The sequence below is a fragment of the Tachyglossus aculeatus genome, chromosome 4, assembly GCF_015852505.1.
Source record: "Tachyglossus aculeatus isolate mTacAcu1 chromosome 4, mTacAcu1.pri, whole genome shotgun sequence".
NCBI classification, from domain to species: Eukaryota; Metazoa; Chordata; class Mammalia; order Monotremata; family Tachyglossidae; genus Tachyglossus; species Tachyglossus aculeatus.
In genome coordinates, this window is record NC_052069.1 from 5,549,579 (window position 1) to 5,671,474 (window position 121,896).

At 46.0% G+C, this 121,896-nt stretch overlaps 1 protein-coding gene across 2 annotated transcripts; it reads right to left on the reverse strand.

Moving 5' to 3' along the window:
* Positions 1-10,613: 10,613 nt before the first annotated feature.
* SH3TC1 (SH3 domain and tetratricopeptide repeats 1) lies at positions 10,614-121,652 on the reverse strand. 2 transcript variants are annotated; one of them, XM_038745937.1, is made up of 18 exons: positions 121,430-121,652; positions 99,994-100,264; positions 88,124-88,195; positions 86,281-86,408; positions 75,913-76,018; positions 74,522-74,680; positions 69,660-69,858; positions 67,338-67,408; positions 62,871-63,066; positions 59,142-59,275; positions 54,677-54,718; positions 48,269-49,936; positions 41,306-41,486; positions 31,513-31,663; positions 27,028-27,150; positions 23,173-23,323; positions 18,100-18,296; positions 10,614-11,390 (listed from the first exon to the last, which is right to left on the reverse strand). In XM_038745937.1, the coding sequence occupies exons 2-18, from the start codon at positions 100,217-100,219 to the stop codon at positions 11,133-11,135; spliced, it is 4,062 nt and encodes a 1,353-aa protein (XP_038601865.1). In that variant the 5' UTR covers positions 100,220-100,264; positions 121,430-121,652; the 3' UTR covers positions 10,614-11,132. The 2 variants fall into 2 exon arrangements, with proteins under 2 accessions (XP_038601865.1, XP_038601866.1); XM_038745938.1 differs by lacking the exons at positions 75,913-76,018; positions 86,281-86,408; positions 88,124-88,195; positions 99,994-100,264; positions 121,430-121,652 and having other exon boundaries at positions 10,615-11,390; positions 69,660-69,821; positions 74,522-74,606.
* Positions 121,653-121,896: the final 244 nt, after the last annotated feature.

A 121,896-nucleotide genomic window follows, 5' to 3' on the forward strand; every position in this document is an offset into this window, starting at 1 on the left:
TCACAGTCTTAATCTCCATTTTCCAAATGAGGGGGCACTGAGGCCCAGAAAGGTGAAGTGACTTGATCAAGGTCACACAGCAGACAGGTGGTGGAGCTGGAACAATAATAATAATAATAACGAGGGTATTTGTTAAGCACCTACTATGTGCCAAGCACTGTTCTAAGCACTGGAATAGATGCAAAGTAATCAGATTGTCCCACGTGGGGCTCTCAAGTCTTCATCCCCCTTTTCCAGATGAGGTAACTGAGGCACAGAAAAGTGAAGTGAGTTGCCCAAAGTCACCTAGCTGACAAGTGGCAGAGTCAGGATTAGAACTCACGACCTCTGATTACCAAGCCTGCACTCTTTCCACTAAGCCATGCTGCTTCTCTATTATTAACAACAATAATAATAATAATAATAATATTTATGGCACTAGTTAAGCGGCTACTATGTGCTAAGCACTGTTCTAAGCATGGGGTAGATACAAGTTAATCAGGATAGACGCAGTCCCTGTCCCCTATGGGGCTCACACTCTGAATCCCCATTTTACAGATGAGGGAACTGAGGAAGAGAGAAGTGAAGTGACTTACCTAAGGTCACACAGCAGACATGTGGCAGAGGCAAGATTAGAACCCAGGTCCACATGACCCCCAGGTCCAGGCTCTATCCCCTAGGCTACACTGCTTTTCTTATTCTCCTGTTAAAGTACTTCTTCTTTCACCGGTCCATATCTCCACTCCCTTTATCTTCTGAATTGAAAATAGTTTCCTGTTTGTCCCCTGTTTGCAAGCTCCTTGAGGGCAGCCACTGTGTCTTGTACGCTCCCAAATGCTGAGTAATAATAATAATAATGGCATTTATTAAGTGCTTACTATATGCAAAGCAGTGTTCTAAGCGCTGGGGAGGTTACAAGGTGATCAGGTTGTCCCACAGGGGCTCACAGTATTAATCCCCATTTTACAGATGAGGTAACTGAGGCACAGAGAAATGAAGTGATTTGCCCAAAGTCACACAGCTGACAATTGGCAGAGCTGGGATTTGAACCCATGACCTCTGGCTCCCAAGCCCGGGCTCTTTCCACTGAGCCACGCTGCTTCTCTGGGGTCACGTCAGGTACTCGGTAAATACCACTGGTTGATGAGGATACATCAGGCCTGTAATTGGCAGCACTGTGAAGAGAGTCAATGAGAGTTTATTCATTCAGTTCATTCAATCGTATTTATTGAGCGCTTACTGTGTGCAGAGCACTGGACTAAGTGCTTGGGAAGTACAAGTTGGCAACATATAGAGATGGTCCCTACCCAACAACGGGCTCACAGTCTAGAAGGGGGAGACAGACAACAAAACAAAGCAAGTAGACTGGTGTCAATACCATCAGAATAAATAGAATTACAGCTATATACACATCATTAATAAAATAAATAGAAAAGTGAAATAAATAGAGCAATAAATCTGTACAAATGTATATACAGGTGCTGTGGGGAGGGGAAGGAGGTAGGGCTTAGGGTATGGGGAGGAGGAGAGGACAAAGAGGGCTCAGTCTGGGAAGGCCTCCTGGAGGAGGTGAGCTCTCAGTAGGGCTTTGAAGGGAGTACAGTGCTTAGTACAGTGCTCTGCACACAGTAGGCGCTCAATAAATACGATTGAAGGGAGGAAGAGAGCTAGCTTGGCGGACGTGTAGAGGGAGGACATTCCAGGCCAGGGGGAGGACGGGGGCCGGGGTTCGACGGCGGGACCGTTGTCGAATTGCCGAATTGTACTTTCCAAGCACTTAGTCCAGTGCTCTGCACACAGTAAGCGCTCAATAAATACGACTGAATGAATGAGAGTACAGTATAACTGTGCTGGTAGGCATCCTCCGTGGCCACAAAGAGCTTGCAGTCTAGAGGGGGAGACAGACGAGAATACAAATAAATGAATTACGGATACGGACGTAAGTGCTGTGGGGCTGAGGGACGGGAGAATAAAGGGAGCAAATCCAAGTGCGAGGGTGACGGAGATGGGGGTGGGAGAAGAGGAAATGAGGGCTCAATAATGAATAATAATAATAATAATAATAACGATGGTATGTGCTAAGCGCTTACTATAGGCCAGACACTGTACTAAATGCTGTGGTGGATACAATCAATCAATCAATCGTATTTATTGAGTGCTTACTGTGTGCAGAGCACTGTACAAAGCGCTTGGGAAGTACAAGTTGTCAACATATAGAGACGGTCCCTACCCAACAGTGGGCTCACAGTCTAGAAGGGGGAGACAGAGAACAAAACAAAGCATATTAACAAAATAAAATAAATAGAATAGATATGTACAAGTAAAATAAATGAATAAATAGAGTAATAAATACATGCAAACATATATACAAATCGAGTTGGACACAGTCCCTGTCCCACATGGGGCTCACAGTCACAATCCCCATTTTCCAGATGAGGTCACTGAGGCACAGAGTTTCTGTGTACAGAGCGCTGTCCTAAGCGCTTGGGAAAGTACAGTAGACTGGTTTAATGGAAAGAGCCCAGGTTTGAGAGTCAGAGGACATGAGTTCTAATCCTGCCTCCGCCACTTGTCTGCTGTGTGACCTCGGGCAAATCACTTCACTTTTCTGTGCCTCAGTTACTTCACCTGGAGGTACTCCTCTTGGAGGGGCTGGAATTTGTAATAAGGCTTTGAAAGGGGGGAGAACCATGGTCTGTCAGACGCGAAGAAGGTCTGTCAGCGAAGCAGCATGGCTCAGTGGAAAAGAGCACAGGCTTGGGAGTCAGAGGTCGTGGGTTCAAATCCCTGCTTCGCCAATTGTCAGCTGTGTGACTTTGGGCAAGTCACTTCACTTCTCTGTGCCTCAGTTCCCTCATCTGTAAAGTGGGGATTAAGACTGTGAGCCCCCCGAGGGACAACCTGATCACCTTGTAATCTCCCCAGTGCTTAGAACAGTGCTTTGCACATAGTAAGTGCTTAATAAATGCCATCATTACTATCATTATTATTATGAAAAGGGAGGGTGTTCTGAGATGGGTGCGGTGTGAGAATCCTCTGTCCCTGCCATGAGTAAGGCATCCCTGAAGAGGCTGCTTATCTGGACCACACCTAAGCAATGAAAACAACATGGCTCAGTGGAAAAATCACGGGTTTTGGAGTCAGAGGTCATGGGTTCAAATCCCGGCTCTGCCAATTGTCAGCTGTGTGACTTTGGGCAAGTCACTTCACTTCTCTGTGCCTCAGTGACCTCATATGTAAAATGGGGATGAAGACTGTGAGCCCCCCGTGGCACAACCTGATCACTTCGTAACCTCCCCAGCACTTAGAACAGTGCTTTGCACATAGTAAGTGCTTAATAAATGCCATAAAAAAGAAAATCTTAACTAACCCAGGCAGACCTGCTGGAGCGTTTGAGCTAAGAGTCTGGCAGTCAGTCATATGTGCTTAGTACAGTGCTCTGCACATGGTAAGTGCTCAATAGAGAAGTAGCATGGCTTAGTGGAAAGAGCCTGGGCTTGGGAGTCAGAGGTCATGGGCTCTAATCCCGGCTTCCAGTTTTCATCCCCATTTTACAGATGAGGTAACTGGGGCACAGAGAAGTTAAGTGATTTGCCCAAAGTCACACAGCTGACAAGTGGCAGACCCGGTATTTGAACCCATGAACTCTGACTCCAAAGGCCGTGCTCTTTCCACTAAGCCACGCTGCTTCTCCATGCTTCTACTATGTGCAAAGCACTGTTCTAAGCACTGGGGAGGTTACAGGGTGATCCGGCTGTCCCATGGGAGGCCCGCAGTCTTCATCCCCATTTTACAGATGAGGTAACTGAGGCCCAGAGAAGTAAAGTGACTTGCCCAAAGTCACACAGCTGACAATTGGCAGAGCTGGGATTTGAACCCATGACCTCTGACTGCAAAGTCCGGGCCCTTTCCACTGAGCCACGCTGCTAGGAGATGGGCCTTCAGTTAGGCTTTGAAGATGGGGAGAGGGATGATCCTCAAAAATCTCCAGTGGCTACCAATCAACCTACGCATCAGGCAGAAACTCCTCACCCTGAGCTTCAAGGCTGTCCATCCATCCCCTCGCCCCCTCCTCCCTCCCCTCCCTTCTCTCCTTCTCCAGCCCAGCCTGCACCCTCCGTTCCTCTGCCACCACTAACCTCCTCACTGGGCCTCATTCTCGCCTGTCCCGCTGTCGACCCCCGGTCGACCCCCGGCCCACATCCTCCCCCGGCCCGGAATGGCCTCCCTCTGCCCAATCCACCAAGCTAGCTCTCTTCCTCCCTTCAAGGCCCTACTGAGAGCTCCCCTCCTCCAGGAGGCCTTCCCACACTGAGCCCCCTCCTTCCTCTCCCCCTCCTCCCCGCTCCATCCCACCAGCCTTACCTCCTTCCCTACAGCACCTGTATATATGTATATATGTTTGTATGTATTTATTACTCAATTTATTTATTTATTTTACTTGTACATATTCTGTTTTATTTTGTTAATATGTTTTGTTTTGTTGTCTGTCTCCCCCTTCTAGACTGTGAGCCCACTGTTGGGTAGGGACCGTCTCTATATGTTGCCAACTTATACTTCCCAAGCGCTTAGTACAGGGCTCTGCACACAGTAAGCGCTCAATAAATACGATTGAATGAATGAATGAATGAATGTGAACCCATAACCTCTGACTCAAAAGCCCAGGCTCTTTACACTGAGCCACACTGCTTCTCTATCTGTACTTTTCCCTCACAGGGACATCCATCTTTTTGACCCCGTCCGATTTTCTCAACTCATCATGCCCCATTTAGCCTCCATCCCCCAAATGCCTTCCCTTGTTGTCTAAATAGATGCTCTTCATGCCACCCTCTCTACTGAACTCAGCTCACTCACTCCCCATCCCTTCAATGTTATCGTACTACACTCCGTATTGAGTCTCTATGACTGGTCCAGGCTTTTTTTTTTTTTTTTATTCGTATTTGTTAAGCACTTACTATGTGCCAAGCACTGTTCTAAGTGCTGGGGTAGATATAGGGTAATCAGATTGTCCCACATGGGGCTCACAGTCTTAATCCTCATTTGACGGATAAGGCTCTGCTACTTTGCCGTGTGACTTTGGGTAAGTCACTTGACTTCTCTAGTCCTCAGTTTCCTCATCTGTAAAACGGCGATGGAGACTGGGAGCCCCATGGGGGACAGGAACTGTGTCCAACCTGATCTGTCTGTATCCACCCAAGATCTTAGTGCAGGGCCTGGCACAAAGTAAGTGCTTAACAAATACCACAATTTTTATCGTCATCGTCATCATCGTCTTTAGGTCTTCTCTGGTCATTCTTTAAAAAGGCATTCACAATTCTTCATGTGTCTGTTACACAAATCCTTCAGAATCTATCCCTTAATGATAATTTATTTATCTATTTATTTATTTATATAAATATCTGTCTCCCCCTCCAGACTGTGACCTTGTTGTGGGCAGGAATGTGTCGATTATTACAGTGTACTCTCCCAAGTGCTTAGTACAGTGCTTTGCACACAGTAAATGCTCAGTAAATACAATTGAATGAATGAATGAATAATATAATACTTTTTTTAATGGTATTTGTTAAGCGCTTCCTATGTGCAAAGAACTGTTTTAATACTTGTGGTATTTGGTAGTTCAGTCATGTTTTAAATCATATTTATCGAGTGCTTATTGCATGCAAAGCACTGTACTAAGCATTTGTTAAGCTGTAATTATGTGCTAAGCACTGTTCTCAGTACTGGGGGAGATACAAAATAATCAGGTCAAACACTGTCCCTGTTCCACATGGTACTCAGAGTCTTAATCCCCATTTATGAGGTAAATGAAACCCAGAGAAGTGAAGTGATTTGCTCAAGGTCGAACAGCACACAAGTGGTTTAGGCAGGATTAGAACCCGTGACCTTAAGAATTGTGGTATTTGTGAGAAGCAGCATGGCTCAGTGGAAAGAGCCCACGCTTTGGAGTCAGGGGTCACGGGTTCAAATCCCGGCTCTGCCAATTGTCAGCCGTGTGACTTTGGGCAAGTCACTTAACTTCTCTGAGCCTCAGTTCCCTCATCTGTAAAATGGAGATTAAGACAGTAAGCCCACGTGGGACAACCTGATCACCCTGTATCCCCCCAGCACTTAGAACAGTGTTTTGCACATAAGTGCTTAACAAATACTATTATTATTATGTGCCAAGCACTGTACTAAGCTCTGGGGTAGATACAAGGTAAACTGGGTTGGGCACAGTCCCTGTCCCACATGGGACTCAAATTCTTAATCCCTGTTTTACAGATGGGGGAACTGAGGCTCAGAGAAGTGACTTGCCCCGAGGCCACCCAGCAGACAAGCGGCAGAGCTGGAATTAGAACCCAGGTCCTTCTGATTCCCAGGCCCGGGCTCCAGCCACTAGGCCATGCTGCTTTCATGCTGCTTAAGAACCTGCAAAATTTGATTTCTTCCACAGGGGCTGGTAATTTGGGCAGAAATTTTTCAATTTTCACCAGACTGAACCCCCTCCTTCCTCTCCCCCTCTCCCCTCTCCCCATTCCCCCCCCCTTACCTCCTTCCCCTCCCCACAGCACCTGTATATATGTTTGTACAGATTTATTGCTCTATTTTACTTGTATATATTTACTATTCTATTTGTTTTATTTTGTTAATATGTTTTGTTTTGTTGTCTGTCTCCCCCTTCTAGACTGTGAGCCCGCTGTTGGGTAGGGACCGTCTCTATAAGTTGCCAACTTGTACTTCCCAAGTGCTTAGTACAGTGCTCTGCACACAGTAAGCGCTCAATAAATACGATTGAATGAATGAGTGAATGAACTTGCCATCCCCCAGGGGAGGAAATCAGAGCAGGGAGGTTTCAGCCTCCAAAAGGGGTAGGGGTGGGAAGCCACCTGCTAGATGGAAGCAACGAAGGCTGGGCCTGAAGATTGCCTCCCAGAAGATTCCCATTTTCTGACTCTATGAAATGACACCCCCATCATCCCCTCGCCCCTCCACTCTCACACCCACACAAACACACTCACACTCTGACCTCTGGGAGTCAGAGGTCGTGGGTTCTAATTCCGCCTTCGCCACTTGTCAGCTGGGTGACTTTGGGCAAGCCACTTCACTGTGCCTCAGTGACCTCAACTGTCAAATGGGGATGGAGACTGTGAGCCCCGCGCAGAGTCCCTTCTTTCCTTCTCCAGCCCAGCCTGCACCCTCCGTTCCTCTGCCGCCACTAACCTCCTCACTGGGCCTCCTTCTCGCCTGTCCCGCCATCAACCCCCGGCCCCCGTCCTCCTCCTGGCCTGGAATGCCCTCTCTCCGCACATCCACCAAGCTCGCTCTCTTCCTCCCTTCAAGGCCCTACTGAAAGTTCACCTCCTCCAGGATGCCTTCCCACCCTGAGCCCCTTCCTTCCTCTCCCCCTCTCCCTCCCCCCACCCTACATCCTTCCCCTCCCCACAGCACCTGTATAGATGTTTGTACATATTTATTATTCTATTTATTTTACTTGTACATATTTGCTATTCTATTCAGTTTATTTTGTTAATATGTTTTGTTTTGTTGTCTGTCTCCCCGCTCTAGACTGTGAGCCCACTGTTGGGTAGGGACCGTCTCTAGATGTTGCCAACTTGTACTTCCCAAGCGCTTAGTACAGTGCTCTGCACACAGTAAGCGCTCAATAAATACGATTGAATTAATGAATGACAACCGGATGACCTTGTATCTACCCCAGAGGCCCCACGTGGGACAGCTTGATCACTTTGTAACCCCCCCCAGCGCTTAGAACAGTGCTTAGCACATAGTAAGCACTTAACAAATGCCATCATTATTATTATTATTAGTGGATAGAGCCCAGGCCTGGGAGCAGAAGGATCTGAGTTCTATACGTTGCCAACTTGTACTTCCCAAGCGCTTAGTACAGTGCTCTGCACACAGTAAGTGCTCAATAAATACAATTGAATGAATGAATGAATGAATAAAGTGGTCAGGGAATGTGTCTGTTATAGTATACTCTCCCAACTGCTTAGTACGGTGGTGTTCTTAACACAGTAGGCACTCAGCACATACAATTGACTGACTCATGTGAGACATGGACTGGTTTTATCCTAATTAGGTTGTAACTAATACAGAATCTAGCACAGTACCTGGCACATAGTAAACAGTTAACAAAAACCTTTAAAGAAATAATAATAATAATGCTGGTATTTGTTAAGCACTTAACTATGTGCAAAGCACTGTTCTAAGCGCTGGGGGGGAGTAAAGGTGATCAGGTTGTCCCATTTGGGGCTCACAGTCTTAATCCCCATTTTACAGATGAGGTAACTGAGGCATAGAGAAGTTAAGTGCCTTGCCCAAGGTCACACAGCTGACAAGTGGGATTCGAACCCACATCTCTGACTCCCAAGCCCGCGCTTTTTCCACTGAGCCACGCTAAAAAAACTCCTAACTTCCCCTTGCCCTGGGAAATCTCACTCGGGAGTCAGAAGGTCATGGGTTCTAATTCCCGCTCTGCCACTTGTCTGCTGTGTGACTTTGGGCAAGTCACTACTTCTCTGTACCTCAGTTCCTTCATCTGTAAAAATGGGGATTGAGACTGCGAGCCCCACGTGGGACGGGGACTGTGTCCAACCCGATTTCCTTGTATTCCCCCCAGCGCTTAGTAATAAGGATGGTATTTGTTAAGCGCTTACTATGTGCCAAGCACTATTCTAAGCGCTGAAGTACTGTTCAGTGCCTGGCACATAGTAAGCCCTTAGCAAGTACCACAATTATTATTATTTAAGAACATTATCTGGCCTAGGTCATTGTCTCATCAATGTCACCATGACATCCTTGGGACATTAACGCCTTTTCAAATTTAATATTTATTTCTATTCATGTCTCTCTCCCCCTCTAGATTCACTGTGGGCAGGGAATGTGTCTGTTTATATTTATATTGTCCTCTCCCAAGTGCTTAGGACAGTGCTCTGCACACAATGAACACAATAAATACAATCGACTGATTGATTTATATGTAGACTGGAAGCTCGTTTTGGGCAGGGAATGTGTTTATCAGCTCTGTTGTACTGTTCTCTCCCAAGTGCTTAGTACAGTGCTCTGCACACAAGAAACACTCAATAAATACAATCGACTGACTGATTTATGAATTGTAGACTGGAAGCTCGTTTTGGGCAGGGAATATATTTATCAACTCTGTTGTACTGTTCTCTTCCAAGTGCTTAGTACAGTGCTCTGCACACAAGAAACACTCAATAAATACAATCGACTGACTGATTTGTAAATTGTAGACTGGAAGCTCCTTTCGGGCAGGGAATGTGTTTATCAACTCTATTGTACTGTTCTCTCCCAAGTGCTTAGTACAGTGCTCTGCACACAATAAACACTCAATAAATACGACATACAGACTGATTTATAAATTGTAGACTGGAAGCTCGTTTTGGGCAGGGAATGTGTTTATCAACTCTGTTGTACTGTTCTCTCCCAAGTGCTTAGTACAGTGCTCTGCACACAATAAATACTCAATAAATATGATCGACTGACTGATTTATGAATTGTAGACTGGAAGCTCGTTTTGGGAAGGGAATGTGTTTACTCTGTTGTACTGTTCTCTCCCAAGTGCTTAGTACAGTGCTCTGCACACAAGAAACACTCAATAAATACGATCGACTGACTGATTTATGAATTGTAGACTGGAAGCTCGTTTTGGGCAGGGAATGTGTTTATCAACTCTGTTGTACTGTTCTCTCCCAAGTGTTTAGTACAGTGCTCTGCACACAATAAACACTCAATAAATATGATCGACTGACTGATTTATGAATTGTAGAATGGAAGCTCGTTTTGGGCAGGGAATGTATTTATCAACTCTGTTGTACTGTTCTCTTCCAAGTGCTTAGTACAGTGCTCTGCACACAAGAAACACTCAATAAATACGATCGACTCTCTGATTTGTGAATTGTGGACTGGAAGCTCCTTTTGGGCAGGGAATGTGTTTATCAACTGTTGTAGCGTGGCTCAGTGGAAAGAGCCCGGGCTTTGGAGTCAGAGGTCATGGGTTCATATCCCGGATCCGCCAACTATCAGCTGTGTGACTTTGGGCAAGTCACTTCACTTCTCTGTGCCTTAGTTACCTCATCTGTAAAATGGGGATTAAAACTGTGAGCCCCCCATGGGACAACCTGATCACCTTTAACCTCCCCAGCACTTAGAACAGTGCTTCGCACATAGTAAGCGCTTAACAAATACCATCATTATTATTATTATTGTACTGTCCTCTCCCAAGTGCTTAGTATAGTGCTCTGCACACAATAAGCAGCGTGGCCCGGGCTTTGGAGTCAGAGGTCATGGGTTCAAATCCCGACTCCGCCAACTGTCAGCTGGGTGACTTTGGGCAAGTCACCTAACTTCTCTGTGCCTCAGTTACCTCATCTGTAAAATGAGGATTAAAACTGTGAGCCCTCCATGGGACAACCTGATCACCTTGTAACCTCCCCAGCGCTTAGAACAGTGCTTTGCACATAGTAAGCGCTTAACAAATACCATCATCAATAAGCACTCAATAAATACGATCGACTGACCGATTTATAAATTGTAGACAGGAAGCTCCTTTTGGGCAGGGAATGTGTTTATCAACTCTGTTGTACTGTTCACTCCCAAGTGCTTAGTACAGTGCTCAGTCCAATGTAAACGTTTAGTAAATACCTTTGATTGATTGATTGATCTACAATAGCCTGGCTACGACATTGCTCGTTTATTCCCCCTCCCCGTCCAAAATACCGCCCAACAAACCACGATACAAAGAGTGGAAACAAAGCCAATTCCATCCCAGTGATGACAGAAAGTCAGAGTTTTGTGCAACAGAGAGGGTGATTTCACCAAGCTTTACCATTCCGCAAAAACCACCCTGTCGGCGCGTGAAGAATCCGATTCCTCTTCAGCATGTCGAAGCGTGAACTTGAAAAGATTTTAATGACCCACAACACTGCTGTGACCTTCCCGTCCCCGTCCAAGAGATGGCCGGTTAAGGCCCAGATGCCCAATCCCAAAGCAAAACCGTCTTTCGAGTGAACGTCGTCAGCGGGGGATCCGAATGGATCTGCCTCCACAGCCTTCCTGGTGTGAAACACAAAAATATCCTGGGGAGTTTTTGTCGGGGGGATGTTGGGGGGGAGAAGAGGCGACGGGCCAGCGTTTCACCGGGGGGATTTGGAAGTGGTCCTGGCCGAACCCCGCTGGCCCCCATCCGGGGCCAGGTTGATGCGTTTGACGTTCAGCTCGGTGGCGAAGGCCCTGGCTTTCTGATAGAAGAAGAGGGACATTTCCCGATCGACGAGGAAGTTGTGGTAGATGATCGCCAGGCGGGTGTACAGCTTCAGCTGGGCCTTCTTGTCGCCCAAGTCCATGGCAGCGGCCAGGGCCAAGTGGTAATATCCAGCCGCGTCGAAAGGGTCCTGAAACAGGAAATACAGCTCATTTCTCTTGGTGTTTTTTATTTTTTTAAATGGCATTTGTTAATCAATCAATCAATCAATCGTATTTATTGAGCGCTTACTATGTGCAGAGCACTGTACTAAGCGCTTGGGAAGTACAAATTGGCATCACATAGAGACAGTCCCTACCCAACAGTGGGCTCACAGTCTAAAGGGGGGAGAAGCGCTTACTAAGTGTGAAGCACTGGGGTAGATACTGTGAGCCCCTTGTCGGGTAGGGACCATCTATATGCTGTTCTCAAGGCCCTACTGAGAGCTCAAGGCTTTACTGAGAGCTTCAAGGCCCTACTGAGAGCTCACCTCCTCCAGGATGCCTTCCCAGACTGAGCCCCTTCCTTCCTCTCCCCCTCGCCCCCCTCTCCATCCCCCCATCTTACCTCCTTCCCTTCCCCACAGCACCTGTATATATGTATATATGCCTGTACATATTACTCTATTTATTTATTTTACTTGTACATATCTATTCTATTTATTTTATTTTGTTAGTATGTTTGGTTTTGTTCTCTGTCTCCCCCTTTTCGACTGTGAGCCCACTGTTGGGTAGGGACTGTCTCTATATGTTGCCATCTTGTACTTCCCAAGCGCTTAGTACAGTGCTCTGCACACAGTAAGCACTCAATAAATACGATTGATTGATTGATTGCCAACTTGTACTTCCGAAGCGTTTAGTACAGTGCTCTGCACACAGTAAGCGCTCAACAAATACGATTGAATGAAAGAATGAATACCAGTTGATAAGGTGGGACACAGTCCCTATCCTACTTGGGCTCCCAGTCTAAGTGAGCAGCATGGCCTAGTGGCAAGCGCTCGGGACTGGGAGTGAGACGGACCTGGGTTCTAATCCCAACACCGCCACTTTTCTGCTGGGGTCAAGTCACTTCTCTGGGCCTCAGTTCCCTCATCTGTAAAATGGGGATGAAGACTAGAGAAGCCAAAGATTAGAGGAGCAGTGTGGCTCAGTGGAAAGAGCCCAGGCTTTGGAGTCAGAGGTCATGGGGTCAAATCCCAGCTCCACCAATTGTCAACTGTGTGACTTTGGGCAAGTCACTTCACTTCTCTGGGCCTCAGTCATCTCATCTGCAAAATGGGGATGAAGACTGTGAGCCCCCCGTGGGACAACCTGATCACCTTGTAACCTCCCCAGCGCTTGGAACAGTGCTTTGCACATAGTAAGTGCTTAATAAATGCCATTATTATTATTATTATTATTATTATTATTATTATTATGGGTTCAAATCCCAGCTCTGCCAATAGTCAGCTGTGTGACTTTGGGCAAGTCACTTCACTTCTTTGGGCTTCAGTTATCTCATCTGCAAAATGGGGATGAAGACTGCGAGCCCCCCCCCGTGGGACAACCTGATCACCTTGTAACCTCCCCAGTGCTTAGAACAGTGCTTTGCACATAGTAAGTGCTTAATAAATGCCATCATTATGATTATCATTATTATTATGGGTTCAAATCCTGGCTCCGCCAACTGTCAGCTGTGTGACTTTGGGGAAGTCATTTCACTTCTCTGTGTCTCAGTTATCTCATCTGCAAAATGGGGATGAAGACTGTGAGCCCCACATGGGACAGCCTGATCACCTTGTAACATCCCCAGCACTTTTAACAGTGCTTTGTGCATAGTAAGCACTTAATAAATGCTATTATTATTATCATTATTATTATTATTACTATTATTATTATTCTACCTGGGGCTCCCAGTCTAAGTGAGCAGCATGTCCTAGTGGCAAGCTCCTGGAACTGGGAGTTAGACGGACCTGGGTTCTAATCCCAACGCTGCCACTTTTCTGCTGGGGGCAAGTCACTTCTCTGGGCCTCAGTTCCCTCATCTGTAAAATGGGGTTGAAGACTGTGAGCCCCAGGCAGGACAGGGACTCTGTCCAACCTGACGATCTTGAATCTACCCCAGTGCTTATTTCAGTGCCTGGCACATAGTATGCACTTAACAAATACTACAGAGAAGCAGCGTGGCTCCGTGGAAAGAGCCTGGGCATGGGAGTCAGAGGTCACGGGTTCAAATCCCGGCTCCGCCACTTGCCAGCTCTGTGACTTTGGGCAAGTCACTTGACTTCTCTGGGCCTCAGTTACCTCATCTGTAAAATGGGGATGAAGACTGTGAGCCCCACGTGGGACAACCTGATTACCTTGTATCTACCCCAGCGCTTAGAACAGTGCTTTGCACATAGTAAGCGCTTAACAAATACCAACATTATTATTATTATTACAGTGGTTATTATTATTAAGCACTTACTGTATGTCAAACACTGTCCTAAGCGCTGGGGTAGATAAAAGATGATCAGGTTGGACATAGTCACTGACCCACCTAAGGCTTACAGCTAAAGTGAAATGAAGTTGGCCCAGTAATGGGAGAATTAGTATTTGTTAAACGCTTACTATGTGTCAAGCACTGTTCTAAGCACTGGGGTAGATACAAGTTGACCTTGTACATATTTACTATTCTATTTATTTTATTTTGTTAATATATTTTGTTTTGTTGTCTGTCTCCCCCTTCTAGACTGTGAACCCGTTGTTGGGTAGGGACCGTCTCTACATGTTGCCAACTTGTACTTCCCAAGCGCTTAGTACAGTGCTCTGCACACAGTAAGCGCTCAATAAATACGATTGAATGAATGAAGTTGATCATTTGGATACCTTTCCTGTCCCGCATGGGGCTCACAGTCTAAGGGAAATAATAATGATAATAATGATGATTGTGGTATTTGTTAAGCACTTACTACGTGCCAAGCATTGTACTAAATGGTGGGGTAGATATAAAATAATCAGATAATCAGGTTGAAAACAGTCCCTGTCCCACATGGGGCTCACAGTCCTAATCCCCATTTTACAGATGAGGGAACTGAGGTGTAAAAAAGTGAAGTGGCTTGCCCAAGGTCACTCAGTAGAGATGTAGTGGAGCTGGGATTAGAACCCAGGTCCTCTGACTGCCAGTCCTGGACTCTTTCCACTAGGCCGCAATGCTTGTCTCTGGAATAAGTAGCCAGAAATTCCCACGCCTGGGAGTCAGAGGACCTGGGTTCTAATTCCGGCTCTACCATGTACCTGAAGTGTGACTGTGGGCAAGTCACTTCACTTGTCTGTGCCTCAGTTCCCTCATCTGCAAAATGGGGATTCAATACCAGTTCTCCCTCAGATTGCGAGCCCCATGTGGCATAACCTTCTGACTCCCAGGCTGCTCTATTAGAGAAGCAGCATGGCTCAGTGGAAAGAGCCCGGTCTTGGGAGCCAGAGGTCATGGGTTCTAATCCAGGCTCTGCCACTTGTCAGCTGTGTGACCTTGGACAAGTCATTTAACTTCTCTGTGCCTCAGTGACCTCATCTGGAAAATGGGGATTAAGACTGTGAGGCCCACGTGGGGCAACCTTGATTACCTTGTACCCCCCTCCAGTGCTTAGAACAGTTCTTGGCACATAGTAAGCGCTTAACAAATACCAACATTATTATTATTATAATTTCCCTTGACCAGGGCTGGTCTCTGGAGACTCCCGCTAGACTTCCAACCTCACCTCCCACCCCCATCCCGCAATTCCTTGGTCCGACTCAGCTGAATAATAGTAATAATGATGGCATTTGCTAAGTGTTTACTATGTGCCAAGCACTGTTCTAAGCGCTGGGGTAGATACAAGGTGATCAGGTTGTCCCACGTGGGGCTCACAGTCCTATTCCCCATTTTCCAGATGAGGGAACTGAGGCCCAGAGAAGAAGTGACTTGCCCTAAGTCTCACAGCTGACAAATGGCGGAGCCAGGATTAGAACCCGTGACCTCTGACTCCCAAGCCCGGGCCCTTTCCACTGAGCCACGCTGCTTCTCAGGCTGAACCCTGATCTAATAATAATAATGATAATAGTTGTGGTACTTGATGATGATGATAGTTGTTAAGCGCTTACTATGTGCCAAGCACTGTTCTGAGCGCTGCAGGAGATACAAGGTACTTGTTAAGCGCTTACTATGTGCCAGGCACTGTACAAAGCGCTGGGGTGGATACGAGCCAATAGGGTTGGACCCAGTCCCTGTCCCCCGTGGGGCTCCCAGTCTCCATCCCCATTTTCCAGATGAGGGAACTGAGGCCTAGAGAAGTCAAATGGCTTGCCCAAGGCCACGCAGCAGATTGATCTCTGCTTTTTCAGCAGAGGCTGTCAACTGCTCGAGGGCAGAGACGGGGTCCACCATTCCGTCCTAGTGTGCGCTCCTGTCGACGCTTAGCCCAGTGCTGCGCACCCAGTGAGCGCTCACTCGGCACACCCTGAACACCAACCGGGGCTTGGCGCTGTAAGGCTTCGGCCGCCAGGGGGCGCTGCGCTCCCGGCCCCAACGGGCTCCTCCTGCCCACGGGAGGAAAGGGGAGGAAAGGGGGGAGGAGGAAAGGAGAAAAAGGAGAAAAAGAGAGGAGGAGGGGGAGGGAGGGGGAGGAAAGGGGAGGAAGGAGGGGGAGGAGGAAAAGGGAAAAGGGAAGGAGAGCAGGGGGAGGAGGACGACGATGAGGGGGAGAAGGAGGAGAAAGGGGGAACAAGGAGGGGGAGGAGGAGGGAGAGAAGAGGGAGAGAAGGAGGAGGAGGGAGAGAAGGGGAGGAGGGGGAGAAGGAGGAGGGGGAGGAGGAAGGGAGGAGAAGGAGGGGAGGAGGGGGAGGAGGAGGAGGAAAAGGGAAGAAGGAGGGGGAGGAGGAAGGGAGGAGAAGGAGGGGAGGAGGAGGAGGGGGAAGAAGGAGGGGGAGGAGGAGGATGGGGAGAAGGAGGAGGAAAGGAGAAAAAGGAGGAGGAGGAAGAAAAGGGAAGGAGGGGGAGGAGGAGGAAAGGAGAAAAAGGAGGAGGAGGAAGAAAAGGGAAGGGGGAGGGGGAGGAAGGGGAAAGGAGAAAAAGGAGGAGGAGGAGGAGGAGGAGAGGAGGAGGGGGATAAGGGGGGAGGAGGGAAAGGAGGAGGAGGAAAATAGAAGGAGGGGGAGGGGGAGAGGAAGGGAGGAGAAGGAGGGGAGAAGGGAAAGGAGGAGGAAAAAGGAAGAAAGAGGGGGAGGAGGAGGAAAGGAGAAAAAGGAGGAGGAGGGGAGGAGGAGGAGGAGGGAGAGGAGGAGGGGGAGAAGGGGGAGGGGGAGGAGGGGAAGGAGGTAGAAGAGGAGGAAGAAAGGAGGAGGAGGAAAAGAAGAAGGAGGGGGAAGGAGGAGGAGGAAGAGGGGGAAAAGAGAAGGAGGAGGAGGATGAAAGAGGTGGAAGAGGAGGAAAGAAGGAGGAGGAGGAGGAAAGAAGGAGGTGGAGGAGGGCAAGGAGGTAGAAGAGGAGTGAGAAAGGAGGAGGAGGAAAAGAGGAGAAGGAGGGGGAAGGAGGAGGAGGAAGGGGGGGAAAAGAGAAGGAGGAGGAGGATGAAAGAGGTGGAAGAGGAGGAAAGAAGGCGGGGGAGGAGGGGGAGAAAAGAAGGAGGCGGAGGAGGGCAAGGAGGTAGAAGAGGAGTGAGAAAGGAGGAGGAGGAGAAGGAGGGGGAAGGAGGAGGAGGAGAGGGGAAGAAGGAGGAGGAGGAGAAAGGAGGAAGGGGAGGAAGGGGAAGGAGGAGGAGGAGGAGGAAGAGAAGAATGGAGGACAGAAGGAGGAGAAAAGGGAAGAAGCAGGGGGAAGAGGAGGGAGGAAGGAGGAGGAAGGAGGAGGAGGAGAAAAAGAGAAGAAGGAGAGGAAAGGAGGAGGAGGAGAAGAGGGGGAGAAGGAAGAGGAAAGGGACCCTCGTCTAGACTGTAAGCTCACTGTCGGTAGGGAATACATTCATTCAATCATATTGAGTGCTTACTGTGTGCCGAGTACTGTACTAAGCACTTGGAAAGTACAAGTCGGCAACATGTAGAGATGGCCCCTACTCAACAATGGGCTCACAGTCTATATTTCTGTTATATTGTTAGAACAGACTGTCCCAAGCGCTTAGTACAGTTCTCTGCACACAGTCAGCGCTCAATAAATAAAATGACCGTCTGACTGAGGAGGGTGAGGAGGAGAAAGTTTTGCAGCTCAAGACATTCCCTCCCTCCCCCTAATCTACTTTGATCATCATCATCAATCGTATTTATTGAGCGCTTACTGTGTGCAGAGCACTGTACTAAGCGCTTGGGAAGTACAAGTTGGCAACATATAGAGACAGTCCCTACCCAACAGTGGGCTCACAGTCTAAAAGATGACTATAGCCTCCCCCTGTAGACTGCAAACTCCTTGCGGGCAGGGATGGCATCCTACCCACTCTGTCCTGTTGTCCTCTCCCGTAGACTGCAAACTCCTTGCGGGCAGGGATGGCATCCTACCCACTCTGTCCTGTTGTCCTCTCCCAAGCGCTCAGTACAGTATATCCCAGCTCCGCCACTTGTCAGCTGTGTGACTTTGGGCAAGTCACTTAACTTCTCTGCGCCTCAGTTACCTCCTCTGTAAAATGGGGATGAAGACTGTGAGACCCCAGTGGGACAACCTGATCACCTCGTAACCTCCCGGGTGCTTAGAACAGTGCTTTGCACATAGTAAGCGCTTAATAAATGCTATCAATTTTTTTTTTTACAGTGTTCTGTAAGCAGTGAGTGCCCCAGAAATAGTCCTATGGATGGACTGCTCCGGCATTCCCGTTGTGGGAAGCAGATGGCTCGGAAGAGGAGGGCCCTGGGGTCGGCCGGGGGGAGAGATGTCCTGACCTTCAGGTCGTAGAATATGATGTCTCCCAGGATGAGGTAGACCCTGACATAATAGAGGGTTTCCTCGTCGAACTGCAGCGGGGAGGAGCAGAGAGAGAGCGCCTTGAGGTAGAAGTGCTCGGCCAGCTCGCTGTGACCCAGGCGGCGGTTGGCAGCTGCCAGTCTGTGATAGGCCACCCTCTCGTTCAGCTGGTCACCTGGCAAAGGGACGGAACCACACGTAGAGACTGGTCACATCCAGGTCTGCTAATAATAATAATAATAATGATGATATTTGTTAAGCACTTCCTATGCTGTCAGGCACTGTACCAAGCACCGGGGTGGACACAAGCAATTCAAGTTGGACACAGTCCCTGTCCCACGTGGGGCTCACAGTCAATCTCCATTTTACAGTTGAGGGAATTGAGGCCCAGAGAAGTGAAGTGACTTGCCTAAGGCCACTTGGACTTGGGAGAAGCAGCGTGGCTCAACGGAAAAGAGCACGGGCATTGGAGTCAGAGGTCATGGGTTCAAATCCCGGCTCCGCCAATTGCCAGCTGTGTGACTTTGGGCAAGTCACTTAACTTCTCTGGGCCTCATCTGTAAAATGGGGATGAAGACTGTGAGCCCCCCGTGGGACAACCTGATCACCTCGTAACCTCCCCAGCGCTTAGAACAGTGCTTTGCATATGGTAAGCGCTTAATAAATGCCATCATCATCATCATAGCAGACAAGTGGCGGAGCCGGGATTAGAACTCATGACCTTCTGACTCATTCGGGATTAGAACTCATGACCTTCTGACTCATTCATTCATTCAATTGTATTTATTGAGCGCTTACTGCGCGCAGAGCACTGGATTAAGCGCCTGGGGAGTACAAGTCGGCAACATATAGAGACGGTCCTTACCCAACAACGGGCTCACAGTCTAGAAGGGGGAGACGGACAACGAAACAAGACATGTGGACAGGTGTCAAGTCATCACAATAAATAGAAATAAAGCAAGATGCACATCATTAACAAAATAGAATAGTAAATATGTACAAGGAAAATAAATAGAGTAATAAATCTGTACAGACATATAGACAGGTGTTGTGGGGAGGGGAAGGAAGTAGGGTCGGGGGGATGGGGAGGAAGAGAGGAAAAAGGGGGCTCAGTCTGGGACTCCGAGGCCTGGGTTCAGGCCCGCTGCTTCCCAAGGCGGCGTCTGGAGGCCCAGTGGAAAGAACCCAGCCCTGACGGGGTTGGGGGAGGGACCGTCTCTATATGTTGCCAACTTGCACTTCCCAAGCGCTTAGTACAGTGCTCTGCACACAGTAAGCGCTCAATAAATACGATTGAATGAATGAGGGAGTCAGAGGACCTGGGTTCTAATCCTGACTCTGCCACTTGCTAGCTGAGTGACCTCGGGCAAGTCACTTGGTTTCTTCTCGACTGAGAGCCTGTTGTTGGGTAGGGGTTGTCTCTATCTGTTCCCGAATTTTACTTTCCAAGCGCTTAGTACAGTGCTCTGCACACAGTAAGTGCTCAATAAATATGATTTAATGGATGAATGAATCTATAAAATGGGGATTCAGTGCCTGTTGTCTCTCCTACTTAAACTGTGAGCCCCATGTGGGACAGAGACTGTGCCCAATCTGATAAACTTGTCTCTTTTCCAATGGCTACTATAGTGGCAGAATAATAATAATAATAATAATAATAATAATAATAATAATAATAATAATAATAATAATGGGTGTTGAGCACTTACTAGGTGCCAGGCACTGTACCAAGCACTAGGGTAGATACAAGGTAATCGGTTTGGACACAGTCCCTGTCCCACATGGGGCTCAATCTTAACTGATTAATTACATTTTACAGATCTGTATTAGGGGAAGACAGCCCCCCTCATCTTCCCATTTTACAGATGAGGGAACTGAGGCACAGGGAAGTGAAGTGACTTCCCCAAGACCACACAGCAGATAAGTGGAGGAGCTGGGATTAGAAACCAGGTCCTTCGGACTCACACTCCCTCTCACTAAAGCCACATTATTATTAATTAATATTATTATTATTATAAGGGGCCTCTGACACAGGAAAGTGGGATACTGAACCATCCAAACCAACATTCCGCACCTGCTCATGAATTTCCTCCTCCACCAAATGCCCCCAGGCCAATCTTGGGCAAGTCACTTCACTTCTCTGGGCCTCAGTTCCCTCATCTGTAAATGGGCATAAGACTGAGCCCCTCGTGGGACAGGGACTGTGTCCAACTTCATCATCAATTGTGTTTATTGAGCACTTACTGTGTGCAGAGCACTGTACTAAGCTCTTGGGAAGTACAAGTTGGCAACATATAGAAACAGTCCCCACCCCAGCGCTTAGTACAGTGTCTGGCACAAAGTAAGTGCTTAACAAATGCCGAAGCAGTGTGGCTCAATGGAAAAAGCCCGGGCTTTGGAGTCAGAGGTCATGGGTTCAAATCCCAGCTTCACCACTTGTCAGCTGTGTGACTTTGGGTAAGTCACTTCACTTCTCTGTGCCTCAGTTACCTCCTCTGTAAAATGGGGATGAAGACTGTAAGCCCCACATGGGACGACCTCATCACCTTGTAGCCTCCCCAGTGCTTAGAACAGTGCTTTGCACATAGTAAGCAGTGTGGCTTAGTGGAAAGAGCATGGGCTTTGGAGTCAGAGGTCATGGGTTCGAATCCCGGCTCCATCACTTGTCAGCTGTGTGACTTTGGGCAAGTCACGTAACTTCTCTGTGCCTCAGTTACCTCATCTGTAAAAATGGGGACTAAGACTGTGAGCCCCACGTGGGACATCCTGATCACCTTGTATCTACCCCAGTGCTTAGAAAAGGGCTTTGCACATCGTAAGCTCTTAACAAATACCATCATTATTATTATTATTAAACGCTTAACAAATGCCATTATTATTATTATTATTATTGCACTTCTTGCAGTCTATCAGACCAGATCTGTATTAGGGGAAGACAGCCCCCCTCATCTTCCCATTGCTTTCTAATCCAAGTGATGTCATGGGGCACTTCTTCCTCAACTCCTCGGTGATTTAAATAGCTATAATTCTATTTATTCTGATGGCATTGACACCCGTCCACATGTTTTGTTTTGTTGTCTGTCTCCCCCTTTTAGACTGTGAGCCCGTTGTTGGGTAGGGACTGTCTTTATATGTCGCTGATTTGTACTTCCCAAGTGCTTAGTCCAGTGCTCTGCACACAGTAAGCGCTCAATAAATATGATTGAATGAATGAATGTCAATCTCCTCTAAACTGGAAGCTCCTTGTGGGCAGGGATTATGCCTCCTAATCCTACTACACTCTCCCAACTGCTAAATAGAAGAGCATTTAGGTGCTCAGGAAGTTCTGTTTTAAATCTCTCAACCCCAAAATATCCTTCTGCATTTTCCTGATAAGGCTGTAAACTCCTTGAGGCAGGGATTGTGTCTACTGCCCGTTTTTGTCTGCCAAGCGCTTAGTTCAGAGGAAGTCCTGGAATCCTATTGATTATACAATAAGAATAGTAATAATGGTCCTTGTTAAGCGCTTACTATGGGCCAAGAACTGTTCTAAGCTCCGTAGTGGATACAAGTCATTATGGTTTGGACACAGTCCCTGTCCCACATGGGGCTCCAAGCCTTAATCCCCATTTGAGAGGACAGAGGCTTAGAGCCTGGAGTCCAGGCCTGAGAGTCAGAAGGACCTGGGTTCGAATTCCAGCTCCACCACTTATCTGCTGTATGACCTTGGGCAAGTCACTTCGCTTCTGTGGGCCTCAGTTCCCTCATCTGCAAAGTGGGGATTAAGCCTGTGAGCCCTGTTCATTCAATCATATTTATTGCATTTGTATTGTAGCTGTACTTCCCAAGCGCTTAGTACAGTACAGTAAGCACTCAATAAATCATCAATCGTATTTATTGAGAGCTTACTATGTGCAGAGCACTGTACTAAGCACTTAATAATAATGGCATTTGTTAAGTGCTTACTATGTGCCAAGCACTGTTCTAAGTGCTGGGGTAGATACAAGGTAATCAGGTTGTCCCACGTGGGGCTCACAGTCTTCATCCCCATTTTACAATAAATATGATTGAATGAATGAATGAATTTATGGAGTGCTTACTGAGTGCAGAGCACTGTACTAAGTGCTTGGGAAGCACAAATTGGCAACCTATAGAGACGGTCCCTACCCAGCCCTATGTGGGACGGGGACTGTGTCCAACCCACTTATCTACCCTAGCACTTAGTACAGTGTGTGGCACATTGTAGCCGTTTAACAGATACCACAATTATTATTATCATGATTATTTGACAGATGAGGGAACCGAGGCCCAGAGAAGCGCCTCACCCAAGGTCACCCAGCAGAGAGGAGTCGGAGGCGGGATGAGAACACCAAGGCCTGGGTTTTTTCTGTGCCTGAGGACACGCTGCTCTTCTAACGGATCATCATCATCATCATCAATCGTATTTATTGAGCGCTTACTGTGTGCAGAGCACTGTACTAAGCGCTTGGGAAGTACAAATTGGCAACATATAGAGACGGTCCCTACCCAACAGTGGACTCACAGTCTAAAAGGGGGAGACAGAGAACAAAACCAAACATACTAACAAAATAAAATAAATAGAATAGATATGTACAAGTAAAATAGAGTAATAAATATGTACAAACATATATACATATATACAGGTGCTGTGGGGAAGGGAAGGAGGTAAGATGGGGGGGATGGAGAGGGGGATGAGGGGGAGAGGAAGGAAGGGGCTCAATCTGGGAAGGCCTCCTGGAGGAGGTAAGCTCTCAATAGGGCCTTGAAGGGAGGAAGAGAGCTAGCTTGGTGGATGGGCAGAGGGATTGGGGGCATTCCAGGCCCGGGGGAGGACGTGGGCCGGGGGTCGATGGCGGGACAGGCGAGAGCGAGGTACGGTGAGGAGGTGAGCGGTGGAAGAACGGAGGGTGCGGACTGGGCTGTAGAAGGAGAGAAAGGAGGTGAGGTAGGAGGGGGCGAGGGGATGGACAGCCTTGAAGCCCAGGGTGAGGAGTTTCTGCCTGATGCGCAGATTGATTGGTAGCAGGGCCACGTCTGGTCTTGGTACTTACCCAGGCTCACGCTGAGGGCCAGAGATGTTTGGGCGAATTCCAGGCATTCCCCATGAGCCTTCAGGGAAAGCAACAGTTCCACCAGTTTGTTGCAGAGCCGCAGCTCGGCCTCTCTGTCTCCGATCCCCACGACCAGCGGCAGAGCCTTGTCCTGAAACAATTTGCAGACACAGCCTGTTGGCAGAGAGGCTCAAAAGCCCCGTCCCTTACAGATAAATGGATCAGCACGTTGGTAGTTGAGTCTTCCCAACTACCCCTCTTTCTGGGAACAGAGGGCTGACTCGTAACACTACTTTCATTCATTCAATCGTATTTATTGAGCGCTTACTGTGTGCAGAGCACTGTACTAAGTGCTTGGGAAGTACAAGTTGGCAACATATAGAGACAGTCCCTACCCAACAGTGGGCTCACGGTCTAGAAGGGGGAGACAGAGAACAAAACAAAACATGGGGATAGGTATCAAGTCGTCAGAACAAATAGAATTAAAGCTAAATGCGCGCAATGCTGTGCACACAGTAAGCGCTCAAAATAAAATAAATAGAATATGTACAAATAAAATAGAGTGATAAATATGTACAAACATATATACATATATACAGGTGCTGTGGGGAGGGGAAGGAGGTAAGGCATTCCCCTTCCTCTCCCCCTCGTCTCCCTCTCCATCTCCCCATCTTACCTCCTTCCCTTCCCCACAGCACCTGTATATATGTATATGTGTTTGTACATATTTATTACTCTATTTATTTTACTTGTATATATCTATTCTATTTATTTTATTCTGTTAGTATGTTTGGTTTCATTCTCTGTCTCCCCGTTTTAGACTGTGAGCCCATTGTTGGGTAGGGACTGTCTCTAGATGTTGCCAACTTGTACTTCCCAAGCACTTAGTACAGTGCTCTGCATACAGTAAGCACTCAATAAATACAATTGATTGATTGATTGATTGGAATGCCCTCCCTCTGCACATTCGCCAAGCTAGCTCTCGTCCTCCCTTCATAGCCCTACTGAGAGCTCACCTCCTCCAGGAGGCCTTCCCACACTGAGCCCCCTCCTCGCCCTCCCCATCCTCCCTGCCTTACCTCCTTCCTCCTCCACAACACCTCTATATATGTATATATGTTTGTACGTATTTATTACTCTATTTTATTTGTACATATTTATTCTATTTATTTTATTTTGTTAATACGTTTCGTTTTGTTGTCTGTCTCCCCCTTCTAGACTGTGAGCCCGCTGTTAGGTAGTGGCCGTCTCTATATGTTGCCAACTTGTACTTCCCAAGTGCTTAGTCCAGTGCTCTGCACACAGTAAGCGCTCAATAAATACGATTGAATGAATGAATGAGTGAATGAACAACCGAATAAATGACTGAAAAGCTAATTAGGTTGGACACAGGTCAAGTCCCACGTGGGGCTCACAGTCTTAATCCCCATTTTACAGCTGAGGTAACTGAGGAACTGAGAAGTGAAGTGAATTGCCCAAGGTCACCCAGCAGACTGATTCATCCCCTGTGGGGACTCAGGGAAGCAGTATGGGCCTAGTGGAAGAAGTGTGTATATATGTATGTACATATTTATTACTCTTTATTTATTTTACTTGTACTTATTTATTCTATTCATTTTATTTTATTAATATGTTTTGTTTTGTTGTCTGTCTCCCCCTTCCAGACTGTGAGCCCGCTGTTGGGTAGGGACCATATCTATATGTTGCCAACTTGTACTTCTCAAGTGCTTAGTCCAGTGCTCTGCACACAGTAAGCGCTCAATAAATACGATTGAATGAATGAATGAAAGTGTGGACCTTGGAGTCAGCGGATGTGGGTTCTAATCCTGGCTCTGCCACATGTCTTTTGTGTGACCTTGGGCAAATCACTTAACTTCTCTGTGCCTCCGTTACCTCAGCTGTAAAATGGGGATTAATATTCTGAGACCCATGTGGGACAGGTACTGTCTCCAACTGGAATAGTTTATATAATAATAACAACAATGGCATTTGTTAAGCGCTTACTATGTGTGAAGCACTGTTCTAAGCACTGGGTGACCAGGTTGTCCCATGTGGGGCTCACAGTTTTAATCCCCATTTGACAGATGAGGGAATTGAGGCCCAGAGAAGAAGTGACTTTCCCAAAGTCACACAGCTGACAAGTGGCAGAGTCAGGATTAGAACCCGTGACCTTTGGCTCCCAAGCCCATGCTCTTTCCATTGAGCCACACTGCTTCTCTTATATTTTATATAAGAGATATATCTTATCTTATATCTACCCCAGTGCTTAGTTCAGGGCCTCATTTTAATGAATGCCATTAAAAAAAAATAAAAACCCCAAAACCTGTTCTTAAACAGGGTAATAGGGGAGGCAGAGTAGCCTAGTGGAAAGAGCACGGAATTGGGAATGGAAGGTCCCAGATTTTAATCCAAGATCTGCCACAAGCCTGCTGTGTGACCTTGGGCCGATCACAAGTTCTCTGGGTCTCAGTCTTCTTGTCTGTAAAATGGGGGTTCGATCCCCGTTCTCTCTCCCACTGAGACCGTGAGTCCCCCGTGGGATGGGGGTCTGTGTCCAACCTGATTCTCTCATATCATAGAGAAGCAGTGTGGCTCAGTAGAAAGAGCACGGGCTTTGGAGTCGGGATCATGGGTTCAAATCCCGACTCTGCCAATTGTCAGCTGTGTGACTTTAGGCAAGTCACTTCACTTCTCTGTGCCTCAGTTCCCTCATCTGTAAAATGGGGATTAAGACTGTGAGCCCCCCGTGGGACAACCTGATCACCTTGTAACCTCCCCAGCACTTAGAACAGTGCTTTGCACATAGTAAGCGCTTAATAAATGCCATTATTATTATTATTATTATTATTATATCTCATAGAGAAGCAGCGTGGTTTAGTGGCTAGAGCCCAGGCCTGGGAGTCAGAAGGTCATGAGTTCTAATCCTGACTCCACCATCTGTCTGCTGTGTGACATCACTTCACTTTTCTGTGCCTCAGTTCCCTCATCTGTAAAATGGGGATGGAGACTGTGAGCCCCACGTGGGACGGGGACTGTGTCCAACCCGATTTGATCTCATCCACCCCCGCGCTTAGTACAGTGCCTGGCACATAGTAAGTGCTTAACAAATACCGTAAATTCATTCAATCATTTTTATTGAGTGCTTACTGTGTGCAGAGCACTGTACTAAGTGCTTGGGAAGTACAAGTTGGCAACATATAGAGACGGTCCTTACCCAACAGCGGGCTCACAATCTAGAAGGGGGAGACAGACAACAAAACAAAACATATTAAAAAAATAAAATAAATAGAATAGCAAATATGTACAAGTAAAATAGAATAATAAATATGTACAAATGTATATACAGGTGCTGTGGGGAGGGGAAGGAGGTAAGGCGGGGTGGATGGGGAGGGGGAGGAGGGGGAGAAGAAGGAGGGGGCTCAGTCTGGGAAGGCCTCCTGGAGGAGGTGAGCTCTCAGTAGGGCTTTGAAGGGAGGAAGAGAGCTAGCTTGGCGGATGGGCAGAGGGAGGCCATTCCAGGACAGGGGGAGGATGTGGGCCGGGGGTCGATGGTGGGACAGGCGAGAACGAGGTTCTTGGTAATGAATGATTATTATTCTCTGGGCCTCAGTTCCCTCAACTGTAAAATGGAGATTCAGAGGGTGAGCCCCATGTCACACAGGGTCTGTGTCCCACCTGATTAACTTGTATCTAACCTAGCGCTTAGAACAGCGCTTGGCACATATCAAGTGCTTAACAAGTACAATAATAATAATAGTAAGAATGATAATCTGGCCCAGTGCTTAGCAGAATGCTGGGCACAGAGTGAGCGCTGAACAAATCCCCCCACACCATTAACACGAGGCAACGACTGACCCTGTAGAATGACACGGCCTTTTCTCTCTCCCAAGGGCCGTTGAAGAAGATGTCTCCGGCCGCCTCGAACAGCCGTGCCCCCGTCTCGGGATCGCCCGTGTACAGAGCCGCTTCTTGTGCCACCTGAAAGGAGAGATCTTCTCTCAGTGCGGAAAACCCAGGAGCTCAGAGACTCCCAGCCCGTGAACCTTCCCCTTTAGCTTCCCCAAAGTCTCTCCCAAAATCCCGGCCTTTCAACCGGCACTTCAGCCCTCACAACCCTTGGAGATGTTCTGTCCCCGCCGCCGCCGCCGCCTACTTTGATTTAAACTCCTGTTAATTTGTTTATTCACTCATTCAGTCATATTTATTGTACTTTCCAAGCACTTATGACGGTGCTCTGAACACAGTAAGAGCTCAGTTAATATGATTGAATGAATTTATTGAGCGTTTACTGTGTATGGAGCACTATAAGAAGTGCTTGGATCGTACAAGTCAGCAACAAAGAGACAATCCCTGTCCACAGTGGGCTCGTAATCTAGAAGCGGGGAGACAGACATCAAAACAAGTAAAGTGGCATCAATAGCATCAATATAAATAAATAGAATTATAGATATATACACATCAGAACAAGTAAACAGGCATTAATATAATAATAATAATACTTGATAAGTGCTTATTATGTGCCAAACAGTGTTATTAATAACAATAACATTAATAACAACAACAACAACAACAATAATAATAATAATAATAATAATAGTAGTCTTTGTTAAGTGCTTTGTGCCAGGCACTGTACTAAGCATTAGGGTAGATACAAGAAAATTGGGTTGGACATGGTCCCTGTCTCACATGGGGCTCACACTCTTAATCCCCATTTTACAGATGAGGGAACTGAGGCACAGGAAAGTGAAGTGACTTCTCCAGGATCCCACGGCAGATATTCAATCGTATTTATTGAGCACTTACTGTGTGCAGAGCACTGTATGCAGAGAGCTATGTGGTGGAGGCAGGATTAGAACACAGGTCCTTCTGACTGTCATGCCCGGTCTCTAGCCACTAAGCCACGCTGCTTCCCCGTCCATCTTTCCACTGTCTTATTTCCTCCTGCCTAAAAGAGCGCTGTGTTTTTCTTCCCCATTAGAGTATAATCTCCTTGAGGATAGGGGTTGGGTTTTCTTTCTGTTGTCCTCTCCCATCCTACCTTCTAGTTGGATACGACCTGGGCCCTGAGGCCTCCGGGAACAGAACAGATCTCCTCCCTTCTAGACTGTGAGCCTGTTGTGGGCAGGGATTGTCTCTATCTGTTGCTGAATTGTACTTTCCAAGCACTTAGTACACTGCTCTGCACACAGTAAGTGCTCAATAAGTACGATTGAATGAGTGAATGGCCGAAAGAGAAATCCTTGGCTTGGCTTTTTTGACTTGACTCATTCCCATCCTACATTCTAGTTGGTAGGAACCTGGCCCCAGAGCCCTACGGGAACACAACAAGGGAAGCAACGAGGCGAAGTGGATAGATCCCGGGCCTGGGATCCAGAAGGTCATGGATTCTAATCCCAGCTCTGCCACTTTTCTGCCATGTGACCTAGGGCAAGTCACGTCACTTCTCTGGGCCTCACTTCCCTCATCTGTAAAATGGGGATAATAATAATAATAATTTTGGTATTTGTTAAGTGCTTACTAATGTGCAGAGCACTGTTCCAAGCGCTGGGGAAAATACAAGGTGATCAAGTTGGCCCATGTGGGGCTCACAATCTTAATCCCCATTTTACAGATGAGGTAACTGAGGCACAGAGAAGTTAAGTGACTTGCCCAAAGTCACACAGCTGACAAGCGGTGGAGCCGGGATTTGAACCCATGACCTCTGAATCCCAAGCCCTTGCTCTTTCCATTGAGCCACACTGCTTCTCATAAGACTCTCATAAGACTGTGAGCCCCACGTGGGACAGGGACTGTGTTCCAACCCAATTTATTTGTACCCACCCCAGCGTTTAGTACAGTGCCTGGCACATCAATCAATCAATCATATTTATTGAGCGCTTACTGTGTGCAGAGCACATATAGTAAGTGCTTAACAAATACCATAATTATTGTGAAAAGCAGCAAGGCCTAATGGAAAGAGTATGGGCCCGGCTGTGGAACTTGTCTGCTGTGGGACCTTGGGCAAGTCACTTCACTTCTCTGGGCCTCAGTTACCTCATCTGTAAAATGGGGATCAAGACTGTGAGCCCTATGAGGTACAGGGACTGTGTCCAACCTGATTTGCTTGTACCCACCCCAGTGCTTAGTACAGTTCCTGAAACACAGTAAGTGCTTAACAAATGCCATCACTACCATTAAGAGAAATCCTTGGTTTGCCTCTTTTTAATTTTTATAAATAGAATTTTTCCCATCCTACATTCTTCTAGACTGTGAGCCTGTTGTTGGGTAGAGACCATCTCTATATGTTGGCAACTTGTACTTCCCAAGCGCTTAACACAGTGCTCTGCACACAGTAAGTGCTCAATAAATACGATTGAATGAATGAAATCCCAGCTTTTCTAGGAAAGAACTGAAATAGGCACAGAATCTGCAAGGTGAGATCTATATCGCCATGAATAGAGCCAGCTCCAGACATAAAATAGCTACTGATTCATGGAGTGTATCTATATTGTTTTCCTCTTCTGGGTAATACACATTCTATGAGCAACGAGATCAGAGGCCAGCATCATCCAAGAATCTCAGTTTTCAGTGGCAGCTAGACACAAAGTTTGACCAACCTTACATCTGAAATCTTAAAATAGACAATGGCACCATGATAAGCCTAGAAGAGAAGACCCTCTTGTCTGTTAAATTGTTGGCCAAAGTGTCCTTCAAGAGGAAGTCAGAGGGTGAGGGGAGGGAGCATGGAAGTGTAGTTGGATAATGGTGAGGGGAATGAGACTCAAAATGCCAAGCAGCATGGCCTAGTGGCAAGAGCCCTTAACTTCTCTGTGCCTCAGTTATCTCATCTGTAAAATGGGGATTAATCACAATAATGATGGGATTTGTTAAGCGCTTTCTTTGTGTGAAGCACTCTTCTAAATTCTGGGCGGGTGGGGGGGATACAAGGTCAGCAGGCTGTCCCACGTGGGGCTCACAGTCTTAATCCCCATTTAACAGATGAGGTCACTGAGGCCCAGAGAAGTTAAGTGACTTGCTCAAAGCTGACAAGTGGCGGAGCCGGCATTAGAACCCATGACCTCTGGCTCCCAAGCCCGGGCTCTTTCCACTGAGCCACACAGATTAAGACTGTGAGCCCCGTGTGGAACAACCTGATCACCTTGAATCTACCCCAGCGCTTAGAACAGTGCTTGGCATATAGTAAGCGTTTAACAAATACCATCATTATTATTATTAAGAACCTGGGGCATGGGAGTCAGAGGATGTGGGTTCTAATCCTGCTCTGCCACTAGTCTGCTGTGTGACCTTGGGCAAGTCACAACCTCTCTGCGCCACAGTTACTCCATCTTTAAAATGGTCTGTGAGCCCCACATGGGACAACTTGATTATCACATATCTACTCCAGTGCTTAGAACAGTGCTTGGCATATAGTAAGTGCTTAACAAATACCATAGTTATTATTACTATTATCATTTTTAAGTCAGGGCAGGATTGGAAGAGAAAAGTTGAGCTTCAGATAATAATGGAAAAAGAGCTTGGCTTTTTTTTTTTTTCCCATCTTGGCTCCTTCCCATCCCACATTGTAGTTGAGTGGAACCTGGCTCCAGAGGCCCGTGGGAAGAGAACAAGAGAAATCCCAGCTTCTCTAGGAAAAACCTGCAAGAGGTACAGTCCCCTTGTCTGGATTCCGCCTGGGGAGAGCTCACTGTGGTGAGGGAATGTGTGATTATTGTTGTATTGTACTCTCCCAAGCGCTTAGTACAATGCTCTGCACACAGCAATCGCTCAACAAATAAGATCGACTGACAGAGCTCTGTTGGTTTGAATGGTCAAAGCTGCAGATCAATCAATCAATCGTATTTGAGCGCTTACTGTGTGCAGAGCACTGTACTAAGCGCTTGGGAAGTACAAGTTGGCAACATATAGAGACAGTCCCTACCCAACAGTGGGCTCACAGTCTAAAAGGGGGAGACAGAGAACAAAACCAAGCATACTAACAAAATAAAATAAATAGAATAGATATGTACAAGTAAAATAAATAGAGTAATAAATATGATGAACAACCCCTTCTACGAACAAAATATTTATTCTCTCTCACCCTATCCACAGTCATTCTCCACACAGCTCCCATGGCTGTGACCTCAGCCATCCGTAGCTAACATGCTTATGTACAGATCTTTCAATGAGATGCTATATATTATTGATCTTTAATAATGCCTCCCCCTCTAGAATGTAAGCCCGTTATGGTAGGGAACCATGTTCGCTAATTCTGTTGTACTGTGCGCTCCCAAATGCAGTGCTCTGCACACAGTAAGTGCTCAGTAAATCCCATCGATTGATTGATAGGTAAAGTCAACATACCTGAATGTACAAATCTACTAATTCGTTCTGTCTCAGAATATAATAGATCTTCCCAGCCTGAAGCCATGCGTATGCTTCCTTTTCCTTCTTCTGAAGGTCTATAAATATTCCCAGACTTCGTTTGGTATACTCAAGAGCAGATCTGTAAGCCCTGAAAAGAGAGCGGTTACATGTGTCTAAAATATCTATACTTGCAATAGTTGTAATAATAACAGTAATAATAATAATAGTATTTGTTAAGTGTTCATTATTTGTCAAGCACTGTACTAAGCGCTGGGGTGGACACAAGAAAATCAGATGGGACATGGTCCCTTTGTCCCATGTGGGGCTCACAGTCTCAACCCCCATTTTACAGATGAGGTAACTGGGGCACGGAGAAGTGATTTGCCCAAGGTCACACAGCAGACAAGTGGCAGATCCGAGATTAGAACCCATGACCTTCAGACGCTCAGGCCCGGGCTCTAGCCACTATGCCACAATTAGGACATTTATCCAGTATTTGCTCTCTGCTAAGCACCGGGGTAGATCCAAGGTTTATCAGATCGAACGCCTATGAGGCTCGCTTTCTTATCCCCATTCTGCAGATGAGGAAAAGAAGGGCTAGAGAGGTTAAGTAACTGGGCCATGGCCACACAGCAGGCTGGTGGCAGAGGTAGGAGTAGAACTCCGGTCTTCAAAATGCTCTTAACACTAGGCAGTGCTGCTTCCCAAATTATTAAAACTCTGCTTTTCGGGGGCTAATATCAAGTACTTATAGGGTACAGATCCAACACAATAAGACTGTAAGCTTGTTGTGGGCAGGGACCATGTCTACCACCTGTATTATAGTAATAATAATAATAATGGCATTTATTAAGCGCTTACTATGTGCAAAGCACTGTTCTAATTGCTGGGAAGGTTACAAGGTGATCAGGTTGTCCCACGGGGGGCTAACAGTCTTCATCCCCATTTTACAGATGAGATAACTGAGGCCCAGAGAAGTGAAGTGACTTGCCCAAAGTCACACAGCTGACAATTGGTGGAGCTGAGATTTGAACCCATGATCTCTGAATCCAAAATCCGGGAGACAGACAACAGAACAACACATATTAACAAAATAAAAGGAATAGAATGAATAAAATGAATACAAGTAAAATAAATAGAGTAATAAATCTGTACGGACATATATACAGGTGCTGTGGGAAGGGGAAGGAGGGAGGACGGGGGGGATGCGGAGGAGAGAGGACAAAGGGGGCTCAGTGTGGGAAGGCCTCCTGGAGGAGGTGAGCTCTCAGTAGGGCTTTGAAGGGAGGAAGAGAGCAAGTTTGGTGGATGTTTGGCCCTACTGAGAGCTCACCTACTCCAGGAGGCCTTCCCAGACTGAGCCCCTTCCTTCCTCTCCCCCTCGCCCCCCTCTCCATCCCCCCATCTTACCTCCTTCCCTTCCCCACTGCACCTGTATATATGCATATATGTTTGTACATATTTGTTACTCTATTTATTTATTTATTTATTTATTTATTTATTTTACTTGTACCTATCTATTCTATTTATTTTATTTTGTTAGTATGTTTGGTTTTGTTCTGTCTCCCCCTTTTAGACTGTGAGCCCACTGTTGGGTAGGGACTGTCTCTATATGTTGCCAACTTGTACTTCCCAAGCGCTTAGTACAGTGCTCTGCACACAGTAAGCGCTCAATAAATGCGATTGATGATGATGATGATGATGTGCGGAGGGAGGGAGGGCATTCCAGGCCAGGGGGAGGACGGGGGGCCGGGGGTCGATGGCGGGACAGGCGAGAACGAGGCCCAGTGAGGGGGTTAGACTAAGACTGTGAGCCCCACGTGGGACAGGGACTGTGTCCACCTTCATCATCATCAATCGTATTTATTGAGCGCTTACTGTGTGCAGAGCACTGTACTAAGCGCTTGGGAAGTACAAATTGGCAACATATAGAGACAGTCCCTACCCAACAGTGGGCTCACAGTCTAAAAGATTAACCTTGATTAACTTGTATCTACCCCAGCGCTTAGAACAGTGTTTGGCGCTTGGCAAGTGCTCAAATACCACAATTATCTGTTCAGGTTATTGAGGATTGCCACATCCCTTGTGAAGATGGCAGGGTACACAGACTAATTTTGTCTCATCATATCGATGGTGTTCATTGTACACAACACTGAACTAAGCGCTTCGGAAAGTACAGTGCAAGAGCGTGGGTCGACATGTTCCCTGCCCTAAATGAGCTTACACTCTAGAAAACCTAGGAAAGCTCTCAAATGAGAAGCAGCGTGGCTCAGTGGTAAGAGCCTGAGCTTTGGAGTCAGAGGTCAAGGGTTCAAATCCCTGCTCTGCTAATCGTCAGCTGTGTGACTTTGGGCAAGTCACTTCACTTCTCTGGCCTCAGTTCCCTCATCTGGAAAATGGGGATGAAGACTATGAGCCCCCTGTGGGGCAACCTGATCACCTTGTAACCTCCCCAGTGTTTAGAACAGTGCTTGGCACACGTTAAACACTCATCAAATATTATTATTATTACTAGTGTGGTATTTGTTAAATGCTTACTACGTGCCCAACACTGTTCTAAGTGCTGGGGCAATAATAATGATAATAATAATAATAACAATAATAATAATAATATTGGTATTTGTTAACTGCTTTCTATGTGCCAAGCACTGTTCTAAACCCTGGGGGGGGATACAGGGTAATCAAGGTTGTCCCACATGGGGCTCACAGTCTTGGTCCCCATTTTCCAGATGAGGAAACTGAGGTCCAGAGAAGTGAAGTGACTTGCCCAAGGTCACACAGCTGACAAGTGGCGGAGCCGGGATTAGAACCCATGACCTCTGACGACTCAGCCTGTGCTCTTTCCACTGAGCCACACTGCTTCTCTAGATACAGGCTAATCAGGTTGGACACAGTCCCTGTCCCACGAGGGGCTCACTTCTCCATCCCCATTTTGCAGATGGGGAGCTGAGTCCCGGAGAGGTGGAGTGACTTACCCAAGGTCAGACAGCAGACAACTGGCAGAGGCGGGATTAGAACCCAGGTCCTTGTGACTCCCAAGCACATGCACTACCCACTAGACCACACTGCTCCTCTGTACAAATTATTTTTAGAATAGATAATGGCAGTTCTACTTAGCATCAATAATAGCTGATGGTTAAATTAGCCCAAAATGCCTTATTGCTGAAGAGGATGAAACGTTTTCAAATGCACTCACCAAAAAACCTAATCCGAAATCTTAGTGACCTACATTTTCATTACCCTTTGGTCCGGTAACTATATTGTGTTGGGTTTTTAAAATTATCATTACTGTTTTTTAATATATGGATGTTGGGAATTTATTAACGCAGTCCACATAATTTCCTTTGGGAAAATCTACTTCCTTTAGTACTCTTTGGTTGGCCCCCTGATTTCATGGCCCGAGCGAAGGGGAGAAATAGCACAGCATAGCAGATAGAACATGGGCCGAATCCTGGCTCTGCCACTGGTTTGCAGTGAGCTCTTTGGGAGGTTACTTCACTTCTCTGTGCCTCAGTTACCCCAACTGCAAGGTGGGGATTAATACTGTGAGCTCTATGTGGGTCAGAAACTGAATCCAACCCAATTGTCTCGTATCCCCCTCCTCCCCCTCTCCATCCCCCCCGCCTTACCTCCTTCCCTTCCCCACAGTACCTGTATATATGTATATATGTTTGTACGTACTTATTACTCTATTTTACTTGTACATTTTTATTCTATCTATTTTATTCTGTTACTATGTTTTGTTTTGTTCTCTGTCTCCCCCTTCTAGACTGTGAGCCCACTGTTGGGTAGGGACTGTCTCTATATGTTGCCAATTTGTACTTCCCAAGCGCTTAGTACAGTGCTCTGCACATAGTAAGCGCTCAATAAATACGATTGATGATGATTATGAGGTTCACCATTTATTCATTCATTCAGTCATATTTATGGAACGCTTACTGTGTGCAGAGCACTGTACTAAGTGCTTGGAAAGTACAATACAGCAACAAATAGAAACAATCCCTGCCCACAACCAGCTTACAGTCTAGAGGTGGGGGAACCCTCTCTAGACTGTAAACTCATTCTGAGCAGGGAATGTATCTGCTAACTCTGTTGTTCTGTGCTCTCCCAAACGCTTAGTACAGTGCCTTGCACATAGTAAGCGGGTGACATAGTAATCGGCCGAAATAGTAAGCGGCCGACTTGTACCTCCCAAGCGCTTAGTACAGTGCTCTGCACACAGTAAGCGCTCAATAAATACAATTGGATGAATGAACGAATGAATGAATGAATAAGTGCAATTGATTAATGAGGTATTTGCATTTCTGGGCAGAAGAAAGGCCTCTTGTCTGCAGGAGATAAAATCCCCTCCTCTAAGTGCAGGTTGATAACTTCCCTTTATTGCAAGGAGCTATTCGATTTCTGGTGATTAAATTAATTTTTTTAATGATATTTTAGACTGTGAGCCCACTTTTGAGACTGTGAGCCCACTGTTGGGTAGGGACTGTCTCTATATGTTGCCAACCTGTACTTCCCAAGCGCTTAGTACAGTGCTCTGCACACAGTAAGTGCTCAATAAATGCAATTGATTGATTGATTGATTTGTTATGCGCCTACTGTGTGCCAGGCCCTGTACTAAATGCTGGAGTAGATACAAGCAGCGTGGCTTAGTGGAAAGAGCCCGGGCTCTTGGGAGTCAGAGATCATGGATTCTAATCCCGGCTCTGCCACTTGTCAGCTGTGTGACCTTGGACAAGTCACTTAACTTCTCTGGGCCTCAGTTACCTCATATGTCAAATGGGGATGAAGGCTGTGAGCCCCACGTGGAACAACCTGATCACCATGTATCTACCCCAGCACTTAGAACAGTGCTTGGCACATAGTAAGCACTTAATAAATGCTATCATTATTATTATTATCATTATAGTAAGCGCTTAGCAAATACCTACATTATTATTATTATTATTACTACAGGCTCATCATGTCCCACATGGGGCTCACAGTCTTCATCCTTATTTTACAGATGAGGTGATTGAGGCACAGAGAAGTGAAGTGACTGGCCCAAGGTCAGACAGCTGACACGTGACTGAGCTGGGATTTGAACCCCAGTCCTTCTGAGTACCAGGCCCAGGCTCTAGCCACTAGGCAGCACTGCTTCCTCATTCAAGGATGATATGAAAATTACACTTGGATTTTCACCTTTTATTCACCCCCCCTCCCTTAGCCGCACAGCACTTAGAGGCCCAGATCTGTAATTTAATTCTTTCCTTCTTTCCTTCTTTCTTTCTTTCTTTCTTTCTTTCTTTCTTTCTTTCTTTCTTTCTTTCCTTCTTTCTTTCTTTTTCTTTCTTTCTTTCTCTTTCCTTCTCTTTCTTACTTTCTTTCTCTTTCTCTTTCTTTCTTTCTTTCTTTCTCTCTTTCTCTCTTTCTCTCTCTCTCTTTCTCTCTCTCTTTCTCTCCTTCCCTTCTCTCTTTCTCTCCTTCTCTTCTCTCTTTCCTTCTCTCTTTCTCTGTCTTTTTTCTTTCTCTCTTTCCCTTTCTCTCTCTTCCTTCCTTTCTCTTTTCCTTCCTTTCTCCCTTTCTTTCTTCCTTCCTTTCTTTTTCTGTCTCTCTCCCCGTCTAGACCATATGCTCCTTGTGTACAGGGAATGTGTCTACTACCTCTGTTGTATTGTTCTCTCCCAAGTGCCTAGTTCAGTGTCTACAGCCGGGGCCTCGGAGTCAGATCATGGGTTCTAATTTCAGCTCTGCCGCTTGTCTGCTGGGTGACCTTGGGCAAGTCACTTCACTTCTCCGTGCCTCAGTTATTTCATCTGTAAAATGGGGATTGAGACTGGGAGCCCCATGTGGAACAGGGACTGTGCCCAACGTGATTTGCTTGTATCTACCCCAGTGCCTGCCACTTAATAAACACTTAAATACCATAATTACAGAGAAGCAGCGTGGCCTAGTGGATAAAGACCAGGCCTGGGATTCAGAAGATCGTGGGTTCTAATTCTGGCTCCTCCACTTTTCTCCTGTGGGACAGTGAGGAAGTCACTTCACTTCTCTGAGCCTCAGTTCTCCCAATCGTCAACCTATGCATGAAGCAGAAACTCCTCACCCTGGGCTTCAAGGCTGTCCAACCCCTCGCCCCCTCCTCCCTTCCCTCCCTTCTCTCCTTCTCCATCCCAGCCCGCACCCTCCGCTCCTCTGCCGCTGCTAACCTCCTCACTGGGCCTCCTTCTTCCTTTCCTGCCATCGACCCCTGGCCCACGTCCTCCCCCTGGCCTGGAATAATAATGATGATGGCATTTGTTAAGTGTGTACAAGGTGCAAAGCACTGTTCTAAGCACTGGGAGGGGATACAAGGTGGGGCTCACAGTCTTAATCCCCATTTTACAGATGAGGGAACTGAGGCTCAGAGAAGCTAAGTGACTTGCCCAAGGTCACACAGCAGACATGTGGCAGAGTCAGGATTGGAACCCATGACCTCTGACTCCAAAGCCCATGCACTTTCCACTGAGCCAAGCTGCTTCTCCCTCCCTCCCTCCACACATCTGCCAAGCTAGCTCTCTTCCTCCCTTCAAAGCCCTACTGAGAGCTCACCTCCTCCAAGAGGCCTTCCCACACTGAACCCCCTTTTCCTTTCCGCCTCCCCACCCCACCGCCCTGCCTCCTTCCCCTCCCCACAGCACCTGTATGTTTGTACAGATTAACTACTCTATTTATTTTACTTGTACATATTTACTATTCTATTTTTTTAATGATGTGCATTTAGTACAGTGCAAGCACTTAGTACAGTGCTCTGCACACAGTAAGCACTCAGTAAATATGATTGAATGAATTTAGCTTTAATTCTCTTTGTTCCTGTCCACATGTTTGTTTTGTTGCCTGTCTCCCCCTTCTAGGCTGTGAGCTGGTTGTTGGGGAGGGACCGTCTCTAGATGTTGCCAACTTGTACTTCCCAAGTGCTTAGTACAGTGCTCTGCACACAGTAAACGCTAAATAAATATGATTGAATGAATGAATCTGTGTGTGGGTCTCTGTGGGACAAGGACTGTGCCCAACCCAATTACCTTCTAGTTACCCCAGTGTTTAAAACAGTGACAGGCACTGCCTGAAACCTAGTAGGGGCATAACAAATACCACATTTATTACTGTTAATTCACATAGTAAACGCTCAATAAATATGATTGATGGATCATAGTCCAGGTGCCTTTAGTGATCTGAAACTCATTCATTCCATCGTATTCATTGAGCGTTTACTGTGTGCAGAGCACTGTACTAAGCGCTTGGGAAGTACAAGTTGGCAACATATAGAGACGGTCCCTACCCGACAACGGGCTCGCATTCATTCATTCATTCATTCAATCGTATTTATTGAGCACTTACTGTGTGCAGAGCACTGTACTAAGCGCTTGGGAAGTACAAGTTGGCAACATATAGAGATGGTCCCTACCCAACAGCGGGATCACAGTCTAGAAGGGGGAGACAGACAACAAAACAAAACATATTAACAAAATTAAATAAATAAATAGAGTAATAAATATGTACAAACATGTATACATATATGCAGGTGCTGAGGGGAGGGGAAGGAGGTAAGGCAGGGGGGATGGGACTTGTCGGCTGTGTGACTTTGGGCGAGTCACTTCACTGCTCTGGGCCTCAGTTACCTCTAGAAAGGGGAGACAGACAACAAAACAAAACATAGATAGGTGTCAGAATCATCAGAACAAGTAGAATTACAGCTAAATGCACATCATTAACAAAATAAATAGAATAGTAAATACGTACAAGTAAAATAGAGTAATAAATCTGTACAAATATATACAAGTGCTGTGGGGAGGGGAAGGAGGTAGGGCAGGGGGGATGGGGAGGAGGAGACGAAAAGGGGGGCTCAGTCTGGGAAGGCCTAATAATAATGATGATGATAGCATCTATTAAGCACTTACTTGAGGACATTCACAGAGAGAACCCTACTGGATCTACTTATTTGATCATATTCTCCCAAGCGTTTAGTATAGCGCAGAGCTCTGTAGGTACTCAAGAATCAGGGAGGTTTATTAACCACTTGCTGTGTGCAGAGCACTGTTCAAAGCCCTTAAGGGAGTAAAATAATCAATCCCTGCCTTCCAGGAGCTTCCATTGTAGCAGTAGAGACAGACATTAAAATAAATTACAGGTAGATCAAGTGACTGATTATAAAGACGTGTACGTAAATGCTGTGGGGAATCAATCATATTCATTGAGCACTTACCATGTGCAGAGCACCGTACTAAGTGCTTAGGGGAGTACAATAGAACAATATAACAGATATTCCCTGCCCACAATGAACTGACAGTCTAGAGAGGAGGAGGCAGACATTAATAGAAATAAATAAGTTGCAGATAGGGAGATAAGTGGTGTAGGGCTGGGAGGGGAATGGATAAAGGGAGCAAGTCAGGGTGACGCAGAAGAGAGTGGGAGAAGGGGAAAGGGAGGTTTAGTCAGGGAAGGCTTCTTGGAGGAGATGGGCCTTCAATAAGGCTTGGAAGGTGGGAAGAGTCATCATCTATGTGGATCAGTGAAAAGAGCCCGGGCTTGGGAGTCAGAGGTCATGGATTCTAATTCCGGCACCTCCACTTTTCCGCTGTGACACCTAGGGCGAGCCACTTCACTTCTCTGTACCTCAGTTACCTCATCTGTAAAATGGATTAAGATTGTGAGCCCCAGCTGATTACCTTGTATCAACCCCAGTGCTTAGAACAGTGCTTGGCACATAGTAAGCACTTAACAAACACCAAACACCAATTAGAGAAGCAGCGTGGCTCCGTGGAAAGGGCACAGGCTTTGGAGTCAGAGGTCATGGGTTCAAATCCCGACTCCACCACTTGTCAGCTGTGTGACTGTGGGCAAGTCACTTAACTTCTCTGGGCCTCAGTTACCTCATCTGTAAAATGGGGATTAAGACTGTGAGCCCCACGTGGGACAACCTGATCACCTTGTATCTCCCCAGCACTTAGAACAGTGCTTTGCACATAGTAAGCGCTTAACAAATACCATCATTATTATTATTATTATTAATTATCAGAGAGAGGATGGGCATCTATGTGTTTAGAGGATGAGTTCGATGAATACTATTGATTGAGATCAAAAAGACTCTCCCAAATAGGATTCACAATTTAAGAGGTAGGGAGAGCTGGCATCTTACGTCCATTTTACAGACAAGGCAACTGAGGTCCACAGAGATGAAGTGACTTGCCTGGCAGTGGCAGAGACAGGAATAGAACCCAGGTATCCTGACTCCCAGCTCTCTGCTTTTATCATTAGGCCTCACAACCTCCTTCAGAGAGTTTGGGCTCACCGCTTCAGGCCCTGCTAGCTGACAAACTCAACCCATTCTTTTCTTTTTCAATAGTTTTTAAGTGCTTACCACACACCAGGGACTATATTAAGCACTGGGGTAGACTGGACGCATTGATTATGGTATGTGTTTAGTGCATACGCGGTGCCAAACACTGTCCTAAGCACTGGGATAGACAGAAGTTAATCATGTTGAACACATTTCCTGTTGATGATAATGATGACTGTATTTCTTAAGCACTTACTATGCGTCAAGCACTGTCCTAAACTCTGGGGTAGAGTCAAGGTAATCAGGTTGTCCCATGTGGGGCTCACAGTCTTCATCCCCATTTGATAGATGAGGGAACTGAGGCTCAGAGAAGTGATGTGACTTGCCTAAGGTCACACAGCAGACAAATGGCAGAGCCAGAATTAGAACCCAGGCCTTTTGGACTCCCAAGGCCGGCCTCCATCCACCAGGCCTTGCGATGGATTCCGCGCTTCTCACCTTTCAGTGCCTAAGGAGAGGTAAAGCTGACTGATGGTTTCCAATAGCTGCCCCTCCAGCTCCTTATTGGACGTCTTCCTGGCCAGGGCCAGCTGACACTCGTTGTAGATGAGACACTGGGCTTCGTTGGGAGACAGGACACTGTAGAAGTGGCAGAGGCGACGGAGAGCTTGGAGTTGGCCTGGGGGGAGAAAAACAGAGTCAGTCAGTCAATACTATTTACTGAGCACTTACTATGTGCAGAGCACTGGACTAAACGCTTGGGAGAGGTCAAGAGAACAATAAGCAAACATTCCCTCCCACAATTAGCTTACAGTCTCCTGCTATTATTATGCTACTGATGCCTGTCTACTTCTTTTGTTGTCAGTCTCCCCCCTTCTAGACTGTGAGCCCGTCGTTTGGTAGGGACTGTCTCTATATGTTGCAGACTTGTACTTTCCAAGTGCTTAGTACAGTGCTCTGCACACAGTAAGCACTCAATAAATATGATTGAATGAATGAATGAATGAATCTGCACACAGTAAGCACTCAAATTCGATTGAATGAATGAATGAATGAATGAATCCTAAGGGATATGGTCATTCATTCATTCAATCGTATTTATTGAGCGTTTACTGTGTACAGTGCACTGTACTAAGCACTTGGGAAGTACAAGTTGGCAACATACACAGACAGTCCCTACCCAACAATGGACTCACAGTCCAGAAGGGGGAGACAGACAACTAAACAAAACATATTAACAAAATAAAATAAATAGAATAAGTATGTACTAGCAAAATAAATAGAGTAATAAATATGTACAAACATATATACGTATATACAGGTTCTGTGGGAAGGGGAAGGAGGTAACGGGGGGGGGGGAGAAGAGGGAGAGGAAGGAGGGGGCTCAGTCTGGGAAGGCCTCCTGGAAGAGGTGAGCTCTCAGTAGGGATTTGAAGGGAGGAAGAGAGCTAGCTTGGCAGATGTGCGGAGGGAGGGCATTCCAGGCCAGGGGGAGGATGTGGGCTGGGGGTCGACAGCGGGACAGGCAAGAAGGAGGCCCAGTGAGGAGGTTAGCGGCGGCAGAGGAGCAGAAGGTGTGGGCTGGGCTGGAGAAGGAAAGAAGGGAGGTGACGTAGGAGGGGGCGAGATGATGGACAGCCTTGAAGCCGAGAGTGAGGAGTTTTTGCCTGATGCATAGGTTGGTTGGTAGCCACTGGAATTTTTGAGGATGGGAGTAACATGCCCAGAGCGTTTCTGCACAAAGATGATCCGGGCAGCAGCGTGAAGTATAGATTGAAGTGGGGAGAGACAGGAGGATGGGAGATCAGACAAGACGCTGATGCAGTAATCCAGTCGGGAGAGGATGAGAGATCGGTCCCTTAGGAGAAGCAGCGTGGCTCAGTGGAAAGAGCCCGGGCTTTGGAGTCAGAGGTCATGGGCTCAAATCCCGGCTCCGCCAATAGTCAGCTGTGTGACTTCGGGCAAATCACTTCATTTCTCCGGGCCTCGGTTCTCTCATCTGTAAAATGGGGATGAAGCCTGTGAGCCCCCCGTGGGACAACCTGATTACCTTGTACCCCTATGCAAAGCACATAGTAAGAGCTTAATAAATGCCATCATTATTATTATGTTGTCAGTCAGTCAGTCATGCTTGAGTGCTTACTGTGTGCAGAGCACTGTACTAAGCCCTTGGGAGAGTAGAATAGAACAGACATTTCCTGCCAAAATGAGACTACAGCCTAGAGGGGGGAGAGAGACATTAATACAAATAAGAGAAATAAATCAACACCCCATGTGGGGCTCACAGCTTAATTCCTGCTTTAGAGATGAGGGAATCGAGGCCCAGAGAAGTGAGGCGACTTGCCCAAGGTCCCACAGCAGAACAGTGGCAGAGCTGGGATTAGAACCCAGGTCCTCTGACTCCCAGGCTCTTTCCATTGGGTCACTGCTTCTTCAATTGTATTGTAATTCCCGAAGGGCTTCGTAGAGTTCTCAGTACAAAAAGCAGCCCGGAGCAGTGGCTAAATCCCAGATTTGGGAGTCAGAAGATCATGGGTTCTAATCCCGGCTCCGCCACTTGTCTGCTGTGTGGCCTTGGACAAATCACTTCACTTACCTGTGCCTCAGTGGCCTCATGATGATGATGATGATGGCATTTGTTAAGCGCTTACTATTTGCGAAGCACTGTTCTATGTGCTGGGGGGATACAAGGTGATCAGGTTAGAGAAGCAGCGTGGCTCAGTGGAAATAACATGGTTTTGGAGTCGGCTCAAGGTTCGAATCCTGGCTCTGCTAATTGTCAGCTGTGTGCCTTTGGGCAAGTCACTTAACTTCTCTGGGCCTCAGTGACCTCATCTGGAAACTGGGGATTAAGACTGATATAACTGTAACCTCCCCAGCACTTAGAACAGTGCTTTGCACATAGTAAGTGCTTAATAAATGCCATTATTATTATTATTATTATTATTATTATTATTATTATTATCAGGTTTTCCCACGTGGGGCTCACAGGCTTCCTCCCCATTTTACAGATGAGGTAACTGAGGCTCAGAGAAGTTAAGTGACTTGCCCAAGGTCACACAGCAGACATGTGGCAGAGCCGGGATTAGAACCCATTACCTCTGACTCACAAGCACGGGCTCTTTCCACTGAGCCACGCTCATCTGTCAAATGGGGTTAATATTGTGAGCCCCATGATGGACAGGGGCTGCGCCCAACCCAATTTGCTTGTATCCACCCCAGCGCTTAGTACAGTGACCGGCACATAGTAAGTGCTTAACACATATAAGGGAAGCGGCAGGCATAGTGGATAGACCCTAGACTTCTAGACTGTGAGCCCACTGTTGGGTAGGGACTGTCTCTATATGTTGCCAACTTGTACTTCCCAAGCGCTTAGTACAGTGCTCTGCACACAGTAAGTGCTCAATAAATATGATTGAATGAATGACCCTGGGAGTCAGAAGATCATGGGTTCTAATCCTCTAGACTATGAGCCCATTGTTGGGCAGGGATGGTCTCTATTTGTTGCTGAATTGTACTTTCCAAGCGCTTAGTACAGTGCTCTGCGCACAGTAAGCGCTCAGTAAATAAGATTGAAGGAATAATCCCAGCTCCACCACATGTCTGCTACGTGATTTTACACAAGTCACTTCATTTCTCTGGGCCTCAGTTCCTCCATCTGTAAATGGGGATTAAGATGGTGATCCCCAGGTGGACTAGGGACCGTGTCCAAAATGATTTACTCGTATCTACCCCAGTGCTTAGAACAGTGCTTGGCACCTAGTAAGTACTAAATGAGTACCATAATTATTATTTCGGTCTCATTGCTGAACAGTACAGTGCTCTGCACATAGTAAGCGCTCAATAAATATGATTGATTGATTGATTGCTGAAGCCCTTGTAATAACCAGAGCCACCTCAGCTGCTGTTAACAACAGAAAGCTCCATTTCCAATTCCCAATGCTTAGAACAGTGCTTGGCACATAGAAAGCGCTTAACGAATACCATCATCATCGTCATTCTCAGGTCACAATCCCCCAACTGCTAAGGATTAGAAGAAAAGGGACATGGTCTGATTCTTCTGAGCAAAGGGGGCCAAAGTGTCGAAGGGAAAGGACACGCTTAGTACAGTGCTCTGCACACAGTAAGCGCTCAATAAATACGATTGAAAGAATGAATGAATGACACGGGACAAGAAGACAGGAAAGCTCGGTTCTGATCCCGACTCGACCACTGGGCTGTTGTGCGACCTCGGAAGAGTCACTGGGCCTCAGTTTCCCCATATAATGGTAATAATCATAGTCATAATAAAGATTGTGGTTTTCTTCTTCCTGCTTGGACTGTGAGTCCTACATGGTTGGGGCTGCTCAGTGGAAAGAGCCCGGGCTTTGGGGTCAGAGGTCATGGGTTCTAATCCCGGCTTCACCAGTGGTCAGCTGTGTGACTGGGTGAGTCGCTTCACTTCTCTGGTCCTCAGTGACCTCATCTGTAGAATGGGGATTGGGACTGGGAGCCCCCCGTGGGATGACCTGATCACCTTGTAACCTCGCCAGCACTTAGAACAGTGCTTTGCACATAGCAAGCGCTTAATAAATGCCATTATTATTATTATTATTATTATTCTCTGGGCCTCAGTTCCCTCATCTGTAAAATGGGGATTAAGACTGGGAGCCCCCCTGATCTCCTTGTAACCTCCTCAGTGCTTAGAACAGTGATTTGCACATAGTAAGCACTTTATAAATGCCATTATTATTATTATTATTATTATTATTATTATTATTATTATTATTAACACTAGTGGTATTTGTTAAGCGCTTACTATGTGCCAGGCACTGTACTAAATGCTGGGGTGGATACAAGCAAATCAGGTTGGACACAGTCCCTGTCCCACACAGGGCTCACATTCTTAGTCCCCATTTTATGGATGAGGCCCAGAGAAGTGAAGTGACTTTCCCAAGGCCACACAGCAAACAAGCAGCAGAACTGGGATTAGAACCCATGAGCTTCTAACTCCCAGGCCCAGGCTCTAACCACTAAACCACACTGTTCCCCAACATAGTGGTATTTGTAATAATAATAATAATAATAATAATAATAATAACAGTCCTTGTTAAGAGTTTAGTAGGTGCCAAGCACTGCTCTATGAACTGGGGTAGATACAAGTTAATCAGGTTGGACACAGTCCCTGTCCCACGTGGGGCTCACACTCTTAATTCCATTTTACAGATGAGGTAACTGAGGCCCAGTGAAGTTAAGTGACTTGCGTAAGGTCACAGAGCAGACATGTGGCAGAGTTAGAATTAGAACCCAGGTCCTTCTGACTCCACGGCTTGTGCTCTACCCACTACTACTAATAATAATAATTACATTTATTAAGCACTTACTATGTGCAAAGCACTGTTCTAAGCACTGGGGAGGTTACAAGGTGATCAGGTTGTCCCCCAGGGGGCTCACAGTCTTCATCCCCATTTTACAGATGAGGTAACTGAGGCCCAGAGAAGTTAAGTGACTGGCCCAAAGTCACACAGCTGACAATTGGTGGAGCTGGGATTCGAACCCACGACCTCTGACTCCAAAGCCCGGGCCCCTTCCACTGAGCCACGCTGTTAGGCAAGAACTGTTTTAAATGCTGGAGAAGACAAGATAATTTGGTCAGACAGTCCCTGTCCAACACAGAACTCACAGTCTAAGTAGGAATAAATAAATTCCATATGTTAAGCGCTTACGATGTGCCAGGCGCTATTCTAAGCACTGGGGTAGATACAAGTCAATTGGATTGGACACAGTCCCTGTCCCACATAGGACTCCCAAGCACTTAGTACAGTGCTCTGCACACAGTAAGCGCTCAATAAATACAATTGATTGATTGATTGACACATTCTTAAGCCCCATTTTACAGATGATGGAACTGAGCCACAGAGAAGTGAAGTGACTAGCCCAAGGTCACATAGCTGTCGAGTGGTGGAGTCGGGATTAGAACCCAGGTTCTTCTGATTGCCAGGCCCAGCTCTTTCCACTAGGCCAGGTTGCTCCTCATCTTTTTAACGTGAATAAGATATCCTCTATTCTTTACTATTTGGCTGTGGCCAATCTTGTTATCTTGCCTCTCCCCAGAGCTTGTCACCTAGTACGCTCATTATGGGCAGGGAAAGTGTCTGCCGGCTCTGTTGCACTTACTATCATCATCATCAATCATATTTATTGAGCGCTTACTGAGTGCAGAGCACTGTACTAAGCGCTTGGGAAGTACAAGTTGGCAACATATAGAGACAGTCCCTACCCAACAGTGGGCTCACAGTCTAAAAGGGGGAGACAGAGAACAAAACCAAACATACTAACAAAATAAAATAAATAGAATAGATATGCACAAGTAAAATAAATAAATAAATAGAGTAACACCATTAATTGACTGACTGATAGTCTCCCCCCTAGTCTGTAAGCTCATTTTGGGCAGGAAATGTGCCCGTTTATTGTTCTACTGTAAGAATTATAATAATAATGGCATTTGTTAAGCACTTACTATGTGCAAAGCACTGTTCTAAGTGCTAGGGAGGTTACAAGGTGATGAGGTTTTCCCCACGGGGGGCTCACGGCCTTAATCCCCATTTTACAAATGAGGTAACAGGCACAGAGAAGTTAAGTGACTTGCCCAAAGTCACACAGCTGACAATTGGCGGAGCCAGGGTTTGAACCCATGACCTCTGACTCCAAAGCCCAGGCTCTTTCCATGGAGACAATCTGCTTCTCTACTCTCCCAAGCGCTTAATATTGTGCTCTGCACACAGTAAATGCTCATTGAATATAAATGAATGAATACCATTAATAATAATCATAATAATTATGGTATTTGTTAAGTGCTTCCATGTTGTCAGGCACTGTATTAAGCACTGGGGTGGATATAAGCAAATCGGGTTGGACACAGTCCCTGTCCCATGTGGGGCTCACGGTCCCAATCCCCATTTTACAGGTGAGGGAACTGAGGCCCAAAGAAGTGAAGTGACTTTTTTTTTAATGGCATTTATTAAGCGCTTACTACGTGCAAAGCAATCAATCAATCAATCGTATTTATTGAGCGCTTATTGTGTGCAGAGCACTGTACTAAGCGCTTGGGAAGTACAAGTTGGCAACATATAGAGACAGTCCCTACCCAACAGTGGGCTCACAGTCTAAAAGCACTGTCCTAAGCGCTGGGGAGGTTACAGACTGATCAGGTTGTCCCATGGCGGGGCTCACAGTCTTAATCCCCATTTTACAGTTGAGGCCCAGAGAAGTGAAGTGACTTGCCCAAAGTCACACAGCTGACAATTGGCGGGGGCTGGGATTTGAACCCATGACCTCTGCCTCCAAAGCCCGCGCTCTTTCCATTGAGCCACGCTGCTTCAGTTATTATTACGGTGCTTCGCACACGGTAAGGGCTCAATAAATATGACTGACCGAATGAGTATCTTTTAGTCCACGCAGCAGGGGGGAAGGGGGGCTTACCTTCAAAGTCCTCCGACTCCAGCGCCGCCAGAAATGCCCACTCGTAGTAACACTTTCCTTTGTCCCGGTGAGCCCCGCTGGTGTAATAGTGACCCAGGCGGAGGAGGACCTGAGAGAAATCCCGGCCACGGCCCGGCAGGCCGGAGAACACCTTGACCGCCGCCACGTAGTAGCTCTCGGCCAGCCGGTGGGCATCCACGCGGAGGCAGAGACTCCCCAGGTTGGCCAGGGCCACGGCCTGGTTCCTCTCCGGGCCCAGCTCCCGGGCCACCCGCAGGGCTCGGCAGTAGCCACGGGCCGCCCTCCGGGTCCGGTTCATCCTCTTGAGCGCCAAGGCCCGCATGTTGCTGGCGACGCCGACCTGCCTCCGGCTGCTGCCCGGGAAGTCCAAGACGGAGGCCAGCACGACCGAGGCGGCGGCGGGCTCCCCGCGCAGGAGGTACAGCCAGGCCAGGGAGACCAGGCGGTCCACGACGGCCCCGGCGGGCGCGGCCGGGTCCGGCTCCGCCGCCTTCGCCGTGTAGGCCACGGCCGGCCCGTATTTCCCGTGGGCGGCGTAGAGCCCCGCCAGGCTGAGGTAAATGGAGGCACGGAGCCGGTGGTCTTGGTTTGAGGCGACGCGGAGAGCTCTCCGGAGGTAGCGCGCGGCCTGCGAGGGAGCGGCCCGTCCGTCGTCCCTCGCCCCGCGCCCCTGCGGGGTGTGCTCGAGGACCAGGCTTAGGCTTCTCAGCGTGTCGGAGAGCGTGCAGGCGTCGCCCGAGGAAGCCACCTCGACGCAGCTGAGCGTGAGTCGGGGCAGGCATCTCAGAGCATACACCTCAGCCAGGCGGAAGTAGCAGCGGATGGCCAACGGGCCTCCGCCCAAGCCCAAGTCCTCGTTCAGGACCTGCAGCCTCTCCAGGAAGGGCAGGGCGCCTTCCGGCTGCTTCAGGGCCACGAAGTGCTTGGCCAGCAAGAAGCAGGCCCTGGCCTCCGCCGGCCGGCTCCGGCCGCAGACGGCTCCCTTCAGGGCCCGCCTCAGGACGTCCGACGCCGTTTCGGCGCCGGAGGCGGCCCCCGGGATGCCCATCAGCAGGGCCGCCGCCTTCCCCCAGGCGGGCTCCCATTTCTCCCGGTTCTTCTGCTTGAGGTAAATGGCGGCCAGGTTGGCGTAGACCGCCACGACGAGGAAGCGGTCGCCGAAGCTCCCCCCCAGGGCTCCCAGGGCCTCCTCCAGATAGACGCGGGCTTGGGAAAGCTTGAGTTTTTTAAGGCACGTTCTCCCCAGGAGGAAGCAGAGGCGGCTCAGGGCCATGGGCAGGTTGGCTCTCTTGGCCGCCCCCCGGGCCTCCGTGAGGAAAGCGACTGCCTCCTCCTCGTCGGCGTAGCCATGGAGCAACGACGCCGGGAATGGGGAGGAGAAGTCATACAGGGTCCGGAAGCCGGGCTGGAAGTCCTCGCGATTCAGGAACAGCAGCAGCGGGTGAAGCCCCTCCGGGCCATCTCCACTTTCCCCGGGCCTCACGCAGAAATGGGGGTCTTGGTTGGCCGTCGGGGCCTCATCTCTGTCCAACGGGGGGTCCGGGTCTGCCTCCTCTGTGGGGCTGGCCCTTCCACAATTGTCCAGGGCTTCTGCCACCAAACGCTTCACATCGCTCAACTCGGGACTTCCAGTTACAGCTGCGCCTTCTGAAATTCACAACAGGCCCGGAGGTGAAAAAGGCCCAAGGAGATGGAATTCAAAGTCTTTTTCTTTCTTTCTTTATTTATGGCATTTGTTAAGTGCTTACTACGTGCCAGGTACTGTACTGAGTGCTGAGGTAGATACAAGCTAATCGAGTGGGACGAGTTCGTGTCCCACATGGGGCTCACATTCCCCATGTGAAGCAGCGTGGCTCAGTGGAAAAAGCCCGGGCTTTGGAGTCAGAGATCAAGGGCTCGAATCTCCACTCCACCAATTGTCAGCCGTGTGACTTTGGGCAAGTCTCCCCCTTTTAGACTGTGAGCCCACTGTTGGGTAGGGACTGTCTCTATATGTTGCCAATTTGTACTTCCCAAGCGCTTAGTACAGTGCTCTGCACATATTAAGCGCTCAATAAATACGATTGATGATGATGATGAAGTCACTTCATTTTTCTGGGCCTCGGTTACCTCATCTGTAAAATGGGGATGAAGACTATGAGCCCCCCGTTTCTGCACAAAGATGATCCGGGCAGCAGCGTGAAGTATAGACTGAACTGGGGAGAGACAGGAGGATGGGAGATCAGAGAGGAAGCTGACGCAGTAATCCAGGAGGGAGAGGATGAGAGATTGAACCAGCAAGGTAGCTGTTTGGATGGAGAGGAAAGGGCGGATCTTGGTGATGTTGCGGAGGTGAGACCAGCAGGTTTTGGTGACGGATTGGATGTGAGGGGTGAACGAGAGAGCGGAGTCGAGAATGACACCAAGTTTGCGGGCTCGTGAGATGAGAAGGATGGTAGTGCCGTCTACAGTGACGGGAAAGTCAGGGAGAGGGCAGGGTTTGGGAGGGAGGATGAGGAGTTCAGTCTCAGACATACTGAGTTTTAGATGGCGGGCAGACATCCAGACTGAGATGTCCTGAAGGCAGGAGGAGACCCGAGCCTGAAGGGAGGGAGAGAGAGCAGGGGCGGAGACGTAGACTTGGGTGTCATCAGCGTAGAGATGATAGTTTAAGCCACGGGAGCGAATGAGTTCACTGAGGGAGTGAGTGTAGATAGAGAACAGAAGCAGACCAAGAACTGACCCTTGAGGAACCCCTACAGTAAGGGGATGGGAGGGGGAGGAGGAGCCCACGAAGGAGACTGAGAATGAGGTAACAGGCACAGAGAAGTTAAGCAGCTTGCCCAAGATCACCCAGCAGACAAGTGGAAGAGCAGGATTAGAGCCCACATCCTCTGACTCCCAAACCCGGGATCTTGTCACTAAGCCCACAGAACTAATGAAATGAGCTCACTGGGGTATTTAAGCCCATATGAGTTACCCCCGTCCTAAAGTAGATTAATGAATCTGGTTTCTTTTTTATGCTATTTAATAATAATAATGTTGGTATTTGTTAAGCACTTACTATGTGCCAAGCACTGTTCTAAACATTGAAGTAGAAACAACGTCATCAGGTTGTCCCACGTGGGGTTTACAATCTTAATCTTAATCCCCAGTCTTAATTCCCAGTCTTAATCACAGAGGAGCAGCATGGCTCAGTGGAAAGAGCACGGGCTCGGGAGTCAGAGGTCATGGATTCTAATCCCGGCTCTGCCACTTTCACAAAAAGTCAACTATATTTTTTTGTCCTCAAATTATAATAATTATGGCAATTTTAAGCACTTAGTATGTGCCAAGCACTGGATTAAGTGCTGGGGGATATACAAGCAAATCGGGTTGGACACAGTCCCTGTCCCACGTGGGGCTCACAGTCTCCATCCCCATTTGATAGATGAGGTAACTGAGGCACAGAGCAGTGAAGTGACTCAGTCAAGATCACATGGCAGAAAAGTGGCAGAGCCAGGATTAGAACTCATGACCTTCAGATTCCCAGGCCCACACTCTATCCACTATGCCATGCTGCTTCTCAACTCATTGTGGGCCGAGAATATGTCTGTTTATTGTTGTGTTGTACTCTCCCAGGTGCTTAGTACAGTGCTCTGCCCAAAGTATGTGCTCAAATTCGATTGACCGACTACTTCTCCCTCCCTCTCTTCTGGTGTCTACAGAGAAAAGGATAGGGAAAACGTTCCTTAGGAGGGGAGGCAAATCCAGGATCTTAAAAGAAAATTGAAATTTTGCATTGCAGCCTGAATTTTCTAGGGTAGTTTGGGATTTTTCTTCTTGTCAGTTGAGTCCAAAGTGACTTTACCCCCACAGGTTCCCGAGAAAAAAATCACAGCTCACCAGTCCGTGGGGAATAAAGAGTAGAAACCTGCGGAGAGTGAAGATCAGCTAACTCACGACGCGGCCAGGATGAGATATTTAAGCCATTAAATGAAGAACTGGAAAATCAGAAACGCTTCTCATCTGAGGCACATTTGGGCCCAAGGGGCAGGTGAGAGAATGAGGGAAATGATTCTAAAGTAAGCTATCCCTACTACTGAAAAAATATTCAAGAGCATGTCCTGTTGATGAAAATAATAATAGTAATGGTATCTACCAAGCATTGTTCTAAGCGCTGGGGCATATTAGATATCTTATCAGGTCAGACACAGTCCATGTCCCAGATGGGGCTCACAGTCTAAGTAAGAGGGTGAACAGAGATTGAATCCCCATTTTAGAAGTCTAGACTTCTAGACTGTGAGCCCGCTGTTGGGTAGGGACTGTCTCTATATGTTGCCAACTTGTACTTCCCAAGCTCTTAGTACAGTGCTCTCCACACAGTAAGCGCTCAATAAATACGATTGAATGAATGAATGAATGAATTTTACCACTAAAGAAATTGAGGTCCTGAGAAGTGAAGTGACTTTGCCCGAAGTCACACAGCAAGCAAGAGAAGCATAGGAGAAGCAGCATGGCCTAGTGGGAAGAGCCCGGGCTTGGAAGTCCGAGGATGTGGGTTCTAATCCCTGCTCTGCCACTTGCCTGCTGTGTGACCTTGGGCAAGCCACTCAACTTCTCTGTTCCTAAAGTATCTCACCTGTGAAATGGGGATTAAGACTGTGAATCCCACGTGGGACAACCTGATTACCTTGTATCTACGCCAGCACCTAGAACAGTGCTTGGAACACAGTAAGCACTTAACACATACCAACATTAATAGTATTATTATTAAAATAATACTCTGTCTCTGTCTCCGTCTCTGTTGACGGCACTACCATCCTTCCCGTCTCACAAGCCCGCAACCTTGGTGTCATCCTCGACTCCGCTCTCTCATTCACCCCTCACATCCAAGCCGCTGCCAAAACCTGCCGGTCTCAGCTCCGCAACATTGCCAAGATCCGCCCTTTCCTCTCCATCCCAACCGCTACCCTGCTCATTCAAGCTCTCATCCTATCCCGTCTGGACTACTGCATCAGCCTTCTCTCTGATCTCCCATCCTCGTGTCTCTCTCCACTTCAATCCATACTTCATGCTGCTGCCCAGATTATCTTTGTCCAGAAACGCTTTGGGCATATTACTCCCCTCCTCAAAAATCTCCAGTGGCTACCAATCAATCTGCACATCAGGCAGAAACTCCTCACCCTGGGCTTCAAGGCTGTCCATCACCTCGCCCCCTCCTACCTCACCTCCCTTCTGTCCTTCTCCAGCCCAGCCCGCACCCTCCGCTCCTCCACCGCTGATCTCCTCACCGTACCTCGCTCTCGCCTGTCCCGCCATCGACCCCCGGCTCACGTCCTCCCCCGGGCCTGGAATGGCCTCCCTCTGCCCATCCGCCAAACTAGCTCTCTTCCTCCCTTCAAGGCCCTGCTGAGAGCTCACCTCCTCCAGGAGGCCTTCCCAGACTGAGCCCCTTCCTTCCTCTCCCCCTCGTTCCCCTTTCCATCCCCCCCATCTTACCTCCTTCCCTTCCCCACAGCACCTGTATATATGTATATATGTTTGTACATATTTATTACTCTATTTATTTATTTATTTATTTTACCTGTACATATCTATTCTATTTATTTTAATTTGTTAGTATGTTTGGTTTTGTTCTCTGTCTCCCCCTTTTAGACTGTGAGCCTACTGTTGGGTAGGGACTGTCTCTATATGTTGCCAATTTGTACTTCCCAAGCGCTTAGTACAGTGCTCTGCACATAGTAAGCGCTCAATAAATACGATTGATGATGATGATAAAATAGAGATTGAGATTTTGAGCCCTAGGTGGGACAAGGACTGTGTCCAGTTTGATATTCTTGTATCTACCCCAGAGGCTAGTACAGTGCCTGGCACACAGTAAGCACTGAACAAATACCATAATTATTATTATTCACCAAGCCATGCTATTCTCGTTGTAATAGAGAAGGAGTGTAGCTCAGTGGAAAGAGCATGGGCTTGGGAGTCAGAGGTCATGGGTTTTCCCGGCTCCGCCACTTTTCAGCTGTGCGACTTTGGGCAAGTCACTTAACTTCTCTGTGCCTCAGTTACCTCATCTGTAAAATGAGGATTAAGACTGTGAGCCCCACGTGGGACAACCTGATCACCTTGTATCCTCCCCGGCACTAGAACAGTGCTTTACATATAGTAAGTACTTAACAAATGCCATTATTATTATTATATTGTAATTCTATTACAATGCATCTCCCGTAGCTTTTGGCATCGTAGTTACAAGGTGTATTTTCACAGATGAGGAGCAAGCATTTCTCTTCCTCATGGCTTCTCCCTGAAGGAGCCCTTTGGCTCCCACATGGAATTCAAAGCTTCGTCTCACAGCCCCAGTCTTCTCCCAAAACACCGCAGAAGGTTCTCTACAGGATCCTCAGGAAAAATCAAGCATCGCCTTACCTGACTCTTCCGGCCTCTGGAATTCCGTTTCTTCCAACCTATCTGAATGGCAAAGACAAGAAGAACATGACACCATGTTAGGTGGCTAACGAGTTTTCTTCATCAAGAGTTCACGATGATAATCGGTACAGGACAGGGAGAGGAGACCAGGGTTGTGGAAATGGAGTCTAAAAATAATAGTGATATTTGTAAAGTGCTTACTATGTACCAGGCACTGTACTAAGCGCTGGGGTGGATCTAAGTCAATCGGGTTGGATGCAGTCCCTGTCCCACATGGAGCTCACGGTCTCAATCCCCATTTTAGACTGTGAGCCCACTGTTGGGTAGGGACTGTCTCTATATGTTGCCAATTTGTACTTCCCAAGCGCTTAGTACAGTGCTCTGCACATAGTAAGCACTCAATAAATACGATTGATGATTTTACAAAGGAGGGAACCGAGGCCTAGAGAAGTGAAGTGACTTGCCAAAGGTCACACAGCATTCAAATCCCCACCTTCGTCCCCTCCTCACAGCACTTGTACATATTAGTACATATTTATTACTCTATTTATTTTACTAATGATCGAACACGGGCTTTGGAGTCAATGGTCATGGGTTCAAATCCTGCCTCCGCCACTTGTCAGCTGTGTGACTTTGGGCAAGTCACTTAACTTCTCTGGGCCTCAGTTACCTCATCTGTAAAATGGGGATTAAGACTGTGAGTCCCACGTGGGACAACCTGATCACCTTGTATCTCCCCCAGTGCTTAGAACAGTGCTTTGCACATAGTAAGCGCTTAATAAATGCCATCATTATTATATAGCTATAATTCTATTTATTTTGATGATATTGACACCTGTCTACTTGTTTTGTTTTGCTGTTTGTCTCCCCCCTTCTAGACTGTGAGCCCGTTGTTGGGTAGGGACCGTCTCTATATGTTGCTGAATTGTACTTTCCAAGCGCTTAGTCCAGTGTTCTGCACACAGTAAGCGCTCAATAAATACGACTGAATGAATGAAGGAATGAATGAAAGTGGCAGAGCTGGGATCGTGAAGATAGGCAGACATCCTCAAAACCAGTGCTTAAAGCTTTGCCCCTTGATGCAGAAAGTAACGGATGCCCACTGATGGTTTGTGTGAGAGCACTTCTGTATGTATTTTAAATTTATTTCCGGAATTTTTAATTCATTTCTGTTTATTCACATCAATATCTGTCTCCCTTCCATTCATTCAATCATTTATTGAGCACTTACCCTGTGCAGAGCATTGTACTAAGCACATGGGAAAGTACAATACAACAATAAACAGTGACATCCCCTGCCCATAACAAGTTTACAGTCTAGAGTGGGGGAGACGGACATCAACACAAATAAACAAAATGACAGATCTGTATTTAAGTGCTGTGGGGCTGGGAGGGGAGGGAAGAGCAAAGGGAGTGAGTCAGAGCAAGGCAGAAGAGAGTGGGCGATGAGGAAAAGTGGGGCTTAGTCAGGGAAGGCCTCAGGCTCTTGAAGTGGCAGAAAATCATTGTCTGTCTGATTAGAGGCCAGAGGCAGCATGGGGCCAGGGGTCATTGGTGAGATGGGCACAGTGTATGCTTGTTGTGGGCAAGGAATGTGTCCATTTATTGTTATGTTGTAATAATAATAATTGCATTTGTTAAGTGCTTACTATGTCCCAGTCACTTTATTAAGTGCTGGGATGGATGCAAATAAATCAGGTCGGACACAGTCTCTGTCCCACATGGGGCTCACAGTCTCAATCTCCATTTGACAGATGAGGGAACTGAGGCACAGAGAAGTGAAATGACTCATCCAGCGTCCCACAGCACACAAGTGGCGGAGCCAGGATTAGAACCTTCCAACTCCCAGGCCCGTGCCCTACCCACTATTTTGTACTGCTTCTTGTACTATTCCAAGGGCTTAGTATAGGGCTTTGCACACAGTAGGGGCTCAATCAATACGAGAAACGCTCTGGGCATGTCATCCCCAGTGGTCATCTCTGTCATCCGTCATCTCCAATGGTTGCCTATCAGTCTCCATGTCAAACAAAAACTCCTCACTATTGGCTTCAAAGCTGTCCATCCCCTCGCCCCCTCCTACCTCACCTCCCTTTTCTCCTTCTCCATCCCAGCCCGCACCCTCCACTCCTCTGCTGTCGCTAATATCCTCACTGGGCCTCCTTCGCACCTGTCCTGCCATCGACCCCCAGCCCACGTCATCATCATCATCATCATCAATCGTATTTATTGAGAGCTTACTATGTGCAGAGCACTGTACTAAGCGCTTGGGAAGTACAAATTGGCAACATATAGAGACAGTCCCACGTCCTTTCCCTGGCCCGGAATGCCCTCCCTCCTCACATCCACCAAGCTAGCTCTCTTCCCCCCTTCAAAGCCCTACTGAGAGCTCACCTCTTCCAGGAAGCCTTCCCAGACTGAGCCCCCTCCTTCCTCTCTCCCTCCCCTTCCCCCCACCCTACCTCCTTCCCCTCCCCACAACACCTGTATATAGGTTTGTACATATTTATTACTACATTTATTTTATTAATGATCAATCAATCAGTCGTATTTATTGAGCGCTTACGGTGTGCAGAGCACTGTACTAAGTGCTTGGGAAGTACAAGTTGGCAACATATAGAGACAGTCCCTACCTAACATATAGCTATAATTCTATTTATTTTGATGCTATTGACACCTGTTTACTCATTTTGTTTTGTTGTCTGTCTTCTCCTTCTAGGCTGTGAGCCTACTGTTGGGCAGGGATTGTCTCTACATGTTGCTGAATTGTACCTTCCAAGCGCTTAGTACAGTGTTCTGCACACAGTAAGCGCTCAATAAATACAACTGAATGGATGAACGAGAGACATATCCCGAACGTTGTTGTAGAGAGAGGATCAGGGCAGCAGAGTGTGTTCCAGGTTGAGGAGGAGACAAGTCGGAGGCAGGGAGGCCAGTGAGGACCTCAAGACAGCAGCGTTGTCAGATGACAAAACCCTCCAACAGAGTTGGAGAGGAAAGGACAGTTCATTCATTCAATCATTCATTCATCATCATCATCAATCGCATTTATTGAGTGCTTACTGTGTGTAGAGCACTGTACTAAGCGCTTGGGAAGTACAAATTGGCAACATATAGAGACAGTTCCTGCCCAACAGTGGGCTCACAGTCTAAAAGGGGGAGACAGAGAACAAAACCAAACATACTAACAAAATAAAATAAATAGAATAGATATGTACAAGTAAAATAAATAAATAAATAAATAGAGTAATAAATATGTACAAACATATATACATATATACAGGTGCTGTGGGGAAGGGAAGGAGATAAGATGGGGGGATGGAGAGGGGGACGAGGAGGAGAGGAGGGAAGGGGCTCAGTCTGGGAAGGCCTCCTGGAGGAGGTGAGCTCTCAGTAGGGCCTTGAAGGGAGGAAGAGAGCTAGCTTGGCGGATGGGCAGAGGGATTGGGGGCATTCCAGGCCCAGGGGGATGACGTGGGCCGGGGGTCGATGGCGGAACAGGCGAGAACGAGGTACGGTGAGGAGATCAGCGGCGGAGGAGCGGAGGGTGCAGGCTGGGCTGGAGAAGGAGAGAAGGGAGGTGAGGTAGGAGGGGGCGAGGTGATGGACAGCCTTGAAGCCCAGGGTGAGGAGTTTCTGCCTGATGCGCAGATTGATTGGTAGCCACTGGAGATTTTTGAGGAGGGGAGTGACATGCCTAGCGCGTTTCTGGACAGACAATCCGGGCAGCAGCACGAAGTATGGATTGAAGTGGGAAGAGACATGAGGATGGGAGATCAGAGAGAAGGCTGATGCAGTAGTCCAGACGGGATAGGATGAGAGCTTGAATGAGCAGGGTAGCGGTTGGGATGGAGAGGAAAGGGCGGAGCTTGGCAATGTTGTGGAGCTGAGACCGGTAGGTTTTGGTGATGGCTTGGATTTGAGGGGTGAATTAGAGAGCTTGGATGTGAGGCGTGAATGAGGGGTGATTGAATGATTCATTCAATCATATTTATTGAGCGCTTACTGTGTGCAGAGCACTCTACTAAGAGCTTGGGAAGTACAAGTTGGCAACATATAGAGACAGTCCCTACCCAACAGTGGGCTTACAGTCTAGAAGGGGGAGACAGACAACAAAGCAAAACATGTGGACAGGTCGTGGGTTCTAATCCCTCCTCTGCCACTTGTCAGCTGTGTGACCTGGGGCAAGTCCCTTCACTTCTCTGTGCCTCCATTTCCTCATTTATTTATTACTCTATTTTACTTGTACGTATTTACTATTCTATTTATTTTGTTAATGTGGCGCACCTAGCTTTATTTCTATTTGTTCTGACGACACCACATGTTTTGCTTTATTGTCTGTCTCCCCCTTCCAGTTCCACGTAGGAGCAGGGAGAAAATGGTAGCTATTAGCCAGACAGCGAGGAGTTGGTAGTATCAACAGAGAACTCGGTCTCTGGAACACAAAACCCACAACACTTCTACCTACCCACACAATACACCGTACAGACATCCATCGTCGACGTCCTCTTCAATAACCGCATCGCCTCATCTTCAGAAAAACACTGTGTGGGAGTGAAAAAGGACTCCTCTTTCTCATCCAGAAAATAAATAGTTTCCAATCTGCAAGGAAAACAGTCATCTTCAGTAGTGACTAGCAATCTTATCACAAAAGGGGGAGGAAGCTAGACGTAGACTTTATTTCAGAATCTTACACAAACCACTGATTCTTTGGGGGGCTTTTTGCTTCTAACTCTTCTGAGTACCTGGAAAATTGGAACTGAACTTCCAAAGCAATATTTTGTTTTTATGCCTCCGAAGAAGAAAATACAGAAGGCTTTTGTAGATCTTCACTTCTTTCTGAGGGTAGCTAAGTGGATTTTTTAGTTGAAACTCGGACTGACCATTTCCCTCTTTCTTTCTGTCACTGAATCTTCAAACTCTATTTCCAATTCATCTGCTTCCTACAGAATTAAAACATGGCCTAGTGGAAAGAGCTCAGGCCTGGAAGGTGGGGACCTGGTTTCTACTCCTGGCTTCAACACTTGCTCGCTCTGTGACCTTGGACAAGTCACTTTGATCCAGCAATTCATCATCATCATCAATCATATTTATTGAGCGCTTACTATGTGCAGAGCACTGTACTAAGCGCTTGGGAAGTACAAATTGGCAACATATAGAGACAGTCCCTACCCAACAGTATCAATTGTATTTATTGAGTTCTTACTGTGTGCCCTGCATACTAAGAGTTAGGGAGAGTACAACACAATATAACAGACACCTACCCTGCCCACAGTGAGCTTACAGTCTAGAGGAAGAGAGGCAATTTTCTGTGCCTCAGTTTCTTCAACTATAGGATGAAGATAAAATAGCTATTTTCCTTACCTTTCCTGCCTGAGCCTTGATGGCCTCATCCGTAAAATGGGGATTAAGTCTGTGAGCCCCATGTAAAACAGGGTCTGTGTCCAACCTGAGTACCTTATGCTTAGAACAGTGCTTGGCACATAGTAAGAGCTTAACAAGTACCATAATTATTGTTATTATTTCCTCTTGGACAGAGAACTGTGTGTCTGAGCTGATTTCCAGTGTCTTGCATTTATCCCAGTCCTTGGCAAACAGTAAGTCCTCAATATAGTCCATCGTGACCATCATTATATACTTTGATCCCAAGTTGATTCATCTTGTGTCTCCTGGGAGAGTGCAAACTCCTGGAAGGCAGGTTTTGGGTGTAACTTACCCAGATCCTCAATGCCTGGTAGAAACTCAGGAACACTCAACAAGTAGGATAATGAAGGATTGTCCATACTCTGTGAACTTTAAAGCATTGCTAAACCTTTTATTTGGCAATTATTATTAATTATCATATTTATTTATCACTGAGATAAGCAGGAGCTAACCTGACCATCTCTGAGATATGATAACAATAATAATGATATTTGTTAAGAATTTAAACACAGTGACCTTCTTAGAATAAAGAATTCCTTATTCTTTATTCTAAAGAATTGGGGATTATGACTGTGAGCCCCACGTGAGACAACCTGATCACCTTGTATCCTTTCCAGCGCTTAGAATAGTGCTTTGCACATAGTAAGCGCTTAGCAAATGCCATTATTATTATTATTATTATTACTATTATTATAAAAAGGCTCTTCTAGATCTTAAGCTCCTAGAGAGGCAGTATGGCTAAGTGGAAAGAGCCCAGGCTTGGGTGTCAGAGGTCGTGGGTTCTAATTCCAGCTCCACCACTGATAAGCTGTGTGACTTTGGGCAAGTCACTTGACTTCTCCGTGCCTCAGTTACCTCATCTGTAAAATGGGGATTAAGACTGTGAGCCCTACATGGGACAACCTGATTACCTTGTATTTACCCCAGCACTTAGAACAGGGCTCGGCACATATTAACTGCTTAACAAATGCCATCATCATCATTATTATTATTATCGTTATTGATAGCAGAAATCATGCCTACTCATTCAGTAGTATTTATTGAGCACTTACTGTGTGCAGAACATTATATAGTGTAGTGAACATTATACCAAGCGCATGGGAGAGTTCATCAATAAACAGACACATTCCCTGCTCACAAAGAGATGATTCTATAATACTCTCCCAAGAGCTTACTATAATACTCCGAGCAGAATAAACGCTGAATACCTCGGATTGATTTGTTTGTTTTTTTTAAGTCTCATGAAGGTCAAAAATAGCACTAAACCTGCAAATAACTGAGCAAAGGGTTGTTCTTAGGTGCTCAACTTGCAGTTGAGACCAAATTGTAGGTCAGACTTCCCTGTTACACCCACAACAAAACAGTTGTTACACCCACAACTAAACACAACAGTCTTCTAGACTGTGAGCCTGCAGTTGGGTAGGGACCCTCTCTATATGTTGCCAACTTGTACTTCCCAAGTGCTTAGTACAGTACTCTACACACAGTAAGCACTCAATAAATATGATTGAATGAATGAATGAACTAAAACTTAGCTATAAAATCTTATCTTCCCTGGCCTCTTCTTAAAACAGAAACTATACCCTCTTTGTTCTACATCTCCATTCTCTTGTTTACAGATGAATTGATTTTCTTCTAGCTTGGGGCAAGAGAGAGATGGCCTTTAGAAAAAAATCTAGCAGATAGCCAGGAAAGGGAAAATATGGGTAAACCCCTTGGTGAGAAGAGAACATGTCTTCCTACTAGGTTAAGTTGGTGACCTTGTCCAAGTCACTTCACTTCTCTGGGTCTCAGTTACCTCATCTGTAAAATGGGGATTAAGACTGTGAGTCCCCCATGGGATGGGGGCTGTGTCCAACCTAATTTGCCTGTATCCACCCCAGTGCTTAGAATTGCATCTGGCACATAACAAGATTTAACAAATGCCATTATCATCCTCAGGTGCGAATTGTGTCTGGCACATGAGATTTAACAAATGCCATCATCATCATCATCAATCATATTTATTGAGCGCTTACTGTGTGCAGAGCACTGTACTAAGCACTTGGGAAGTACAAGTTGGCAACATATAGAGACAGTCCCTACCCAACAGTGGGCTCACAGTCTAAAAGGATGCCATCATCATCCTCAGGTGCTTAGTACAGTGCTTTGCACACACTAAGTATTCAAACACCATTCATTGATTGATTGGAGAAGCAGCATGGCATGGTAGAAAATAATAATGATGACATTTGTTAAGCGCTTACTATGTGTGAAGCACTGTTCTGAGCTCTGGGGGGGCTATACAAGGTGATCAGGTTGTCCCATGTGGGGCTCACAGTCTTAATCCCCATTTTCCAGATGAGGTAACTGAGGCAAAGAGAAGTGAAGTGACTTGCCCAAAGTCACACAGCTGACAAGTGGTGGAGCTGGGATTAGAACCCATGACCTCTGGCTCCCAAGCCCGTGCTCTTTCCACTGAGCTACACTGCTTCTCTTATAGAGCACAGGCCTGGGAGTAAGAAGGTTATGAGTTCTAATCCCAGCTCCTCCACTTGTCTGTTGTGTGCCCTTGGATGAGTCACTTCATTTCTCAGGACCTCAGTTCCCTCCTCTGTAAAATGGGGATGGAGATTGTGAGCGCCACATGGGACAGGGACTGTGTCCAACCTGATTTGCTTGTGTCTACCCCAGGGCTTAGTACAGTGCCTGGCACATTGTAAGTGCTTAACAAATGCCACAATTATCATCATTATTATTGTTAGTGGAGGGTTATACTCGTTAATCCACTCACCCCAAAGTACGGGCATCGCCTTTCACGAGGCCGGTCTTCACAAAACCAACGCGGCCCGTGGCTTCGTGTCTTCCCACAAACCACGGCAGGCAGGCCAGCAGAGAACCGACGATCTCGATCCTGTCACCATCTTGGAAACTGAGCTCTTCCGGTCCTCTGCTCTCATAGCTGGTCGTGGCCAGCGTGGAGCCTACCGCTGAAATGGTACATATTTATTCTATTTTATTTTGTAAATATGTTTGGTTTTGTTCCCTGTCTCCCCCTTCTAGACTGCTGGGTAGGGACTGTCTCTATATGTTGCCAACTTGTGCTTCCCAAGAGCTTAGTACAGTGCTCTGCACACAGTAAGTGCTCAATAAATACGATTGAATGAATGAATGAACGGAGGAAATGGAATGGAAATTCAATTCTCGACAACACCGGGAATTCTCGGAAGACTGGGGAGTGACTGGCCATCTTGCCCTTGGAAGTGCCTGGAATTTGGTCAACGGCGTGGTTGGGGCTGCTCAAAAGCTCGGGCTGACTTCAAAGAAGGATGGTTTCTTTTTGTGATATTTGTTAAGCGCTTGTCATAATGATAATCATTTTGGTAATTGTTAAGCACTTACTATGTGCCAGGCACTGCACTAAGTGCTTGGGAGCATGGCTCAGTGGAAAGAGCACGGGCTCGGGAGGCAGAGGACATGAGTTCGAATCCCGGCTCCGCCACTTGTCAGCTGTGTGACTCTGGGCAAGTCACTTAACTTCTCTGGCCCTCAGTTACCTCGTCTGTAAAATGGGGATTAAGACTGTGAGCCCCACGTGGGACAACCTGATCACCTTGTATCCCCCCCAGTGCTTAGAACAGTGCTTCGCGCATAGTAAGCGCTTAACAAATCCCATCATTATTATTACAAGCAAATCAGGTTGGACACAGTTCCTGTCCTATATGAGGCTCACAGTCTCAATCCCCATTTTACAGGTGAGGTAACAGGCAGAGAGAAGTTAAGTAATAATGATGGCATTTGTTAAGCACATACTATGTGCGAAGCACTGTTCTAAGCACTGGAGGGGATGCAAGTTAATCAGGTTGTCCCACGTGGGGCTCAAAATCTTCCTCCTCATTTTGCAGATGAGGTAACTGAGGCTCAGAGAAGTTAAGTGACTTGTCCCAGGTCACACAGCAGACAGGTTGGGGAGATGGGATTAGAAACCATGATTTTATAATAATAGTAATAATAATAATGACATTTATTAAGCACTTACTCTGTGCAAAGCACTGTTCTAAGCACTTGGGAAGTTACAAGGTGATCAGGTTGTCCCACGGGGGGCTCAGAGCTTTTTTATTTTTTTAAAATGGCATTTATTAAGCGCTTACTACATGCAAAGCATTGTTCTAAGCACTGGGGAGGTTACAAGGTGATCAGGTTGTCCCTCGGGGGGCTCACAGTCTTAATCCCCATTTTACAGATGAGGTAACCGAGGCACCGAGAAGTTAAGTGACTTGCCCAAAGTCACATAGCTGACAATTGGCGGAGTCGGAATTTGAACCCATGACCTCTGACTCCAGAGCCCGGGCTCTTTCACTGAGCCACGCTGCTTCTCTTGTTATGGGTCAAACACTGTTCTAAGGGCTGAGGCATATCCAAGTTAATTAGGTTGGATACATTCTCTGTCCCACATGGGGCTCACAGTGGAAGTAGGAGGGAAAACAAGAGAACTGAAGCTCAGAGAAGTGAAGGGACTTGTCCAAGGTCACACAGCAAGTAAATGGGAGAGTCGGGATTAGTAGCCAGGTTCTATGACTGCCAAGCCTGTGCGTCTTCTATTAGGTCATGCTACATGAAAAACAGATAAAGCCAGTAGAGCACAGAAACTGACTTTTGGCCAAAAAAAAAACCAGTATTAAAGAAATGGAGCAGAGTGATTGCTAGTTTGAGAAGCAGCATGGCTTAGCGGATAAATAAGCACTTACTATAGTGCCCTGCACACAGTAAGCACTCAACAAATGTGATTGAATGAATAAACATGGGCCTGGGAATCATTCATTCATCGTATTTACTGAGTGCTTACTGTGTGCAGAACACTGTACTAAGCGAATCAGAAGACACTCTAGACTATTAGCTCACTGTGGACAGGGAAAGTGTGTCCGTTTATTGTTATGTTGTACTCTCTCCAGTGCTTAGTACAGTGCTTTGTGCACAGTAAGCTGTAAATATGATTGAATTAATTATTATTATGGTATTTGTTAAGCACTTACTATGTGCCAAGTACTGTTCTAAGCGCTGGGGTAGATACAAGGTAAACAGGTTGTCCTATGCTGGGCTCACGGTCTTAATCCCCATTTCACAACTGAGGTAACAGGCACAGAGAAGGTAAAAGACTTGCCCAAAGTCACCCAGCAGACAAGTGGTAGAGCTGGGATTAGAACCCACGACCTCTGACTCCCAAACCTGGACTCTTTCCACTAAATGACCTGGGTTCTAATCCCGGCTCTGCCGCGTGTCTGCTGTGCGACCTTGAGCCAGTCACTTCGCTTCTCTGGGCCTCATTTACCTCATATGAAAAATTGGGATCAATCAATCAATCAATCGTATTTACTGAGTGCTTACTGTGTGCAGAACACTGTACTAAGCGCTTGGGAAGTACAAGTTGACAACATATAGAGACAGTCCCTACCCAACAGTGGGCTCACAGTCTAGAAGGGGGAGACAGAGAACAAAACCAAACATATTAACAAAATAAAATAAATAGAATAGATATGCACAAGTAAAATAAATAGAGTTATAAATATGTACAAACATATATACATATATACAGGTGCTGTGGGGAAGGGAAGGAGGTTAGGTGGGGGGGATGGATGGGGGTGAGCCTTTTGTGGGACAGGGACTGTGTCCAAATGGATGAACTTGTATCTCCTCCAGGGATTAGGACAGCGCTTGGCACATAGTCAGGACGTAAGCATGTCAGGGCATGGGCACCCATGGTTCAGGGGTGAACTCTGTGTTCTGGTCTCCAAAACGCTGTTTTTGTGAGTCTTTTTGGCTAGAGCAGTGATACCAAGAGGGAAGGAACAGCACCCCAAAGCTCACGTCTTAAAACAGGGATTTTCCTTAACCCAGGGCTGGCGAGGAATGTAGCTTCCCCCTGCACTACAGCTCAACTGACCCCTGGCCCACGTCCTGCCTCTGGCCTGGCCCTCCCTCCTCAAATCCCACAGACAATCCCACTCCCCATTTCCAAAGCCTTAAGAGAAGCAACGTGGCTGAGTGGAAAGAGCCCGGGCTTGGGAGTCAGAAGATGTGGGTTCTAATCCCGGCTCCGACACTTCATCAGTCGTATTTATTGAGCGCTTACTGTGTGCAGAGCACTGTACTAAGCACTTGGGAAGTACAAGTTGGCAACATATACAGTCCCTACCCAATAGTGGGCTCACAGTCTAAAAGGGGGAGACAGAGAACAAAACCAAACATACTAATAAAATAAATGGAATAGATATGTACAGGTAAAATAGAGTAATAAATATGTACAAACTATATACATATATACAGGTATATATATACGACTTGTCTTCTGTGTGACCTTGGCCAAGCCACTTAACTTCTCTGGGCCTCAGTTCCCTCATCTGTAAAATGGGGATTAAGACTGTCAAGCCCCACATGGGACAATCTGATTACCTCGTGTCTACCACAGCACTTAGAACAGTGCTTGGCACATAGCAGGCACATAAATACCATAATTATTATGATCATTATTATTGAGGGCCCATCTCCTCCAAGAGGCCTTCCCAGACTAAGCCCCACTTTTCCTTATCTCCTACTCCCTTTTCATTCATTCAATCGTATTTATTGAGTGCTTACTGTGTGCAGAGCACTGTACTAAGTGCTTGGGAAGTACAAGACGGCAACACATAGAGACGGTCCCTACCCAACAACGGGCTCACAGTCTAGAAGGGGGAGACGGACAACAAAACAAAACATGTGGACAGGTGTCAAGTCATCAGAATAAATAGAAGTAAAGCTAGATGCACATCATTAACAAAATAAATAGAATAGTAAATATGTACAAGCAAAATAAAGAGAGTAATAAATCTGTAGAAACATATATACAGGTGCTGTGGGGAGGGGAAGGAGGTAGAGCAGGGGGTGGGGAGGAGGAGAGGAAAAAGGGGACTCAGTCTGGGAAGGCCTCCTGGAGGAGGTGAGCTTTCAGTAGGGCTTTGAATGGAGGAAGAGAGCTAGCTTGGCGGATGTGTGGAGGGAGGGAATTCCGGGCCAGGGGGAGGATGTGGGCCGGGGGTCGATGGCGGGACAGGCGAAAACGAGGCCCAGTGAGGAGGTTAGCAGCGGCAGAGGAGCGGAGGGTGCGGGCTGGGCTGGAGAAGGAATCTATCACCACATCGGGTGGACACAAATCAAGATCTAGCCATCAGCCAAACATCCCAAAGCCTCAATATCGGGCAGGCCGGAATCAACAGAAGTTTCTTACCGATTGGAAGGTCGATCGCCGGTTCAGCCTTGGAGAGGTCAGTAAACTCCGAGTTCATTTTCAGAACCCACCTAGGCAGTAAAATTCATTTTTTTAGAATCCCTACTTCAATCAAGCAATGCCATTTGTTGAGCACCTACAATGTGCAGAGCACTGTACTAAGCTCTTGGAAGAGTACAACAGAATTAGCATACACGTCACCTGCCTTAGGCTTACAACAGCCCCACATGGTACAGGGACCGTGTCCAACTTGATTTGCATGTATCCAACCCAGTTCTTAGTACAGGGCCTGGCACACAGTAATTCATAACAATAATTTTTTGCAGGCTCCTCCTCCCCCTCCCATCCTCTTACTGTGGGGGTTCCCCAAGGTTCAGTGCTTGGTCCCCTTCTGTTCTCAATCTACACTCACTCCCTTGGTGACCTCATTCGCTCCCACGGCTTCAACTATCATCTCTACGCTGATGACACCCAGATCTACATCTCTGCCCCTGCTCTCTCCCCCTCCCTCCAGGCTCGCATCTCCTCCTGCCTTCAGGACATCTCCATCTGGATGTCTGCCCGCCACCTAAAGCTCAACATGTCGAAGACTGAGCTCCTTGTCTTCCCTCCCAAACCTTGTCCTCTCCCTGACTTTCCCATCTCTGTTGACGGCACTACCATCCTTCCCGTCTCACAAGCCCGCAACCTTGGTGTCATCCTCGACTCTGCTCTCTCATTCACCCCTCACATCCAAGCCATCACCAAAACCTGCCGGTCTCAGCTCTGCAACATTGCCAAGATCCGCCCTTTCCTCTCCATCCAAACCGCTACCCTGCTCATTCAAGCTCTCATCCTATCCCGTCTGGACTACTGCACTAGCCTTCTCTCTGATCTCCCATCCTCGTGTCTCTCTCCACTTCAATCCATACTTCATGCTGCTGCCCGGATTATCTTTGTCCAGAAATGCTCTGGACATATTACTCCCCTCCTCAAAAACCTCCAATGGCTACCGATCAATCTGCGCATCAGGCAGAAACTCCTCACCCTGGGCTTCAAGGCTGTCCATCACCTTGCCCCCTCCTACCTCCCCTCCCTTCTCTCCTTCTACTGCCCAGCCCGCACCCTCCGCTCCTCCACCGCTAATCTCCTCACTGTACCTCGCTCTCGCCTGTCCCGCCATCGACCCCCGGCCCACGTCATCCCCCGGGCCTGGAATGCCCTCCCTCTGCCCATCCGCCAAGCTAGCTCTCTTCCTCCCTTCAAGGCCCTGCTGAGAGCTCACCTCCTCCAGGAGGCCTTCCCAGACTGAGCCCCTTCTTTCCTCTCCCCCTCGTCCCCCTCTCCATCCCCCCGTCTTACCTCCTTCCCTCCCCCACAGCACCTGTATATATGTATATATGGTTGTACATATTTATTACTCTATTTATTTATTTATTTATTTATTTTACTTGTACATTTCTGTCCTACTTATTTTATTTTGTTGGTATGTTTGGTTCTGTTCTCTGTCTCCCCCTTTTAGACTGTGAGCCCACTGTTGGGTAGGGACTGTCTCTATGTGATGCCAATTTGTACTTCCCAAGCGCTTAGTACAGTGCTCTGCACATAGTAAGCGCTCAATAAATGCGATTGATTGATTGATTGATTAATAATAATAATAATAATGGCATTTATTAAGCACTTACTATGTGTGAAACACGGTTCTAAGCGCTGGGGAGGTAACAAGGTAATCAGGTTGTCTAACGGGGGGCTCATAGTCTTAATCCCCATTTTTTTTTTTTTTTTACAGATGAGGTAACAGGCTCAGAGAAGTTAAGTGATTTGCCCAAAGTCACACAGCTGACAATCGGCAAAGCTGGGATTCACACCCATGACCTCTGACTCCAAAGCCCGGGCTCTTTCCACTGAGCCATGCTGCTTCTCTAATTATTATTAATAAGCCCTCTTTTCTCACTCCCTTCTGCGCCACCCTGACTTGCTCCCTTTATTCATTTCCTCTACCCCCCAGCCCCACAGCACCTATTTCCATATTGCTCATTTATTTGTTTCTATTAATAGTTCTCCCCCTCTAGACTGTAAACTCCTTGTGGGTAGGGACTGTGCATTTGTTCACTTGTATTCCCCCAAGCGCTCAGAATGGTGCTTTCACACAGTAAGCTCTCAGCAAATTCGACTGACTGACCACCTTGTATCTCCCCAACGCTTAGTACAGTGCCTGGTTCAAAGGAAACGCTTAACAGATACCACTAAAAAAAGAAGTACCATAAAAAAACAAAGCAAAAAAAGAACAGGCTGTTAGGAATCGGTGATAATACGCCGAAGAGATGGAGATCAGGTACGTACTGATGGAACGGAATCAGAGGCTCCGGAGAAGCTTCGGAGATTGGGATCATCCTGGGCCCTCTGGGTCTGATTCCCGGCATTCCTCCTCTACCGGCCTCTTCCACTGACATCTTTGACAGCTGGCGGCAGGTCTTCATGTCCCCGTCCGGGACGTTCATCTCTCTTATTTCGTTGTCGGGACACAATACAAAGAATGACCCTTAAAAAACGCACCAGAGGGTTTCTTTCAACTCAGCAATACAGAGCAGAGTTCAGTCTTGCTTGGGGGCTTATAATAATGATAATAATAATAATAATATTTGTTAAGCACTTACTATGTGCCAAGCACTGTTCTAAGCACTGGGGGCATATAGGGTAGTCAGGTTGTCCCACATGGAGCTCACAGTCTTAATTCCCATTTTACCGATGAGGGAACTGAGGCTTAGAGAAGTGAAGTGACTTGCCCCAAATCACACAGCTGACAAGTGGCAGAACCCATGACCACGGACTCCTGAGCCCAGGCTCTTTCCACTGAGCCACGCTGCTCTGTAATTTATTTAATTCTAGTCACATCACCTCCCCCTCTATACTGTCAGCCCTCTGTGGGCAGGGAATGTATGTGTGGACTATTCTATTGTCCTCTCCCAAGCGCTTAGTACAGTGCTCTGCACACAATAAGTGCTCAATAAATACGATTGAATGAATACTATGCTTGGGAGAGTACAATTTAATAACAGACACATTCCCTGATTTATCTGTTTATTTATATTAATATCTGTCTCCCCCTCTAAACTGTGAGCTTGTTTTGGACAGGGATGTGTCTGTTTGAGAAGCAGCATGGTTTAGTGGCAAGAGCCCAGGCTTGGGAGTTAGAGGACGTGGGTTCTAATCCCGACTCTGCAACTTGTCTGCTGTGTGACCTTGGGAAAGCCACTTCACTCCTCTGTGCCTGAGTTACCTCATCTGTAAAATGGGGATTAAAGCTGTGAGCCCCATGTAAGACAACGTGATTACCTTTTATAGTGATGATAATAATGTTGGTATTTCTTAAACTCCTATCATCATCATCAATAGTATTTATTGAGCGCTTACTGTGTGCAGAGCACTGTACTAAGCGCTTGGGAAGTACAAATTGGCAACATGTAGAGACAGTCCCTACCCAACTGTGGGCTCACAGTCTAAAAGACTTTTACTATTTACTATTTTGCTATCTTACTATTTGCCAAGCACTTTACTAAGCGCTGGGGTAGATACAATGTAATCAGGTTGTCCCATGAGGTAACTGAGGCTCAGAGACTGTAACCCAAGGTCACCCAGCTGACAAATGGTGGAGTCGGGATTAGAACTCATGACCTTTGACTCCCAAGCCCAGGCTCTTTCCACGGAGCCACGCTGCTTTTTATCTACCTCAGACCTTAGAACAGTGCTTGGCACATAGTAAGTGCTTAACAAATTCCATCATTATTATTATTTGTTGTTACATTGTACTCTCCCAAGTGCTTCAGGCAGTGCTTGGCACACAGGGAGCGCTCAATAAATATACTTGAATATTGAAATATTGAATTGCGTGCCCACAGTGAGTTTACCATCTGGTTGGTGGGAGGAGGAGGGGAGACAGACATTAATAGAGATGAATAATTCACAGATATGGACGTAAGTACTGTGGGGTTGGGAGTGGGAAAAGAGAGGAAAGGGAGGCTTAATCAGGGAAGGCTTCTTGGAGGAGATAGGCCTTCAATAAGGCTTTCAAGGCTGGGGGGAGAAGAGTAACTGTCCGATGTAAGAAGGGAGGGCATTTCAGACCAGAGGCAGGACGTGGGCCAGGGGTTGATGGATGGACGGGCAAGCTGGAGACCCAGTGAGGAGGTTAGTGGGGGCAGAGGAGAGGAGGGTGTGGGCTGGGAGGGAGAAGGAAATGTTGCCGATTTGTACTTCCCAAGCAATTAGTACAGTACACAGTAAGCGCTCAATAAATACGATTGAATGAATGAATGAATGGAGAGAAGAGAGGGGAAGTAGGAGGGGAAATACAACAAATGAACACATTTCATAGAGGGTTCGGCCCTGAAGGAGGCTGGATTTTCAGTTTCCCCAAAAATCTAGTTGATGATGATGGTATTTGTTAAGCGCTTACTATGCGCAAAGTACTGTTCTAAGCACTGGGGGCCATACAAGGTGATCAGGTTGTCTGCCATGGGGTTCACAGTCTCAATCTCCATTTTACAGATGAGGTAACTTGGGCACAGAGAAGTTAAGTGACTTGCCCAAAGTCACACAGCTGACAAGTTGTAGTTCTTTAAACCGTCCATGGGGACATAGCCCTGGGCCTCTGGGTGAGGTAAAAGTGACAGCCACAGGAAGCCACCCTCTCCTCTGCGCGTACAAAGCTTCTTCACCTCGCCTTCCTGCCCACTTCCTCGTTACCTCGGGATGACAGGCCCAGAGACGTGAAGAAAGACGACTATGCTGCTTAACCCAACTAGAGCTCCCACCTACTCTCTGAGACTGAACCATCTTCAGCAGCATGGCTCAGTGGAAAGATCCCGGGCTTGGGAGCCAAAGGTCATGGGTTCTAATTCTGGCTCCGTCACTTGTCTGCTGTGTGACTTTGGGCAAGTCACTTCACTTCTCTGGGCCTCAGTTCCCTCATCTGGAAAATGGGGGTTAAGACTGTGAGCCCCTCTTGGGAGAACCTGGTCACCTTGTAGCCTCCCCAGCGCTTAGAACAGTGCTTTGCACATAGTAAGTGCTTAATAAATGCCATTATTATTATTAGAACAGTGCTTTGCACATAGTAAGTGCTTAATAAATGCCATCATTATTATTAGTAGTATTATTATTCTCTAGGCCTCAGTTACCTCATCTGTAAAATGGGGATTAAGTTACCTGATTTTAAGTACAGTGCTCTGCACACAGTAAGCGCTCAATAAATACGATTGATGAAGGCCCTACTGAGAGCTCACCTCCTCCAGGAGGCCTTCCCAGACTGAGCCTCTTCCTTCCTCTCCCCCTCATCCCCCTCTCCATCCCCCCACATCTTACCTCCTTCCCTTCCCCACAGCATCTGTATATATGTATATATGTTTGTACATATTTATTACTCCATTTATTTATTTATTTATTTTACTTGTACATATCTATTCTATTTATTTTATTTTGTTAGTATGTTTGGTTTTGTCTCCCCCTTTTAGACTGTGAGCCCACTGTTGGGTAGGGACTGTCTCTATATGTTGCCAATTTGTACTTCCCAAGCGCTTAGTACAGTGCTCTGCACACAGTAAGTGCTCAATAAATATGGTTGATGATGATGATGATGATGTCCCACATGGGCTCACAGACTTAATCCCTATTTTACAGAGGAGGTAACTGAGGCCCAGAGAAGTGAAGTGACTTGCCCAAAGTCACCCAGCTGATAAGAGGTGGAGCAGGGATTAGAACCCATGGCCCCAGACCCCCAAGCCCGGGCTCTTACCACTGAGCCACTATGGGCGAGCTCCAGTTTTGACCCTTCAAATATCAGGATGGGGCTAGGGAGTTGCCTTGGTAACTGCTGTAGTCTGCCGTCCACATTAACTGGCTATTTTATCCATCCCATGCAGCTCCCAAGGTGCTTTTAATCAGTAAGAAATCTTCCCCATCTCCAAAAAAAGAGATCATTTATAATAATAATGGCATTTATTAAGCATTTACTATGCTCAAAGCACTGTTCTAAGCGCTGGGGAGGTTGCAAGGTGATCAGGTTGTCCCACGGGGGGCTCACAGTCTTCATCCCCATTTTACAGATGAGGTAACTGAGGCCCAGAGAAGTGAAGTGACTTGCCCAAAGTCACACAGCTGACAATTGGCGGAGCCGGGATTTGAACCCATGACCTCCGACTCCAAAGCCCGGGCTATTTGCACTGGGCCATGCTGCTTCTCTATTTACAGCATAGTAGATAGATAGAGCCAGGGCCTGGGAGCCTGAAGGACAGGGGTTCTAATCCTCGCTTTGCCACTTGTCTGCTGTGTGACCTTGGGCGAGTTACTTCTCTTCTCGGGGCCTCAGTTCCCTCATCTGTAAAATGGGGATGAAGACTGTGAGCCCTGTGTAAGCTCGTTGTGGGCAGAGAGTGTGTCAGTTTGTTATATTATGCTCTCCGAAGCGCTTGGTGCAGTGTTTTGCACGCTGTAAGTGCTCAATAAACACAAATGAATGAATGTGGGATAGGGACTGTGTCCAACTCGATTAGCTTGTATGTACCCCAACACTTAGAACAGTGCTTGGCACATAAGCGCTTAACAAATATCATCATCATTATTTATTTTGATTGATTACTCTGTAAACACTTGTCTGCTTTCCCTATTGAATTGTAAGCTCCTCATGGATAGGGGCTATAGCCTTTGCTTCATTCATTCAATTGTATTTATTGAGCACTTACTGTACGGAGAGCACTGTATAAGCACTTTGGAAAGTACAATCCAAGAATAAACAGTGACATTCCCTGCCCACAACGAGCTCACAGTCTTGCTTGTCTTGTAATCCTCAGACATTTAGTACAGTGCTTGGCAATCACCCATATGTTGCAGAACGGTAGTTTCCAAGCGCTTAGTACAGTGCTCTGCACCCAGTAAGCACTCAATAAATATGATTGAATGAGTGAGTGAATGAATGAACATCACTTCACTTCTCCATACCTCAGTTACCTCAATTGCAGAAATGTGGATTAAGAATGTGAGCCCCATGTGGGACAGTGATTGTGTTCAATCTGATTAACTTGTATAGATTCCAGTGCTTAGAATAGTGCTCGGCATCGAGTAAGCATTTAACAAGTACCATAATGAAATGCTCTGACTAGCATCATTAGTATTATTATTACTCCCCTGACATATACCCAAATCCTCACCTTCTTGGATTAAGAGGCTTCTATACATCAGATTTAAAGCTTCCTCATTGATCTCCACTTGAATGCCAGCCTCCTCAAAGTTGGCTCCATCGTCCTCGTGGGAAAGCAGCCAGAAAGACTGATCCAAAAACACATTTTCCAAGCAGTGATTTAGAAAACCTGGCCCCGACAGAAAACAGAGACAGTACCTTCAACCCACGGAGATGAGTCCTCCCTTCTTCGGGAGGGAAATTGTTCACTTTTATATCTACAATAATAATAATGATAATAATAGTGTTGCTATTTGTTAAGCACTTACTATGTGCCAAGCAGTGCTCTCAGTGCTGAGGGGGATACAAAGTAATAAAGGTTGTCCCACGTGGGACTCACAGTCTTAATCCCCATTTTATAGATGAGGTAACTGAGGCACAGAGAAGTGAAGTGACTTGCCCAAAGTCACATGGCTGACAAGCGGCGGATCTGGGATTCGAACCCATGACCTCTGACTCCCAAGCCCGGGCTCTTTCCACTGAGCCATGCTATTGCTGTACTAGACTGTCATCACCTTGAGGGCAGAGAAGCAGTGTTGGTTAGTGGATGGAGCCTTGGCCTGAGAGTCAGAGGTCGTGGGTTCTAATCCCAGCTCCGCCACACATCGGCTGTGTGACCTTGGGCAAGTCGCTTCACTTCTCTGTCCTCAGTTACCTCATCTGGAAAATGGGGATTAAGAGTGGGTGAGCCCCTTGTGGGGCAGGGACTCTGAACAACCTGCTTAATTTGTATCTGCTTCAGCACTTAGACCAGTGCTTGGCACATAGTATGTGCTAAATGAGTACTATTGAGCTGTTGTACTCTCCAAGTGCTTAGTACAGTGCTCTGCACACATTAATCAATCAATCAATCATATTTATTGAGCGCTTACTGTGTGCAGAGCACTGTACTAAGCGCTTGGGAAGTACAAGTCAGCAACACATAGAGACAGTCCCTACCCAACAGCGGGCTCACAGTCTAGAAGATGATGTGTATATAGTTATAATTCTATTTATTCTAATGGTATTGACACCTGTCTACATGTTTTGTTTTGTCGTCTGTCTCCCCCTTCTAGACTGTGAGCCCGTTGTTGGGTAGGGACTGACAGTATCTGTTGTCGATTTGTACAACACTGTACTAGTGCTTAGTACAGTGCTCTGCATACAGTAAGCACTCAATAAATAGGATTGAATGAATGAATAAGCCCTCAGCAAATGCCACTGATTGATTGATCAACCTTTCATGTACTGAAACGTCTGTGATTCTTTCATCAATGAAATCAGATTTTCACCCACAGAACATTAGAACGTTTCATATTTAGAACAGGACCCTGCTTAATCACTGATCTGGGGAGAGAGGAACAAATAAAAAGTCTACTTTACCAAGAGAATAGTAGGTAGAAAACTTCCAGATTTCTTCGAAAGTCTTAAAGGTAATCACGATTAAGTCTTGATCACTATGAATGGATAACATTCTGGCTGATAATTCCTTAAGGGGGAAAACAAGATGGGTATATTGACACATAAGGTTAAAAAAGTTCACGGAAAGTATGCTTATGTCACGGCGAGTTAATTTAAGTTCCCAATAGTATACAACAAACAACATTGAGAGCATACTAATAATAATAATGGTATTTGTTAAGCGCTTACAGTGTGTCGAGCACTGTTCTAAGCGCTGGGATAGCTACAAGGTCATCAGGTTATCCTATGTGGTGCTTGCATCTTAATCCCCATTTTACAGATGAGGGAACTGAGGCAGAGAAAAGTGAAGTGATTTGCCCAAGGTCACACAGCAGACGAGTGGCAGAGGCAGGATTAGAACCTATAACTTCCGACACAGTAAGCGCTCAATAAATACGATTGATTGATTGACTCCCAAGTCTGTGCTCTTTCCACCAAGCCTTATCCCCTAGACTAAGTTTGTCATGGGCAGGAAATGTGCCTGCTAATTCTGTTGTACTGTACTCTCCCAGGTGCTTAGTACAGTGCTCTGCACATCAGTGCTCAATAAATATGATTGATGGATTGCTCTGCACACAGTAAGTGCTCAATAAATACTACTGGTTGATTTAAATCTGGTGTCCCCTAGAGTTCACATAAGTGAGTTTATCCCATCAGAGTTACTGTACTAAGAGCTTGGGAGAGTCATTCATTCATTCAATCATTTATTGAGCGCTTACTGTGTGCAGATCATTGTACTAAGCACTTGGAAAGTACAATTTGGCAACATTCATTCGTTCATTCATTCAATCATATTTATTGAGCGCTTACTGTGTGCAGAGCATTGTACTAAGCGCTTGGGAAGTACAAGTTGGCAACATAAAGAGACGGTCCCTACCCAACAGTGGGCTCACAGTCTAGAAGTGAGAGACAGAGAACAAAACAAAACATATTAACAAAATAAAATAAGTAGAATAAATATGTACAAGTAAAATAGAGTAATAAATACGTACAAACATATATACGTATATACAGGTGCTGTGGGGGACGGAAAGGAGGTAAGTAAGGGGCGGGGATGGAGAGCGGGACGAGGGGGAGAGGAAGGAGGGGGCTCACAGGAGAGTCAGGGGAAGACAGGGTTTGGGTGGGAAGATGAGAAGTTCTGTTTGTGTCACCTGATCTAAACAATAAACTAACAAAATTATAAACTAAGCAGCAAGTGACCCATGGGAAAGATGAGGAGAACACCACACACAAGCAATATTAAACAGAATTCTACCAACAACAGACTCACAGTCTAGAAGGGGGAGACAGACAACAAAACAAAACAAGTAGACAGGTGTCAGTACCATCAAAATAGATAAATAGAATTATATATCTCTCTACACCAATACAACAGAGTTGGTAGATGCATTCCCTGCCCACAATGAGGAAGATGCAGAGTAAAATAAATTATAAAGTACTGAAATATCCAAGGGTCTGGTCTTGATAGTTTGCCTCAGATTTCCACCTCCCCTGGGGAAATTCTGATTCTGATGATGGGAAGGAGAAATCCAGGGCAAAAAGGAAAAGGATAAAAGTAAACGTCAAGATGCATTTTACAAAGGTCTGATCAATGATTGCTGACCTACAGAGAAGCAGCGTGGCTTAGTGGAAAAAGTCTGTCTGGGCTTGGGAGTCAGAGGTCATTCATTCATTCATTCAATCGTATTTATTGAGCGCTCACTGTGTGCAGAGCACTGTACTAAGCGCTTGGGAAGTACAAATCGGCAACATATAGAGACGGTCCCTACCCAACAACAGGCTCACAGTATGGAAGGGGGAAACTAAACAAGTAGACAGGTGTCAAATCGTCAGAACAAATAGAATTATAGCTATATGCACATAATTAACAAAATGAATAGAAAAGTAAATATGTACAAGTAAAATGAATAGAGTAATGCGTGGGTTCTAATCCCAACTCCACCACTTGTCTGCTTGTGAACTTGGGCAAGACACTTAACTTCTCTGAGCCTTAGTGGCCTCATCTGTAAAATGGGGAATGAGACTGTGAGCTCCACGTGGGACAGGGACTGCGTCCAACCGGATTTGCTTGTATTCACCCCAGTGCTTAGTACAGTGCCTGGCACAAAGTAAGGGCTTAACAAATACTACAATTATTATTAGTATTATTATGTACATATTGATAATTCTAATTCTATATATTTTATTAATGATATATAACAACAACAACAACAACAACAACAATAATAATAATAATAATGATAATAATAATAATAATAACAGCATGAGGCCCAGGGAAGTGAAATTCTACTCATTTATAATAATGATAATAATAATGGCATTTATTAAGCACTTACTATGTGCAAAGCACTGTTCTAAGCGCTGGGGAGGTTACAAAGTGATCAGGTTGTCCCACGAGGGGCTCACAATATTAATTCCCATTTTACAGATGAAGTAAATGAGGCCCAGAGAAGTGAAGTGACTTGCCCAAAGTCACACAGCTGACAATTGGCAGAGCTGGGATTTGAACCCATGACCTCTGACTCCAAAGCCCAGGCTCTTTCCACAAAGAGCCATGCCTGTTTCCTTGTTTTGATGTCTGTCTCCCCCTTTCTATTCATTCATTCAATCATATTTATTGAGCGCTTACTGTGTGCAGAGCACTGTACTAAGCGCTTGGGAAGTACAAGTTGGCAACATATAGAGACGGTCCCTAGACTGTGAGCCCGGTGTGGGCAGGGGTTGTTTCTATTTGTTGCTGAATTATCCTCTCCCAAGCACGTAGTACAGTGCTCTGCACACAGTAAGTGCTCAATAAATAGGACTGAATGACTGAATGAAGGGGTGGGGGAGACTGCAATGACATATTTCTCTGAGAACATTGCAAATTGCCTCGATCACGTGGACTAGATGAAAAAAAGGATGTGAGGCAAAAGATTTCGGCTTCACGTAGCGGAGTGTGGTCTCCAAGACCTTGGGCAATCATAAAGTGTGTACCAACCTCCATTTCCTCTGCCCTGGAAGAAGTGGTGAGTCACTGACTTATTTTAGAGATGTGGGAAAGATGGGGAAGTTCAGAAACCGGAGCCACAACAATAGCAGTAATCAGTGACTGAGCTAGCCACCACCACACCCTTTCAGTTAAGACTGTAATTCTCCTCTCACTCAAACAAAAAAAAAAATCATATTTTTTGTTCTGAATTTTAATTTGGATTCAGGTCTACTTAACCATGGTTTTTAAGCCCTTAGGGAATGTGCCTCCTATCTCAGTGCTCCTCACAGAGTAAGTGCGTGAAGCAGCGTGGCTCAATGGAAAGAGCCCGGGCTTTGGAGTCAGAGGTCATGGGTTCAAATCTCAGCTATGCCAATTGTCAGCTGTGTGACTTTGGGAAAGTCACTTCACTTCTCTGGGCCTCAGCTACCTCATCTGTAAAACAGGGATGAAGACTTGGATCCCCCCGTGGGACAATCTGATCACCTTGTAACCTCCCCAGCGCTTAGAACAGTGCTTTGCACAAAGTAAGTGCTTAATACATGCCATCATTATCATTATTATTAATACAATTGATTTTTTTATGGTATTTCTCAAGTGCTTTCATCATTCAATCGTATTTGTTGAGCACTTACTGTGTGCAGAGCACTGTACTAAGCACTGAGATAGCTACAAGTTGGACCCGATCCAGGTCCCACAGACAGCTCACAGTCTTAATCCCCATTTTGCAGATGAGAGAACTGAAGCACAGAGAGGTTAAGCGACTTTCCCAAGATCACACAGTAGAGAAGTCAGATCCTTCACTACTCCCAGGCCTGTGCTCTATCATTAAGCCCTGGGGTAGATAATGATAATAATGATAATATTAAATAATAATAATAATAATAACAACAACAACAGTATTTGTTAAGCACTTACTATGTGCCAAGCACTGTTCTAAGCCCTGGGGGAGATACAAGGGGTCATCAGGTTGTCCCACATGGGGCTCACAGTCTTCATCCCCATTTTACAGATGAGGGAACTGAGGCATAGAGAAGTTAAGTTTAAGCACTTAGTACAATGCTCTGCACACAGTAAGTGCTCAATAAATACAATTGATTGATTAAGTGACTTGCCCAAGGTCACACAGATGACACATGGCAGAGCCGGGATTAGAACCCATGACCTCTGACTCCAAGAATTAGATTGCACTGTGAACTCTTTGTGGGCAGGGAACATGTATGTCCACTCCATTGCATTGTACTCTCCCAAGCGTTTAGTACAGTACTCTGGGCACAGTAAACCCTCAATGAATACCACTGATTCATTCATTTATTCAATCATATTTATTGAGCACTGTACTAAGCACTTGGGAAGTACAAGTTGGTAACATATAGAGATGGTCCCTTCCCAACAGCGGGCTCACAGTCTAGAAGGGGGAAACAGACAACAAAACAACACACATTAACAAAATAAAATAAATAGAATAGTAAATATGTACAAGTAAAATAAATAGAGTAATAAAGCTGTACAAACATATAGACAGGTGCTGTGGGGAGGGGAAGGAGGTAGGGTGCGGGGGAGGGGGAAGGAGGGGGAGAGGAAGGAGGGGGCTCAGCCTGGGAAGGCCTCCCGGAGGAGGTGAGCTCTCAGTAGGGTTTTGAAGGGAGGAAGAGAGCTAGCTTGGCGGATGTGCGGAGGGAGGGCATTCCGGTCCCGGGGGAGGACGTGGGCCGGGGGTCGATGGCGGGACAGGTGAGAACGAGGCCTAACGGTGAGGAGATTAGCAGCGGAGGAGCGGAGGGCGCGGGCTGGGCTGGAGAAGGACAGAAGGGAGGTGAGGTAGGAGGGGGCGAGGGGATGGACAGCCTTGAAGCCCAGGGTGAGGAGTTTCTGCCTGATGCACAGATTGATTGGCAGCCACTGGAGATTTTTGAGGAGGGGAGTAACATGCCCAGAGCGTTTCTGCACAGAGATGATCCGGGCAGCAACGTGAAGTATAGATTGAAGTGGGGAGAGACAGGAGGATGGAAGATTGGAGAGGAGGCTGATGCAGTGATGCAGTCGGGATAAGATGAGAGTTTGAATGAGCAGGGTAGTGGTTTGGATGGAGAGGAAAGGACAGATCTTGGCGATGTTGCGGAGGTGAGACCAGCAGGTTTTGGTGACAGATTGGATGTGAGGGGTGAACGAGAGAGCAGAGTCAAGGATGACATCAAGGTTTCAGGCTTGTGATATACCTGTATGTTTGTACATATTTATTACTCTATTTATTTATTTTACTTGTACATATTTATTCTATTTATTTTATTTTGTTAATATGTTTTGCTTTGTTGTCTGTCTCCCCCTTCTAGACTGTGTGCCCACTGTTGGGTAGGGACCCTCTCTATATGTTGCCAACTTGTACTTCCCAAGTGCTTAGTACAGTGCTCTGCACACAGTAAGCTCTCAATAAATACGATTGAATGAATGAGTGAGACGGAAAGGATGGTAGTGCCGTCAACAGTAATGGGAAAGTCAGGGAGAGGGCAGGGTTTGGGAGGGAAGATAAGGAGTTCAGTCTTAGACATATTGAGTTTTAGATGGCGGGCAGACATCCAGATGGAGATGTCTTGAAGGCAGGAGGAGACATGAGCCTGGAGGGAGGGAGAGAGAACAGGGGCAGAGATGTAGATTTGAGTGTCATCAGTGTAGAGATGATAGTTGAAGCCGTGGGAGTGAATGAGTTCACCGAGGGAGCGAGTGTAGATAGAGAACAGAAGGCGACCAAGAACTGACCCTTGAGGAACCCCCACAGTAAGGGGATGGGAGGGGGAGGAGGAGCCTGCAAAGGAGAGTGAGAATGAATGGCCGGAGAGATAAGAGGGGAACCAGGAGAGGATGGAGTCTGTGAAGTCAAGGTTGGATAGCGTGTTGAGGAGAAGGGGGTGGTCCACAGTGTCAAAGGCAGTTGAGAGGTCGAGGAGGATTAGGATAGAGTAGGAGCCGTTGGATTTGGCAAGAAGGAGGTCATTGGTGACCTTTGAGAGGGCAGTTTCGGTGGAGTGTAGGGGACGGAAGTCAGATTGTAGCGGTCGAGGAGAAAGTTGGTGTTGAGGAATTTGAGGCAGCGGGTGTAGACGACTCATTCTAGGAGTTTGGAAAGGAATGGTAGGAGGGAGATAGGGAGATAACTAGAAGGTGAGGTGAGGTCTAGAGAGTCTTTTTTAGGATGGGGGAGAAGTGGGTATGTTTGGAGGCAGAGGGAAGGAACAAGTGGAGAGTGAGTGGTTGAAGATGGAAGTTAAGGAGGGGAGGAGGGAAGGGGCGAGATATTTCAGAAGATGAGAGGGAATGGGGTCTGAAGCACAGATGGATGGAGTAGCACTTGAGAGGAGGGAGGAGATCTCATCTGAAGATACTGCTGGGAAGGATGGGAGAGTAGCAGAGGGGGTTGAGAGCGGGGGGGTTGGAGAAGGGGGAGCTGTGACTTTGGGGAGCTCAGACCTGATGGAGTTAATTTTACTAATGAAGTAGGGGGCCAGGTCGTTGATGTTGTTGGGACTAAAATCCAAGTCTCATTTAGTCGTATTTCATTTAATTGTATTTATTCATTCATTTAATCGAATTCATTGAGCACTTCCTGTGTGCAGGACACTGTACTAAGTGCTCAGTCTCCTTATTCTCATTCCAGAGCCCAGGATTTGAAGTCAGAGGTCATGTGTTCAAATCCCGGCTCTGCCAACTGTCAGCTGTGTGACCTTGGGCAAGTCACTTCACTTCTCTTTGCCTCAGTTACCTCATCTGTAAAATGGGGATTAAGACTGTGAGCCCCCGTAGGACAACCTGTTCACCTAGTTACCTCCCCAGCGCTTAGAACAGTGCTTTAAACACAGTGAGCACTTAATAAATGCCATTATTATTATTATTATTCCTGTGTTCTTTCTACTATTTCCACACTTGTCTCAGGATCAAATAGCCCGACTGAAGAATAATTTGGTCTCTTTATAAGCCAAATGAAATCTAAAAAAAAGGGGGGGGAGGAAGGAGTGGGTGGAGAAAGAGAGGGTACGCACTCAAATATGATTGAATGAATGAATGAACAAATCTTAAAAATCAAATAAGTTACAGATAAGGGAAGTGATCGATTAATGAGACAAAATAAAGCCCCACTTTTTCTCAGCTCTTCCTCCTCTCCCCATCACCCCGACTCCCTCCTTTTTCTCTACCCCCTCCCCACAGCACATAGATTATACACATCTATAATTCTATTCATTTATATTAATGTCTATTTTACTTGTTCTGATGTGTATATACCTATAATTCCATTTATATTGATGCGATTGATGCCTGTTGTGTTGTTTTGCTGTCTGTCTCCCCTCTACTAGACTGTGAACCCACTGTGGGCAGGTATTGTCTCTATTGCTGAATTGTAATAATAATAATAATAATAATAATGGTATTTATTAAACACTTACTATGTGCCAAGCAATGTTCTAAGGGCTAGGGTAGACACAAAGTAATCAGGTTGTCTTACGTGAGGCTCAATCCCCATTTTATAGATAAGGTAACTGGGGCACAGAGAAGTGAAGTGACTTGCCCAAAGTCACACAGCTCACAACTGGCGGACCCAAGATTAGAAGCCGCATGGCTCAGTGGAAAGAGCCCGAGCTTGGGAGTGAGAGGTCATGGGTTCAAATCCCAGCTCCACCAATTGTCAGCTATGTGACTTTGGGCAAGTCACTTAAATTCTCTGGGCCTCGGTTACCTCATCTGTAAAATGGGGATTAAGACTGTGAGCCCCCCCGAGGGACAATCTGATCACCTTATAACCTTGTAACCTCCCCAGCACTTAGAACCATTCTTTGCACATAGTAAGTGCTTAATAAATGCCATCCGTATTATTATTATTAGAACCCGTGACCTCTGACTCCCAAGCTTGTGCTTTTCCCAAGCCATGCTTGTTCTCTACTTTCCAAGCGCTTAGTACAGTGCTCTGCACACAGTAAGCGCTCAATAAATACAATTGAATGAATGAATGGAAGTGTTTGGGTCTGCGGCCACTTGTCTTCTGCGTGACGTTGAGCAAATCACGTAACTTCTCGGCACCTCAGTTTACTCAACTGTGAAATGGGTAATTAGACTGTGAGCTCCCAGTGAGACAGGGACTGTGTCCAACCTGATTATCTTGTATCTACCCCAGCACTTAGTAAAGTGCCTGGCATATAATAAATACGATTGAATGAATGAATGAATATAATAAGTGCTTAACAAATACCACAATTTTAATTATAATGCTGTGCTGTGGATTTCATTCATTCAGTCATACTTATTGAGTGCTTACTGTGTGCAGAGCACTGTACTAAGTGCTTAGCACTATAGTAAGTGGATTTAATATCAAAGTACTGAAGAGGTACTAACTCAAGCTTATCGATGACACAGACGGTGGCGACTCAGGAGAGGAAATGAGAGGTTAGTCGGGAAAGATCTCTTGGAGATATCATTTTAGTGGGGCTTTGCTGATCAGTGGATTGTCTGTAATGATGGGGGGAGAAAATCCAGGCTAGAAGGAGGACATGGGAGCGGTGAGATAACAATAATAATAATAATAATAATAATAATAATGATAATAATAATAATAATAATGGTATTGGTTAAGCACTTACTCTGTGCCTAGCACTGTTCTAAACGCTGGGGTGGATACAGGGTAATCAGGTTGTCCCACGTGGGGGTCACAGTCTTCATCCCCATTTGACAGATGAAGTAACTGAGGCTCAGAGAAGTTAGGTGACTTGCCCAAAGTCACACAGCTGACAAGTGGCAAAGTGGGGGATTAGAACCCACAACCTCTGACTTCCAAGCCCGGGCTCCTTCCACTAAGCCATGAGTTGAGCTCGAGGTACCATGAGTAGGTTGGGGCTAGAGCGGTTTAGGGTGTGGGCTGGGTTGTTGTAAATCAGTGATTTAATCCGTGAGGGCCAATTAAAGCATTTCTAGAACCACATTAACATCAAAATTAATGACGTTTGTTAAGGGCTTATCAAATGCCAAGCCCTGGAAAGCACCCGATAATCAGATCAGACACAGTCCCAAACACGATTCAGTGTAAGGGAGCGGGAGAACAGGCATTTCATCTCCATTATACTGATGAGGAAACTGAGGCACAGAGAGGTTCAGTGCCTGCTCAAAGCCACACAGCAGGAAAGCGACAGAACTGGGATGAGAAACCAGGTGTATAGACTCCCCGGACCATCCATTTTACACTAGGCTGCACGTCCAAGACATCCTGGACTAAATTTTAGTTTTTCATGACATTTAAGACTGTGAGCCCACTGTTGGGTAGGGACTGTCTCTATATGTTGCCAACTTGTACTTCCCAAGCGCTTAGTACAGTGCTTTGCACACAGTAAGCGCTCAATAAATACGATTGATTGATTTAAGGGCTTATTAACAATAAATATGATTGAATGAACGAATGCTTGGCACTTAGGAAACACAACAGAGCGGAACAGTTAGGAGTCTAAGAGAAGCGGCGTGACTTAATGGAAAGAGCCCAGGCTCGGGAGTCAGAGGACGTGGGTTCTAATTCTGGCTCCGCCACTTGTCAGCTGTGTGACTTTAGGCAAGTCACTTCACTTCTCTGGGCCCCAGTGACCTCATCTGGAAAATGACGATGAAGACTGTGAACCCCACGTGGGACAACCTGATGGCCTTGTAGTCATTCATTCATTCAATCGTATTTATTGAGCGCTTACTGTGTGCAGAGCACTGTACTAAGCGCTTGGGAAGTACAATTTGGCAACACATAGAAACAAACCCTGCCCAATAACGGGCTCACAGTTTAGAAGGGGAAGACAGACAACAAAACCTAACAAGTAGACAGGTGTCAATATCATCAAAATAAATAGAACCATGAGAAGCAGCGTGGCTCAGTGGCTAAGTGGAAAGAGTCCGGGCTTTGGAGTCAGAGGTCATGGGTTCGAATCCCGGCTCCCCCACATGTCTGCTGTGTGACCTTGGGCAAGTCACTTAACTTCTCTGAGCCTCAGTTACCTCATCTGGAAAATGGGGATTAAAACTGTGAGCCCCACGTGGGACAACCTGATCACCTTGTATCCCCCCGGCGCTTAGAACAGTGCTTTGCACATAGTAAGCGCTTAACAAATGCCATTATTATTATTATTATTATTATTATTAAATAGAATTATAGATATATACACATCATTAATAAAATAAATAGGGGAAGTACAAGTTGGCAAAATATAGAGACGGTCCCTCTTGTATCTACCCCAGCACTTAGAACATGGCTTGGCACCTCGTAAGCGTTTAACAAATGCCATAAGAATAATTCGACTTACATTGAAGACGGCCGTGACCTCCCCGCTGTCATTCTCCAGGAGGCGGAGTCTCCCTCTAAGCTCCGCTTGCAACTTGGGATCTGGAAGTCCACCCTTCTGCCTCACCATTGTCAACTTTAGGGAAAGGTCTGAAAGACGAGAGGAGAGAAGCAGCGTGGCTCAGTGGAAAGAGCCCGGGCTTTGGAGTCAGAGGTCATGGGTTCAAATCCCAGCGCTGCCACTTGTCAGCTGCGTGACTTTGGGCAAGTCACTTCACTTCTCTGTGCCTCAGTGACCTCATCGGTAAAATGGGGATGAAGATTGTGAGCCCCCCGTGGGGCAACCTGATCACCTTGTAACCTCCCCAGCACTTAGAACAGTGCTTTGCACATAGTAAGTGCTTAATAAATGCCATTATTGTTATTATTATTATTATTAATAAGAGATGGGATCCGGTTAGAAATTTCTCTTCCCCTCGCTACCTTCCTGGAGGTTGGAACGCAGTAGGAATTCATGTGGCTAAACTCTGTCCTCTCCCCCAAATAATAATACTATTAATGATAATAACAATAATGATGGCGTTTGTTAAGTGCTTACTATGTGCCTGTCTCCTTGTTTTGTTTTGTTGTCTCCTTCTTCTAGACTGTGAGCCCGTTGTTGGGTAGGGACCATCTCCACATGTTGTCGACTTGTGCTTCCCAAGTGCTTAGAACAGTGCTCTGCACACAGTAAGTGCTCAATAAATAGGATTGAATGACTGAATGAATATGCTAAGCACTGTTCTAAGCGCTGTGATCGATACAAGGTTATCAGGCTGACCCACATGGGGCTCACAGTCTTAATCCGTATTTTCCAGATGAGGGAACTGAGGCACAGAGAAGTGAAGTGACTTGCCCAAAGTCACACAGCTGACAAATGGTGGAGTGAGGATTAGAACCCATGACTCCTGACTCCAAAGCCCGGGCTCTTTCCGCTAAGCCAATAAAATATTTATTTTATTTGTACATATTTATTCTATTTTTTTTTTGTTGTTAATATGTTTTGTTTTGTTCTCTGCCTCCCTCTTCTTGACTGCGAGCCCACTGTTGGGTAGGGACCGTCTCTGTGTGTTGCCAACTTGTACTTCCCAAGTGCTTAGTACAGTGTTCTGCACACAGTAAGCGCTCAATAAATACGATTGAATGAATGAATGAATGAATGAATTTGTCCGCTGTGTGACCTTGGGCCAGTCACTTCTCTGGACCTCAGTGACCTCATCTGGAAAATGGGGATTAAGACTGCGAGCCCCATGTGGGACAACCTGATTAGCTTGTATCCATCCTAGTGCTTAGTACAGTGCCTGCGACAGAGTAAGCACTTAACAAATGCCACGATTATTATTAATCATTACTAATCATCAGCCAGGGAGTATTCATTGTGGACCGGTGCAGAGCACTGTCATTTATTTCTATTAATGTCTGTCTCCCCCTCTAGACTATAAGCTTGATGTGGACAAGGAATGTATTGATCGTTCTATCGTACTCTCCTAAGCGCTTAGTACGGTGCTTGGCATGCAGTAAGTGCTCAATAAACACAATTAACTGACTGACTAAACCCTTTAGCCTGTAAACTCATTGAGGGCAGGGAATGTGTCTGTTTATTGTTCCATCGTATTCTCGCAAGCTCTCAGTACAGTGCTCTGCACACTGTAAGTGCTCAATAAATACGACTGACCGTCTAAACCAATGGGATGGTATGTTTCAGGCCCACCGGGTGTTCATGCATTAATTTAATCATATTTATTGCATGCTTACTGTATGTAAAGCACTGTAGTAAGTGCTTGGACCATCTACAAGACCCCAGGCTTACGGAGGAACATGCCTACCTGTTGGGTAGTTTTCCGTGTGTCCAACGAATTTTCCAGAAATGGAGTTGCGTTGGTCAGCTTGCTTCTTCTCTGAAACAGATAATGGGAAGAAGTTCACCGAATTTACATAATAATTATAATAATAATAATAATAATAATGATTGTATTCATTAAGCACTTACTATGTGCTTAATGTGCCAGGCTCTGTACTAAGCACTGAGGTGATAATAATAATAATGATAATAATGATAATAATAATAATAATAATAATAATAATGATAATAATAATGGCATTTATGTGAATGATAGCATTTATTAAGCGCTATGTGCAAAGCACTGTTCTAAGCGCTGATACCAACAAATCAGGTCGGACACAGTCCCTGTCCCACGTGGGGCTCACAGTCTTTATCCCCATTTTACAGACGAGGGAACCAAGGTCTAGAGAAGTAAAGTGACTTACCCAAGGTCACCCAGCAGACAAGTGGAGGAGCCTGGATTAGAACCCGTGTCCTCTGACTCCCAAGCCTGGGTTCTTTCCACTACACCATGCTGCTTCTCTAAGTAAAGCTACTTGCCCAAAGTCACACAGCTGATAAGTGGCGGAGGCGAGATTAGAACTCAGGACCTCTGACTCCCAAGGCCGGGCTCTTGCACTAAGCCACGCTGCTGCTCTTGACTCCTGTCTACTTGTTTTGTTTTGTTTTCTGTCTCCCCCTTCTAGACTGTGAGCCTGTTGTTGGGTAGAGACTGTGTCTATCTGTTGCCGAATTGCACTTTCCAAGCGCTCAGTACAGTGCTCTGCACACAGTAAGTGCTCAATAAATACGTTTGAATGAAAGAACAAAAATATTCTAATCAGAATGAAAAAAAGCAAATACCAAGCTGGGCTTGAAAGGTTATTTTAAGGGCCCGCACCGGAGCTGGTTTATTTTAAATACTTCCTGCTTTTGATCAACACTGGGTGAAACAGCGGACCCTTTGAACAATACATCATCATCATCAATCGTATTTATTGAGTGCTTACTGTGTGCAGAGCACTGTACTAAGCGCTTGGGAAGTACAAGTTGGCAACATATAGAGACAGTCCCTAACCAACAGTGGGCTCACAGTCTAAAAGGTGGGCTTTACTTAAAACTCTCAAAATGGCTTTTGTGTGGAAACTCTGGCAAGAGTCTCTGCCATTAGCGGTATAAAAATTTCCCTCCACCCAAATGCAAGCACGCTTACATCAACTTTAAGGTGGGTAGCAACAGGAAAAAAAAAACAAATGTCCACAAATCTTGGGACCACATATCCTGTCAAAATGTTTGCTCAAAAAACAGGGAAGAGAGAGATAACTGTATCTTCCTCTCCCACCTGGAGGTGAGGGGAGGAAAAGAAAAATATTCAAATACTGGTCGTATCCACATTGGTGGAAACGGACAAAAAGCTTGCTGACTTCTTTATTTATAAGCTAGCTCTCTTCCTCCCTTCAAGGCCCTACTGAGAGCTCACCTCCTCCAGGAGGCCTTCCCAGACTGAGCCCCTTCCTTCCTCTCCCCCTCGTCCCCCTCTCCATCCCCCCCATCTTACCTCCTTCCCTTCCCCACAGCACCTGTATATATGGATATATGTTTGTACATATTTGTTTCTCTATTTATTTATTGATTTATTCTACTTGTACATATCTATCCTATTTATTTTATTTTGTTAGTATGTTTGGTTTTGTTCTCTGTCTCCCCCTTTTAGACTGTGAGCCCACTGTTGGGTAGGGACCGTCTCTATATGTTGCCAACTTGTACTTCCCAAGCGCTTAGTACAGTGCTCTGCACACAGTAAGCGCTCAATAAGTACGATTGATTGATTGATTGATTGATTTCTTTCCTTCTAGAGAAGCAACATGGCTCAGCGGAAAGAGCCTGGGCCTGGGAGTCAGAGGTCCTGGGTTCTAATCCCGGCTCTGCCGCATGTCTGCTGTGTGACCTTGGGTAAGTCACTTCACTTCTCTGAGACTCAGTGACCTCATCTGTCAAATGGGGATTAAGACTGTGAGCCCCACGTGGGACAACCTGCTCGCCTTGTAATAATAATAATAATAATAATAATGATGATGGCTTTTTTAAAGCGCTTACTATGTGCCAAGCATTGTTCTAAACATTGGGGTTGGGTACAAGGTGATTAGGTTGTCCCACGTGGGGCTCACAGTCTTCATCCCCATTTTACAGATGAGGTCACTGAGGCACAGAGAACTGAAGTGACTCGCCCCAAGTCACACAGCAGACAAGTGGCAGAGCAGGATTAGAACCCATGACCACGGACTCCTATGCCCATACTCTTTCCACTGAGCTATGCTGCTTCTCTATTCCCCCCAGTGCTTAGAACAATACTTTGCACATAATACCATCATCATTATTTATTCCTCTATTTATTTATTCCTCTATTTATTTATTTGTTTTACTTGTACATATTTATTCTATTTATTTTATTTCGTTAATATGTTTTGTTTTGTTGTCTGTCTCCCCCTTCTAGACTGTTAGCCCACTGTTGGGTAGGGACCATCTCTATATGTTGCCAACTTGGACTTCCCAAGCGCTTAGTACAGCGCTCTGCACACAGTAAGCGCTCAATAAATACGATTGAATGAATGACTGACTGATTGTTATTATTATTCTTTAGGGTATTAAGAACTTTTCACCAGGCACTCTATTAAGTAATTGTACTTTCCAAGCACTTAGTACAGTGCTCCGCACACAGTAAGCACTCAATAAATATGACTGACTGAATGAATGAATGAATGAATTAAGCACTGAGATAAATACAAGCTAATCAGGTTGGGCACAGTCCGTGCCCACAGAATCATCATGGCCTCATGATAATAATAATAATAATAATAATAATAATAATAATAATAATGGTATTTGTTAAGCGCTTACTATGTGCAAAGCACTGTTCTAAATGCTGGGGGATACAAGGTGATCAGGTTGTCCCACGTGGGGCTCACAGTCTTCATCCCCATTTTACAGATGAGGTAACTGAGGCTCAGAGAAGTGAAGTGACTTGCCCAAGATCACACAGCAGACATGTGGTGGAGCCGGGATTTGAACCCATGACCTCTGACTCCAAAGCCCGGGCTCTTTCCACTGAGCCACACTGCTCATGGACAGATTACAGACGAGGGAGTCAGAAGGACCTGAGTTCTGATCTCTCCTCTGCCACTTCTCTGCTGTGTGACCTTGGGTAAGTCACATCCCTTCTCTGGGCCTCAGAGACCTCATCTGGAAAATGGGGATTAAGACCGTGAGCCCCATGTGGAACAGGGATTGTGTCCAACCTGATGAGCTTGTATCCACCCCAGCACTTAGAACAGTGCTTAACACATAATAAGTGCTCAAATATCACAATTACTATTGTTACCGGCTCAGTGGAAAGAGCCCGGGCTTTGGAGTCAGAGGTCATGGGTTCAAATTCTGCCTCCGCCGCTTGTCAGCTGTGTGACTTTGGGCAAGTCACCTCACTCCTCCGGGCCTCAGTTCCCTCGTCTGTAAAAGGGGGATTAAGACTGTGAGCCCCACATGGGACAACCTGATCACCTTGTAACCTCCCCAGTGCTTAGAACAGTGCTTCGCACATAGTAAGCGCTGAGCCCACTGTTGGGTAGGGACCGTCTCTATATATTGCCAACTTGTACTTCCCAAGCGTTTAGTACAGTGCTCTGCACACAGTAAGCACTCAATAAATACGATTGAATGAATAAATGCCATTATTATTATTATTATTATTATTATTATTAGTCCTCATGGAGCTCACAGAATTAATCCCCATTTTATAGACGAGTTACCAGGCACAGAGAAGTGAAGCCACTTGCCCATGGTCACACAGCAGACCAGCAGGGAAACTGGGATTAGGATCCAGGTTCTTCTGACCCCCAGGCCTGGGCTCTAACCGCTAGGCAACACTGCTTCGGTATTTAATACCATGGTGTTCATTAAGCTCTTGCTTTGTGTGCTAGTCGTTGTGCTAAACACTGGGGCTAATAGAAGCTCAACCAATGGAACAAAGCAGCATGGCCTAGTGAATCATCATCAATTGTATTTATTGAGCGCTTACTGTGTGCAGAGCACTGTACTAAGCGCTTGGGAAGTACAAATTGGCAACATAACTAGTGAATAGAGCCGGGCCTGGGAGTTAGAAGGTCCTGAGTTCTAATCCTGGCTCCGCTACTTGTCCGCTGTGTGGCCTTGGGCAAGTCACTTCACTGCGCCTCAGTTCCCTCATCAGGAAAATTCATTTGTTCATTCAATCAAATTTATTGAGCGCTTATTGTGTGCAGAGCACTGTACTGAACGCTCGGGAAGAACAAGTCGGCAACAGATAGAGACGGTCCCTACCTAACAACGGGCTCACAGTTTAGAAGGGAAAATAGGGATTGAGGCCATGAGCCCCACATGGGACAGGGACTGTGTCCAATCCGATTTGCTTGTATCCACCCCAGTGCTTAGTACAGTGCCTGGCACATAGTAAGCGCTTAATAAGTACCATTATTATTATCACATAGACCACATGGCCTAAAACTGAGGAAGTACAGGTATCATAGTCCCATTTTACAGATGAAAATACTGGGGCCTGAAACTCAGGAACTGTTATTGTACATATTTATTCTATTTATTTTATTTGGTCTATATGTTTTATTTTGTTGTTTGTCTCCCCCTTCTAGACTGTGAGCCCACTGTTGGGTAGGGACCGTCTCTATATGTTGCCAACTTGTACTTCCCAAGTGCTTAGTACAGTGCTCTACACACAGTAAGCGCTCAATAAATATGACTGAATGAATGAATGAATGAATGAATGTTATCTCCGCTACAGTGGGCTTGATTTATTGAGGTCTGGTATTTGTTCCGGGCTTTGGAGTCAGAGGTCATGGGTTCAAATCCCGGCTCCACCACTTGTCAGCTGTGTGACTTTGGGCAAGTCACTTAACTTCTCTGAGCGTCAGGTACCTCATCTGCAAAATGAGAATTAGGATTGTGAGCCCCACGTGGGACAACCTGATCACCTTGTAATCCCCCCAGCGCTTAGAACAGTGCTTCGCACATAGTAAGCGCTTAATAAATCCAACGGCTCATATTCTGTCCTAATCCTCCTCGACCTCTCAGCTGCCTTTGACACTGTGGACCACCCCCTTCTCCTCAACACGCTATCTGACCTTGGCTTCACAGACTCCGTCCTCTCCTGGTTCTCCTCTTACCTCTCCGGTCGTTCTTTCTCAGTCTCTTTTGCAGGCTCCTCCTCCCCCTCCCATCCTCTTACTGTGGGGGTTCCCCAAGGTTCAGTGCTTGGTCCCCTTCTGTTCTCAATCTACACGCACTCCCTTGGTGACCTCATTCGCTCCCACGGCTTCAACTATCATCTCTACGCTGATGACACCCAGATCTCCATCTCTGCCCCTGCTCTCTCCCCCCTCCCTCCAGGCTCGCATCTCCTCCTGCCTTCAGGACATCTCCATCTGGATGTCCGCCCGCCACCTAAAGCTCAACATGTCGAAGACTGAGCTCCTTGTCTTCCCTCCCAAACCTTGTCCTCTCCCTGACTTTCCCATCTCTGTTGACGGCACTACCATCCTTCCCGTCTCACAAGCCCGCAACCTTGGTGTCATCCTCGACTCCACTCTCTCATTCACCCCTCACATCCAAGCCGTCACCAAAACCTGCCGGTCTCAGCTCCGCAACATCGCCAAGATCCGCCCTTTCCTCTCCATCCAAACCGCTGCCCTGCTCATTCAAGCTCTCATCCTATCCCGTCTGGACTACTGCATCAGCCTTCTCTCTGATCTCCCATCCTCGTGTCTCTCCCCACTTCAATCTATACTTCATGCTGCTGCCCGGATTGTCTTTGTCCAGAAACGCTCTGGGCATGTTACTCCCCTCCTCAAAAATCTCCAGTGGCTACCAATCAATCTGCGCATCAGGCAGAAACTCCTCACCTTGGGCTTCAAGGCTGTCCATCCATCCCCTCGCCCCCTCCTACCTCACCTCCCTTCTCTCCTTCTACTGCCCAGCCCACACCCTCCGCTCCTCTGCCACCGCTAATCTCCTCACTGTACCTCGTTCTCGCCTGTCCCACCATCGACCCCCGGCCCACGTCATCCCCCGGGCCTGGAATGCCCTCCCTCTGCCCATCCGCCAAGCTAGCTCTCTTCCTCCCTTCAAGGCCCTGCTGAGAGCTCACCTCCTCCAGGAGGCCTTCCCAGACTGAGCCCCTTCTTTCCTCTCCCCCTCGTCCCCCTCTCCATCCCCCCATCTTACCTCCTTCCCTTCCCCACAGCACCTGTATATATGTATATATGGTTGTACATATTTATTACTCTATTTATTTATTTATTTATTTATTTTACTTGTACATTTCTATCCTATTTATTTTATTTTGTTGGTATGTTTGGTTCTGTTCTCTGTCTCCCCCTTTTAGACTGTGAGCCCACTGTTGGGTAGGGACTGTCTCTATGTGTTGCCAATTTGTACTTCCCAAGCGCTTAGTACAGTGCTCTGCACATAGTAAGCGCTCAATAAATACGATTGATTGATTGATTAATAAATGCCATTATTTTGAGGAGAAGCAGTGTGGCTCAATGGAAAGAGCCCGGGCTTTGGAGTCAGAGGTCATGGGTTCAAATCCCAGCTCCGCCAATTGTCAGCTGTGTGACATTGGGCAAGTCACTTAACGTCTCTGTGCCTCAGTTACCTCATCTGTAAAATGGGGATTAAGACTGTGAGCCCCACATGGGACAACCTGATCACGTTGTAACCTCCCCAGTGCTTAGAACAGTGCTTTGCACCTAGGAAGCACTTAATAAATGCCATCACTATTATTATTATTATTATTAACCCCCATTTTATAGATGAGGTCACTTAGACACAGAGAAGTGAAGTGACTTGCTTGTGAAGGGTCACAGAGCAGACAAGTGGTGGAGGTGGGATTAGAACTCAGGCCCTGGCTGTATCCATTAGGCAACATTATATTAATGTCATATTATATATAACATTATATATATATATAACATTTATATATATGTAAAATGAATGAATTATATATATAATATATATATAATGTTATATTACCAGAGTAAATACATATTTATTCTATTGATTTTATTTTATTAATATGTCTTGTTTTGTTGTCTGTCTCCCCCTTCTAGACTGTGAGCCTGCTGCTGGGTAGGGACCGTCTCTATCTGTTGCCAACTAGGACTTACCCAGTGCTTAGTACAGTGCTCTGCACACAGTAAGCGTTCAATAAATATGATTGAATGAATGTTTGTATATACCTGTATATATGTATATATGTTTGTACATATGTATTACTCTATTTTACTTCTACATATTTATTCTACTTATTTTATTTTGTTAATATGTTTTGTTTTGTTGTCTGTCTCCCCCTTCTAGACTGGCAGCCCACTGTTGGGTAGGGACCGTCTCTATATGTTGCCAACTTGTACTTCCCAAGTGCTTAGTATAGTGCTCTGCACACAGTAAGCGCTCAATAAATACGATTGAATGAATGAACATTACCCTTTTTCTTCCCCTTCCTTCCCCCACCCCTCACTGCTTTTTCCATTTTTCAGCTGCTTTTCTAGGAAATTGTGATCCTTGCCTTATTTCCTTCATGAGAAAATCTTTCGCAAGGTATGTGGAAATGGCTTCTTCATCTAAAAGAATAAGGACGTTACCCTACAAACCACGTCAGGAAACAAGACAGTGTAAAGATCCCAGGCCTGCCGGGAATCAGGAGATCTGGATTCTAATCCTGGATCTTCCACCTGCCTGTTGGGTGACCTTGGATAAGTCACTTCACCTCCCTAGGTCTCGACTTCCTCATCTGTACCACCACTCCATCTCCATCTCCACCTCATCTCCACCACTTGTCAGCTGTGTGACTTCAGGCAAGTCACTTAACTTCTCTGGGCCTCAGTGACCTCATCTGTAAAATGGGGATGAAGACTGTGAGCCCCCTGTGGGACAACCTGATCACCTTGTAACCTCCACAGTGCTTAGAACAGTGCTCTGCACATAGTAAGTGCTTAATAAATGCCATCATTATTTTTATTATTATCATTACTTTCAGTGAGCTCACAGCCTACAGGACTTAAGGCAGTGCTTGGCACGTAATAAGTACTTAATAAATACCATGAATATTATAATAAATCAATGGTATTTACTGAGCATTTATTGTGTGAAAAGCAGTTAGTCTTCCTCCCCGTCCCCCTGGCCTTACCTCCTCCCCCTCCCAACAGCACCTGTATATATATATATATATATATATATATATAATATATTTATATATTAAATATATTATATTATATTATATTATATCACATCATATTATATTATATTATATATTATATTATATCATTATACTAGTATTTATTATTTATTATTGCTTATCATTTATTATTATTTATTATTTATTATATTACTATATATTATTATATTATACTTACATTAATTATATTATATTATATATTAAATATATGAATGTAAATATATATTTATAAATGAATGTATATATGTTTGTACATATTTATTACTCTATTTTACTTGTACATATTTATTCTACTTATTTTATTTTGTTAATGTATTTAGTTTTGTTGTCTGTCTCCCCCTTCTAGACTGGCTGTTGGGTAGGGACCGTCTGTATATGTTGCCAACTTGTACTTCGCAAGCGCTTAGTACAGTGCTGTGCACACAGTAAGTGCTCAATGAATACGATTCAATGAATGAATGAATCTGTAAAAATGGGGCTAAAACACCTGTTCTCCTCACCATTATAGACTGTGCATCCCCTAAGTGTCAGGCCAGTGACCCATCTGATAATATGCCCACTTGTACTTCCCAAGCGCTTAGTACAGTGCACTGCACACAGTAAGCGCTCAGTAAATATGATCGAATGAATGAACATTCCCTCTTTCCTAGTGTTAAGCGGAGTGCTCGGCACAGAGTAAGTGCTCAGTAAAAATTATGTACTTAATGATGGTTGTTATTAACCAGAGAAGCAGCGTGGCTCAGTGGAAAGAGCCCAGGCTTTGGAGTCAGAGGTCATGGGTTCAAATCCTGGCCCCGCCAACTGTCAGCTGTGTGACTTTGGGCAAGTCACTTCACTTCTGTGGGCCTCAGTTCCCTCATCTGTAAAATGGGGATGAAGACTGTGAGCGCCCTGTGGGACAATTTGATCACCTTGCAACCTCCTCAGTGCTTAGAACGTGCTTTGCACATAGTAAGTGCTTAATAAAAGCTATTATTGTTGTTGATATTATTATCATCATTATTATTATTATTATTAAGTATTTTGTGCCAAACACTCTACTGAGCTCTGGGGTAGATAGAGGATACATCGGGTTGATCGCAGTCCCTGTCCCACATGGGCCTCAGAGTCTGAGGAGGAAATAGGATTTCCTCTCCATTTTACAGATGAAGAAACTGAGGCACAGAGAATCGGAAAAGTGACGGTGTCACAGATAGAACAATAGTAAGCGCTTAACAAATGCCATTATCATCATCATCATCATCTTCCCCCTCCCAGGCCCACGCTCTACCTGCTAGGCCACACTGCCTCCTACATAGCATCATCATGACCTGCACAGCCTAGTGGGTAGAGAAGCAGTGTGGCTCAGTGGAAATCAATCAATCAATCGTATTTATTGAGCGCTTACTGTGTGCAGAGAAATGTACTAAGCGCTTGGGAAGGACAAGTTGGCAACATATAGAGACAATCCCTACCCAAAAGTGGGCTCACAGTCTAGAAGGGGGAGACAGAGAATAAAACAAAACATATTAACAAAATAAAATAAATAGAATAGATGTGTACAAATTAAATACATAAATATTGCTTAACCAATATCTCAATTATTATTGTTATGACTATTAATAAGTGAGGTAATTGTTAAGCACTGGTTATGTGCCAAGCACTGTACTAAGCCCTGGGGTAGATATGAGATAATCAGCTCCTCCACGGGGCTCACAGTCTCTGTAGGAGGGAAAAGCCCAGGCTTGGGAGTCAGAGACCATGGGTTCAAATCCCAGCTCTGTCAATTGTCAGCTGTGTGACTTTGGGCAAGCGACATAACTTCTCTGTGCCTCAGTTCCCTCATCTGTCAAATGGGGATGAAGACGTGAGTCCCACGTGGGACAACCTGATCACCTTGTATCTTCACCAACGCTTAGAACAGTGCTTTGCACATAGGAAGCGTTTAACAAATGCCATCATTATTATTATTATTAGAGCCCCGGCCTGGGAGTCAGAAGGTCCTGGGTTCTAATCCCGGCTCCTCCACTTGTCTGCTGTGTGAATTTGGCAAGTCACTTTACCTCTCTGGGCCTCGGTTCCCTCATCTGGAAAATGGGGATTGAGACTGTGAGCCCCATGTGGGACACGGGAAGTGACCAACCTGATTACACTCTATCTATGCCAGCGCTTGGTATAGTGCCTGGCATATAGTAATCCTTTAATGAATCCCACAGTTCTTATTCATTCATTCAATCATATTTATTGAGTGCTTACTGTGTGCAGAGCACCGTACTAAGCGCTTGGGAAGTACAAGTTGGCAACAGATAGAGACAGTCCCTATCCAACAACGGGGTCACATGGCATCATTTTTTTTCCAAGCATTTAATACAGTGATCCGCACATAGTAAGCGTTCAATAAATATTATTGAATGAATTAATCTGTAAAATGTGGATTGAGACAGTGATCCCCATGTCCGACAGGGACTACGTCCAACTCAATTTGCTTTTGACCACCTCAGCACTTGATAATGATAATAATAATGATAATAATAATTATTATTATTACTATCATTATTATTATGGTGCTTGTTAAGTGCTTACTATGTGCCAGGCACTGTACTAAGCACTGGAGTAGATAGAAGCAAATCGGGTTGAACACAGTCCCTCTCCCAAATGGGGCTCAATGTCTCTATCCCCATTTGTACAGATGAGGTCAGTGAGGCCAAAAGCGTGGCTTAGTGGAAAGAGCCCGGGCTTGGGAGTCACAGGTCATGGGTTCTAATCCTGAATCTGCCACTTATCAGCTGACTGACTTTGAGCAAGTCACTTCACTTCTCTGTGCCTCAGTTCCCTCATATGTAAAATGGGGATGAAGCCTATGAGCCCCACGTGGGACGACCTGAGGACCTGGTATCTCCCACAGCACTCAGAACAGTGCTTGGCACATAGTAAGTGCTTAACAGATACCACCATTGTCATCATCATTTCTAGACTGTGAGCCTGTTGTTGGGTAGGGACCATCTCTATATGTTGCCAACTTGTACTTCCCAAGCGCTTAGTACAGTGCTCTGCACACAGTAAGTGCTCAATAAATACGATTGAATGAATGAATCATCAGAGAAGTGAAGTGACTTCCCCAAGATCACACAAAAGACAAGTGGCAGAGCCTGAATTATAACCCATGACCTTCTGACTCCCAGGCTCTAGCCACTATACTATGCAGCTTCTCCGTGAGCCTGGCACCTAATAATAATAATAATAATCATAATTCATTGTTCTACTGTAATAATAATAATGATAATAATAATATAAAAATAATGGCATTTATTAAGCGCTTACTATGTATAAAGCACTGTTCTAAGCACTGGGGTGATTACAAGGTGATCAGGTTGTCCCATGGGAGGCTCACAGTCTTAATCCCCATTTTACAGATGAGGTAACTGAGGCACAGAGAAGTCCCTGTGCCGTGCCCAAAGTCACCTGCCCAAAGTCACACAGCTGACAGTTGCTGGAGCCGCTTAAATACCGCAATGATAATAATTATTATTATTATTAGAAAAATGAGCTGAAGCACAATTACAGGATCAACAAAGGTAACCGGATTGAAATGTTGTCTCCAACAATGCCGTTCTTACCCAGCGGTTCTGGCGGAGCCCCTTCTTGGCCTTCCCGGTCTCCTGGGCATTCGGGGTAAACTGAGGGGCAACCAGGAACATCCTCGTCCACTTCTGCCTCAGTGATCACCTGCTCCTCCTGCCCAATACTTTCCCGGCCCTGCGCCGAGCCTTCGGGGCTCTCCTTTTTCCCGGAGGGCCGGGGCGGCCGGTTCCAATCATGACCGCTCACAATTGTGTCCTCCATGGGTTGTCGGCCTGAGCCCCCCTACACAACTGGCATGACTGCTTTCTGTGAGAAAGGACAGAGAAGAGATTTTGCTCCACAAACCGGCCTCAATTTATCATTCATTTGGGATAATGATAATATAAATACTAATAATCATATTAGTGATATTTGCTAAATGCTTATTGTGTGCCGGGCACTGAACTAAGCGCGGGGGTGGATACAGGCCAATCGGGTTGGACACAGTCCCTGTCTTTCATTCATTCAATCATATTTATTGAGTGCGTACTGTGTGCAGAGCACTGTCCTAAGTGCTTCAAAAGTACAACTTAGCCACAGAGACAATCCCTACCCAACAATGGGCTCATGGTCTAGGAGGGGGAGACAGACAACAAAACAAGACAAGTAGACAGGCATCAACAGCATCAAAATAAATAGAATTATAGACACATTAATAAAATAATCCCCATTGATTGTCCCACGTGGGGCTCTCAATCCCCCTTTGACAGATGAAGGAACTGAGGCCCAGATAAGTTCATTCATTCATTCATTCAGTCGTATTTATTGAGCGCTTACTGAGTGCAGAGCACTGTACTAAGAGCTTGAGAAGTACAAGTCGACAACATGTAGAGATGGTCCCTACCCAACAACGGCTCACAGTCTAAAAGGGGGAGACAGACAACAAAACAAAACATGTAGACAGGTGTCAAAATCATCAGAACAAATAGAATTAAGGCTATATGCATATCATTAACAAAATGAATACAATAGTAAATATGAACAAGTAAAATAGAGTAATAAATCTGTACAAACATATATACAGGTGCTGTGGGGAGGGGAAGGAGGTAGGGCAGGGGGGATGGGGAGGGAGAAAGGAAAAAGGGGGCTGAGTGTGGGAAGGCCTCCTGAAGGAGGTGAGCTCTCGGTGGGGCTTTGAAGGGAGGAAGAGAGCTAGCTTGACGGATGTGTGGAGGGAGGGCATTCCGGGCCGGGGAAGGACGTCGGCCGGGGGTCGATGGTGGGACAGGCGAGAATGAGGCCTGGTGAGGAGGTGAGTGGTGGTAGAGGAGCAGAGGGTGCGGGCTGGGATGGAGAAGGAGAGAAGGGAGGGGAGGGATGAGGGGGCGAGGGGATGGACAGTCTTGAAGCCGAGAGTGAGGAATTTTTGCTTGATTCGTAGGTTGATGGGTGAATCACTAGAGATTTTTGAGGAGGGGATGCCCAGAGCGTTTCTGTACAGAGATAATCTGGGCAGCAGAGTGAAGTATAGACTGAAGTGTGGAGAGACAGGAAGATGGGAGAACAGAGAGGAGGCTGATGCAGTAATCCAGTCAGGATAGGATGGGAGATTGAACTAGCAAGGTAGTGATTTGGATGGAGAGGAAAGGGCAGATCTTGGCAATGTTGCGGAGGTGAGACCGGCAGGTTTTGGTGACAGATTGGATGTGTGGGGTGAACGAGAGAGGGGAGTCGAGGATGACACCAAGATTGCGGGCTTGTGAGACAGGAAGGATGTCACTGCTGTCTACGGTGATGGGAAAGTCAGGGAGTGGGCAGGGTTTGGGAGGGAACATAAGGAGTTCAGTCTTGGACATACTGAGTTTAAGATGGCGGGCTGACATCCAGACAGAGACGTCCTGAATGCAGGAGGAGATGAGAGCCTGGAGGGAGGGAGAGAGAGCAGGGGCAGAGATGTAGATTTGGGTATCATCAGTGTAGAGATGATAGTAAGCCCTGGGAGTGAATGAGTTCATCAAGTGAGAGAGTGTAGATAGAGAACAAAAGGGGATCCAGAACTGACCCTTGAGGAACCCCTACAGTAAGGGGATGGGAGGGGGAGGAGGAGCCCACAAAGGAGACTGAGAATGAATGGCCAGAGAGATAAGAGGAGAACCGGGAGAGGACGGAGTCTGTGAAGCCAAGGTTGGATAGCGTGTTGAGGAGAAGGGGGTGGTCCACAGTATCGAAGGCAGCTGAGTGGTCGAGGAGGATTAGGATAGAGTAGGAGCCGTTGGATTTGGCAAGAAAGAGGTCATCCTGCCTTTGAGAGGGCAGTTTCTGTGGAGTGTAGGGGACGGAAGCCAGATTGCAGGGGGTCGAGGAGAGAGTTGGTGTTGAGGAATTTGAGGCAGCAGGTGTAGACAGCTCGTTCTAGGAGTTTGGAAAGGAATGGTAGGAGGGAGATAGGGTGATAACTAAAAGGGGAAGTGGGGTCAAGAGAGGTTTTTTTTAGGATGGGGGAGAAGTGGGTATGTTTGGAGGCAGAGGGGAAGGAACCAGTGCAGAGTGAGCAGTTGAAGATGGAAGTTAAGGAGGGGAGGAGGGAAGGGGTGAGAGATTTCGTAAGATGAGAGGGAATGGGGTCTGAAGCACATATGGATGGAGAAGCACTTGAGAGGAGGGAGGAGAGCTCATCTGAAGATACTGCTGGGAAGGATGGGAGAGTAGCAGAGGGGGTTGAGAGCAGGGGGGTTGGAGAAGGGGGAGGAGTGACTTTGGGGAGCTCAGGCCTGATGGAGTTAACTTTACTAATGAATTAGGAGGCCAGATCGTTGGGGGTGAGGGATCATCATCATCATCAATCGTATTTATTGTGGGATGGAGGAGGGGGAGGAGGAGGGGGCCTGAGAAGGAAGTTAAATGCACTTAAATGTACGGAAGAGCTGATGGGGATGATGGGCATGGGTGTCAATAAGGGAGGAGAAATAATTTTGTCTGGCAGAGGAGAGGGCAGAGTTAAGGCAGGAAAGGATAAACTTGAAGTGAACGAGGTTGGCTTGGTGTTTTGACTTTCGCCAGCAGCGTTTGGCAGGTCAAGCATAAGAGCAAAGGAGGCGGACAGTGGCAGTGATCCAGGGCTGTGGGTTAGTGGTACGAAAGTGACGAAGGGAAAGAGGAGCGAGGGAGTCAAGTTGAGTAGATAGGGTAGAGTTGAGAGCAGTTATCTGATCATCAAGACTGGGTAGAGAGGAAAGGGAGGCGAGGTGGGGTGTGAGGCACTGAGAAAGATGGAAGGGGTCAAGAGAGAGGAAAGTCTCTTTGAGGTAGTAATATAGATTTACAGGGAAGAGGAGTGTGAATGAGCAGGCAGTGAGATGGCTTCTCCCCACTGCTTTTAATTATGCCCATACCTCCCCTGTACCAAATAAAAGACCAAGCAAAAAAAAAAAAACACAAAAAAACCCTCCCTTGACCCCACGGTTCCCTCCAGCCCCATCTCTCTCCTACCCTCTCTCTCCAAACTCCTTGAATGAGTTGTCTACACTTGCTGTATCCACTTCCTCTCTTCCAATTCCCTCTTCGACCCCCCCTCCAAACTGGCTTCTGTCTGCTTCACTCCACAGAAATCACCCTCTCAAAGGTCACCGCTGACCTCCTTCTTGCCAATCAATCAATCAATCAATCAATCGTATTTATTGAGCGCTTACTATGTGCAGAGCACTGTACTAAGCGCTTGGGAAATACAAATTGGCAACACATAGAGACAGTCCCTACCCAACAGTGGGCTCACAGTCTAAAAGGGGGAGACAGAGAACAGAACCAAACATACCAAATCCAATGGCCTCTACTCCATCCTCATCCTCCTCCACCTCTCAGCTGCCCTCGAAACTGTGGCCCACTCCCTTCTCCTGGAAACATCATCCAACCCTGCCTTCACTGACCCTGGCCTCTCCTGGTTCTCCTCCTCTCTCTCTGGCCACTCATCCTCAGTCTTTTTCACAGGGTCTTCTTCTCTCTCCCACCCCCTAACTGTGGGGATCCCTCAAGATTCAGTTCTGGGTCCCCTTCTCTTCTCCATTTACACCCACTCCCTTGGAGAACTCATTCGCTCCCATGGCTTCAACGACCAACTCTGTGCTGATGATTCCCAAATCTCCATCTCCAGCCCCGATCTCTCTCCCTCTCTGCAGTCTCCCATTTCCTCTTGTCTTCATGACATCTCTACTAGGATGTCCTCCCGTCACCTTAAACTTAGCATGGCTAAAACTGAACTTCTTATCTTCCCTCCCAAATCCTGTCCTCCCGCTCACTTTCCCCTCACTGTTGATGACACCACCCTTCCGGTCCCACAAACCCGTAACCTTGGCATTATCCTTGACTCTTCTCTATTTAACCCACATATTCAAGCCTTCGCTAAATCCTGTCAGTTCTATCTTCATAACATGGCTAAAATCCATCCCTTCCTCTCCACCCAAACCTCAACTGCATTAATGCAAGCACTTATCTTATCCTGCCTTGATGACTGTTATCAGCCTACTTGCTGACCTCCCAGCCTCCTGTCTCTCCCCACTCCAGACCGTACTCTACTCCGCTGCCCAAATCATTTTCCCTCAAAAATGCTCAGACCATGTTTCCCCCCTCCTCAAGTCCTCAAGAAACTCCAGTGTTTGCCCATCCACCTCCACAACACACACAAATTCCTCACCACTGGCTTGAAAGCCATCCACCCCCTTTTCTCCTCCTACCTCATCTCGCTACTCTCCTACTCCAATGCATCCCTCACACTTCACTCCTCTAAGGCCAACTTTCTCACTGGGCCTCCATCTCCTCTATCTCACTGCCAAACTCTAGCCCATCTACTACTTCAGGCCTGGAATGCCCTCCCTCCTCATATCAGACAGATAATTGCTCTCCACTGCTTCAAAGCCTTACTGAAGGCCCCTCTCTTCCAAGAAGCCTTCCCTAATTCCTCGTCTCCTCTTCTCCCACTCCCTTCTGCATCGTCCTGACTTGCTTCTTCATTCCTCTTCCCTCGCAACCCCGCGGCACATATGTATGAGAAGCAGTATGGCTCAGTGAAAAGAGCCCAGGCTTTGGAGTTGGAGGTCATGGGTTCAAATCCCAGCTCTGCCAATTGTCAACTGTGTGACTTTGGGCAAGTCACTTAACTTCTCTGGGCCTCAGTTACCTCATCTGTAAAATGGGGATTAAGATTGTGAGCCCCCCGTGGGACAACTGGATCACCTTGTAACCTCCCCAGCACTTAGAACAGTGCTTTGCACATAGTAAGCACATAAATATGACCTTTCTAGACTGTGAGCCTACTGTTGGGTAGGGACCATCTCTATATGTTGCCAACCTGTACTTCCCAAGCGCTTAGTACAGTGCTCTGCACACAGTAAGTGCTCAATAAATACGATTGAATGAATGAATGAATGAATAAATGCCATCATCATTATTATTATTCTCTGGGCCTCAGTTGCCTCATCTGTAAAATGGGGGTTAAGACTGTAAGCCCCCTGTGGGACAACCTGATCACCTTGTAACCTCCCCAGCGCTTAGAACAATGCTTTGCACGTAGTAAGCACTTAACAAATGCCATCATTATTATTATTATTATTAATTCATTTATTTAAATATATTAACATCTGCTTCCCCTTCTAGACTGTGAGCTCATTTTTGGCAGGGACTGTGTCTGATGTACTCTTCCAAGCGCTTAGTACAGTGCTTTGCACACAGTAAGCATTCAGTAAATACGATTGAATAAACGTATGAATTCAGATAATTACCCATCAACTTAGAAAGCAAGCCTTCAGGAAGACTGTTCCTTCAGGGTCTAAAGAGGCCGGCCATTTCCTGTAGAGAAGGCTGAATTTGCTTTTATACCTAATCTGGTGTTTCACACTTAAAAGCCAACCGTGTTAAAGAGCAAGGCCAAACCCTCAGGATATTCCACAGCACTGCCTCTAAACACCAGGGCAAGGCCAAAGTGAAAGGCCACTCGCGACAAAGCAGGAAATGCCAGAGAACTCAAAATGGACAAAAAGGAGAGGAGTGGCTGTATTTACACAGAGAATCAGCACACATTTCCAAGTGGCCTGAGGAATTTATAGGCTTTGAAGGACAGCAGAGCTGGAATTTGGTTTCCTGGGATCCAGCAGCACAGCTTAGTGGAAAGAGCCCGGGCTTGGGAGTCAGAGGTTGTGGGTTCTAATCCTGGCTCCGTCACTAATCAGCTGTGTGACTTTGGGCAAGTCTCTTCACTTCTCCAGGCTTCAGTTACCTCATCTGTAAAATGGGGATTAAGACTGTGAGCCCCACGTGGGACAACCTGATTACCTCGCATCTACCCCAGCACTTAGAACAGTGCTTGACACATAGTAAGCGCTTAACACATGCCATCATTACTATTATTATTATTATTATTAGTAGTAGTAGTAGTAGTAGTAGCAGTTGAAGAGAAAAGCAGTGTGGCTTAATGGAAAGAGCATGGCCCAGTCAGTAACTCTTATGTGAGCACTTACTGTGTGCAGAACGCTGTACTAAGCGCTTGGGAAAATACAATAGAACAGTAAGCCCACTGTTGGGTAGGGACTGTCTCTATATGTTGCCAACTTGTACTTCCCAAGCGCTTAGTACAGTGCTCTGCACACAGTAAGCGCACAATAAATACGATTGATTGATTAAACAGACATTCCCTGACCACAACGAGATAGTCTAGAGAGGGAGACAGACATGTATAAAAATAAATAAATGACAGATGTGGACATAAGTAGTGTGGGGCTGGAAGGGGGATGAATAAAGTGCTTAGAACAGTGCTTGGCACATAGTAAGCGCTTAACAAATACCAACATTATTATGATTATTATTATAAAGGGAACAAGTCAGGGCGATGCAGCAGAGAGTGGGAGAAGAGGAAAGGAGGATTGAGTCAAGGAGAATGATCAGGCTTCTAATTCTGGCTCTACCACTTAAATAATAATAACAATAATAATAATAATAATAATAATAATAATAATAATAATAATGGCAATTGTTAAGTGTTTACTATGTACCGAGCACTGTTCTAAGCACTGGGGTAGATACAAGGTAATCAGGTTGTCCCACATGGGGCTCACAGTCTTAATCCCCATTTTATAGATGAAGTAACTGAGGTCCCGAGAAGTGAAGTGACTTGCCCAAATTCACACAGCTGATCAGGATTAAAACCCACGACCTCTGACTCCTAAGCCTGGGTTCATTCCACTATGCCACGCTGCTTCTCCTGAGGTCCATTTGTCTCTGTGTGACCTTGGGCAAGTCACTTGAATTGTCTGTGCCCCAGTGACCTCATCTGTAAAATACGGATGAAAACTGTGAGCCCAGTGTGGAACATGGGCTGTGTAAAAATAATATTAATAGTCGCATGCTTTGAAACCAGGCTCAGACTTTCAACTTCTTAGACCTTGTCTATGCCAAGAAGATTTAGTGTGAGAATATGCCATTGCCAACTCAGTGCCATGGAAAAATTTGTCACCTTGTTCCTAACACACTGATTGAGTCTGTACGGCCAAGGACAAAAGAAATGTCACCCGCTCCCTGACCATTAGAAACCCGTAGGTTATTAGCTGGGCTTTCCCCCTTTTCCCTAGCTTGCAAGGGCATTGGAAAATTGGAAAACTGATCATGCTAGACCAGAGTTGTTGGCTTCTGTCCATACAGCAGAGATTTTTTTATGTCTGTGGAAATCCACCCTCCTGTTAGTCTTCACAATTGATTGTATGGCCAGATAATAATAATAATATTAATGACATTTCTTAAGTGCTATGTGCCAGGCACTGTACTAAGCTCTGGGGTGAAAACAAGAAAATCAGGTTGGACACAGTCCCTATCCCCCGTGGGGCTCATAATCTCAATCTCTGTTTTACAGACGAGGTCACTGAGGCCCAGAGAAATAAAGTGACTCGCCCGAGGTCACACGGAAGAGAAGTGGCAGAGTCGGGATTAGAACCCAGGACCTTCTGTTTCCCAGGCCCGGGGTCTACCCACTAGGCCATGCTGCTTCTCCCTGGAAATAAACCCAGAGCCCTTTGTCAATCAATAGTGCTCAGTAAGAACATACTGGTTTTGGAAGACTGTTTTCAGCTTGGGAGAGTTCAATGGAGTCAGTGGACTTAGTTCCAGCCTTTGAAGAATGCACTCATTTAATTGTATCTATTGAGTGCTTACTAGGTGCAAAGCACTGTACTAAATGCTCGGGAGAATACACTCTAACAATAAACAGACAAATTCCTTGCCCACAATGAGGGTGCAGTCAGACATTAATGTACATAAGTGAATAAATTCAATCGAACTGGATAGAAACACACAATTTACATTATGGAGGAGAAGGATTTAAATAGCAGAAAATCTCAATCAACAGAGTAGTAGTAGGAGAAATCACAGGGCTTAGTGGCTAGAGCCTGGGCCTGGGAATCTGAAGGTCATGGGTTCTAATCCCGGCTCCGCCACATGTCTGCTGTGTGACTTTGGGCAAATCGCTTCACTTCTCTGGGCCTCAGTTCCCTCATCTGGAAAAGGGGGATGAAGACCGTGAGCTCCAAATGGGACAGGGACTGTGTCCAACCCGATTTGCTTGTATCTACCTCATTGCATATAGCAGTGCTTAGTACATAGTAAACACTTAACAAGTATTATTATTATTATTTCTACTATTATTATTATATTAAGCACCTAGAGCTTCAACCCAAACATGAAAATTTCCCTACCCTAAAGGAGCAAGCACTGAAGAGGTGGCAGGGAAAGTCAGACAGACTAAAATATTTAGAAAATGGAGTCGAGGTAAATAGTACCAGGTACGATTGAAATATGTAGATCATGGCCTAGAGGAGTAATTTCTTCTAATAATGATGATAATAACTGTGGTATTTGTTAAGCGCTTACTATATGCCAAGCAAGCAGCGTAGCTTAATGGATGGGAGTCAGAGGTCGTGGTTTCTAATCCCAGCTCCTCCACTTGTCTGCTGTGTGACCTTAGGCAAGTCATTTCAATCAATCATATTTATTGAGCGCTTACTGTGTGCAGAGCACTGTACTAAGCGCTTGGGAAGTACAAGTTGGCAACATATAGAGACAGTCCCTACCCAACAGTGGGCTCACAGTCTAAAAGGGGGAGACAGAGAACAAAACCAAACATACTAACAAAATAAAATAAATAGAATAGATATGTACAAGTAAAATAAATAAATACAGTAATAAATATGTACAAACATATCTACATATATACAGGTGCCGTGGGGAAGGGAAGGAGGTAAGATGAGGGGGATGGAGAGGGGAACGAGGGGGAGAGGAAGGAAGGGGCTCAGTCTGGGCTCATTTCACTTCTCTGTGCCTCAGTTTCCTCATCTGGAGAATGGGGATTAAGACTGTGAGCCCCATGTGGGACAATCTGACTATCTTGTATCTACCCCAGGGCTTAGAACGTAGTAAGAGCTTAACAAATACCATAATTATCATTATTATTATTATTAGCTGGGGTAGATACAAGTTAATCAGGTTGGATACAGTTCCTGTCCCACTAGGGACTCACACTCTTAATCCCCATTTTACAGGGGAAGCAACTGAGGACTAGAGAAGTTAAGTGACTTGCTCAAGGTCATATAGCAGACATGCGGCGAATCAGGATTAGAACCCAGGACTTTCTAACTCCAGGCCTAGGCTCTATCCACTAAGCCACGCTGCTTCTCTACTATCAAAACTACTGAAATACTTAGGGAAAGGGGCGTATTTAAGGAGTGGGGTATTCTCCTGGTGCCTATTTTGAAAACCAGACTAGTCAGAGTTTTTTGTAATCTCCTCTTCCCTGTTTAAACTGGTTTAGGTGTGTGGATACAAGATTCAAAATCTGTTTTCAAATAAGCTACTGATTTAAGTTCTGGGTGAGGTAGGTGTGCTGAGGCTTAGGTTCTAAATAAAACAAACACGGAGATTTTTAAGATTTAGACTAGTAGCCATTTGGGCTACACAACCTTATTTCCAGAATGCCTGCCATTATAAGGGCCACAGGGAAGACAAGGCAGAAGAACAATTTATATTAAAAGAGCCCACAGATGGAAGTGGGAAAGATATTTTTCCTGTTTTATTCCAGATTAATGAAAGGCCGGGGGGAGGTGAGGGAGGAGGAGGGTTTTTTTTCCTCTGAGCTGGAGAAAATAGGCAGAGACCGGTCTATTCTTGGTTAGATGAGGTTATCACAAAAAGCCGGAACAACAAAGAGCAGAAATCCCCGAGGTTATATATCCAAATGCAAAACCCCATCAGATATCGTTGCTGTACAGAATTGCTATTCCGGGATTTTCTGGGAATCAGCCTGGCCTAGTGGATAGAACCTGGGCTTGGGAGTCAGAAGGATCTGGGTTCTAATCCCAGCTCCACCACATTTGCTGTGTGTGACCTTGGGCAACTCATTGCAATCTCTGGACCTCAGTGATCTCATCGGTGGAAGCAGCGTGGGCCAGTGGAAAGAGCCCGGGCTTGGGAGTCAGAGGTCATGGGTTCTAATCCCGGCTCCGCTACTTGTCAGCTGTGTGACTTTGGGCAGGTCACTTAACTTCTTTGTGCCTCAGTTCACCCATCTGTAAAATGGAGATTAAGACTGTAAGCCCCATGTGGGACAACCTTGATTACCTTGTATCCCCACAGAGCTTAGAACAGTGCTTGGCACATAGTAAGCACTTAACAAATACCAACATTATTATTATTATTATCATTATTATTAAAATGGGGATGAAAACTGTGAGCACCACATGGGATAGGGACTGTGTCCAACTTAATTAGCTTGTATCTACGCAGTGCTTAGAATAGTGTTTGACACATAGTAGGCACTTAATACCATCAACATTATTATTATTATTATTATTATTATCAGCAAACTCCCATTATTATCATTGCATCTCTATAGTTTTGAGCTGTTCCCTTTTCAAACAACTATAACAACAACCAAAATCACACTGTTCCTCCCAGATACCAACTGGGCATTTATGCACTCTTGCTTCCTGTAGAATCTTCTTTTCCAATGGTACTTAAGCACTTACTAATCAACCACATTTATTAAGTGCTTACTGTGCTCAGAGCACTGTATTAAGTGCTTGGGAAAATACATTATATAAGGGTTGGTAGACACATTCCCTTCTCATAGGAGCTTTAGTGAGTACTTGCTCACTGTGTGGAGAGCACTGTACTAAGTGCTAGGGAGAGTACATTATAGAAGAGTTGGTAGACACGTTTCCTGCCCACATTGAGCTTATGGTCTAGAGGGGGGTGTCCATTATAGTACCCCAAGCACTTAGTACAGTGCTCTGCACTTAGAGGCACAACCAAATGATTTTAGTGATTTAAGGACTCTCCTATACCCAATACCCACCTTTCCATTCTCTTTCTCCTCCTAGACCTAGATCATCATCATCATCATCATCATCATCAATCGCATTTATTGAGCGCTTACTATGTGCAGAGCACTGTACTAAGCGCTTGGGAAGTACAAATTGGCAACATATAGAGACAGTCCCTACCCAACAGTGGGCTCACAGTCTAAAAGGGGGAATAATTTGGGGGTCTGTCTTCCTGCTTGATTTTAACCTCCTTAAAGGCAGAGATTTTCTCTTACTAGACTGTAAGCTTCTATCTAGAGAAAAACTTTCTTCATTCATTCATTCATTCAATTGTATTTACTGAGCGCTTAGCTTACAGTGTGCAGAGTACTGTACTAAGCGCTTGGGAACTACAAATCGGCAACATATAGGGATGGTTCCTACCCATCTTGTGGGCAGAGAATGAGTCTACCATTGAATCATATTCGTGGCTTAGTGGAAAGAGCACGGGCTTTGGAGTCAGAGGTCATGGGTTCAAATCCTGGCTCCGCCAACTGTCAGCTGGGTGACTTCGGGCAAGTCACTTCACTTCCCTGTGCCTCAGTTACCTCATCTGTAAAATGGGGATTAAGACTGTGAAGCCCCCCGTGGGACAACCTGATCACCTTGTAACCTCCCCAGCGCTTAGAACAGTGCTTTGCATGGAGTAAGTGCTTAATAAATACCATCATTATTATCATTCTTATTATTGAGTGCTTACTGTGTGCAGAGCACTGTACTAAGCACTTGGGAAAGTGCAATACAACCATAAATAGTGACATTCTCTGCCCATGAAGAGTTTCCCGCTGTAATGCCCGCTGTATTGTACTCTCCCAGTTGCTTAGTACAGTGCTTTGTGTATAGTAAGTGCTCAGTAAATTCCACTGATTGATTTCTCTCCTGAGAATTTAGAGCCCACTAGGTGCTTGGTAAATATTATTGAATGCAGTAGCCTCGAATACCCGGGTACCTTTTTTCCAAGGAAGTGGTGATAATAATAATAATAATAATAATAATAGCATTTGTTAAGCCCTTACTCTTTTTCTGGCACTAAGTGCTGGGTGGATACAAGCAAATCAGGTTGGAAACAATCCCTGTCCCCTGTGGGGCTCACAGTTATAATCCCCATTTTACAGATGAGGTAACTGAGGCCCAGAGAAGTGAAGTGACTTGTCCAAGGTCACGCAACAGACAGGCGGCGGAGCCGGGATTAGAACCTGTGACCTTCTGACTGCCAGGCCCAGGCTCTATTCAATCAATCAATTGTATTTATTGAGTGCTTACTGTGTGCAGAGCACTGTACTAAGCGCTTGGGAAGTACAAGTTGGCAACATGTAGAGACGGTCCCTACCCAACAGTGGGCTCACAGTCTAGAAGGGGGAGACAGAGAACAACACCAAACATACTAACAAAATAAAATAAATAGAATAGATATGTACAAGTAAAATAAATAACTAACTAGAGTAATAAATATGTACAAACATATATACATATATACAGGTGCCATAGGGAAGGGAAGGAGGTAAGATGGGGGGATGGAGAGGGGGACAAGGAGGAGAGGAAGGAAGGGGCTCAGTCTGGGAAGGCCTCCTGGAGGAGGTGAGCTCTCAGTAGGGCCTTATTCTCCACACCACGTCGCTTCTCACATCATCCCCTTTCCCTCTTCTTCCTGAAGGATCCCAGTTGGGTTGGAGAAGCAGTGTGGCTCAGTGGAAAGAGCACGGGCTTGGGAGTCAGAGGTCATGGGTTCGAATCCTGGCTCCGCCACTTATCGGCTGTGTGACTTTGGGCAAGTCACTTAACTTCTCTATGCCTCAGTTACCTCATCGGTAAAATGGGGATTAAGATTGTGAGCCCCCCGTGGGACAACCTGATCACCTTGTATTCCCCCCAGTGCTTAGAACAGTGCTTGGCACATAGGAAGCACTTAATAAATGCCATTATTATTATTATTATTATTATTATTATTACCCCAAACATTAAAAGTCACCCACAGACTGTGAGCGAAAAACCTTCCTGTCCAGAACAATCTCAATACAGCCCATCTCCCTAATTTGCTTATTCCCAGGAATACTAATCTCTTTACAAGACAAGATAATGGAATGATTTTTTTTTTTTATTGTTGCCCTATAGCCCTGCTTCCTCTCCTCTCTTTCCTTCCTGAATTTTATCACGTCTAGTTAATTGATGGTAAGACAGATCCTGGAAATGTATCCTGAGCTCTGCAAGATTTCACGCTCACAATAGGAGTGGAGCTAATGTGGCCCAGTGGAGAGAGTCCTGGCCTGGCTTCTAATCTCAGCTCTGCCACTGGTCTGCTGTGTGACCTTGGACAAGTCACTTCACTTCCCTGAGCCTCAGTTACCTCATCTGTAAAATGGGGATTCAGTATGTGCGGCTCGGTGGAAAGAGCCCGGGCTTGGGTGTCAGAGGTTCTAATCCCGGATCCGCCACTTGTCAGCTGTGTGACTTTGGGCAAGTCACTTCACTTCTCTGTGCCTCAGTGACCTCATCTGCAAAATGGGGGTTAAGACTCTGAGCCCTACCGGGGACAACCTGATCCCCTTCTACCCTCCCCAGTGCTTGGAACAGTGCTTCGAACATAGTAAGCACTTTTCTAGACTGTGAGCCCACTGTTGGGTAGGGACCGTCTCTATATGTTGCCAACTTGTACTTCCCAAGCGCTTAGTACAGTGCTCTGCACACAGTAAGCGCTCAATAAATGCGATTGATTGATTGATTGATTAACAAATGCTATTATTATTATTGCTATTATTATTACTTGACTGTGAGCCCCATGTGGGACAGGGACTGTATCCAGTCTGATTAACTTGTATAGATATTGAAAATACAATATTCTTCTAGCGTCCTCTACCAAGTACTTAGTACAATCAATCAATTGTATTTGGGCACTTACTGTGTGCAGAGCACTGTACTAAGCGCTTGGGAAGTACAAGTTGGCAACACATAGAGACAGTCCCTACCCAACAGTGGGCTCACAGTCTAAAAGGGGGAGACAGAGAACAAAACCAAACATACTAACAAAATAAAATAAATAGAATAGATATGTACAAGCAATAAATAAATAAATAAATAAATAGTACAGTGCTTTGCACGCAGTAAGCGCTCAGTAAATACCATTGAATCAGTAAATATCTATCTCAGCACTTAAAACGGCGCTTGACACACAGTAAGTGCTTAAGAAAAATAGGGATGAGCTGTGTAAAAACCTCCTTCCTCCCACAAAGCACTTCAGGCCAGCATCCTAGAAATCACCACAAAAAGTAGAGAAGCAAGGACTGGGGCTAATGCCTTTTTTCTCTCTTTTTGGAGATGACCAGTTGTACCAGTGAATACGCATAGCTTAGTGGAAAGACCCCTGGCCTGGGAGTTAGTAGGTCATAGGTTCTAATTCTGGCCCCTGCCACTTGTCTGCTGTGTGACCTTAGGCAAGTCACTTCACTTCTCTGGGCCTCAGTTACCTCATCTGTCAAACGGGGGTTGACAATGTGAGCCACGTGCGACAGGGACTGTGTCCATCTCAATCTGCTTGTAACCACCCCAGCGCTTAGTACAGTGCCTGGCATATAGGAAGGGCTTAACAAATATTACAATTATTATTACTAGAGTGTCAACTTGTCGTGGGCAGGGTTGTGTCTGTTTATTGTCGTATTGTACTCTCCCAAGTGTTTAGTACAGAGCTCTGCACACAGTAAGTAAGTACTCAATAAATACTATGAGCCCGTTGTTGGGTAGGGACCGTCCCTATATGTTGCCGATTTGTTCTTCCCAAGCTCTTAGTCCAGTGCTGTGCACACAGTAAGGGCTCAATAAATATAATTGATTGAATGAATGAAAGAATAAGTTCAACCGAAAGACTGATCAGAATAATAAATTGTGGTATTTCTAAATCAATCATATTTTTATTGAGCACTTACTGCATGCAGAGCACCTTGGGAGAGTACAGTATAATACAACAATCAATCAATCAATCATATTTATTGAGCGCTTACTGTGTGCAGAGCACTGTACTAAGTGCTTGGGAAGTACAAGTTGGGCAACATATAGAGACAGTCCCTACCCAACAGTGGGCTCACAGTCTAACAGGGGGAGACAGGGAACAAAGCCAAACATACTAACAAAATAAAATAAATAGAATAGATATGTACAAGTAAAATAAATAAATAGAGTAATAAATATGTGCAAACATATATACATATATACAGGTGCTGTGGGGAAGGGAAGGAGGTAAGATGAGGGGGATGGAAAGGGGGATGAGGGGGAGAGGAAGGAAGGGGCTCAACAGTGCTTATGTTGTGTCAAGCCCTGCGCTAAACCCTGGGATAAACAGTACACTTAGGTCAGATGGTCCCTGGTCACATTCTAAGAGAGAAGGAGAATGTGTTTTGAACGTCGTTTTACCCACAAGAAAATGGAGGAACAGAGAAGTTAAAGGATTGGTCCGAGGTCACACAGCAGGGAGGTGGCAGAACTAGGATTAGAACTCAGGTCTGTCCTCGGGGTCTTTGCATTAGGCCACACTGCTTCTCTCCTTCAGAGAAGCAGCGTGGCTCAGTGGAGAGAGACCGGGCTTGGGAGTCAGAGGTCATGGGTTCCAATTCCGGCTCTGCCACTTGTCAGCTGTGTGACTTTGGGCAAATCACTTCACTTCTCTGGGCCACAGTGACCTCATCTGGAAAATGGGGATTAAGACTGACTCATGTGGGACAGCCTGATTACCTTGCATCCCCCCCAGTGCTTGGCACATAGTAAGTGCTTAACAAATGCTATTATTATTATTATTATTATTATAACACCAACCCCTGCCATGCACCTCAATCTCGTCTATCTTGTCATTCACCTCTTACCCCGGAACCTCCTCCCTCTTCATATTCAACAGACCGTGAGTCTCCCCACCTTCAACGTTTTATTGAAATCACACCTCCTCCAAGAGGCCTTCCCTGACTAAGCCCTCGTTTCCTCATTTCCCTCTCCCTTCTTCTATAGGCACTTGGAGTTAAACCCTTTGAGCACTTGATAGTCACCCTACCCTCGGACCCTGAACACTAAGCAGCAGGGCTCAGTGGAAGAGCCCGGGCTTTGGAGTCAGAGGTCATGGGTTCAAATCCCAGCCCCCGCCAACTGTCAGCTGTGTGACTTTGGGCAAGTCACTTCACTTCTCTGGGCCTCAGTTACCTCATCTGTAAAATGGGGATTAAGAATGTGAGCCCCCCGAGAGACAACCTGATCACCTTGTAACCTCCCCAGTGCTTATAACAGTGCTTTGCACATAGTAAGTGCTTAATAAATGCCATTATTATTATTATTATAGTTTATTTAATGTCTGCTTCCCCATCTATACTAAGTTCCTTCTGGACGTGTTCACTGTCTACCAAGTCTTTCGCAAAGGAAATAGCCAAGGTGTCCCTGTCCCACGTGGGGCTCACCGTGTCAATCTCCATTTTACAGATGAGCTGACTGAGGCCCAGGGAAGTGAAGCTTGCCATTATGCTATTGATGTCTGTCTATGCTATTTAAGCCTGTCTACTTGGTCTGTTTTGTTGTCTGTCTTCCCCTTCTACTAATAATAATCATAATTATGGTATTTGTTAAGCACTTACTATGTGCCAAGCACTGTTCTAAGCACTGGGGTAGATACAAGGTCATCAGGTTGTCCCACGTGGGGCTCACAGTCTTCATCCCCATTTTACAGATGAGACCGTGATCCTGTTGTTGGGTAGGGACCATCTCTATCTGTTGCCGAATTGTACTTTTATTCATTCATTCATTCATTTATTCATTAAATCATATTTATTGAGCGCTTACTGTGTGCAGAGCACTGTACTAAGCGCTTGGGAAGTACAAGTTGGCAACATATAGAGACAGTCCCTACCCAACAGTGGGCTCGCAGTCTAGAAGCGCTTTCCAAGCGCTTTCCAAGCGCTTAGTCCAGTGCTCTGCACACAGTAAGCGCTCAATAAATATGATTGAATGAATTAATGAATGAATCATGGCTTAGTGCAAAGACACTGATTTGGGAGTCAGAGGAGGTGGGTTCTAATCTTGACTCTGTCACTTCTCAGCTGTGCAAGCATGGGTAAGTCATTTAATTTCTCTGTGCCTCTTACCTCATCTGGAAAATGGGGAAGAAGACTGTGAGCCCCACGTGGGACAAACTGATTACCTTGTATCTACCCCAGTGCTTAGAACAGTGCTTGGCACATAGTAAGCTTGTTATTTGTTATAATATTTGCTAAAATACCATCATTATTATTATTATGAATCATCGAACCGTGCTTCTAAACCTGGATCTAGTTTTTGCCTGCTGTGTGAGTTTAAACACATCACTTAACATCTCTGTGCCTCAGTGTCCTCATCTGTAAAATGGGGAGTCAATACCGGCTCCCCATTCTACTTAATTGTGAGTTCCATGTGGGACAGGGGCTGTGTCTGACCTCAATCTTTCATCTGCCCCAGTGCTAGGCACACAGTAAACACTTAAATACCGTTATTATTTTTGATATTGTCCTCTCTCAAGTGCTGAGTACGGTGCTCTCCATACACTAAGTGCTAAATAAATACCACTGATTGCTTGATTCTCAAGTCGTTCTACTAGGATGCCTGTCTCCCCTCTTCGAGACTGTGAGCCCATTGTGGGCAGGGGTTGTCTCTATTCGTTGCTGAATTGTAATAATAATAATGACATTTACTAAGCGCTTACTATGTGCAAAGCACTGTTCTAAGTGCTGGGGAGGTTACAAGGAGATCAGGTTGTCCCATGGGGGGCTCACAGTCCTAAACCCCATTTTAGGAGAAGCAGTGTGGCTCAGTGGAAAGAGCCCGGGCTTTGGAGTCAGAGGTCAGGGGTTCAAATCCCGGCTCCACAATGTCAGCTGTATGACTTTGGGCAAGTCACTTAACTTCTCTGGGCCTCAGTTACCTCATCCGTAAAATGGGGATTAAGACTCTGAGCCCCCCATGGGACAACCTGATCACCCTGTAACCTTCCCAGCACTTAGAACAGTGCTTTGCACATAGTAAGCGCTTAATAAATGCCATTTTTTTTACGGTTGAGGGAACTGAAGCACAGAGAGGTTAAGTGACTTGCCCAAAGTCACACAGCTGACAATTGGCAGAGCTGGGATTCAAACCCATGACCCCTGACTCCAAAGCCTGTGCTCTTTCCAGTGAGCCACACTGCTTCCCTACTTTCCAAGTGCTTAATACAGTGCTCTGCACAGAGGAAGTGCTCAATAAATATGATTGAATGAATAATAATAATAATAATAATGATGATGATGACAGCATTTGCTAAGCGCTTACTAGGTGCCATACAAGGTACCTACAAGGTAATTAGGTTGTCCCACATGGGGCTCACAGTCTTAATCCCCATTTTCGCTTAGTACAGTGCTCTGCACAGACCAAGTGCTCAATTAATATGATTGAATGAAGAATAATAATAATAATGATGATGATGATGACGGCATATTTGTTAAGCACTTACTTGGTGCCATACAGGTACCTACAAGGTAATTAGGTTGTCTCACATGAGGCTCACAGTCTTAATCCCCATTTTACAGATGAGGTAACAGGCACAGAGAAGTGAAGTGACTTGTCCAAAGTCATACAGCTGACAAGTGGAGGAGCTGGGATTAGAACCCATGACCTCTGACTCCCAAGCCCATGCTCTTTCCACTGAGCCATGCTGATTCTGGAATAATGATGGTATTTGTTAAGCGCTTACTGTGTGCCAAGGACTGTTCTAAGCGCTGGGGTAGATACAAGGTGATCAGGTTGTCCCACATGACGCTCACAATCTTCATCCCCATTTTTACAGATGAGGGAACTGAGACACAGAGATGTGAAGTGACTTGCTCGAAATCACCCAGCTGACAAGTGACAGAGGCGGGACTAGAACCCACGACTCCTGACTCCCAAGCCCGTGCTCTTTAGGATGCCTATCACTTCTTGTAAAGGTTTTTATGTGCAAGGCAAGGAGGAATTTTAGATGCCCAGAAGCTGGGCAGATTTGACCACCCCGACATCAAAGCAGAGGTAGATATTTAACCAGAATTCCACGTTCAAGTCCTGTGTTCAGAATTCCCCTCTACAGACATCTCTACTTTCCAGTTACCCATTCATTCATTCAATTGTATTAATAGAGCACTTACTGTGTGCAGAGCACTGTACTAAGCGCTTGGGAAGTACAAGCTGGCAACATCTAGAGGAGGGTACTGAGAGCTCACCTTCTCCAGGAGGCCTTCCAAACTGAGCCCCTTCCTTCCTCTCCCCCTCGCCCCCCTCTCCATCCCCCCCATCTTACCTCCTTCCCTTCCCCACAGCACCTATATATATGTATATATGTTTCTACATATTTATTACTCTATTGATTTATTTACTTGACTTGTACATATCTATTCTATTTATTTTATTTTGTTAGTATGTTTGGTTTTGTTCTCTGTCTCCCCCTTTTAGACTGTGAGCCCACTGTTGGGTAGGGACTGTATATGTTGCCAACTTGTACTTCCCAAGCGCTTAGTCCAGTGCTCTGCACACAGTAAGCGCTCAATAAATACGATTGATTGATAAGAAGGGGGAGACAGACAACAAAACATATTAGCAAAATAAAATAAATAGAATAACCCACCCTGGCAGCAGTCTCTTAGGACATAACTGGTTGTTCCTTGGTATTTCTGAAGACCCTTTAGTCATTCATTCAATCAGATTTATTGAGCGCTTACCATGTGCAGAGCACTGTACTAAGTGCTTGGAAAGCACAGTTTGGCAGCAGAGAGAGACAATCCCTATCCAACAACGGGCTCACAGTCTTGAAGGGGGAGACAGACAACAAAACAAAACTGTCAGCTCATTGCGGGCTGGGAATATGTCTGTTTATTGTTGTCTTTTACTCTCCCAAGTGCTTAGTGCAGTGCTCTGCACAGGGGAAATGCTCAATAAATACGACCAAATGAATGAGTACACTACACTTCTGGGCTTTGAACCTTTGCTGTCCTGATATTCGTGACCAATTTCTTTTAGAAAACACGATTAGACCACAGCTCAGCTCTCCCTTTTATGTCTAATCAATCAATCAATCGTATTTATTGAGTGCTTACTGTGTGCAGAGCACTGTACTAAGCGCTTGGGAAGTACAAGTTGGCAACATATAGTGACAGTCCCTACCCACCAGTGGGCTCACAGTCTAGGAGGGGGAGACAGAGAACAAAACCAAACATATTGACAAAATAAAATAAATAGAATAGATATGTACAAGTAAAATAAATATATAAATAGAGTAATAAATATGTACAAACATATATACAGGTCGGTCAGCGTGGTTTTATTCATTCAAGCGCTTAGTGCAGTGCTCTGCTTACAGGAAGCACTCAATAAATACGATTGAATAAATGAATGAATTCATTCAATTGTATTTATGGAGAGTTTACTGTGCGCGGAGCACCTACAACAACAAACAGTGACATTCCTTGCCCACGACGAGCTCAGTGAAACGAGAAAATGATTAAACAGGCATGTCAGAGTTCATTCCCCCTCCAGTTCCCGTCCCTGTTAGCATTCACACGGCCTGGTTAAAGTGTCAGCGAGCCCTCGTTCGGCTCGCTCTTGGGCTGAGAAACGAGTCCGTAACCTTGTCCTTCTCCCAACTGAGAGTCACGTCCTGAAAAGCAGCTTGAATTTTCCCATTTCGCTTCATTCCCTCACCCTTTGAACGCGAAAACATGTTGACTGACCTGTTCCCACAAGACCGAGCTTCTCCGATTCCCAAAGCCCAAAGTTTCCACCAACGGCCAACCCCAGTTGTCCCCAGCCCTGATCAAAATAGTGAACTATTCCTCCTGGGAAGCGTACAGAAATCCGGGCAGGCCGTGGGAGACAATCCCGTAAGGGCTGAAGATGGCAGAAAATCGTTTGACATTCTTCCCCCACGAGGTAAACTTCACGGCAAGCTTCCTCCCTTCGCTTCACTCCTTTCCCGAAAGTTTACTCCATCGAAAGCTTTGGGGAGAGAACGTCCGGTCTTCAGGACTCCTGGGTTCCCAGGACAAAGAAAAGTCAATCGGATCCCGTCGGATCCCAGGGATAAAGACTTGGATTTCCCACCTACCTTTTCGGGACTCAGCTTCGGCCCAACATCCCGGTAACCGACCGCCGGCCGGCCCTCGGCCCCCTGTGGAACTGCCTACGGATCCATCCCTTCCTGTTTGACCTCTTTGCCTTTTTCCTGTCCGCTCTCGCCGGCCCAGCGTGGATAGTTGAATAAAAAAAGTTAATCTTCAACCGGCCGATACCCAGGATTCCCCAGATCCAGGTCTACAAATCCCCCCGGCTGCTGGGTCTGCCTCCCTCGCAAAAGTCCTTCGTGTTTTGGAAACGGGGCTAGGCTCGGTAGAGATATTTTCTAGAACTATAAACAGGAAAGATTGGGGAAGTCCGCAGTAAGCGCTTATCTTTCCTTGGGTTTTGGCTGTGTCGTAACTATTCCCGATTACCCACTGGCCTCTTCTCGGTTTTAAATCATTTTATCTGCTGTTGTGAAACGCCGTGCCCTGTCCTGTTATTTTTGATTCTTCC

Excerpts from the sequence above, each read along its gene's own strand:
- SH3TC1 (XM_038745937.1), bottom strand. The coding sequence starts at position 100,219 with ATGGAGGACACAATTGTGAGCGGTCATGATTGGAACCGGCCGCCCCGG. Across the intron at positions 86,409-88,123 it reads CACGGAAAACTACCCAACAG|ACCTTTCCCTAAAGTTGACA; the intron begins GTAGGCATGTTC and ends CTCGTCTTTCAG. Across the intron at positions 74,681-75,912 it reads TTCTACCTACTATTCTCTTG|GTTTTCTAAATCACTGCTTG; the intron begins GTAAAGTAGACT and ends TGTCGGGGCCAG.